The 132,036-nt window shown below is 39.3% G+C and overlaps 2 protein-coding genes across 2 annotated transcripts; one reads left to right on the top strand and one right to left on the bottom strand.

Moving 5' to 3' along the window:
* Positions 1–22,423: 22,423 nt before the first annotated feature.
* Positions 22,424–24,595, top strand: LOC150086345 (methionine synthase reductase-like). Its single transcript, XM_090371281.1, has one exon. The coding sequence runs from the start codon at positions 22,424–22,426 to the stop codon at positions 24,593–24,595; it is 2,172 nt and encodes a 723-aa protein (XP_090227407.1).
* A 34,256-nt stretch (positions 24,596–58,851) lies between these two features.
* On the bottom strand, positions 58,852–129,763 carry LOC150086344 (uncharacterized). The gene is made up of 4 exons (XM_090371317.1): positions 129,486–129,763; positions 88,347–88,427; positions 63,986–64,031; positions 58,852–59,710 (listed from the first exon to the last, which is right to left on the bottom strand). The coding sequence occupies exons 1-4, from the start codon at positions 129,503–129,505 to the stop codon at positions 59,438–59,440; spliced, it is 420 nt and encodes a 139-aa protein (XP_090227443.1). The 5' UTR covers positions 129,506–129,763; the 3' UTR covers positions 58,852–59,437.
* Between the last annotated feature and the right edge of the window lie 2,273 nt (positions 129,764–132,036).

Genomic DNA, 132,036 nt, shown 5'->3' with positions numbered 1-132,036 from the left:
TGTTAATTGCATTTACCACATCTTGCACGTTATCCGAGTGGTTTTTTGTGGTTAGCATCTTTAAATCATCTACATATGATATTATGTTGGACCAATTATTTAAAAGCGGGGCAATGATGGCAGTAAATAAGAGGTCTGATAAAACGCCTCTTTGCTGTACTCCTGTATTGATGTTTCTTTGAATGGTCCGGCCGCCAACGGTTAGCGTAATGGTCCTGTTCGTTAGTAACGATGTCAAAAACTTGAGGAGCTCACCCTCAATATTGTATAAGGATTGGAGATGGTTTAGGAGTGCCAAAATGCTGTCTGCGCGAGTAGCACAGTGGTACCGTCACCGTAACCCCACACCGGGTGGAAAAGGCCGAGGTTCGGATCCCGTCGATGACGCGAGGAACCTTAATGGCCTTTTTTAATTCCGTGACTGAGTTAGTCGGTTTCAGACAAAGATTTGTTCGTTTTTCTGGACGAAAAACAGACAAATCGACCATAGAACACACGCAGTTAACAGACATAGGACACAGCATAGCAGATGAATTAAATTGTACGGGTGGCCTAGAAATAATAGTTTTTTTTTTTAGTGTCGAAACGCTGAAACTATCGAAAGGGGCTTCCAAGTCCAGATAGGTTACCACTACTTCAGATCTTTCTTTAAATGCAGAGATGATATGGTAGGTTTTCATTTCGAGGTTACGGATCATTAATTTGTCCGACAGTGCATAATGTATCTGAAAATGTAAACGGTGAATTTTTTCGGTAAATGATACACCGTTCATTCACCAAACGCCAGTTTTCATCATGAAAAAGAAACAAACAGACCAAGGAGTGGTAGCGGCATAGGATTTTATTATTATTATTATTATTATTATTATTATTATTATTATTATTATTATTATTATTGTTGTTGTTGCTCTTATATTATTTGTCCCTGATATTGGAATTCCACTCCGTTATGGTACTGCTACCAAGTACACAGGGTGGTTGTAATGTCTGGTGTTACAGTCGGTCGAGGAAATCTCTGACTGTCCTACAGGTGTTCAAGATTGCGACTTTCTGGAGTTCCTTGTAGGTGTTCTCTTGGAGACCTATTGCTACTAGGCTATGTAGAGTCTTTGGTACCATACCGGTTGTTGACACGATCGTTGGGATGGTTGATACTTCTTGCATATGCCATATCGCCTTGATGCGTCAAGTTCGTGTACTTCCTAATTTTTTCCTCATTGGTTTTCTGGACGTTGCTAGTGGTTTTTCAATGTCAATCTATGCCAATCAGGTAGGTAGCCTTTTCCATCTTCCACAAGGGTTAAGTCCAGTCTGTTGTGCGGGATGGTCTTATCCGTTATTATGGCGCGGTCCCAGTACACCTTGTGGGTTCGGGTCTCTAGTACTGCCTGGGGTTTGTACTTGTAGTATGGTACACTTTCTTTGGTCAACCGGTATTTCCTCGCTAGCTTCTGATGTATTATCCTGGCTACCTGGTCGTGTTTATGAGTGTACTCAGTCTGGGTGATCACCTTACACCCCGCGATGATGTGTTGGATCGTTTCTGAGGCCAGGCGGCATCGTCGACATGTGTCACGTGACATTCAGGGCTCCTTTGAGATGTATTTTCTATAGTTTCTGGTGTTGATTACTTGGTGTTGGATGGCCAGATGAATTCTTCTGTCTCGGGGAAGAGCATCCCGCTTGTGAGCCATGCATTGGAAGCAATGTTATCGATGTGATCTTGATGGAGGTCATTTTAGTGTCAACCATGGAGTGTCTTCTTTGCCCGTCTTTCTATCTTCGTTTCTTTTACCGTTTGGGCGGGAGGAGTTTCCTCGCTTCGGTTGAGTGGGGTATACCACTTATCTATCTTTCTTATGGCTTGGTGGAGTGGTGCTGTTGTTCTCGAAGTAATCCTTCAGGTTAAGTATCGCTGTTTTCTGTTGTTCTGTCAGGACTATCAGGCCCCTTCCTCCCTCCTTCCGAGGTATTGTTATTCTCTCCACTGCTGACTTCGGATTGTGTTGGCGACTTTTAGTCATCATTGTCCTTGTCTTTCGCGTGATATCTTCTAGCTCGGTGTTAGTCCAATCTAGACCCCGAAGGTGTATCTTAGTACTGGAGCTGCTGTCTGCGCGGGTAGCACAGTGGTATCGTCACCGTCCTCCCCTCACCGGGTGGAAAAGGCCTGGGTTCGAATCCCGTCGATGATACGAGGAACTTTAATGGGCTTTTTTCACTCCGTGGCTGAGTTAGTTGGTCTCAGGCGTAGATAGCAAGGTTTTTCTCCCCAGTAACTGGGTTTTTTCGTCCAGCAAAACAGGCAAATCAACCATAGAACATACACAATTTACAGACACAAATACGGGTTAATGCATTTAATTACGGGTAACCCTAAAATAATAATAATAGTACTGGAGCTGCACGGGTGTTTATGGCTTTAACTGTGTTCCCTCCGTTAGTTTTGCTTCCAGAAGGCTTCTGAGTATCTGAGGATATTTTTCGGAGAGGCACACCACTTCCTTGTGTTCCAACTGCTCACCCTGCATCATCCCTAGGTAGTTGAAGGTCTCTCCTTTTGTCATAGCTATTGATCTCTTTACCAGTCAGCAGCTTGTAGTTTCGGCCAACTAATTTTCCCTGGTGGATCTTAAATTTTTCTAGACCAAATTCCATCCTAATGTCCTTGCTGAATTCTTCAGTGATCCGGAGTAGTTGCTGGAGTTGCTTCTCGGTTGCCGCGTAGAGCTTGATGTCATCCATATACATCAGGTGGGTTAGGGTGTACAGGTTCTTTCTTCCTTCTTTGAGGTTATATCCATACTTGCTGCCGTTGAGCATGGTGGATAGCGGGTCGAATGCTAGTCAGAACCATAGTGGGCTCAGAGCATCTCTCCGAAAGATTCCTCTTCTAATGGGGATTGGCCTGGTTGTGATGTTCCCGACCTTAATGGGGATACTCTATTTCGCCAGTGTTGCTCCTAGGAAGTTTATCACTATCGGATTGACCTTGTAGATTTTCAGGGTCTCTCTTAGCCAGCTATGAGGTACGGAGTAGAAGGCCTTGCGGTAATCGATGTAGGCCGTGCATAGGTTGCGGTGCTTCTTGAAGGCTTGCTCCATAACTGCGGCATCTATGGTTAATTGCTCTTTGCATCCTTTGCTCCTCCGCTTGTATCCTTTCTGCTGTTCGGCCATTATGCTCTGACTCTCTAAGTGGTCTGATATCTGCTTAGTTATGCAGCTGGTCAGGATCTTGTATATCGTTGCGAGGCATGTGATTGGCCTGTATTTCGCCGGGTTTCTTGTATCTTCATCTTTAGGCTTCAGATATGTGACTCCTTCAGTGAGAAACTTTGGGAGTGTCTCCGGGTGCCTTATCATTCGAGTGAACTGCTTTGCTAGGTGCTTGTGTGTGTGTGTGCAGGTGAGCTTCTTGTACCAGTAGTTAGCATTAATATTAGCATTAGTAGAGGCATATGATGCAAGAAAGGAAGCTTATGCAGCATCAGCCAAAAAAAAAAAAAAAATCCCTTCCACTTCACCCCTCCGTTCGTTCGAAAAAACGAAAGGAGGGGTCAATCCTGTCCAGCTGAGGCTTATATTTATTTAGACTATCAACTTCCACAACAAGGGATGGAAATCTGTTCCACCAACCAACTACCCGCTGGCTAAAGGCAAATTTCCGCACATCTATCCTACATCTGTCTTTCCTCAATTTGAATTTATGCCCTCTCAGGTGATTATTCTGAGCAAGAGGCAGTATCCCATCAGCATTGAGCATGTTTGTGGATGTTATTGAGCACAGTTGTGGATGTTATCAATTACCGGGGTTCGCCAGTCGTGGATGTTCCTGATCGACTGTTTAATTCTTCTTCTCGAATCTTCCTCTCTCTCTCTCATCTCTTGTATGTGATTGATTTTCTTCCGTTCTACTTCTATCCAGGGTGTTCTGCTGTTATGTCTTACTTCATTCACACATGAGAAATTATTGAGGTTTGAAAATGGCAGAAGGTTATCAAATTGTAGCAGGATACTTAATGATTTTGTAATAACTGAGAGCAAAGTGGAGGATGGATATCATGGCGAGATTCTTCAGTACAGATTCTGTACACATATTCTGTACAGAAAAAGATGTTCAATTCATTTATTAACTTCTGTAGTTTTAGCAAAATCCACCAAATCATGGAGCACAAAGCAGTCAGGTAACTTGGAGAGTTCAAATTATTGTGGATCTAGAACAATTTAAAAAAAATACTTTTTTTTTGTCTCACTTCTCACAGCTGTTGCAAGTAGTCCAGCCACAATCTGCGATGAAATATACAGACGCAACCTACAACAGGACCTACCTAATCAAGACCCGGCGAGTGTTATTATCCCTAAATATCAGACAAGAAGCAGGTATGGCATCTCCATAAACTGGGTTGTAGAGCTTACTCCAGACGCATGGAAGATTCTCATACGGCAGACAAGAATATTCATAAACTGGGGATCGCACCGGTACAGAGAGCATGTAGGTACCCAAGTTCTTCCGCTGCTGTCATTTCGGACACACAACCCACACGTGTTCCCAAATCTTGACCTGCAGCCATTGTGCAGAGAAGGGGCACAACTTTGCAAACTGCCCCAACAAGGAACAAGAACCAACGTGCACAAACTGCAAAAGCCTGAAACTCCCACAAACCCATTCCATTCGTAACAGTAAATGCCCAGTATACCTTAAAGCCAAGAGTACCCACCAGCAGAGAATTGAATATGGGGACTCTGCCCAAAACAATATAAACACAAGTGCATCAGGTTCATGCAGATCAATGAGCAGGAGGCCAATGCTGTGTGCAGGCCAGATACGAAAAAAGGCAGATGAAGAAAACTGCGATATCATACTCGTACAAGAACCCTATGCAGTAGCTAACGAAGTGAGGGGCTACCCGACATCCTATAAAACCGTCAAAATGGACGGCGAAACACCCTAGACAGCCATTCTTGTTAGGAACCTGAACTTAACGGTCACAATAGATCTCACAATAGATCTTAACAGTTTGTTAACACGTAGGAGGCCCAGAGTGGGCCTCCTGCGTGTTAACAAACTTAAAATATCTCCATCCAAAGCCCGGCTCATTAGTTGATCTTTAAAGGTCAACTAAATATCCATCATCCTCCTATCTTGAAAATAGCTAACAAGCAAATACCATATGTCAAGCACTTAAAACATCTTGGTGTGATCCTTGATGATAGGCTCAATTTTACTCTCCACGTAAACCACATAATAGATAAAATCAAGAAATTTACTATGGCTATTGTTGGGATTACGAGAACCGACTGGGGGCATGGACGCAGAGTTCTTCTCTTATATTACAAGGCAGTATTCATACCTATTGCAACCTATGCTACTCCGGTTTGGTATGACAGAATTAAGAACGTCAAACTGAAATCAAAACTACTCTCCTTGCAAAGATCCGTGATTCTTACAATGCTCCTTCCCTACTGAACTGTCTCAACTGATGCCCTGCAAGTCATAGCCGGTGTATTACCTCTGGACTTGCACATCTTACATCGTGCCTTCTGCTACTTTCAAAAACATCAGACCGCCATGGAACTCTTTGGAATACAGAGTTCCAAAGAGTTTCATGGAACTCTTTGGAATACAGAATGACGTCCTTGTAGACACCAAAGCTGAAAAAACCCGGAGTTGGTCTGCTTTAACAAAAAATTGGCAAGATCGTTGGAATACAACCCCTAAAGGTAGACTATATATAAATTTATACCAGATGTCTCCTTTACTACCAACAAGAAAAATTCCCTATGGTTCTCTCCAAACCTCTACAAATCATTTATCATAACTGGACATGGCTCTTTCAACTCTTAACTCTTTCAGTACAGAATAAGCAATACCGATTCTTGCCTTTGTCTCCAACTGGAAGACTGGAACCACCTGCTTTATCACTGCCCTCTTTATGCTGACCTACGGAAATCCCTACAAGAATGTATAAACACCTTGTCACCTGGCAACGAAAAACATCTAATAGAATCTGCCTCACACCTTAGAATCCTACAACAATTTGCTTCTGATTTATTTGCTAGAGGAAAACTTCTGTTGGCCAATCCTGCTGCAGCTTCACCTCCTACGGTGCCTCCAGCACCTTCAATAATGTCAGCCTCAACAGTGAGCGGTGTCTTGCAAAGATAAAATATTGTCACCTTGAATAGCTCTTAGAAGAACACATAGATCCAGTTTTTTATTATTACTATTATTATTATTTATTTATTTTTTTTTTTTTACTTTCATCCCCTCAGGCCTGGGCAACCCGAGGAAGCTGGCACACCACTGGTATTGCACTGCCTCCAGCGCGTGCAGGATTTGTCCAATCTTAGACAATTCACTTTAATTATTTTTTGTATTTTTTTCTTTTAAATTTCTTTATATATATATTTTTTTTTCTCTTTTCTTTTTTTTTTTCTCTTCCTCTCTTATTTTTTATTTTATTTATTATTATTTTTTTTAACATACAGTATTTTATTTTTACTTTTGCGTAATTTTTTTTTTTCTTTTCTTCTGTTTTCTTTAGTGGTACCGGCTAGAGAAAATAGCAAAAAGTCTGAGCAACTGGTTTTTTATTTATTTATTATTTATTTTATTAGCAATTTCCTTTTTTTTTAATTTTTTACTTTGTATCTATATATATATATTTCTTTATTTTATTTTACTTTTTTCTTAATACTGTTTTATTTTATTTTCATTTTATTTATTTAATTATTTATTTCTTTTTCCTACTCTTCTCTATAAATTTTTATCTTAGTTTATTTTATTTTACTTTTTTGTTTTTTAACTAACTTTTTTTTTTTTTTAATTATGATTTTATTTATTAATTTTTTCCTCTATGCTGGTACCCTAAGTTTGGGTAGCTGTGGGTACGGGATTTGCTGGCACCCACTGGTATAGCACTATTTCCAGTGGGTGTGGGACTTCGCCCTCTTCAGGGCAGACAAAGATTGTAATGGTCTATATCCACTTGGCAATCTAAGGACATATCTAGTTGTGGCCTTCTCGTGGTGTAGACGGGGCATCGGGCATGCTTTCCAGAAGATCGCCTGTCCGGTGGCTAAGATGCCAGAAACAACTAAACAACACATAATATACACAACCATAACACTACACGTTTCTGGCCGCTCTACAGATTTATGCATCATCACAGAGTAACAGGGTGGAGATGAACTTATGTTCCTGGAGCCGCTACACAGAAGATACTATACATACATACATGCGCGCACATCATCTCTGCCCTTGGAGATTTCTATGTCATATCTCTCTACTGTCGACCGGGCGAGGACATTCTCTCGGAAACACAGTACCTGAATCAAGTTCTGGCAGAGCTCCCAGGCTCCAGAATTCTAATCTCCGCTGATGTAAACTGTGCTCTTCCCCCCCCCCCCTCTGACAGTGGCACCCCAGAACAGAGAGGATCCAGGAACGGACACAGAATGGAGGAATTCTTGGCAAAGAGTGGCATTGTCATACTAAACTGTCCAAACAACCTTCCAACTTTTGCCTCTAAACTCTGGGAGGCAAATCTGGATGTTACCCTATCAACAAGATCTCTCGCCCGCTATATAACGGACTGGAAGTTCCAGGAGAGTTGGACCGCATCCGACCACCGTGCCATCACTTTCAACATGCACAGCAATACATCAAGAGCCCATTACCAGCTATAAGCTTCAGAAATACGCTGTGGAAAAGGCAGAGTGGAATGTGTTTGAGAAAGCGATCACTACAAACGCACAGAGACTGTCGACTGGCACTACCAGACCCAAACCCCTTACCTCCACCAGCGTGCAGTCACCAACGCAATTGTAGACGCAGTAAACAAGAGAAAATCCCCACGACCAGGGGATGTTTTCTGGTGGTCTAGGGAACTGGATGCCCTGCGCAGAGAACTCAACCAAAAGAGACAAGCATTCCAAAGAGCTAGGCGTTCCTGCCCCCCCCCAGAGGTGGAGGCCCTCAGGCAACAATACCGGGAAACCAGAAATGCTTACACTGCAATGATCAGGCAGCGGAAAAAGCTGTCCTGGGAGCATCTGGTCTCCACGGTGGGAAACTCATACCCCTGGGGCATAGTCTATAAAATCACAATGAACAAACTGCCCAGAGGTGAGGTGACACCCTGTACCAGGACGCCCCAAGGAAGCATGATGAAAAATTGAAATGAATCAGTTAACAACATCCTAAACACCATATTCAAAACACTGGACAGCCAAAACTCCCCTGAGCAAGAGCAAATCTGCCGGGAGAATGACACATATCACACCATCCTCACAGAGGAACCCTTCACGCAGCTGGACCTAATATCCGCAGCCGGAAAATTAAGAAACAAGAAATCTCCAGGAATGAATATGATAGAACCTGAAATAGTCAAAAAGGTGGCAGAGCTTGCCGCAAATCTTCTCCTGGACCTATACAATCGCTGTTTCCAAATTGGCCACTTTCCCACAGACTGGAAAACTGCCAACATTAAACTGATTCTGAAAAGCCCAACCAAGCCACAACACATGCCTGATTCATACCGCCCAATCGCTCTTCTCTCTGTACTAAGCAAAGTCTTTGTGCAGCTCTACATCAAAGGATAGAAACCTACTACCACTCAGCGTAGCTGTCTGTCCTAGTGGTAGTGGTACTACCTACTACCACTACCACTAGGAGAGACAGATCCACCACTGACGCACTTGAAAGAATCATCACTGCAGATGAAAACTGCCAAAGGAAATACCTCCTCGGCATCTCAGTCGATTTTGTGGGGGCGTTCGACACCCTCTGGTGGCCAAGCGTCCTTGCGCGACTGAGGTGCTCAAACCTTCCCATGAATATGTACAACTGCCTGCAGAATTATCTCACCGAGAGAAAAGTGGTGATCCAGGCACCTTACTCTAGAGTTGAAAGACATATCTGCAGAGGATGCCCGCAGGGCTCTGTGCTTGGACCGCTCCTTTGGAACTATGTATTGGATGAATTCCTCTCCATGGACCTTGGGGATGTCCGGGAGCTGGCTTTTGTGGATGATCTAACTCTGATCTTGGAAGCTGACTCAAGGGCTCAGATGTAAACAACAGCAAATGGAGCCCTCTCCATACTTACGAATGGACCAGAAAGCACCACTTGCAAATATCTCCAACCAAGACTATGACGCCTCCGTAGCCAGGTGGGAAGGAGCAGCAGTGCGTAGCACATGCTTCTTGATTAGACCGGGGTTCGAGCCCGTCACCACCAAATACGGAGGATGCGGAAAGGTCAGGGAATGACCACCGCATATTGCGGAGCAATATGGCCTTAGTTGCTAATGCTCCTAAAAAAACCGAATAACAATAACCAACCAAGACTCAATCCATTCTCCTCAAAGGATACCTAACACCCACAAGGACAGCACAAATTAAAATGAACAACAAAACCATAAAACTGGTCATGGAACAAAAACACCTGGGAATCATTCTCGACAGTAAATTATCTTTCCTACCACATCTGAACTACACCCAAACAAAGATGAAGAAATACACAGCATTGGTGGTAAGGATCGTCTGCCGGGACTGGGGCCAAAAGAGGGGCACACTCGCCCTCCTCTTCAAAACCGTTTTCATTCCAGCAGCTACTTACGCCTCAGTTGTGTGGTTTAACAAGGCTACAAAAGCGGCAAATAGCAGGAAACTAAATATTATTCACCGATGAGTTCTTCTTACCATGACGCGTGCTTGTAACAGTCTCCACCCATGCCCTGCAGGTGATCACGCTTGGCCTGGAGGTGATACGCACAGGCATGCTGTACCAGCTTGCACGAGGAAAGAACACGACATACACGACCACATCACGGACCCGCTGGGAATCGATCCGCAGAATGGAAACGACTACAAAACTACTTCCAATCCGTATGGAGGCGCCTCCGTAGCCAAGTGGGCAGGAGCAGCAGTGTGTAGCACACGCTTCTTGATTAAACCGGGGTTCGAGCCCGTCACTACCAAATATGGAGGATGCGGAAAGGTCAGGGAATGATCACCGCATATTCCCGGAGCAATATGGCCTTAGTTGCTAATGCTCCTAAAAACTAAATAACAATAACAACAATCCGTATGGCAACAACGTTGTATGGAGTCCACAAAAAGGGGGGTGGGATTAATCGCAAGTTCATTCCAGACGTACAAATAACGTATCCAAAATCGCCTTCGTGGTTCTCCCCGGGACTGTATTGCACTTACTTATTAACAGGACACAGTGCTATACGCAGCAAGCTAACAATACTGGGAATAGCCAACAATCCATTTTGTGCATGTGGATCACAGGAGACCTGGGACCACCTGATGCCTGACTGCCGAATCTATGAGGACCTCCGGAATCTATTCATCACTGAGCTATAGTTTATCCCTAAAGACAGAGAGCACTACATCCTAGAGAGTGACATCACCTACACAGCATTGTCCAAATATGCCCAAAGTCTCTTCACAAGAAGGCCGACCCTGCCACAACCACCAAATCCACTTGACTAGACAGCAACCCGCTACCATGAAAACCACAGTGCAACCAACCCAAGCAGCAATGACTTGTTGCCTGGACAGAGCCACTTGATCACAATAGTAGAGGATGATGCCCTCACGAAAATCAGAGCAAACCAGATTAAGACACCCATCCCTGGATATGATTCAAATTCGGAGGAGACTGACTACAGAACGCAACAAAACCTGGAGAGATCTCCACTTCCCCGGCAAATCATCATGAAATGTGACTAACTGAAACACGACTACTGAATGACCAACAGATCTGGCCAGTAAACTCCACTTCCCGGACAAGAGGGATGAAAATGTAACAAACACTGGACTTGACTGCCACTTGCAAAGACTATAATCAAGACAGAATGGACGGGACCTGAATCTCATGAACGACAACTACCTGATTAGATGTCTGTGGAGGCTAGACGGACACTACCGGACTTGACAGTGCAGCTCTGCTGCAAAGCGCCTTATTGGCCATTTAAATTGAGCTCTCTATCTCGATTTACTTTATACCCTCCTCCTCCTCCCCGGTGAGGGGATAACGGTTCTCCGTCTTCGTCCCTCCCTGTGCCGGCGCTCTTGCTGGACCCATCTTTCTTTCCCAATCCCTCGGCGGTAGGGGAGGAGGCAGGAGACTGCCTCTCCTGCCTCCTCCCCTACTCGCCAACCCTGACTTTCTCCTGGTGGGGCATGGGCATGCCCCACTGACTTTTAATGGGGTAATCTTCTCTATTGACTCCATTTCTTCTGTCTTTCTCCCCCCCAGTCTCGAGTCTCCTCTCCCTCTCTATCTGCTCGCCAGCGTATACCCCACAGGTCAAAATTTAATAGTTCTAAATTAAGTTCGCTCACATTTCGGTCTTTCAATCTAGCGATCAACCCACGCAAACGTTTTTTTTTTCTTTTTTAAGGTTCTAGCCACTGAAATCTCAGGAAACTAGGTGGCAGGACCTGCTAGAGTAAACTACAACTACTGGGTACCTGGTCTGCCTCCACGAGGCCAAGTGTGGCAACGTTGGGCTTCAGCAGGGGTCTGGTAGCTAAATGGCCAGAAGAACAACGGTACACGACATCACACACCTCAAGATCCATATACTGTACTTTTAAATCTCTGGCCTTTACAGTGAACTGTATCACACCACAATGTAAACTACACGGAGATGGAGGAAACCCCTGGTGCCGTTTGACACTAAACACACTTTACACTTTACCACCCCTCCTTTCCTCTGGTGGGGCCGGGCCATGCCCCAGTGACCACTGGGGCCGTCTTCTCTATCCTACCCCATTCTTCTGTCTTTTCCCCCAACTCTTCAGTCCCCTTCCCCCACTCTACCTATACACCAGAGTACACCCTAAACATCAAACTTGAATCCTACAAAATTGAACTTCGCACGACTTATGGGGGCTACCAATTCTAGCATTTTCTCCCTTTTTATTTTTTTATTTTATTTTATATATTTTTATTTTTATTTTATTATATTATTATTATTATTTTTATTTTATTTTATTATTATTATTATTTTTATTTTATTTTATTATTATTTTTTATTTATTTATTATTATTATTTTTATTTATTTATTATTATTTTTTATTTTATATATTTATTATTATTAATTTTTTAAGGTCATAGCCACTGAAATCTCAAGAAACTAGGTGGCAGGACCTGCCAGAATAAATAATATCTAAACTACTGGGTACCTGGTCGGCCTCCATGGGGCAGGGTGTGGACAATGTTGGGTCCCATTAGGGGCCCAGCGGCTAAATGACCAGAGGAACAGCGCGACACGACACTACACATATGCATAATCAAGACACTTTTAAACCTCTGGCATTGACAGTGTTCCGTTTCACACCCAAAATGTATACTACGTGGAGATGGGGGAACCCCCGGTGCCGTTTGAGACTAAACACACTCTACACTCCACTCTACACTCTTTCCAGTTTGAGAGGGGAGATAGAGGAAACCCGAGGTGCCGTTTGACACTAAATACAGTTTCCAGTTTGAGAAACCTCGCTCTGCTCAATAAGCTTCAACTTCTGGAATATCTTAAATGCTGATCTCCAGGTAATTTCTCCAGTGGGGAAAACATAACTTATTTGATTCCAATCCTTCTAAAACTCAGTCCTGTCTTATATCTTGAAAAAAGGATTCTTCTGTTCCTATGTTTATCTTTGGTGACATTCCGATTTCTAGGCAAGATGATATATCTCTTTTGGAGATTACCGCGACTTCTAATCTCTCTGGGCACAAGCACATTAGAAATATGCAGCGACTGGAGAGCAGGCACCTGCGAGGTGATCTGATTGAGCTGTATAAGGCCTTGAATGGGTTGAGCAAGCTGAATGCTGATGGGATTCTTCGTCTTGCACAGATTAACAACCTGAGTGGGCACAGTTTTAAATTGAGAAAAGATAAAGTGTACAGTGTGTTTAGGGTCAAGCGGCACCAGGGGTTTCCCCCATCTCCGCGTAGTTTACATTGTGGGTGAACCAGTTGACTGGAAAAGCCAGAGATTTAAAAGTGTATGGACTTTGTATATATTTGATGCCTTGTACCGTTGTTCATCTGGTCATTCAGCCGCCAGACCCCTACTGAGGCCCGACGTTGTCCCACTTTAGCCCCGTGGAGGCAGACCAGGTACTCACTAGTATATAGTTCACTCTGGCAGGTCCTGCCACCTAATTTCCTAAGATTTCAGTGGCTAGGACCTTAAAAAAAAAAAAAAAATCGCGTACGCGTCGCGGGGAGCGCTAGAAGTCCAAAATGTTGGGCAAAATTAATTTAGATTGGTGATTTTAGATTGGTGATTTTAGATTGTGTGGGGCGTGTTCACGTTGCTATCAGATAGAGTGGGGTGAAGGCTGAAGACTGGGGGGCAAATAGACAGAAATATGGAGCCGAAAGGGAAGGCAACTCCAGTTTACAGTGGGGCATGCCCATGCCCCACCAGAGGGAAGAAATAGGGTTGCAGGGTGGGGAGGGGACAGATTACTGTCCCCTCCCCACCCTGCCAGGAAGAGGTGAGACAGTGAACCAGACAAGAGAGCTGGCTCAGGTTGCCAATGTGGCCTGTGTGCATGGGTGGGAGCAAACCAGACCGCAGGGTCAGGTCCGCACCATCCAGAAAAACTTGAGGCTCAGCAGAAGCGATCCAATGTTGGTTTGGCTGAACAGGTTGTGCCAAATGTCACAGTTGGGAGTCATTCATGGGACTGTTGTCCCGTCCGGTAGTCAATGTTCTGGGAAGTGGAGTTTTCTCACTTCTCATAAGAGTTCCAGTCTTGTCTTGCATGAAGGATCAAGCAGTCAAACCTGACATCTGGTTGCGGGTCACTGAGAAGCTTTGTTTGACACATCTATTCGAAGTTTGCAGGCAGAGGAATGGTCAAGCGTCTAGCATACAGGTTCTGGGCAAACTTGGTGAACGCTTCATCTTCCAGTAAGTAGTGTTCCCGGTTTTTGGGATTAAGGCGCACTTGGATGATTAATTCAACACGAAGATCTTCATAAAATTCGCAGTTATACATCTGGTATCCCCAGGTCTCCACAGAGCCACATGCACACATTGGGTTTTCGAGTCCGAGAAGGTGTAATTTGTGGCGGATCGCTCCATGTCCTGTTAGGAGATAGTACTGTACAATCCAGGGCAAAGCCATACCGGATACTGTGGGTATATATGTTGTAGATCGGGGAGGAACCTCCGCGTGACTTCCCCTTTTGTGGAGGTCGTCCAGCGCTGCTGCCAAATCGATCGCAAATAGATCTGGAGCCTTTTCTTCTCCACTGTCCGATTTGCAGTTGGGTCTGTGGTGTGATCCTGGAAGGTAGTTGGATTTCCGCGTCTAAGCTGCTGTAACATGCCTAGGCGAATCACTTCAAGATCAAGAGGGAGGGTCCCAGTGAGTACTTGCAGCGCATGAGTAGATACAGTGCGGCACGCTCTGGTGAGGGTTAATAAAATTGGTCAGTGAATGATGTTGAGTAGCCGACGATTTACCGCCGTAGAGGCCTTATGGTGCCAGACACCAGAAGCATATGCAATCGCAGGGATGAAGGCTGCTTTGTAAAGTATTGCAAGGGTTCTTCTTTTCAGCCCCCAGTCGCGGCGGGTAATCCTGGCAAGCATGGCAGCATAGTTTTTCATTTTCTTCTGGATGTATTTTAAGTGGGGTGTAAATGATAAATTTCGGTCCAGGATCACTCCTAGGTACTTGAGTTCTGTGGCCAACTTGATCGTTCTGTATTGAAGATTTTTATCTGCGGTGGTCTGGTAGGAGTTAGATATCCCTTTAGTAGGATAGATTGGGTTTTGGTGGCAGAGATGTTAAGGTGATGAGTTTCGGTCCACTCTCTTAGTATAGAAAGTGCTGAGTTGGCAAGCGTTTCCAGTTGTGCTCTTGAATCAGCAGAGAGGATTAGGGAGAGGTCATCTGCGTATGCGAGCGCTTGCACACCCCCCAGTTCCAGGGAGAGGAACTCATCCAGCACGTAGTTCCACAGGAGGGGACCCAGTACAGAGCCCTGAGGGCAGCCCCTGTGTACCTGACGTTCAACCTTGCAGTAGGGAGCCTGCACTAGGACCTTCCTATTGTTCAGGTAGCTCTGAATGCATCCATATAGGTTTGATGGCAGGTTGGCAGCTCTTAGTCTTGCGAGGATGCTCTGCCACCAGAGGACGTCGAACGCCCCTGCAAAGCCCACAGAGATGAGAAGAAGGTACTTTCGTTGGCAGTTTGACGCGGCATTCATGATATATTCTAGTGCATCCAGAGTGGATTTCCCCGTTTTGAATCCGAATTGTTTGTCTGTTGTTAAATTTGCTGCGGTGTAATGTACTTCAAGCCTCTGTCTAAGAAGTTGTTCCAGGACTTTGCTGAGTACAGACAGGAGGGATATAGGTCGGTAGGACTCCGGTATATGTTGCTGCTTTGATGGGTTTTTTATGATTAATTTTATGCTGGCTACCTTCCAGTCCGAGGGGAACCAGCCCCGACGAAGATAGTGGTTATATAAGTCTAACAGCAAGTTCGGGACATACTCGGCCACCTTTTTTACCAGTTCTGGTTCAAGCATGTCCAGTCCTGGGGTTCTTTTGTTTTTTATTTTTTGTATGGCAGTTTGTAAATCTTGCAGAGTGAATGGTTGTTCCACTCGGGCCGATTGGTAGGTTTTGTTGGCGTGGCACAGCTGATGCTGTTGAGGTGTGTTGTCCTCTTCGATGGGTTTGAAGGTGGCATTGAGAATGTTGTTGACGGTGTCGTGCCAGTTTTTTGTCATGGTGCCTTGTGGGGTGATGGTGGAGGGCGTGACCTCTCCCCTTGGTAACTTGTTTGTGGTTATTCTATATATGATGCTCCATGGGTCTGTATTGCCGACTGTGGAAACCAGATGCTCCCAAGACAGTTTCTTCCGCTGCCTGATCATCGCAGTGTAGTTATTCCTGGCTTCCCTGTATTGTTGTCTGAGGGGTTCAACCTCAGGAGGTGGCCAGGACCGTCTGGCTCTTTGGAAGGCACGTCTTTTCCTGTTCATATCTCTCCTAATTAGGTCAAGTTCCTGCGACCACCACGGCACAGCGCCTGGCCGGGGGGCCCTTCTCCGGATCGACTGGTCCGCTGCTTGTAGGATGGCATTAGTGACAGCACGCTGGTGTTGATCGGGGGTTTGGTTGTGGAGGTTATTGGAAGACAGGTTCTCTGTGTTTCTAATTATGGCTTCTTTAAAGTTGTTCCAGTTGGCCTTATCAACGGCATATCTGTTGAGTTTGTAGCTGTTTGTTGGAGCCCGGTGAAGCGATCTGTGCATCGTGAAGGTGATAGCCCTATGGTCTGAGGAGGTCCAGTCTTCCTGTACCTTCCAATCATTTAGGTGCCCAGCAAGCGATCTGGTAGCCATTGTTGCATCTATAGTGACCTCCCAGAGAGTGGAACTAAATGTGGGGAGATTGTTTGGTCGATTTAGGACAACGAAGCAGCTGTTAGCCAGGAATTCCTCCATATATTGGCCATTCCTAGTTCCTCGACGTTCAGGAGTCTCACTATGCCACAATGGCGATCGACAGTTTAGGTCCGCAGATACGAGGATCCTAGAATCCACAAGTTCTGTTTGTACTTGATTTAGGTATTGGATGGCTGGTTGGATGTCTGCTCCTGGGCGGCAGTACAGAGAGATTATATATAGCTCTCCAAGTGGAGTAACAATGTGAGCGCAGGCCGCCCACTCCAAGCACAGGTGTGTTATTCTTGTCACAGTTATGTCAGGATTCCTGACAGCCACCGCAGCCCAGGGGGTGGCTCCCTCTACATGAACAATTTTGTAGCTGAATGGGTAACCCCGGACAGCACCCGCGCAGGTGTAGGACTCCTGCAGCAGAAGGATGTCCAGGTTCTCTTCTTCAGCTTTTTGTCTAATTTGACCAGCTACGGCAATAGCCCGCTGCGCATTCAGTTGAAGAAATTTGATACAGTTGTTATTGTACCTTTTAGGGAGAGTTCCCATAATTTATTCTTATTTGTTGTGCACTTCTTGCTTTTACGTATACCGGGCATTTGTTATCTCGAACAGAGTGCGTGTGGGGAAGCTTCTGCCACTTGCAGTTTGCGCAGGCTGGTTCTTTTCCTATGTTCGGGCAGTTAGCATAGTTGTGCCCCTTCTCGGCACAGTGTCCGCAGGTTGGTTCCTGTTGGGCGCATGTGTGGGTGGTGTGACCGAATCGGCAACATCGGAAGCATTTTGGCACCGCGATGTGTTCCCTAAAGCGGTGGAAGCTCCAGCATATGTAGATCCTTTCTTGTTTTGTGATGACTCTCCACGCTTCAGGGGTCAATCCGACCACCCAGTTGGTCGAGCTGCCATCCCTTGTCCTGGTTTGATGTTTGGGCACTACTAAACTTTTGTAGTCTCCGTCGGGGAAGTCTTGTTGCAGATTTCGCATGAAGATTTCTTTACAGATTGTCTCCGGAGTCAGATTCGGGTCTACGCCAAATATAATGACTGAGGGACCTTTTTCTTTAGGAGTTTCCGCCATGAGACCGAGTGTAGGGATCTTGGTGTTGTTGATAATCAATTTAGCGTCTTCTTTATTTTCCGTTTCGATTATCACACCAGTGTTTCTAGTTTTCCGTATGGAGCCGATTCTGGCTGTTTTAAATTCCTGCGTTAGCGAGTCAATAACCTTTTTTTTTTGACATCTTCACTTGTTTTCAGCGTATCTGAGTTGGTCGGTTTGAGTAGCACGAGATGTGGGGTGGGAAGCAGCGTCTTCCTAGTTGCTGATTTTGTGGTTGTAGTGGTCATGGTATCGGCAGCAGTGGCGCCTTTATGCCTCAGCGCTTCAGAATATGTCGGGGCGCGCTGTGGCATTTTACTTGCCCCGCATTCTATGTAAGCATGAAGTCGAGTGGTGGCTCGCTCATTTTCAAGGTACTGGTCATGTAGTATTGTTTCCATCTTGTGGAAAATTGTTACAATTTGAGATCTAAGTCCGGAGGACACTCTGTTTGAATTCTATATTTTCTAATGCCGTTTTAAGGAAGAGGGTCTTCTCGTAAACAGTTCCCTGTGGTAGGGCAAAGTCGAGGGGTGAGTCCTGCTGCTTGTCCTCACTGGTGTTCTTTTGCAGCGAAGTAGCTTCTGAAGCCTGTTCCACCAATCAACTACCCGGTGGCTAAAGGCAAATTTCCGCACAAATCTATTCTACAACTATCTTGAAGAAAGATAGTTGTAGAATAGATTTGTGCGGAAATTTGCCTTTAGCCAGCGGGTAGTTGATTCGTGGAACAGGCTTCCATCTTTTGTTGTGGAAGCTAATAGCTTAAATAAATTTAAGGCTGAGCTGGACAGGTATTTGGAACGAATAAAGGGATGAAATGGGAGGGGTTTTTTTTTTTTTTTGATGCTGCATAAGCTTGCTTTTTTGCATCGTATGCATCTACTAATGCTAATGCTAATATTGCTTCCTCTGCTTCTAAAAAACTTGGTTTTCTCTTTCGCTCTCTGCGTTACTTTTCTTTAGAGCAGCTGTTTACTCTGTACAAATCGCAAATCCGCCCTACCATGGAATATTGTTCCCACATCTATGGCGGTACCCCCAAACCTCTCTCAGTCTTCTAGATTCCATTCAGAAGAGGGCAGTTAAGTTAATTAATGACTCATATGTAATAGAGTGTCTCCATTCGCTGTCTTACAGACGTACTGTTCTTGCTGAATGGCTTTTCTACAGATACTTACATGGGCACTGTTCTTCTGAATTGGCTTCTATAATTCCCGCTCTCTCTTTCAAAACAGACTGAACACGTTTCTCCAACAGCCAACTTCCATTTACTGTCCAACTTCAAACTCAGAGAACTAATTTTCATCTTCCTCGTTTATTCATTCAACTGCCGTTTTCTGGAACAACCTTACTTCACATTCCTGAACATTACACTCTACAGAAATTCAATCGAATGTCAACAAATATCTTCTTTCTTCTTCTGAAACTGTAACCTAAGCACAGTAGGTTGTAGCGTGTTTTTACTTTAGGTTCTAATACCTCTCGTGTTAGGAGTTTTCATAAAAATGGATAAAAAAAAATAGTTTAGTGTGGAAGCGATGCAGGCTTTCCAGTTTTAATGACACTACCACGAAGAGTGCACCATAATGGCTTGAACCTATCCAGTCAACGAATATTGTACTGGATAGGTTCAAGAGAGTCTTATTTAGAATTGTCTTAGGAGCCTTTAGAACCTCCCAAGTTCAAAGCTTATATAAGAAGCTCGAAAACCGCAATTGCATCTAAGAAGGAAAAATTTATTAGTAAACAATGCAACCAAAGTTTGGAGTCTGTCAACTAATTCTATTTTGCCATACCTCTTCCAGACTCAATGGACTGCTCAATATATTAATAAGCCGTATTTCAATAAACCTGCCGGTGTGTCAATCTGTAGTTTCCAATCTGCAGACTGGAATCTACAGATTGAGAAAATGTATCAAGATGTGCTCCACCCTAATCCTCCGTGGGCTACAATCATTGTTAAATATGACAGTTATTTTAGTTAGTGGGGTAAGTATTCTCTGGCAAGCTTAAATGTTAGATAACTTCATGCTGCTCGCACCCATAATTATCCTGAATATAATCAGATATACACCGATGGTTCAAAATCAGAGAAGAGAGTAGATCCCTTGGCAGTCGTACTTGCTTTCTCTGTTTCTGCTTCTCTAGCAACAGAGATTAGCAATTTCCCTGCAGAACCTTTTGCCATTCTTTAAGTTATCAACTCATTGCAGAATGAAACACACAATTAAAAATGGGCCCAATGCTTGGCCCATTGTTGTTTTGTGGATTTATCAATGATATTGATGAAGATATATCAGTCTTAATGTCCAAGTTTGCAGATTATACAAAGGTTGGCAGGGTTGTTAATGCCAGTAAATACAGTATGCTACTGCAACAGGATTTAGAAAAGTTAGGCAGATGGACTGAGAAGTGTCAACTGAAGTTTAACATTGGCAAATGCAAAGTACTGCATATGTGTAGCAGTAACCCACTCAGGGAGGTGGAGATTGAAAAAAGACCTCGGGGTAATTGTGCAGTCAGATACGAAGTTCTCCGATCAGTGCAGACGGGCTGCCAGAGCAGGTCATGGAGTTTTGTCAATGATATATAGGAATTTTTCTAGCAGAGACAAGGCAGTGATTATCCCTTTTTATTAGGTAATGGTCAGGCCCCACCTTGAGATGTCTCAAGGTGGGGCCTGACCTCATTTGCAGACAACTTGAGTACTGCCTACAGGTCTGGAGGCCTCATTTTAGAAAGGATGTAGAGTTACCAGAACGAGTATAGAGAAGAGCAAGAAGATTGGTGAGAGGAACAAAGGGGTGCTCTTATCCAGAGCCTTAAGGACTGCAAGTTGCAGCATCTGGAGAATAGGCACCTGCGAGATGATCAGATTGAGGTGTGTAAGGCCTTGAGCTCTCTGAATGGTTTGAGCAAGTTTAATGCTGATGGGACACTTCCGCTTGCTTCAGATTAAGAACTCGAGGGGGCATCGATTCAAATTGAGGAAAGACAGTTATAGAACAGATGTGCGGGAGTTTGCCTTTAGCCGGCGGGTAGTTGATTGCTGGATCAGACTTCTATCTGTATTTGTGGAAGTTGATAGCTTAAATAAATGTAAGGCTGAGCTATACAAACATTTGGAGTGACCGGATGCATGAAATGTTAAGGGTTTTTTTTTTTTTTTTGTCTGATGCTTTCTTGCATCATATGCCTCAACTAATGCTAATAATGATCTGCTGAAACACACAATTACGATCCCCTGCTAAATCAGATTTAAACTAATCCAGCTACAAGACAAACAACATGAGTGCTATACTGCTGGATCCCAGATAATTGAGGAATATTCGGAAATGAAATGGCAGATCAGGCAATAAATTCACATATAATTGATATGATTATTCCTGTGCAAGACTATAAAACTATTATACGACAGACCTCCTACTCCAAGTGGAAAAATATTCTAAAGAATATAGCAACAATAAACTTGTAGAAATTAAGATCCAGCCGTCCTCCATCACCAGGAAAGTAAGAAAGGATTTTTTTTTTTTTGCGAGTGCAAGCATACAACTCATATCACTCATTTATAAGGCACTCTCATATAACTAATTTTTACCTTCTCAGACACGAAGGCCCTGCACGGCGTACTCTCTGTCATAATGTTCTCTGAATAAAACATATTTTACTTGACTGCTTCTATCAGCAGGAAAGACTATAATCATTTATATCTAACAGAAGTTTACAGATACCTATACTCTATAGTAAAGGCTACCCGCCCACTGATGACGAAGCCAAAAAGCTTCGAAACGATCGTCTGGGTGGTGGTACGCTGAAAATAAATAACAGTAGCCTTCTCTACTAGAGAAGCGTTATTTATTTGAAGTAATTCAATAGTAGCTATCTTGTTGTGAAAGCAACCACATTATGAGATACAATTAAAACGATGCCTTCTACGCTACAATCGTAGCTCAAATCTATGGGTTAACTATGGTGTATTTACACTGATATTATATAGTTAATTATCAAAATCCATAAGGATTATGCCTAGTGCATTTAATTTTCCAAAAGAAAAATTACATAAAACATATATTAGGACATAAAACGTATAATTACATATTTTACATATAAAATTAACATGAACATGGGAAATGAAGACACATGAAAAGCGATGAAAAGACGATGGCAGTCACTCGGTTGAAGACGAAAGCTGGTCCCTGATGATGCGTCTTCTGTATGATTCCTCTATGAACTTTTTGTAGTCCACATCTATCTCCTGGACGTTGTGCACCATCTCCATGGGCAGGAGCACATCTTGGGAAATGAAGCAAACCTAGATGAATTTTTCTCCTTTCTAAAGAAGATAAGTGTGTTCTCTCACCTCTAAAAATTTAACTTGAAACCATTATATTAATTTGAAAGGCACAATAGGGTCGCTGTAGCCCTTGTGCCAAAACCTGCAATAACAACATCAATTGTAAAATACAAATATGAAATTAATCTTAAAAGTAGAGTAGCAGGTGGCGCTGCTTTCTTTTTGACACACGTGTTTTGGTGGAAGTTTTAATTTTTTAAGTAGTGATCAAAGGTTGGAGTTTCAACATGTATAAGCAAAATTTAGGCTTTAGAAACTTGTTTTCTTCATCTGATTGGTGGTTGATCTAGCATTTGATAAGTTGATGGTTTTAACGTACGTAATCATGATTTAGTGGCTCGACTCCGTTATTGAGTAATATCGATAAAGCGTTTTTGGAGCAGACCCGGGTGTAATAACAAGGGAGACTACGAAATAGAATAATCTGTGAGTATAGCTGTTGTAATAACTTCGTGTATAGAGCGTGAATACAGAGAATCGTAGCAATTTTAAGTATTAGTATATATGCCAAGTGAAAAGAACAAATTTTTGCTTCTGTATGGTTCTCAAAAAGGTCAAGCACAAGCTATTGCAGAAGAAATTTCTAAAAACGCAGAAAATTTTGGTTTGGAAGCTGAATTGCATTGTTTAAGTTCTATCGATAAACTGTTTTGTATTGAAAGGGAAAATTGTGTAGTTCTGGTCATCTCTACAACAGGTGATGGTGAACCCCCAGATACAGCACTGAAGTTTTGGAATAAGATTCACAAAAAAACACATCCAAGTATTTTTTTGAAAGGTGTTCATTATGCATTGCTGGCTCTTGGGGATTCAAATTACAACAGTTTTTGTGGCTGTGGGAAAGCTGTAGATAAAAGGTTACGGGAACTTGGTGCACTGCACTTTTATGATACCAGTTATGTAGATGATGCCACTGATTCTGAAGATGTTATTGAGAAGTGGATTGATGGTTTATGGCCTGCATTGGCATATCATCTAAAATCTGAGACATCAGTATCAAAAGATATTGGATCATCATTTAGCATTTATAGTGCTGAAAACAGCAATCTACCTTTGGAAAACAAAAAGAGTGAAATAACTACAGACACCAAATATGAATTATCTCCTGTGACAAGTGGTGAAAAAGTAACACTAAAAACTTTCCCATTGGAGAAATTGTCTCCAAGTAATTATCATGTTAGTATTCAGCATTCAAAAAGCCAAACAATTTCTGAGTTTTTGAAAATGGAATCGGAAGCATTTTTGTCATTACCACCAGTTGATGTAGATTCCCTTCATCTTCCAAGTATACCAGCATCTTATCTTACAGTTGCATTTACTCCTGAAGTGGAAACTGATTTGAAGTTACCTGAAATTGACTTATTGCCTTCAGCAGCATCATCAGTGATAGAAGCCTGGTTAGTAGCAGCAAGACGTTTGACTGAATTGCCCACTGTGAAAAGTACTCTGGAAGTAACAGTGGATATTTCTGGTAGCAGTATTGAATATCAACCAGGAGATGCCTTTGGTTTCCTTTGTCCTAACCCAGAAGATGAAGTAGAATTTCTTTTAGAGAGGTTGGGAATTTTGGAAAATTCTGATTCCTGTTGTAAGGTTATTATTGGTTCAAAATGCAGCCCAAGATCTTTCTCCCATCTCAGAAATCAAGCAACTTTGAGATCTCTATTTCAAACTTGTTGTGAAATACGTTCGGTTCCAAAGAAGATGTTTCTTCGTGTTTTGGCTGAGTATACAACTAATAAAACGGAGAAACAAAAGCTTCTTTTATTAAGTAGCAGAGAGGGTGCATCTCTGTATACTTCACTTATTGTAGAAAATCGAATAAATCTGTTGGACATCCTAAAGGCATTTCCTTCATGTTGTCCTCCAGTTGAAGTAGTGCTCCAGCATCTAACAAAGTTGCAACCCAGGTTTTATTCTGTAGTTAATTCACCCCTTGTGGATCCCAGTCAGTTCAGGATAGCATTCAATGTTATAGAAATTCCAGCAGGACAAGGAAGATACAAAGCACGGCAAGGTATCTGCACAGGGTGGCTCCAGAAATTAACAAATTCATCTCTCTTATCACCACCTAGGGATTCTCTGTCTGTGTTAACCCAAGATTTCAAAGGTCTCTCATTAAATTCTGAACAAAAAATTGCCATTTATAAAAGAAAGAATACCCATTTTAGACTTCCAGAAGATCTCTCCATTCCTCTTATCATGATTGGACCAGGAACAGGAGTGGCTCCTTTTGTGGGTTTCCTTTCTCACAGGGAACAGCAAATAAAAGAAAAAGGTGCAAATATGATTGGTGACACTTGGTTATTTTTTGGTTGTAGACACAAGGAGCAGGATTTTCTGTATGAAGAAGGACTTGAGTATTTTGTTTCAAGAAAAATACTCACGCAGCTAGTGTTATCTTTTTCTCGTGACCCTTTGCCACCTGAAGCAGAGTTTTTTCCTCGTTATGTCCAAGATAATATTAAACATTACAGCATTGAACTCATAGAACTCATAGAAAGAAAACATGCAAAGATTTATGTCTGTGGTGATGCCAAACACATGGCAAAGGATGTGTATAGTGCATTTATTGACAGTTATCAGAAAGTTAAAGATTGTACTTTAGAAGAGGCAGAGAATTTCATGAAGCAACTGCAATTTGATAACCAATACATACAAGACATTTGGGCATAAATATTCCTATTTTTTTGGTAATTTTTACAAAATGATTTTAAGATGAATCTTAGTTTATTTAAAGTAAATAGTGGATATGATTTTAATATTGTGTTAACAATGGTTGTTCCTTATTCTTCATCAGCTAAAACTCCATTTAATTGCATGTAGTATTAATGACATAACTTATTCAATTTTAAAGTTTATTTACTGATGTAAAATTGTACAATACAGGAATAATCCAATTTATAATATATACTTTGTATAGTATTAAATATGTACAAGATACAGGGTGATCCATAAGTGAGGACCAGGTTGTTAGAACTTGTTCTGAGGAAACTAAGGTCATGAAGCATCTGTATATTATGTTTGTAAGTTGTATATGTTCCATAATCAGTTTGCCTATTTTTCCAGGATGAAAATCTGAGTTATTGGAGGAAAGAAACCAGTTTCTGATGAACTTATCTTTATTCAACAGAAAAAATTAAAAAAAAGAGGCTTTTTCCACACAGTGTGAGAGAAAGTCGTGAAATTGTGAAAATGAGAATGTCGTTTAAAACTTGCACAAGGAAGGTAAGTCACAGAAGGTGGTGATGTTTGTCAAGTGAATGAGGAATGTTTTCAAAACTATATTCTTTGAAATAGCCAAATAGAAAAAAATCTGGAAAACCTGAACCATAAAAATTGTGGAAGCCTAAGGTTTTTGAAATACTATTATCTTCAAACACAGGTAATCTGAGCACTTTCAACACAAAAGGTATGGCATGTGCCATCTTGTTGAAAATAATATTCCCGATACTCAGTTTAGTTGACAAAAAACAGCTTTGATAATCTATAGCAGTGGTGACTAATGTATTCATATTATTCTGGAAATGTGTTGTGTGCCACCTAAGAAGAGATCAAGAGTAAGGCAAATGAAATATGGAAGTTAAAAAAATAATTAATAAAAAAATCATTGCAAAATATATATTTAAGATTACCAGAAGCCAATGGTTGAAAAGGAGGATATCAGAAGCAAAAATAGAGGACAAAGGAGGGCATATTTATTGAATTAAATTTCATATTAAAAATAATTAAAAATCATAAAATTTACTTCGTAAAATTTTATTATACTAAATGATGTTTACAATCATATTTAATAACAAAAATATTGAAAGATGCATTCATATTTTTTCAGTAAAACTTCATTCTCAACAAGATATGTCTTTCCTATTATACTGAGTTAGGATTATGCCCTTGGTGGACTTCCAGCCAATTCCTCTCCTTTGGCCATTGAGCATTTCAATGGCCAAAGGAGAGAAAATTCTTTTAAGTTTCAGCAATGTGTCACAATCAAAATTTGCAGATTTTCAGTAACACACCTCTTCATTCTTGCATCTCTTGAAAAAAAAAATTGTGCATGGTGCTCTTACCAAGAAAGGCTTCAGTTCTGCAAATTGTAGCATCTGGAGACTAGGCACCTGTGAGGTGATCTGATTGAGGAGGCATTGAATGGTTTGAGCTGATGGGATTCTTCAAACTTGCTCAGATTACGCACTTGAGGGGGCATAAATTCAAATTGAGGAAAGATGGTTGCTGAATAGATGTGCAGGAATTTGTCTTTAGCCAGTGTTTGGTTGATTGCTGGAACAAACTTCCATCTGTAGTTGTGGAAGTTGATAGATTAAATAAATTGAAGAACTAGAAAAACTTTTGGAGGGAATGAATAGGTGAAATGGGAAGTTTTTTTTTTTTATTTTTGACTGATGCTGTATAAGCTTTCTTTCATGCATCATATGCCACTACTGGTGTCATTGCTAAAATACAGCTCAAATAATGAGCTAGTCAGGTGTACATACATTAAAGTGACCAGATCCTTAGTATTCCAATGCAGGACATCAAAAAAAAAAAAAAAAAACCCCCAAAAAAATATATGCATATATTTTTAAAAATTTTTTATTTTTAAAAAAATATTCACATACACAATATAAATTAAATTTATATACTTCTTTGAACTAAACTCAAAAAATAAAATATCACACTTCTTAAAAAAACAAATACTTCTGTAAAATAATAATAATAATAATGCATACTTCTTTTAACAATAAAAACAATAGAAATTAAATATATTTTTCCATGGAGTGAATTTTTCTTAATAATTCATTATTTTCTATTTATTCCTAAAATTCTTTAAAAGAATTAGCAAAATTGCACTTAACTTGTAGTATTGTTTTCAGGTTTCTACATCAGTTGTGTTTTTTCTGACGTCCACAATTTATATACTACTGAAAAACTCTTTCTGTTGCACCATTAGTTCCCAGCAAACATAATGCAATCCAATTACTCTTTTCAAATGCATGCATGGTATGTCCCTTGTGTCAAAATGTCTAAATTTCAACCCATCTCATATCTACAACAGATATGAGATGGGCTGAAATATTTAAACATCAATTAACTTCATTTTATCGTATGTTAAAATGAATTCAAAACTTTTTTACACACATTGCCAATTAACACAATTTTTAAGATTGATCCATCTAAAACAATCAATATTTTGAAAATGTGTTAAGTGAGGTTCTAAATATTGGATACAGTTCTGGTAAAAACTGTTCACATTGGAAATGAAGTAATTTTTTTTTTGGAGCAACCATTTTCTTCTAAATGTACTTTTTCCATAATTGTCCTTTTTTTTTGTTTTCAATATTTTTCACTGAACTATGGAATGTTGCTGCCTGACTGTGCATGAAATACAATGATACTTCTGAGAGATCATCTTCAATAAAACTTACCAGAATACTTGGACAGTTGCTGATGGATGAGAAATATGGGTAATATTCCAGTTTAGGGTACTCCTTACAAAATGGTGGTGAGGAGAAGAGGGGGAAAGCAGCGATTGTTGGGTTGTGACTCCACCCACTCACTGCGTTTCCCCCCTCTTCTCGACTGCACATGTTCAATGCCACGTGACAAAATATGTTGGAGCTGAAAATGAAGAAAAAGGAACGGCAAAATGGCATTTTTTTTAAAATCAAGTAACAAAAATGCATGCTATTTGGGAATGACAATATGTCATGTGACATTACAATATGTCGGAGCTGAAATGGAAAGAAACAGCAAAACAGCAATTTTTTAAAAAACAAGTAGCGAAAATTCACACCACATGCAATCAGCGATTCTTCTTGCCTGTACATTACTAGACGATTGCACGTGTGTTAACAATAAAAGTGCTCTTTGTAAATGCACAAAATGTCTAAAGAGATGTTTTTTTTTTTTTTAAATCTTGGGGGCTGCCACCACCAAACCTCTGCTTTTGTGACCATACATCATCATCATGATGTATGGTCACAAAAGCAGAGGTTTGGTGGTGGCAGCCCCCGAGATTTAAAAAAAAAAAAAAACCCCCAAACCTCTGCTTTTGTGACCATACATCACTAGTCAATTCCATGTGCATTACCAATGAGAATTGCTCATGCATGTTTACAAAAATGCTTTTTTTCTCATTTTTTTGGGGGCTGCCACAATTAACATTAACAACTGACACAATAACAGGTTAGTGACGTGGGAAAAGAATACTGAAATACAAAAAAAAAAACTCACCTTATCAGTCCTGGCATGCGGGCTGATATATTTCCTGAACTCTGTTCAGGAAAGCTGCTGCCAGAGTGTCTATGCCACCACACATATTCTGCAAGGTAAGAGTCGAACTGACCATCTACTGTTCTTGATGGCAGTTGCCGTTTAATAGCACTCCACGTTTCCTCAATGCTGTTGGTGTTTCCACCAATTTCAGGATCAGTGAAATTAAGGGAGTGATTTACTGCTATGTGCACCAGGCAAAATGGAAGTCTTAATGATGTCTAGGAGGACTTTACTCCAATTTTCAAAGACCCTGAAAAAACACTGTGATGTGCCTCGTTTAATCCCACCAAACACCCAGTGCCCATTCACTTTTACCTCTATTATACTTCCTTTTTCCAAACTTACTTTCATCAATTTCAACAATAGCACCCATACCGCCTATCATACTCCTTTCTTTCAAGTACAGATCTACACATACTTCTCTACAAAAACTCCTCCAGTTTACTCACCATGGTTTGACTAACGCATCTCACGTATAACAAATTGCGAATTTGTTATACGTGAGGGGTATCTTCTCAACTCAAAACAAAAAAAAAAAAAAAAAAGGTGAGAAGTACCTCAATCATTCTTAATCTTCTTTCAGAAAACCACGATCCCTTTTGTACAGACCTTTTAACTTGGTGAGGATTGGACCTTTCTTTCTACACATCCACTCAAATCCATCCATAATGTCTCTTTTTTTATTTATTTATTTTATTTTATTATTTTTTTTTTGGCCACATGGTGCAGCATAAGCCATAGGCTTTCTTGCACCATTTGGACATTGCTAATACTAATACATCCGTCCTTTTTCCAAGCCATACAACATTTTTGCAGTCACTTGCTTTATTGGGATTGAACAAGGATTTAAAAATACAAAAAAAACATGAAAAAAAACCACTAAAATAAACTGAAAATTTTAAAAAAAGGAATAAGTATGTGAAAGCAACACACAACAGCAGCAAAACAAAACAGATACCAGCACGATGCAGCATGATAAACAAACATGTGCACGATAGCCAAGCACATGCACACAGAATGAAACTAAGCAAATGATAATTTTGCATTTACTGCATGTGACATCCACCTGTAATGAAGAGGGGGGGAACACGAGTGGGTAGAGTTACAACCTGTCAATCACTGCTTTCCCCCTCTTCTCGCCATTTTGGAGTATAAACTGTAAACTGGAGTATAGCCAAAATATGATTTTAGAGGTGAACACGATTTTAAAACTCAATTGCAGGCATCAAAGCCAGCTTTCTGGTTGTATCCTAGCAAGCACATGTACTCCACCGCTGCATTTTCGCAGATTTCTTTTAATAAAAACCCTTACTGAATATATATAAAAATGGCTATAAATTTTGACTATGATGCCCTCAATAGGAAGTTGATTTGCTGCTGACTGAATAGTATTGTTCACTATATGTGCAGCACAATCTATTCAAATACTTGGTTTCTGAAGATGGTTCTTTATCTTATTATAACCATTATTTGTTCCTTTTCGTAGAAGACCTCCAAGGTTTGTATTGTCAGCACAAACTTCTAAAAGTTTATTTTCTAAATTATTCTTTTTTATTACTTCTACAGTTGAGTCTAATTATTTCAGAAGTTTCTCCTGGGAGAGATACAAAATCCAAGAGTTTTATTTGCACCCCTACTTTGTAGTAAAAAAGAAAAAGAATTAAAGAGGGAAATATTTTAATGCCTTTGTGATTTGATGCATCCATAAATATTGTTATAAAATCAGCATTTTCTAAAGTTTGCAAAAGTTGAAAAATTGTATAAGGCACAAGTACCTTTTTTATAATTGCTTTGGTTTTTGTACTACCACAGGTAAATTTTTGGTTGAATAACTTACAAATAAGTTCAGATCCATTGATCTAAATGTTAGATTATGAAAAATAGTATGATACGCGAATACTGCCTCAGCAATTGTCAATTCTTTTTCTTTGGATCCGAATTCAACTTTTCAAAAATAACTACTATTTTGTTGAAGAAGCTGCAATTGATAATGCCTGTTTATGCTTGTCAAAAGAAATATGCCTTATGATGTCATTCTGTCCTTCTGACGTAGTCAAAAGCTCCCTATTGCAGTGTACATTGTGCTTAATTTTGGATTTTTTGATGAAACTAAATTCTTCTTTTAATTCATGGGTAAATCTGAAATTATTATTTTTTTTAATTTAGAATTTAGATTTAGTATTACTTTCATTTTGAAAATACAAATAAACATAATGCAATTAATACATATGTATTTGTTTTTGTTATCCAAAGTTACAATAATGCGAAAACTGCAGCCAATAAACGATTAATCTAACCTTCTGACCACAAACTTTAATCACAAATGATAGATATGAGATGACTGTTTGTGGTCAGCCAGCACCATCTATGAGACAAAAGATGTCACAAGGATGCAAAATAGTGATTCATGATATATGTATGGAGGCTACATGTCCAATTCAGGATATTTTCCAGGACAGTTTGCAATGTGGGGCAAACGACATTATTATTTTTTTTTTTATTATTTATCTTTATTTTCTCCTAAGCCTGCTTATGGCTTTTGACCGGGGGGTGCACATTCAGATATAAGTTTTACATATAATTATCCACTTATAATTTATATATATCATAATAATAATATACATATATTTGTCTACACATATAATATACACATATCATTGTCTTAATAAATTATACAAATTATTCATTGTCTAATTATATTATACATATCATTGCATTATTTTTACATGACAGGCAGATAGAGAGCATAAGCATAATTTGTAATTTTACAAGAAATAAAAAAAAAAAAAAACTTTACAGAATGTTCACATCTACATGACTTTTTACAGAGAGATACCAAAAAGATAAGACAAATATGAGCATAACAGTAGTGCCAGTGCAGAACAAAAACAGTCTGACTTCAGTTCTCTCTTCATTTTCTGCATTCTGTTTCAACTGTGGGGTTCACTTGCTCATAGCATTTATAAGTGGAGAAATACATTCTGAAACACTTGTCCTGTTCTTCTCTGTGCAAAGCCTTTCTCGGTCTAAGTGGAGATCATTGTGCACCTTAATGGTGTTAGAAGGAAAAAATTACTGAAGACTTCCTAGCTGAGTGGAGGTGATGGTGTTCTATTTCGCCCACCTTTGTGTCGTGCGGGTTCGGTCGAGTCCAAGTACTCAGCTTTTGGCGAGTCGAGTCTCCCTGTCAGTTTTGCGTGCGTGAGAACGTTCTCTGTGATAATTATGTGAGACCATCCAATTGGCATATAAAATAGCCCTTGAAATGGTAAACAGATGCTTAGTAATCCTGTTTAACCATCTCATCATCCAGTACTCTGAACCCAGAAAAGCCTTGATGGTAGCATCCGGGGCAGAAGACCAAACCTGAGATGTGTAGAGAGGGATGGGGATGATCCATCTTAACATATATTGCTTAACAAGGTCAGTACCTACCAGCTCCTGTCTGAAGGGCCACAGTACTGCATAAGTTTTTTTCTTCTTTAGATGTCCGAAATGCAGTGTGAAGTTCAGGTTTTTGTCCCATTTCAGACCAAGATCAATATGTGTCTGAACTATTTTGACCTCATTGCCATTCACGTGTATTGCTATGTGGTTCTTTATTATCTTGTTGGTGAAAACCATTTGTACCGTCTTGTGTTCATTTAATGAGTCCCATGCAATGGAGTCCTTTGCAACTGGGTAATTTTGGAGTTTGCTTCATTGTTGTGTTGCAAGGCTGTCTTTTGAATGTTCCAGGTGATGAAAAATTTCAAGTCATCTGCATAAACAACAAATTGTTTTTGATTGTGGTCCAGGAAAGGATACAGTGCTGCTGCAAAGAGCATAGCAGAGAGGACGCCACCTTGATGGGCTCCCCTGTTGACTTGAAAGGTCGCTTTGGAAATTCCGTTAGTGGCAGTGACGTGTCTCTCCATCAGAGTGCTCGTTATTATTGCTAAGACGTGTTATATGGAAATATTCCTTTAACATGACATTAATAGCTGAGATGGAAATACTGTTGAAAGTGGATGCAACATCTAAGAAGACAATATATAATTGCTGTCTGAATTTAAGGGCATGTTGGATTCGAAATAGTCTCCACGAGATTCATGGTAGTCAATCTTTGTGTGATCACTGAATGAAGGTACTCGAGTCTATGCCTGAAGCAGTGATGGTTGATATTATTTAAAATAGATATTTCCCAATCAAATATTTTTTGAAGTGAGCATCCAATCACAATAGGCCTGTATTCTTTGGCAGATTTAGGATAGCTATTTTTGTGAACAGGATTAACGAAGTACATATTCCATATCCTTGGAAAGAGGTTTTCACTTAAGATTTTGTGGAAAATGTGAAGGAGTAGGTCTATAATGTATGGTTGCTGATATTAATCATGAAGAGTGGGAATTTATTAGACCCAATTATGGCTTTATTCTGGAGATATTTAACTTCAGCTTTAAAGTTATCTCTAGTAATATTGATTTCAGACAGTTCTGCACAGTCTTCTGTCTTCAGGTAACAATGATGGATCTTTTTTAATTTGCTAATCACTTCATGGATTTTCTCTGTGTTGACCTTACTATCAACTTGATTTTCTGCCAGAGGAGTTCCAAAGGTGGCTCTGGTCAATTCTGGGATGTGCTCGGCCATACATCTTTTCTTATTAGATATCCTGCTTTCTTTTTTTAAAATGTGATTGTACCATGTCATAATGGACTTGACGTTTCAACTGAATGAACTGTGCTCTAGCTTGTTTATATTGAATATAATCAGGTGAATTTTTTTTTACCATTTCCTGAAGAGTTTTTGCTTGTTCTTGAAAGCATACTTTACTTCTGGAATAAACTACGGACTTAAATCTGGGATGTCTGGACACTGTGACATACGTGTATATTTATATACACAAACCCATGTACTACATTGGTTTTAAAAGGCAAATAATAAAAATGTTTGAAATTAACACAGCGATTATCAGTGGGGCATCACTACCTCCATTTACTGACCTAGGGATCTGTACAAAATGCATTGTCTTCCATTAGGTTATATAAAAGCATTACCTAAATAATTCCATATGCACAGTTCCAACATTTTCCATGCCCAAAGTAATAATTACCAGAAAAGTGATTGTTACTTTGAGGCATTACAGTTTGCAAAGTGCTAACTGTCATGCTTCCACAAGATCAATGCACTAAGTAGCAAACCTAGTTTTCTGGTTCCTAAATACAGAATGAGGCAACTTGTACAATAATATTTTATAGCTCTCATAATGTGAAGCTTTTGCTCCAAATTTACTTGAATTTGTTTTACATATTGCAGATATATCTTAACACTGGGTTTTGTTCTGCTTACTTACTGATGACAACTCCAGATCTAAAACCATGTTGTAGGTAACAGAATTTGCTTTAAATAGATAGCAATGTATTTCTCCATTGGAGCAATGCAATAATAGTGTGGCAAAGTACCCCAACAATATGATATTACACTAAAGTAGCAAACCTAGTTTGCTCATTGTTATGTGTAGAATAAGGCTATGGTCAACACGTTTTAAAATAATTATTTTAAATATATTGGAATCCCTGCACTTTTGTCATCTAGCAAGTTTACAACTATTGGGTTCTGCATTAGCAGTCTTGTTATGCATAATAACTCCTTCTCCCCCACTCACACCTTTCTAAACCTCTCGAGAAGGTGATATGATGCAAGAAAGCAAGCTTATGCAGCATCAGCCAAAAAAATGCACCCATTTCACCCCTCTGTTTGCCCCAAATACCTGTCCAGCTCAGCCTTAGATTTATTTAGGCTAACTTCCACAACAAAGGATGTCTGTTCCATCAACCAACCACCCACTGGCTAAAGGCAAACTTCCGCACATCTATCCTACATCTGTCTTTCCTCAATTTGAATTTATGCCCTCTCAGGTGATTATTCCGAGCAAGAGGAAGAATCCCATCAGCATTGAGCATGCTCAAACCATTCAAGGCTTTATACCCTTTGGGAATTATCATCATTCAAGTTAAAATTTCAATCCATTCTTTATAATTTGCCTCTTCAGCTGTCCTTGTTTGGGAAGGATGAAGTATACAGTCCACTTTTACAATCAATTTTATTGTTTAATTATGATATTTCACAAGAGGGAAAATTGCATGACCTGTTTTTTAGGGAAGGCAAGCATTTGTTGTTTCAGCAAAAAAAAAAAAAAAATTAAATAAAAAGATATATATATATATCAGGACTGTCCAGCTGGCAGCCCTGCAGTTAATTCTGTGTGGATGCAGAGCATTATTCCATTTACAAAAATATGCTAATACTTAAAAAAAAAAAAAAAAAAAAAAAAAAGCAGGAAATATTGGGACAATTGAGGTATAACAGTGAGATGAAATCAAGATGGGACTCTGATGATGAGATTGGTGATTGTTCCAGAAGAGCTACAAAATATATACAGTTTTTGTAGCTCTTCTATCATGAGGTTTTTGCACTAAATTTACTTGTATAAATAATTATGTAAAATTGATTTTGTTTATGTATATTTATCTACAATGATATACAGATATTGATTGAATTTGAGTTTTTCACTTAGATGGATTAAATAAATTATCAAATAGTTCTAAGATTAACATAGTTACATATGATGTATTTTGACAGAAAAACCTTAAATTCGTAGATGAACTATCAAAATACTTATAAATTTGTACACATTGTAAATATATATTTTTTTTCAACTAGTTTTATACCGGAAATATTATTTTTTGATTTCCATGGAGGCATTAGAAAATAATACTTGGTAAAAGGATGTGTAGGACTCAAAGGTTGAAACCACTGTTTTAACATGCGAAAGCTCAGATAAAGGCTAACATGACAAAGCTGGCCCACAGACTAAAATAATGCTGTAAATATCAGAAATCAGTTCAAAACGACAGGAAGTATTCTATAAGCACCAATATTATAAAGAATTTTTTAAAATAATTTTATTAAATTTTAAAAAAAAGTAATAACTACCTCTTAAGAAAGTGTTTTACATTTAAAGCAGCTATGGTATAACTGACGGAAGACATAACTAAATAACAATGAATATTCATAAACTGCTATGAAACATCTCATCAGCACAGTACACCAGAAAGAGACAGAGAGACTACAACTCATTCTGTAAAATTTTTTCTCCCTAAGACTTTTAATGGTGAAAAAACTGTAGGACAAATTAATGAAATAACTATGTTCCATGTTAAAAAAATACAAATTAACCAGTTTATTCAAATCAGTTAAGATTATTATTATTATTAGCCTGAGGCTTATGCTGCACCGACCAAAAAAAAAAAAAATTCCCTATTACCCTGAGGGGAGAGAGAGAGAGATAAGTAGAAATGAATCACCAAGAAAGGGAAGAATGATGATATCCAGCTCAGGACCCTGGGTATGCCAAGCCCATACTCACCGGATGTGAGCCCCTGGGAGTAAAGAATACTTCATCCCACATAAGTATGGAGCAAAATTATTACTTTATTGTTCTAAATAAACAGATTAAACTGTTTAAATTATTTAAAATGTATCCCATAACTCAGTAATCTTTTGCAGTGTTTCAAACACACTTTAGACACTGCAATCTTATGACTACCACACTAGATCACACAACTATAATATACAGTCTGGTCTGACTTGTCTCATAGCTCACTGTATCGTACAAGACACCAAACTAGAAAATGGATTCTAAAGTGGAGTTTGAAAATTAAATGTTGCGTTAAGTTGAGTTATTTGAGATATCTTTGTATATAATTTAAATCATTTGATCTGTACTCAGAAACATAATCATTTTGCTCAATACTTGTGAAATATTAATTACCACATATGCTTTTCAATCAATAAATTTGTTACTTAAGAGTGCATACTCCACACCCAGTACATCCAAAATACCAAACTAACCTATTATCTAATGACAAATGATTCCGATTCAATTTTGGTATTTGTTATTGAGTCTGAAAAGTGATGAAAGTACTAGAAGGCAGCTGTCTATCACTGAAATACATGGTGACTCCCCCAACCTTTCCAGATTAAATTGCACTTATATACTATATGTAGTTCAAGAATCACGGTTGAGAAAGCAGAATATCTTTAAAAATGCCTTGCAGAAGATGTAAATAATGAAAAGATTCATTCTTGAATCGACAGCCATTCCATTCCTAAAAATAATTGTCCCCGACTGATCATTTTAAGAACTGTCAACAGAAAAAGGCAACACTAAATTATACTTACTGTCATCTATAAAGCGTTTAGGGCGTAAGCCTCAAGCTATGGAAAAGTCTAGACTATGTATAGTGCGAAGGCATCAATAATACAGCCAAATCTGAATGAACAGAATATTAGCAAAGCGGCATCGTTTTAAGTTATATCTCATATTGTGAATACCTTCCCAACGAGTTGCCATGATATTGCACTACTTCGAACAAGTAGTGCAATATCATGCATTATTGATGCCTTTGCACTATACTTATCCATAGTCTAGACTTTCCATAGCTTGATGCTTACACCCTAAACGCTTTATAGTCTAAATACATCAGGCCTCTCTCATATTGTGGCATTATACTTCATAACTTTTACCATCATTGCATCACTCGGGTACCTACCCACCCACCGAAGAAGGGCCAAATAGCCCTGAAACAGCCTTCTCCACTAGGGGAAGCGTTGCCTATTCGAGGAGTTTATGAGGTTTTCAGTGGTGTGAGTTGAAGGAGTTACTGTCCCTTTTATTCTTCAACACCGTTTCTTTTCCTCTACCACTCCTACTATTACTTTCCCTCTACTTTTTTGCTTTTCTAAGTCTAATAGGGACAAGTGGATAGTCGAGTTACTATCAAACACATATACAAAATAGCTCTGAAAAGGTGCCGTCTGTGAGGTTGTATCCATCTGAGAATAAGTAACATTAGTCTTCACCTCAGGTGAAGCATTACTTATTAGAAATAGTGCAATATCATGGCAACTCGTGAAGGTAAAATTTAAAACGATGCCGCTTTGCTAATATTCTGTTCATTCAGATTTGGCTATGTATTATTGATGCCTTCACACTATACTTATACTTACTGTCATCTTAAACAGAAGTTTAGGGATAGTACGAGGTTAGGGCTAAAGGAGCTATAGCATCACCCCTCCAGATAAAATTCATGTGGATTTTTTAATGCTATGATTAAAGCATCGTGCAGCATTAAAAATTTAACTTTTTTTAATAGAAATAAATATCAAGTTAATGATGGCTTAATATAATCTAATCTCTGTTTAAAAATGCGTTATTTCAGAAACTATCATTTTGCTGTTTTAATATACTGAGTACTGTAGTGCCTTTGGGTTCACCTATCTAATAGCAAGTTATCCCAGCCTTCTAAATAGCCAGAATTTGCTGCGGCATGGACTCCATTGCTTCTCACAAATTTCAAAATTTGGAAGGTTGTGATCTCTTTAAGTTTTGTAAATTACAGTGTCTGGAGACTAGGCACCAGCGAGGTGATCTGATAGAGGTGTATAAAGCCTTGAATGGTTTGAGCATGCTCAATGCTGATGGGATTCTTCCTCTAGCTCAGAATAATCACCTGAGAGGGCATACATTCAAATTGAGGAAAGACAGATGTAGGATAGACGTGCAGAAATTTGCCTTTAGCCAGCGGGTGGTTGGTTGGTGGAACAGACTTCCATCCCTTGTCGTGGAAGTTGATAGCCTAAATAAATTTAAGGCTCAGCTGGACAGGTATTTCGAACGAACATAGGGGTGAAGTGGATGTGGGTTTTTTTTTTTTTTTGGCTGATGCTGCATAAGCTTGCTTTCTTGCAAATGCCTGTGCTAGTGCTAAATGTCAATGTCTATTCTGAACAGCTTGTTCCACCTCATTCTATATGTGTTGAAGTTTATTGCAATATGGTAACTGGCCAAATTCACTCTCGTTGTAGACCAAATTCACTCTCTTGGAACTAGTTCTCTACACAATTATCCTGCTGGAAGAACCAATTTCCAGATAACCTCTGGCATTCAAATTAGGTACAGTTGCTTCGCTGGTGTCAAGGGGGCTAATGTGCACTACTAAAACTGCCCACACCATTACACCATCATCAGAAGTATGCAAAGATACCTGGCATAACAGGTCCACAACTTATGCTGCATTTTTGCAACAGTTTTATCTAGGGTTGAATTTGAAAGTGTCTGCAATTCTGCCAAGACACGATAGGAGGGAGTATATGGTGAGAGCCTTGTCGATCAATTCGGCCGTGGAAAGATTGTGCAAGGCTCAAGGGATGGAATTTTCTTCAGCCTGGTCTGTACTTGTTAACAGGAGAGATTGCTTCTACAGGGATGGGATACACTTAAATAGAAAGGGTGCAAGAATATTTGCTGATGCTATCGAGGCAGTGTTAGGTGAGTCGGAAAACTGCTAGCTTGGGGGGAGACAAAGACCAATAGATTGACAGTAGCCACTGGCAGAGGTGAAAGAGATTCTTGCACTGCTTCTATTAGAATGAGCAGAAGCCTGAAAAACAAGATCCATGGTATTTCAGAAACTGCTAGGAGCCATTACGGTACAAGTAAACACATGGGTTGTGTTAGGTAAGCTAAGAATAGAAACAGGTGCAGGTATACTTGCGTGTACACCAATGCTAGGAGTTTAGTAAATAAATTTGATGAATTTGAGGTATTGCTGAAAATATCAAAGGCAGATATTGTTGGGATATCAGAGACATGGTGTCACACAGATATAAGGGATGCAGAACTGCAATTTGGGGAGTACAACGTCTACAGAAAGGATAGGAAGGGGGGAGGGGTTATGCTATTAGTTAAGAAACACATAAAAACCAAGGAAGTGAAGCCAGTCGACATCGTTGGACAGTGCAGTGTTGAGTCAGTTTGGTGTGACATAAGCATTGGGAGATCAAAATTGAGAGTAGGAGTGTGCTATAGGCCTAATGACTCTGATGAGTATAATAAGGAACTGTACAGGGAAATAGAGTGGGCCAGTAAATCAGAGAGTCTTATAATGGGAGATTTTAATTTCCCAGATATCGACTGAAATTTGGGGGCTGGTCACTCACACACTAGCAGGGCTTTTGTGGATTTATTGGATGATTGTTTTCTACATCAGCATGTTCGGGAGGCAACTAGAGGGAGTAATACTCTTCATTTGATTATCAGCAGTGAGTCTTCATGCATTAAGAATCTGCAGATAAATGAACCATTAGGTGGCAGTGATCACAGTGTGCTGAAGTGGGATTTACTCAAAGAGGTAACTACCATTAGGGGTAAAGGGAAGGGTTATTGTTTCCGTAAAGGCGACTACGATGGACTGAGACAGTATTTAAATTCTATACAGTGGGACCAACTGATGATGTTACCAACAGCAAATTCAAAATGGGAAGCATTCAAAGAACTTATCTTGGAAGCTACTAGGCTTTACATACCAACTAAGAAATATTGTTCAAGGTTTAGGCCAAAACGGATGTCAGATGAACTAATGAGGCATACGGCAGAGAAGAAAAATGCATGGGATACTTACAAATTAACACATGACACAGAAGCCTATGATAGGTACAAGTTGATATGCAACCAAGTTACAAAGGAGGTTAGGCAGGCGAAGGCAGATTACGAGAAATCCTTGGCAAGGGATGCAAAGAAAAACAGCAAAGAGTTCTTTACTTATGTAAACTCTAGAAGGAAGGGGATGAATCAGATTGGTCCACTTGATATTGATGGGTTAACTGTTGATGATCCTGCTCAGGTAGCTAACAAACTAAATGAATATTTTGCATCGACATTCACACATGAGGAGTTATTCAGCGAGGGGAATGCCAGAGGTGTATTCAACTCTAGCAGTAAGCTACAGAATCTTGAAATAACTGGGAGTAAAGTGGAGGAGAAACTGTTGAAGATAAACACAAGAAAGGCACCCGGGGTGGATGGGATCTATCCAGTTATATTAAAGGAGGCAGCAAAGGAAGTAAGCAAACCCTTAGCCATAATTATGAGAGCTTCCATGGACTCAGGGGAGATACCTTTGTGAATTGGGGTCACAAATGTGACCCCAATTCACAAAGGAGGATCAAAGGGCAACACAAATAATTATAGACCTGTGAGCTTAACTTCTGTTCCAGGAAAATTAATGGAGGCACTGATTAAAGAAGCACTGCAGGATCATTTAGACAAGACTTCAGTTATAGCTCGAACACAGCATGGTTTTGTTAAGAGGAAGTCTTGCCTGACCAACTTGATTGGATACTATGATGCAGTCACAAAAGAACTGGATGCAGGGAATAGCTTTGATATTATATACTTGGATCTTAGAAAGGCTTTTGATATTGTTGCACATGGAAGACTGCTACACAAATTGGAGCAGTGTGACATTGGAGGCAAATTGCTGCTATGGATAAAGGGGTGGTTGAGGGGGAGAAGACAGAGAGTGGTAATCAATGTACACTGCTCATCGTGGACTAATGTTATTAGTGGAGTCTCTCAGGGCTCAGTGTTGGGTCCATTATTGTTTTCTGTATTTATAAATGATATTGATGATGGTATATCAAGCTTAATGTCCAAGTTTGCAGACGATACAAAGGTTGGCAGGGTTGTCAAGGACACTACTGACACTATGCTGCTGCAAAAGGATCTGGAAAGGTTGAGCAGATGGGCTGAGAGGTGGCAAATGAAGTTTAACATTGACAAATGTAAAGTACTACACATGGGAAACAGCAACCCCAGAGCAACGTATCAACTTTGTGGTACTACACTGACAGTGGTAGAGAATGAGAGGGACTTGGGGGTGGTTGTGCAGGCAGATATGAAGTTCTCTGAGCAGTGCAGACGGGCTGCAAGAGTAGCACATGGAGTATTGTCAATGATATACAGGAAGTTTTCCAGCAGGGATAAGGAGGTGATTATTCCCTTGTATAAGGCAATGGTCAGGCCACACCTGGAGTACTGTATTCAGGTCTGGAGGCCTCATTTCAAGAAGGATGTAGAGCTGCTGGAACGAGTACAGAGAAGGGCAACAAGATTAGTGAATGGAACAAAGGGGTGCTCTTACGAAGGAAGGCTTAAGTTTTGCAAATTACAGTGTCTGGAGACTAGGCACCAGCGAGGTGATCTGATAGAGGTGTATAAAGCCTTGAATGGTTTAAGCATGCTCAATGCTGATGGGATTCTTCCTCTAGCTCAAAAAAATCACCTGAGAGGGCATAAATTCAAATTGAGGAAAGACAGATGTAGGATAGACGTGCGGAAATTTTCCTTTAGCCAGCGGGTGGTTGGTTGGTTGGTGGAACAGACTTCCATCCCTTGTCGTGGAGGTTGATAGCCTAAATAAGTTTAAGGCTCAGCTGGACAGGTATTTTGAACGAACAGAGGGGTGAAATGGAAGTGGGTTTTTTTTTTTTTTTTTTTTTTTGGCTGTGCTGCATAAGCTTGCTTTCTTGCATCAAATGCCTCTACTAATGCTAATGCTAATGTTTTGCGAATATTCCACTTTCTAGCATTGGTGTTCCTGAGTCTCTCTTAACTGTACCTTCTTGTTTTTTGCCAACAGAAGTGGAACCCAGTTCATTTGTCTGCTTACTATTGCCTTTTGTTGTCATACACAAGTATTGTCAGTCTCTGTTGGTCTTTTCTATCAGTGAGCTGTTTCCAACTTCAAGATGACTGCTGGCTGGATGTTATCTGGTTACACTGTTCAACAAAAAAAAATGTTTGAATTTGTTTACTTTCTTAAAATAGGCAAACTCTACTAATTTTTGTTCGAGAAAAACTTTTATAACAGCAGAAATTTTTTATTAGCTCTACTTTTTGAGGTACAGTACTTTCGCTATTATCTAAGAAACTAGTAATTTCAGAAGTAGTAGGAGTGAAGAGTAACATTAAAACAGTCTCATATTTATATTTTCTTGATACAACATAAATTACAGTTGTTTTTTTGAATTAAAACGTAAAAAAACAAGAAAACAAACAAAAAAAAAACTGCACAGAAACTGAAGGTATTTTCTCAAAATGTGGCATATTTATTATTATTTTTTTAAATGAAAACCCCAAACACGAGGGGTATTTGCACCTATAGTATTTAGTACTTAGGTTGGAGGTTGAGAAGACGAAAGGAGACATTTGTTTACATTGGACTTGAACTTATGTAGACTAATTTTCAGGAAATACGTATGAAGGAAGGTTGTTCCAGAAAAAGGCAGTTGAATGAATAAACAAGGAAGATGGAAAGTTGGTTCATCAAAAGTTGATGAAAAGTTTGAAGTTGGACAGTAAATGGATGTTGGCTGGTGGCAGCGAGTTAGGACTGTTTTGAAAGAGAGAGCGGGAATTATAGAATCTAATTCAGAAGATCGGAAGTATCTGTAGAAAAGATATGCAGCAAAAACAGTACGTCTATGAGACAGAGAGTGGAGAGACTCTTTTAGAGACGAGTCAGTAATTTACCTAACTGCCCTCTTCTGAATGGAATCTAGGAGCCTGAGAGAAGTTTTGGGGGCACCACCCCAGATGTGGGAACAATATTCCATGGTAGGACAGATTTGCGATTTGTACAAAGTGAACAGCTATTTGGAAGAAACGTAACGCCGAGAGCAAAAGAGAAAACCAAGTTTCTTAGATGCAGAGGAAGCAATATTTGTAATGTGCTTATGCCGAGACATTAGAAGTCAGGGTTATCCCCAAAAAGGGATATATCATCTTGCCTAGAAATCGGAGTGTCACCGAAGATAAGCATAGGAGAAGAAGAATCCTTTTTGCGAGATATAAGACAAGACTGAGTTTTAGAAGGATTGAAATCAACTAAGTTGTCATTGCCGCATTGGAGATCGGTATTTAAGGAATTAGTAGCGGATATTCGAGAAGTTGAAGCTGATTGAGCAGGGCAAGGTTTCTCAAAATGGAAAGTGGAATGCAATGTGATATCATCGGCAAAACTCTGGATAGGATTTCTAATCAATGGAAGGAGGTCATTAATATACAAGAGGAAAAGAGTGGGGGAAAGAACTGAACCTTGGGAACACCAGCATTGGTGGAGAAGTTAGAAGACAGAGAGCCATCTACCATCACCCTCAGCTATCAGAGAGAAAACTGGATAACCAATTACTAAAAACAGTTGGCAAACCATAAGATGGAAGCTTGTTTAGAAGACCTTTATGCCAAACACGATAAAAAGCCTTTGAGATGTCAAGAGCAACTACTTGTGTTTCACTGAACCTTTCCATTGAATTAGTCCATAAATGGGTAACATAAGCCAGAATATCACCAGTGGATCGACACTGATGGAATCCATACTGGCGATCGTTGATCAGACGGAAGGCTTCTAGGTAGTTTGAAGTGGCGGTTAATTGATTTCTCCATTACTTTAGAAAGAGTAGAAGTAATTGCAATGGGACGATAATTGGATGCGAGGGATTTGTTACCCTTTTTAAGAACTGGCTGGATATGAGCAAATTTCCAAGCAAAAGAAAAAAAAACACATTTGGAATAAGAAAGTGAAAAAAAGGTGGCAAAGAATAGGAGTAAGTTCAGGAGCACAGGTTTTGAGAACAACTGGAGAAATACCATCAAGACCTGGAGCTTTCTTGGCATCAAGATTCGTCAAAATCCTTCTGACATCTTTTTGACGGAAGACCACAGGAGGCATTGAATGGAGCGTGTGGGGAAGGTGGGTGGTGTTTTACGAAGATCATTAATACATCAGTTGGAAGAAAAATGGGATGCTAGCAGGTCAGCTTTATCATTGGCTGAAGTGACAACAGAACCATTTGGTTTTGACAGAGATGAGTAAAAGTTGCGAACAACAGCTTTGTCAAGAGAGCAGAATTCTCGGCTACCATTAGGGCAACAGCAAGTTTTCTACTCTGAGCCCGTTCAAAATCTAGTTTGGACTGATTGATAACTGCTTTACAATTGATGCGATTTTTAGTTTAGGCAGAAAGTGAAACTAAAGAATTGGAAATAAGCCACTTACGATAGGTAACATTCCTCTCTTGAACAACCTTTGGAAAACCAAGGTTTAGATAAAAGACGAGATTTTAAAGTGGAGTGTGTAATAAAGGATTCCCTTACTACGAGAATAGTTTCACTGACACGATCTGGGCAAAAGTTGACATCAAAAGTTTTGAAACAGCAGAAATACAGGAATGGGATGACCTGCAAGAAAAGAAATCTTGCAGGTCACCGATTTTGCATTCTTGTAATACCAAACAACACGAGGTTAGGCATAGTCATGAGATAAAGACTCCATTAGAGAAGAGACAATCACCAAGATGTGATCTGAGGTGTTTATAGGAGCACTCATTTCGTCCATGTACTTAGAAGGGTTGTTTGTGAGAAAAAGATCAAGCGAGTTGGCTGTATGGTTTGGACTGTCCACTATTCTTGGAGGTAAATGAACAATCTGTGCAAAATGAACAAAAGTCTCAGTATCTGGACTAACTGGGTCGGTGTGACTAGAAAGCGGAAGCCAACTGGAGTTGTGAACATTAAAATCACCAAGGAAAATTACCACACTGTTAGGAAAGTTGGACTGGGAACAGTCAAGTTGCAAAGAGAGGAAGTCAAATAGCCCCAAGTGATTAGTGGAGTTGTGAGAACTGTAGAGACAACAGATGAATTTGACACAATGAGGTAGAGAGATTTTAAACCAGAGAACATCGAAGGGAGGACATTGCAAATTACCAAGTCTCTGACAGGGAATATCGGAACGGAAAGATGAACAAGTACCACCTTTGAGGCGAAAGGAATCATACAGCGAATAATTTGGGCAACTGAGATGATCACCGATAACTGAGATTCTGTCAGAAAAATACATGTGGTTTGACCGATTGCAAGTGGAAATGGACACCGTTGAGATTAGAATTTAGACCGCGTATATTTGTGAAATGAACTAGGAAGTGTTTGGGAGGTTTAGATCTTCACAAATAAGCTTACTCAATAGTTAGAAAAAGTGGGAGGACATGCTGAATGAAGTAATGTAATTTTTGGATATGGCATACACATGGTAAGAATATACCCAGATCCTTGACATAATGTGGCCTCTACAATTCACGACAGCAATTTCTTGTCGCTTGTATTCCACTTCTGGACATCTCTTGTTACTGTTCAACACTAGTCAGCAAGCATAGAAGCGTTCCAACTACCCTGATATCTCATTTCCATTTCTGAAATTGGTTGGTTCTTGGGTTTTATTGGCGCATTAGCAACCAAGGCTATAATGCGCCGAATATTGATGGAATCGCTTACCGTGCTCGTCACTCACTGCACCCCAGTTGTCAGGGAAGTAGTCCAGATAAGAGTCGAGAAAGTGGATTTTCAGTGACATGTTGCAGCCTAATTGATGATACTTTTCTAGAAGGTTCTTCACAGTCTCAACATAGTTTCCAGCTCTTCGGTTTCCCATGAAGTCGTGCACAACAGTTTTAAAGGCTTCCCAAGCTGCGTTCTCACTACCCTGGAGCACTCGCTCAAAGCTTTCATCCTTTAAAATTCACGAATTTGAGGACCAAGAAAGATTCCTTCCTTAACTTTAGTATCGCTCAACAGTGGAAATAGTCCTCTCAGGTACTTGAAGCTTCTCAAACCTGGTTCATTCCCTTGACAAAGTTCTTCATGAGTCCCAGTTTGATGTGTAAAGGGGGGGCAGAAGAATTTTGCTTAACAGAGGATTGTGCTGGACATTTTTTCCCTTAGAGGACAGACTTTTCTCTTGTAGTGTGAGGATCTAGCCCCACTGTCCCATTCACACTTGACTTGGCGCATTATGGCCTTAGCTGCCAATGCGCCATAAAAAACCAAATCAAATCAAAATCAAAATCCCATTCACACAGGAAAGAGCAGTATTTCATGTATCCCAACTGCATCCCCAGCAGTATTGCAATCACCTTCAGGTCTCCAAAAATCTGCCATTGGTGGTCTTTGTACTTCATTGCTTCCAGAATTAATTTCATATTCTCATATATCTCCTTCATGTGGACAAAAAAAAAAAAAAAAAAAAATTCAATTTATTACCCGTAATTTCTAGCCGTAAAAAAAAATTATTACCCGTAATTTCTTACATCTATCCACATATTTATTTGTCTGTAAATTGCGTGTATTCTCTGGTCGATTTGGCTGTTTGCTGAACGAAAAAATCCCAATTTCTGGGGGGAAACCTTGCTATCTACGCCTGAGAACGACCAAATCAGCCACAGAGTGAAAAAAGCCCATTAAAGTTCTCCGAGTCATCGACGGGATTCGAACCCGGACCTTTTCCACCCGGTGTGGGGGAGGACGGTGACAATACCACTGTGCTACACGCGCAGACTCTTCATGTGGACAGCATGGCCTAGAGGAATTGAAGGAAGAGCGTTGCCATTGTGGAGCAAAACAGCTTTTAAATTTAGCTTTGATGAGTCTATGAATAGCCTCCAGTCCTGTGGGTTGTTCTCCACATTCAAAGCTATCATTAAACCATCGACATCACAGCAGGCAACAAGGTTGTTTTCACTTTTAAAATATGTAGTCAAAGCATTATGCCTGCTCCTGTACACGGACACTTTGACTTTTGGTTGCAGAAGATTCCACTGTTGGAGCCTTGATCCCCCGAAGTTCTGCTTTATCTTTCGATAGATCTAGGTCTCGAATTAGATCACTTAGATACTAAGAGTATAATATTTAAAAATATAAATAAATTTAATAAATAATATAATATTTAAAAATATAATAAAAATACAGTATTATATTTAAAACTAAGAGTTTTAAATATTATACTGTATTCGTTTTTCTCATGCTGAAATTGATTATTTTCAAGCCAGAATATCCCCACGTGCCGCTGGTCGGATAGCTAATGGGATGTTGGGGTATTCCACAGTCCACTTCCTTTTTTTTGATATGGCATGCTGATGAGGAGGCACCATGCAGAAATAAGTCATTTACATGATTTGAAGACTCACTCCAAATCACTGGGATGGCAAAAGGCATTAAACATCCTTTGTTATTCAACCCTACCCAGAGATTTACAGTATGTGTTGCAGCAAATATGAGGTGCCCAGGGTTTGTTTTCATCCCCTACTTTACAGCCAAAATAACGGTAGTAGGCTGTCTTCACAAATGTAGTCAATTGGGGGAAAACTCATTTCTGAGTGGAAATTATCACATCACGATACACACAACAAAAATTGTCAACACTGTTAACACATTTACGTGGCATCCTGGCTTTTTATTTAATTTTTGACCATAAACCTGAAAAAAAAAAAAAAAAAAATGAACATCACTTGCAAGGTAAATGATACACAGAAATAAAAAAAAAAAAAAAAAAAAACATGGGGTATCGGTTCCTGTTTCAGTGTTACCAACCTCTAGACTCTAGACTCCAAAATTCACTAGTATTCACCAATATACCCCTAAATCATAAGGCGGGGGGCTATATCGTGGAACTGAGAGCTAACTAAGAGTTTTAAATATTATACTGTATTCGTTTTTCTCATGCTGAAATTGATTATTTTCAAGCCAGAAACATTTTTGGTGTTGACCAGTGAATTATCAGACCAGATAAGATCCGAGACAGTATGAAAACTCCAGCAGTTTCCAAGATATTCATACCAGCACATGTCGTGCCAACTACCATGCAACATTGAAAGTCCAGACAGCTCTGAAGGGAGATTATATTCAAGAAGGCTGAAGATGCAAATGAGATTTAGTAGCAACTTTTTGTTTTTCTCTTAATTTGTTTAAATACTGTGTTGTTTTCTTTCCATAATTTTATAAATTTAATTATCTTTTCTAAAACTAATTCCATTTAGTTATATTGTTTTCAGTGTCTTAAACTTAGATTGGCTCTTGTTTAAAAAAAAAAATAGTTTTTAATATATTTATACAAGGTATTTTTTATTTATATGTCAGTAAGATGTAGCTACGAACATACCTGTATTCAAACACAGGACCCATTTGCTTGTATTCGACTTCGGGAGCATCCCTTTTTACCAACAATAATCGGCTAACATCGTAGCAGTCCATTTTCGTTGGCATCTTTGTTCCATCGCTGCGATGTCTTGATGAAAACGTTCACCATTTTCATCGCTGACGGCTCCAGGTGTGAGTGCAAGAAATGCATCTTTAATGACAGGTTACACCCGTTTTTTGTAAGAAGTAAATTGTGTTTAGGGTCTCACGGGACCAGGGGGTTTCCCACATCTCTGTGTTGCTTTCATTGTAGGTGTGAGAGAGTACTCTGTCAAGGCCAGAGGTTTAAAAGTGTGTGAACAGTGTATATGTGTAGTGTTGTTCTTCTGACCTTTTAGCCTTTGGGCCCTGATGAGACCCATCGTTATTACACTATGTAGTGGGAAGGCAGGTCAGGTACCAGTATCTGACATGCCTTCCCATACCCTGGCAGGCGCTGCCACCTAGTTTCCTGAGATTTCACTTCATCATCATCATCAGCCATTTTCAATCCACTGCAGGATGAAGGCCTCTCCAGCGATTTACCAGTTCCTTGTTTTGTGCAATGGCCATCCATTTACTACTCATTAAATCGCGAATTTCATCTATCCACCTCCGTTGTTGCTCCAGAGTTTTAGCTCCTCTTGGGTACCATTCTGTTATTTTCTTAGTCCATCTATATCGTATCTTCGAGCTATGTATCCAGCCCAAGACCATTTCAGTTCTTTAGTTTCTTTGGTTTTGATAAGAATGTCCATTAGCATTAGTAGAGGCATTTGATGCAAGAAAGCAAGCTTATGCAGCATCAGCCAAAAAAAAAAAAAAAATAAATAAATAAAATAAAATTAAATTAAAAAAATAACCACTTCCACTTCACCCCCCCTGTCTGTTCGAAATACCTGTCCAGCTGAGCCTTAAACTTATTTAGGCTATCAACTTCCACGACAAGGGATGGAAGTCTGTTCCACCAACCAACCATCCACTGGCTAAAGACAAATTTCCTCACGTCTATCCTATATCTGTCCTTCCTCAATTTGAATTTATGACCTCCCAGGTGATTATTCTGAGAAAGAGGAAGAATCCCATCAGCATTGAGCATGCTCAAACCATTCAAGGCTTTATACACCTCTATCAGATCACCTCGCTGGTCGCTAGTCTCCAGACACTGTAATTTGCAAAACTTAAGCCTTTCTTCGTAAGAGCACCCCTTTGTTCCATTCACTAATCTTGTTGCCCTTCTCTGTACTCTTTCCAGCATCTCTACATCCTTCTTGAAATGAGGCCTCCAGATCTGTATACAGTACTCTAGGTGTGGCCTGACCATTGCTTTATACGAGGGAATAATCCCCTCCTTATCTCTGCTAGAAAAATTCCTATATATCATCGACAATACACCATGAGCTACACTTGCAGCCCATCTGCATTGCTTAGAAAACTTCATATCTGCCTGCACAACCACCCCCAGGTCCCTTTCATTCTCTACCACTGTCAGTGTAGTACTACAGAGTTGATACGTTGCTCTGGGGTTGCTGTTTCCCATATGTAGTACTTTACATTTGTCAATGTTAAACTTCATTTGCCACCTCGAAGCCCATCTGCTCAACCTTTCCAGATCCTGTTGCAGTAGCATAGTGTCAGTAGTGTCCTTGACAACCATGCCAACCTTCGTATCGTCGGCAAACTTGGACATTAAGCTTGATATAGCATCATCAATATCATAAATACAGAAAACAATAATGGACCCAATACTGAACCCTGAGGTACTCCACTAATAACATTAGTCCACGATGACCAGTGTCCATTGATTACCACTCTCTGTCTTCTTCCCTTCACCCACCCCTTTATCCAAAGCAGCAATTTGCCTCCAATGCCACACTGCTCCAATTTGTGCAGCAGTCTTCCATATGCAACAGTATCAAAAGCCTTCCTAAGATCCAAGTATATAATATCAAAGTTATTCCCTGCATCCAGTTCTTTTGTTACTGCATCATAATATCCAATCAAATTGGTCAGGGTAGACTTCCCCTTAACAAAACCATGCTGTGTGAGCTATGACTGAAGTCTTGTCTAGATGATCCTGCAGTGCTTCTTTAACCAGTGCCTCCATTAATTTTCCAGGAACAGAAGTTAAACTAACAGGTCTATAATTATTTGTGTTGCCCTTTGATCCTCCTTTGTGAATTGGGGTTACATTTGCACATCTCCAGTCCATGGGTACTTCCCCTGAGTCCAAGGAAGCTCTCATAATTATGGCTAAGGGTTTGCTTACTTCCCTTTAATATAACTGGTTAGATCCCATCCACCCCAGGCACCTTTCTTGTATTTATCTTCAACAATTTCTCCTCCACTTTACTCTCAGCTATTACAAGATTCTCTAGCTTACTGCCAGAGTTGAATACACCTCTGGCATTCCCCTCGCTGAATAACTCCTCATGTGTGAATGTCGATGCAAAATATTCATTTAGTTTGTTAGCTACCTGAGCAGGATCATCAACAGTTGACCCATCGATATCAAGTGGACCAATCTGATTCATCCCCTTCCTTCTAGAGTTTACATAAGTAAAGAACTCTTTGCTGTTTTTCTTTGCATCCCTTGCCAAAGATTTCTCGTAATCTGCCTTCGCCTGCCTAACCTCCTTTGTAACTTGGTTACAGATCATCTTCTATCTATCATAGGCTTCTGAGTCATGTGTTAGTTTGCATGTATCCCATGCATTTTTCTTCTCTGCCATATGCCTCATTAGTTCATCTTACATCCATTTTGGCCTAAACCTTGAACAATATTTCTTAGTTGGTATGTAAAGCCTAGTAGCTTCCAAGATAAGTTCTTTGAATGCTTCCCATTTTGAATTTGCTGTTGGTAACATCATCAGTTGGTCCCACTGTATAGAATTTAAATACTGTCTGTCCATCGTAGTCGCCTTTACGAAAGCAATAACCCTTCCCCTTATCCCCAATGGTAGTTACCTCTTTGAGTAAATCCCACGTCAGCACACTGTGATCACTGCCACCTAGTGGTTCATTTACCTGCAGATTCTTAATGCATGAAGAATCGCTACAGATAATCAAATCAAGAGTATTACTCCCTCTAGTTGCCTCCCGAACATGCTGATGTAGAAAACAATCATCCAATAAATCCACAAAAGCCTTGCTAGTGTGTGAGTGACCAGCCCCCAAATTCCAGTCAATATATGGGAAATTAAAATCCCCCATTATAAGACTGTGATTTACTGGCCCATTCTATTTCCCCGTAGTTTCTTATTATACTCATCAGAGTCATTAGGCCTATAGCACACTCCTACTCTCAATTTTGATCTCCCAATGCTTATGTCACTCAACACTGCACTGTCCAGCAAAGTCGACTGGCTTCACTTCCTTGGATGTTATGTATTTCTTAACTAATAGCATGACCCCCTCATCCCTTCCTACCCTGTCTATCCTTTCTGTAGACACTGTACTCCCCAAATTCCAGTTCTGCATTCCTTATATCTGTGTGACACCACGTCTCTGAAATCCCCACAATATCTGCTTTTGATGTTTTGAGCAATACCTCAAATTCATCAAATTTATTTACTAGACTCTAGCATTGGTGTACACGCAAGTATACATGCACCTGTTCTTTTTTTTAGTCACCCTAAAACAACCTATGTGTTTATTTGTACCCCAATGATTCCCAGCAGTCTCTGAACTATTCTGCATCTTATTTTCCAGGCTGCAGCTCATTCCAATAGAAGCAGTGCAAGAATCACTTTCACCTCTGACAGTGGCTACTGTTAATCTGTTAGTCCTTGTATCCCCCCCCCAAGCTAGCAGTTTTCCGACCCACCTAATACTGCCTCAATAGCATCAGCAAACATTCTTGCACCCTTTCTATTTAAGTGTATCCCATCTCTGTTGAAGCAGTCTCTCCTGGTAACAAGTACAGAACAGGCTGAAAAAAATTCTACCTCTTGAGCCTTGCACAATCCTTCCAGGGCCGAATTGATCGACAGGGCTCTCATCATATACTCCCTCCTATCATGTCTGGGCAGAATTGCAGACACTTTCAAATTCAACCCTAATTCACGGCTGTTTTTCAACAGTGACCTGTACTTGTTAAGTAATTCCGCCGGTCTCCTACTCTTAATATCATTAGTGCCAACGTGTACATCTATAAATAGCCGCTTCTTCAGGAACATGCCTCGTGTTCATTGCTGCCATTAGACCAACCTTTCAGAGTTCACCTTCTGTTTGATAGAATTTATCAGTCTATTTCAAATAAGAAATGTCTCTTTCATAGAATTATCTAGAAGATTCCACTGTTATGGTCTTGCATATGCAAGACCATAACAGTGGAATGGTGCCCAGTTCGTCATGGTTGCCTACTTTACAACCAAAGTACAAGATATAAGCCTTTTTTATGGCTCGAGTTAAGGGATGCTTTCTTGAAGCTAACGAGACTTCTCGACTTCCCCACATATGTAATAGAAGTCATCTGAACTATTCGCATAATTATGGGGCATATTAATCTTACATGACAAATACTCTTCAAAAAGTGGAAATTTCACAGAGAATAGCCATTAATTGAGAACAAATCACCTAGTAGTATTCGAGGATTACTGCAACACAGTTGAAGACGTATTTGAGGCGACAGTTGCCAATAATGTGATAAGAGTGTAGTGGTACTGTAACTGTGGCCATAGTTGATAATGTAGAGTAACTTGCTAATACAAGACCCCAAATGTAATTCGAAAACAAGAGCCAATCGAAAAAATGTAATGTGATTTTGTGTTCAGCAGCAACGAAATTAGTCAAGATTGGGTATTTTCGTTTTCGTAACAGTTTACGTGTTGACCAGTGTAACTGCTTAATCACTGTAATATTCTAATTCCATTTAAAATTTAGACAATTCAAATCTTGTAAAGTTAATTTTTTATATTTTGACTATTACCTTAATAATGGTTGTGACAAGATCCACATACTTCGTACAAGAATACCATGACTCAAACAGAAATGGCCATAGACAATTCCTGTATGAGTCACACTTGCAAAGCTGATGTATTCAAAGGCTGATAATCATCACGCAACTGGAGATTATTTTCTTTACTCCCAATGTAAGAACTGTATTAATCAAATTAAAACTTGGCACATTGCCAAGAAAATTTGAGTCACTGAAGAAATGGGCACTTGTCCTAGAAACAAATGTAAATGGGAGCTCATTAGGGATTCAAGATTCTAGTAACCTCTTAGGTAATGCACCCCCAATTTGGACCCCAGAACAGAATAATCAAGTGTATACTGATCTGGTTCGAGACTATTTAGTTTTATAAGGAGATTCCGTTCTCAGGGAAACAGGTAAAATTTTTTGTAAGGATAGGTGAACCAGGGTGTCCGCCGTTAGCAACAAATAATGTCACCAACATTTTGTTAGATTTTAAGAGACAATTTTATTATTCTTGTAGACACCAATGATTATTAAGCACATATAAACTGACGATTTCTTGGATAACTATAGGTCAATGCTGAAAAAATGCCACAAGTTAGGTCAGAATGTGTATGCACCTGCAATTCTGCATAGGTGCAGATAGGAAGGATTATATGCTGAAAGTTAAAGAAGCACTGTAGGATCATTTAGACAAGACTTCAGTTATAGCTCAGACACAGCATGGTTTTGTTAAGGGGAAGTCTTGCCTGACCAACTTGATTGGATACTATGATGCAGTCACAAAAGAACTGGATGCAGGGAATAACTTTGATATTATATACTTGGATCTTAGAAAGGCTTTTGATACTGTTGCACATGGAAGACTGCTACACAAATTGGAGCAGTGTGACATTGGAGGCAAATTGCTGCTATGGATAAAGGGTTGGTTGAGGGGGAGAAGACAGAGAGTGGTAATCAATGGACACTGCCCATCGTGGACTGATGTTATTAGTGGAGTCCCTCAGGGCTCAGTGTTAGGTCCATTATTGTTTTCTGTATTTATAAATGATATTGATGATGGTATATCGGGCTTAATGTCCAAGTTTGCAGACGATACAAAGGTTGGCAGGGTTGTCAAGGACACTACTGACACTATGCTGCTGCAACAGGATCTGGAAAGGTTGAGCAGATGGGCTGAGAGGTGGCAAATGAAGTTTAACATTGACAAATGTAAAGTACTACACATGGGAAACAGCAACCCCAGAGCAACGTATCAACTCTGTGGTACTACACTGACAGTGGTAGAGAATGAAAGGGACTTGGGGGTGGTTGTGCAGGCAGATATGAAGTTCTCTGAGCAGTGCAGACGGGCTGCAAGAGTAGCTCATGGAGTATTGTCAATGATATACAGGAATTTTTCCAGCAGGGATAAGGAGGTGATTATTCCATTGTATAAGGCGATGGTCAGGTCACACCTAGAGTACTGTATACAGGTCTGGAGGCCTCATTTCAAGAAGGATGTAGAGCTGCTGGAACGAGTACAGAGAAGGGCAACAAGATTAGTGAATGGAACAAAGGGGTGCTCTTACGAAGAAAGGCTTAAGTTTTGCAAATTACAGTGTCTGGAGACTAGGCACCAGCGAGGTGATCTGATAGAGGTGTATAAAGCCTTGAATGGTTTAAGCATGCTCAATGCTGATGGGATCCTTCCTCTAGCTCAGAAAAATCACCTGAGAGGGCATAAATTCAAATTGAGGAAAGACAGATGTAGGATAGACGTGCGGAAATTTGCCTTTAGCCAGCGGGTGGTTGGTTGGTGGAACAGACTTCTATCCCTTGTGGTGGAAGTTGACAGCCTAAATAAGTTTAAGGCTCAGCTGGACAGGTATTTTGAACGAACAGAGAGGTGAAGTGGAAGTGGGTTTTTTTTTTTTTTTTGGCTGATGCTGCATAAGCTTGCTTTCTTGTATCAAATGCCTCTGCTAATGCTAAGTCTTATGGATTAACTGAAGATTTTGGGGACTTTGCAAGGCTTTTTTGGAGGGGGGGGGACTTTTTATCAGCATGGCTTGCACTTGTGGGTACAAAAAATTTATTCTGTAGAGATACATTTGAACAAAGCTGGTGCAACAGTTTTTGCCAGTATCAATGAGGATACCTTATATGAATCAAAGTAACATTTTCACTCATCTAGAGTTTTGTTGCTGCAACAGCCAATAATGGCAAGATTTTTTTAGGCTAATGACATTTCAAAGGAGCAGGAAGTAAATGCTAGAGAAAAAAAACCGTAACTTCAAAGGGCATGTCAGGGTAGAAAACTCTATAAGAACACCTTGTCTTAACAGAAGATTTTGAAAATTATGATGAGACACTATACACATTAGTGGAATGGGCAAGTGTAAATGTTTTATGGGTGATTTCAATTTGTCTCTTAACTGATTGGAGCAAGAAGAAGGGGAAACTCAACATTGGGCACAAAATTTAAATAAACTGGGCGACTGCTATATGTATCAGAATGCTGAAGAAAAGAATAATCTGGACCTGACTATCACCAATGATCCAGCTGCTGACAGTAAACCATTAAATAGGAGTGGTCATGGAGTTCTAAGTTAGATGATGATGAGAGGGACAGCAGTTGTTAAAGGCAAAGAAGTGGGTTTTAATTTGATGGAGATCACTGCTTAGGCTACTTCTTGCAGTTTAAGCTTAAACCTCTATCAAAATGGGGAGTAGCCAGAGGCAGACTGGACCAGAGGCTGGCATGATTTTGGCCACAAACACTAGTATGAGGCTGCTACAACTTTTCCCTGGTAAGAATTTTGTACCCAGTCCACCTCTGGGAGTAGCTCACAGAGCAGAGCACAAATATGTAAGTATGGTATGGTATGGTGTGTGTGTTTACACACACAATTAAGAAAATGCAGCACGAGGAGGATTCTAAGATGTATGAAAACGAGTTAACCAGTTTAATAGAGTAGGAAAAAGATTATGTGGGAAAATTAAGAGTGATTAAAGGTAGTGAAGCCTATAATAGCTACAAATTGATCTGTAATAATACCACAAAGGTTAGGCTGGTAAAGGCATATTATGAGAAATTGCTGGTTAAGAGAGGGAAAAGGAGTTTTTCACATATGTGATACAAAGAGAAGAACAAATCAGATTGGATCTTGTCTATGGGCATGGTAAAGTCTTAGACACAGCTGGTGAATTGTGAATTGAACAGGTATGTTGCAGACCCTTCATAAGTGAGGAGTCACATGGAAGTGAAGTTTGGAAGCATGAAATTAAGTGATATTGAAATTTCACATTTATTAGAAAAACTTTTGGGCCTAAAGGTTGGAGTTGATTGCACATACCCAGTAATTTTCAGGGTGGTGAAAAGAGTGCATTGAATTATTAAGGTTAATTATGAGGACGTCATTGGACTTGTGAGAAATTATTCCCATGCATGGGAGAAGTGCCAATATATTGGTAATACACTGATACTTTTCCATAAAGGTGATCCTAAGAATAAAGTGGGTAAGTAGTGACTGGTCAGCCTGACTTAAAGAAAATCATGGAATCAGTGATCGAAAGTGCAGTTCAAGATTATTTATATAGATATGAAATTCTGAAGGAAACAGCAGTTCTGTAAAGGGAAAATCATATTTAACCAACCTGGTTAGCTATTTTGACAGAGTCATTCATGACCTGGGTGCAGGAAATAATTTCAACATTGTTTACTTTGATTTCAGCAAAGCATTTGACTGTCTCATATGAGAGGTTACTGTACAAGTTAGAACATGTTGGAATCATAAAAATCCTTAGGCAGATCATAGGGTAGGAGACAAGGTTGTGATTAATGATTAACTCTTCAGAATGGACCAATGTAAGAACATAAGGCCAATGGAAGTGAGACCAGTTGTTTCTTAAATAACTTCAAATGAAGGGTTACAGTGCATGATGTTGAGGTCAGTAGTGCAGTTAATGATCAGAACCATATCAACATTAAAATAACTTATACACTTGATGTAGCTTTTTAACGACAGTAGAGGAAAAATACCGTGTCAAGTATGGAGACTGCACCCAAAAAGACACTAAGCTTCTTGAAATGGCCCAAAGGGAACCTGCAAAAGGGAATTCACATGAGGAAAGATTTTGAATGTGTAGGCTACAGAGCTTCGTAACTAGGTAGCTTAGAGGAGACCTAATTGAGGTATATACAAGACTCTGAGAGGAGAAAGTAAAACTAATGAGGGTGAAATTTTCGCTATGATTCCAGAAGTAGGAGACCCTAAATTCAAATTAAGGGGAAAGACATTTAGACTGGATTGCAGATTTTCTTTTAGCCAGTGAGTTGCTGATAATCAGAATAAGTTACCTCCACAGGTGTTCAAGGCTGACAGTTTGGAGAGATTCAAAGGTCAGCTGGATAGATCACCTGCATAAGGGAGTCAAATAGGTAATTTATTTTTTTGTAACAAGTAATGCTGTTACTTTCCATTGCATAAAAAAAGGTCAGGTGTACTTAATAGCATGGCCATTGTGTGAGTGAATACTTATTTAATTATAAATTAAAAAAGCAGCTTTTACAATAAATTTTATTTTGTAACTTTTATTTATAAATGAAAAATGTAAGAATACAGTTCTGAAGTTGGCACTGAGGACAGAGTGCTAGTATGCTAACGATAAATGACATGGAATTAATTTATCCATAATATTCTACATGACCAACATATGTAGAAGTGTATAACAATTGCACACACTAATCTTCTTTATTTTATTTTGTAAATACTGTGGGAAGGGATAAACAAGTTAATATGAATTCATTCATCACATATCCTATAGGACTGTACTTAGAAAAACAATGTTTATAATCATGATTTCATGTTCTCCTTATTAGAGATATATGAAGATTGATAAATAGAACAATCAAGTTTTTTGTTTGTTCTATTTATGTTCATACAATTTTTGTTCTATACAATGGAATTAATTTTTCATAATATTAGACTATCACAATGAGTTGCTTCAGTATACTAAATAACACTTCCAAGAGATAAATGAGTAGCATGTTGCTACTTGTTAGTCATCAGTGTAGAGTGCAAAAAACTGACCAAAATGGCTGTACGTGAGGTAGCACATACAATACTAATAAGCAGCAATATACTTCTTTAGTAGAAGTGTCACCTAATAGCAAAATACCGAGGCAACTTATTATAATGCCACTGCATTAAGACTGCACCAATCAAACAAATTATTTTTTCTATTTACCAACCAACCTCCTTATAAGGAGTGCACAAAATTGGAGCTCTTTGTTAACAGATTAAAAGGAACTTTTTTTTTCAGTCTAAAAAAATCTGTACATAAAAAAATTCTCTTCTGCAATTAAGGCAACAGTAAAAATGCATTGAGCAAAGATAACTACACATGTGATGATTGCATTCATATTGATATTACCTCAATGTTTATTAATCAATTCACTTTTCATCAGTCAAAAAAGTTAAGCTGGAGCATCCGTTATCAGGAAACAATCATAAGAATATTAAATAATTATTATCAAAATGGGGGGAAATAGTGACTGTCCTGCAACTGATTTTTCATATATGTCATTTAGATTGATCTGCTCCTCTGCCTATTCACTATGATAATATTTTACTAATGGTGAGATCCCAAGTTTGGAATATAAATAATAAATGGAAAGTTTCAATCTTAGAAAAATAAAGTAATTGTTCATTAAAACTGGATTGGGGAAAAGGTTCCCAATTTTGGATAAGTTCCTCATCAAGGTTTTGTTTCAAGTTTTACTTATGTTTACAATATACAATATTACTTCATAATTTTTTTTTCTATTATGTATTAAAGCGATAATAAAGAGTAGCAAGATCTGACTGACAAAGTTTATTTATTTAACAAATATCATGAAGGGTCTAAAACTATTATATACATATTCTGTGAGGAGTCTAAAACACCCCCAGTGTTAGTGAGGTGAAAGAAAGAGGGAATAAATACATAAAATACTTAAATTAAAATACAGTCACCAAAAAAATACAAAATATTTTGTGAAAATACGTGAAATTTTTGAAGTTATATCGTACACAACTGTAAAAATAAGGAACACAAAGATAGAGAGATAGAGTAATGTAAGTTTTAAATATCCAATTTCTAACAAAAATAAAGGATTCTGTTTAACATAAAGCATTATAGGTGTTGTGTCAATTATTAGAATATGCAATACTGAAACATTCAAGTACATGACCAAAATGAAATAATTTTAATAATACTTGAAAGTTATTACTTGGTACACATGACTTTCATTTTGTTGTGATGCTCTTATATCTCTGCTCAGAAAACCATAAAACTAACGTATTCTAACCCACTTCACTATTTTAGTATTTCAGATTACATTTTTGAATTAAAACATCTCTGTATAATATGAGGGAAGTTTTTACTACAGGGAAAAACTAACCATTCACGTATGTACAAAGCAATGTCCTTGAGATTTGGTCAACCTTTGCAGCCGTTGCAGGTGAGCTTCAAACAATACACCATTTATGTGGTAGTAATAAGGATTTTGTGATGCATCTAGCTCCGGAGAATAGCTAACTTCTGCATTATCTGCCAACCCAGCATTTGCAAGACATTGAGTATGTGAACCTGGTGAACAATTTAAAGAGCTACTTTCAGCAGATGATTGATTACCTAATGGTGAAAAGCCAAGGAGAACTGGACTTACACAAGATACCTGCAAAAGAAAATAAAAAAAAAAAAAAAAAAGAGAAAAACAAAATTTCAAGGCACAGCAATGTTCATGTTAACCAAATATCCACAAAATTCAGAATTTTTATTTCTTTCTGAGACAAGCTAATTTGGCTGTCATACAATGGCTTTATTAAAGATTTCTCATATTGTTTAGAAGTATGCTACTGTACTAGCCTAGAAAAAAAGGGGAAAAAAATGTTAATGCAAAAAAAAAAAAAAAAAAACCACAGTTCATTTTTTAAATGGGGAGGGGGGGGGCAAAGATGCAGCATGTTTTTTTTTTTTTTTTTTTTATGAAAACCCCACACACGAGAGGTATCAGAATACTTAGTGCCTTGCACGGGCTGGTGGTTGAGAAGACGAAAGAAGATATTTGTTGACATTAGATGAACTTCTGTAGACTGTAATTTTTTGTAAATTACATATAAAGGAAGGTTGTTCCAGAAAACGGCAGTTGAATGAATAAACGAGGAGGAAGATGAAAAGTTGGTTTTGTGAGTTTGAAGATGGACAGTAAACGGATGCTGGCTGGTGGTGGCATATGTTTAGACTGTTTTGAAAGAGAGAGAGCAGGAATTATAGAAGCCACAGAGAGCAGGAATTATAGAAGCCACAGAAGAACAGTGTCCATGGAAGTATCTGCAGAAAAGGCATGCAGCAGAAACAGTACATCTATGAGACAGAGAGTAGAGAGACTCTGTTAGAGATGAGTCAATAATTAACCTAACTGTCCTCTTCTTCTGAATGGAATCTAAAAACCTGAGAGGTTTTTGGGAGCACTGCCCCAGATGTGGGAACAATATTCCATGGTAGGGCGGATTTTCGATTTGTACGACTGAACAGCTGTTTGGAAGAAAAGTAATGCAGAGAGCGAAAGAGAGAACCAAGTTTTTTAGATGCAGAGGAAACAATATTTGTAATTTGCTTGTGCCTAGAGAGATTAGGAGTCACAGTAATCCCCAAAAGAGATATATCACCTTGAGAAGAAGAATCCTTATTGCGCAATATCAAATGGAGAATTACCTGGAGATCGGCATTTAAGGAATTGGCATCAGACATTTGAGAAGTTTAAGTGGATTGAGCATGACAAGGTTTCTCAAACTGGAAAGTGGAATGCAATGTACTATCATCAAAAAAACTATGGATAGGATTTCCAATCAATGGAAGAAGGTCATTAATATATAAGAGGAAAAGAGTGGGGGGGGGAAAGAACTGAACCTTGAGGGACACTAGCATTAGTGGAGAAGTTTGAAGACAGAGAGCCATTTACCACAACTTTCAGTGAGCAGTCAGAGAGAAAACTGGATAACCAATTGCAAAAAACAGACCCTGTGTCTAAAACTATAACTGCAGTCTTCTCTAAGTGATTCTGTAGTGCTTCTTTAATCAGTGACTCCATTATTTTCCCCGGAATAGAAGTTAAATTAACAGGTCTGTAATTACTCTTTCACTTTTTGATCCCCCTTTGTGAACTGGGGATACATTTGCACAAATCCAGTCGGTGGATGTCCTCATAATCGTGGCTAAGAGCTTGCTTACTTCCTTTGCTGCCTCCTTTAATATAACTGGATAGATCCCATCCAGCCCAGATGCCTTTCTTATGTTTAACTTCAGCAATTTCTCCTACACTTTGCTCTCAGTTATTACAAAATCATTTAACTCCCTCTTAGAGTTTGATAAGCTTCTAGCCTTCACTTCCCCACAGGATTCCTCATGTGTGAATCTAGATGCAAAATTAGCATTAGCATTAGTAGAGGCATTTGATGCTAGAAAGCAAGCTTATGCAGCATCAGCCAAAAAAAAAAAAAACCCACTTCCACTTCACCCCTCTGTTCGTTCAAAATACCTGTCCAGCTGAGCCTTAAACTTATTTAGGCTATCAACCTCCACGACAAGGGATGGAAGTCTGTTCCACCAACCAACCACCCGCTGGCTAAAGGCAAATTTCCGCACATCTATCCTACATCTGTCTTTCCTCAATTTGAATTTATGCCCTCTCAGGTGATTTTTCTGAGCTAGAGGAAGAATCCCATCAGCATTGAGCATGCTTAAACCATTCAAGGCTTTATACACCTCTATCAGATCACCTCGCTGGTGCCTAGTCTCCAGACATTGTAATTTGCAAAACTTAAGCCTTTCTTCGTAAGAGCACCCCTTTGTTCCATTCACTAATCTTGTTGCCCTTCTCTGTACTCGTTCCAGCAGCTCTACATCCTTCTTGAAATGAGGCCTCCAGACCTGTATGCAGTACTCTAGGTGTGGCCTGACCTGTGTCCCATCCACCCAGGGTGCCTTTCTTGCGTTTATCTTCAACAGTTTCTCCTCCACTTTACTCCCAGTTATTTCAAGATTCTGTAGTTTACTGCTAGAGTTGAATACACCTCTGGCATTCCCCTCGCTGAATAACTCCTCATGTGTGAATGTCGATGCAAAATATTCATTTAGTTTGTTAGCTACCTGAGCAGGATCATCAACACTTGACCCATCAATATCAAGTGGACCAATCTGATTCATCCCCTTCCTTCTAGAGTTTACATAAGTAAAGAACTCTTTGCTGTTTTTCTTTACATCCCTTGCCAAGGATTTCTCATAATCTGCCTTCGCCTGCCTAACCTCCTTTGTAACTTGGTTGCATATCAACTTGTATCTATCATATGCTTCTGTGTCATGTGTTAATTTGTATGTATCCCATGCATTTTTCTTCTCTGCCATATGCCTCATTAGTTCATCTGACATCCATTTTGGCCTAAACCTTGAACAATATTTCTTAGAAATTGTTCATATTAATTGAAATGAAAATATTAATTCAGTTTGTCAGCTACCTGAGCAGAATCCTATCCTGAACAATCGAACCATTGATATCAAGTGGACCAACCTGATTCATCCCCTTCCTTCTATGGCTTACTATACACTGTTTTTCTTTGCATCCTTTGCTTGCCTAACACCTTTTGTGACTTGATTACAGACTATCTTATATCTACCATACGCATCTGTGTTTCCTGATAATTTATATGCATCCCATGCATTTTCCTTCTCTGCTATGAGCCTCATTGGTTCATCTGACATCTGTTTAGGGCTAAACCTTGAACAAATATTTCCAATATGTTATTTTATTTTACCTCATTTCATATTCATTTCTTTCTCAGTTTTTTATATTTGTTTTGTGTCAGCTAATTTCTTTTAATTTTTGATTTTTATCTTATTAACTTCTTGTGTATACCATAGATTTGATAATAACAGCCCTCTTCTATACACTTTCAATATATTACTATTTATACATTATGGTCTTAGGTTCGTTTGTCTAAGCAGTGTCCCTGGTCAACTAGGTTTCTTTTTCTTTTACACTCCACTGTTTTCCCTTCATTAGTTATTTAATTGCAGTTTATATATATATATATAAAATCAGTTATCCAATTTGGTCAATTGTTAATTAACAGAGATAGTTAATTAACAATTAACTTCCACTTTTTAGTATATACATATAACAAAGCAAGCAACAATTTTTCCAATATTCAGATAACTATCAAGCTCCATGAAATATACTCCCATCATTCTAATCATACAGTGCAAGTAACCCATATGCTTTTGCTGTACTGGCAAAAATTAAAATAAATAATTTAAAAAAAAAATTAAATATTGGAAAAAAAAAAAAAAAGCAATAAACAACCTATGTTTCCTTCCTCATGAAGGTAACTATCCAGTTGACCTTTTGAATATCTCCAAGCAGTGAACTCAACCGCCCAAAGAAGCAACTTTTATTCCAGTAATTAAAAACTTGTTGGCTAAAAGAAATCTTCCAATCAAATCTAAATCTCTTTCTCACAATTTTAATTTATGAGTCCCTATTTCTGGAATCATTTATAACAGTGAAAATTTTACCCTCATTCATTTGTTACTCCCTCTCAGAGCCTGGTTGCCAAGTTCTGTGGCACACATATTCAAAGTCTTTCCTCATACATATACCCTTTTGCACATTTTGCCAAGTGGGGTTTGCAGCATCCTTTCAAGAAGCTCTATATCTTCTTAATTTTCCCCCTCTCCGCAGTGCAGTCTCCATACTTGGATGAAGTATTCCAAATAGTCTTACAATTTTTTTGTACAGTGGGATTATACCTTATTGATTATTTATATTGAACATTCTCTACAAGAAAAAAAAATGTTCAATAAATCATTGTTAAGGCACCATGGGTCTTTTGCTGCCTCTACACCACTCACATAACTAATATTGATACTACCAAGCTCTGTGAAATATACTTACATCATTCTGGATTCCTGGAAGAGCTGTTTCTGGCACATGGTTTGATCTAGAATTACACAAAAAAAAAAAAAAACTGGTAACTCCAATTCTAATAAAAAAACTTTATTGGCATATACAGAATCCAAACTATTTTTTTATTATTTATAACTATTTCAATTTTACAATTAAAACAGGCCATATAGATTAAATATTACCTATAATAATAAAAGAATACCCACACCAACCTTTTGAAATGTACTGTTTGTTTGTTATTTGGTTTTTAGGAGCATTAGCAACTAAGGCCATATTGCTCCGGGAATATGCGGTGGTCATTCCCTGACCTTTCTGCAACCTCCGTATTTGGTGGTCACGGGCTTGAACCCCGGTCTAATTAAGAAGCATGTGCTACACACTGCTGCTCCTCCCCACCTGGCTACAGAGGCACCTATGCACCAAGCACCATAGCAGCAACCTTCCTTCAGGGCAGAATGTGCTGGTCCCACAGGAGCTAGTTATTGTTGGTGACTCAATTGTCAGTGAAACAAGAAATATATTGTGCAAAAAGGATAGGTGGAATAGGACCAGGGTATGTCTGCCAGGGACAAAAGTTGATGATGTAGAGCAGATACCATCTTTTAAGGGCACAACAGGTGATATCGTTGAACAAGTTGGCACTAATGACATTAAGTGTAGGAGATCTGCAGATTTACTAAGCAAGTACAGGTCAATGCTGAAAAAAAAGTTGTGAGTTAGGGTTAAATTTGAAGTGTCTGCAATCCTGCCCAGACACGATAGGAGGGAGTATATGATGAGAGCCTTGTCAATCAATTCGGCCCTGGAGGGTTTGTGCAGGGCTCATGGGGTAGAATTTTTCTCAGCGTGGTCTGTGCTTGTTAACAGGAGAGATCGCTTTTCTACAGGGATGGGATACACTTTTTAAGTGTGCAAGAAAGGGTGCAAGAATATTTGCTGATGCTATCGAGGTAATGTTGGGTGGGTAGGAAAACTGCTAGCTTGGGGGGGGGATTCAAAGACTAATAGATTAATAGTAGCCACAGGAAGAGGTGGAAATTCTATTGTATTGAGCAGCAGCCCGGAAAGCCAGTTGCTTGGGATTTCAGGAAATGATGGGGGGGGGGAAGGGGTCATGAAACAAGTAAATACATGGGCTGTGTTAGAGTACCTAAGAGTAAGAACAGGTGCATATATACTTGCATGTACACCAATGCTAGGAGTATAGTAAATAAATTTGATGAATTTAAAGTGTTGGTTAAGATATCCAAGGCAGATACTGTTTTTTTTTTTTTTTTTTTTTTTATGAAAATCCCAAACACGAAAGGTAACAAAACCTATAGTACTTAGTACTGTGCATGGGTTGAAGGAGAAGTATGGGGAGAGGGGGGTGCCGGAAACTTTGCTCTAGAGACTAAACATGGGTTTCACCACTTCAGGCCTTGGGATATCAGAGATATGGTGCCACTCAGGTCAATGCTGAAAAAAAAGTTGTGAGTTAGGGTTAAATTTGAAGTGTCTGCAATCCTGTCCAGACACGATAGGAGGGAGTATATGATGAGAGCCTTGTCTGTACAATGTGTACAGAAAGGATAGACAAGATAGGAAGGGAGGAGGGGTCATGCTGTTAGTTAAGAAACACAATCTAAAGAGGTGCATTCAGTTGACATAGATGGACAGTGCAACTTTGTCAGTTTGGTGTGACATAAACACTGGGAAAGCAAAAATGAGGGTAGCAGTTTGTTATAGGCCTAATGACTCTGATGAGTACAATAAACAATTAATCAGAGAAATAGAGTGGGCAAGTAAATCACAGTGTCTTATAATGGGGGATTTAACTTCCCAGATATAGACTGGAACTTGTGGGTGGGTCACTTGCACAATAGCAAGGCTTTTGTGGATTCATTGGATGATTCTTTTCTACAGCACCGTGTTAGAATTCTAGGCAACAAGAGGGAGTAACACTCGATCTGATTATCAGCAGTGATTATTCATGCATTAAGAATTTACAGATAAAGGAGCCACTAGGTGGCAGTGATCACAGTGTACTGATGTGGGATTTCTTTAAAGATGTAACTACCATCAGGGGTAAAGGGAAGGGTTTTTGCTTTTGTAAAGGCGACTACAGTGGTCTCAGAGATTTTTTAGGTTCTGTACACTGGGACCAACTGATGATGTCACCAACAGCAAATTCTAAATGGGAAGCAGTGAAGGAAATAATTTTGGAACTTACTAGGCTTTTTGTTCCAACTAAGAAATACTGCTCTAGGTTCAGGCCCATCAGATGTCAGATGAACTAATGAGACTCGTGGTAGAGAAGAAAAATGCATGGGATGCACAAATTGTCAGGCGACACAGAAGTCTATGGTAGATACAAGCTAGTCTGTAATCAAGTCACAAAGGAGGTTAGACAAGCAAAAGCAGATTATGAAAAATCCTTGGCAAAGGATGCAAAGGAAAACAGCAAAGACTTCTTTACTTATATAAACTGTAAAAGGAAAGGGATGAATCAGATTGATTCACTTGATATCAATGGTTTGACTGTAGATGATCATTCTCAGATAGCTGCCGAACTAAATGAGTATTTTACATCTACATTCACACATGAGGAGTTATGCAAGGAGGAGAGGGCCAGATGTTTATCAAACTCTAACAGGGAGCTAAATGATTTTATAATAACAGAGCAAAGTGGAGGAGAAGAAATTGAAGTTAGACATAAGAAAAGCACCTAGGGCAGATGGAATCTACCCTGTTATGTTAAAAGAGACAGCAAAGGAAGCAAGCAAACCCTTAGCCATAATTATGAGAGAATCCTTGGACTCGGGGGGAAGTCCCCATGGACTGGAGATGTGCAAATGTATCTCCAATTCACAAAGGGGGATAAATGGGTGACACAAGTAGTTACAGACCTGTTAGTTTGACTTCTGTTCCAAGGGAAATCATGGAGTCACTGGTTAAAGAAGCATTGCAGGTTCATCTAGACAAGACAGCAGTAATAATTCAGACACAGCATGGGTTTGCCAATTGAAAGTCTTGTCTGACCAATTTGATTGGATACTATGATGTGGTCACAAAGGAATTGGATGCAAAAAATAATTTTGATATCATATACTTGGATTTCAGGAAAGCTTTTGATACTGTTGCACAGGGAAGAGTACTGTATAAATTGGAGCAGTATGTCATTAAGGGCAAGTTGCTACAATGGATAAAAGGATGGTTGAGTGGGAGAAGACAGAGTGGTGATCAATGGGTACAAAATCCCGACATACCGATTGTATTAAAAAAAAAAAAGGTAAAGTCTATCTCAGAAACGATTTTTTGGAGTTTTTCATGTAATCAAAACAGCCACTAAAAACATTAAAATTTTATTTGAACACAGAAAATTTACATTGCAGTTATGCGAACAGTATATGATAACATCAATATTTTATGTAATATTAATGAATAAACAAGCACATATATACACACACACACCCACACACATATGCACTAACAGTATACAATCAGTTCACAAAAACCACGTTACTGACAATAATCACAGTTTAATTCAATCAAAATCGCACATTAAAATTTGCAAAAAATCTTAAACATTTCATATTATAATAATCTTAATATACTTCAATAATCTTAATAATAATTCTTAAATAATATTAAGTATTATAATAATAAAAAGAAAATGGGATATTTTTTTCAGGATATTAACTGGGGAAATAATCTTAAGTATAATAATAATAATAATAATAATAATAAGAAGAAAATGGAATTTTTTTTTTCTTGGATATTTTTTACTGTTACCCCTTTCAAAATATCATGCCGGCGCTCATGGTCAGGACTAATATAATTGTCACAAAATTCGTGAAAGTACAGCTAATAACAAATACCTGTATAATTAGAGTTTTAGTTATGCTAATAATATTTATGAAACAGCTGCCAAAATACATTACTCTAAATTTTCATATTCTGAAAGTATTCTTATCAAGTTTTTTTTATCTTTAGCATTTCAATGCTATACCTATAATTATTGCTCAAACACCAGATGTTTATCTGGCATTTGAGCAATAATTACAGTATAGGTATTAATTAGACTTGAAAATTACCAATTAAATGCAATATTATAAAGTAAAATTAATTAAGTCGTTTTTATTTGCTGATCGTACTTTAAAGCTGTTGTTTTCTGTTACAGAAACAATGATCTTCAAATTGAGAGAGGTATTTGTCGTTAATTTTTATTGTATTTTATATTCTTTCTACAAAATTAATCTAATAAGGTAAATTTTTACTTAATAAAAAACTAATATATTTTTATATTACAGTAGATACTGTCGGGATTCAGGCTGTTGAGATTTTGGGCCAGACCCCTGCCCTACGTGGCCTAATGTTATTAGTGGTGTGCCTCAGGGTTCGGTGTTGAGCCCATTGTTCTTTTGAATATTCATCAATGATATTGATGAAGGTATATCAAGCTTAATATCAAAGTTTGCAGAATGTAAAAAGACAGTTATAGAATAGATGCGCGTAAGTTTGCCTTTAGCCAGGGTGTAGTTGAATGTTGGAACGAACTTCCGTCAATCGTTGTGGAAATTGATAGCTTAAATAAATTCAAGGCAGAACTAGACAAACATTTGGAATGAATGGATCAGTGAAATGGGAACGTTTTTTTTTTTGCTGATGCTGTGTAAGCTTGCTTTCTTGCATCATATGCCTCTACTAATGCTAAACTCTGCACTGTTATGAGCCTTTATGAGAGCTTGAAGAACATGGTGGAAGCCCTCAAAGGAATTAAATTGGGGCCTCCATCAATGCCAGAGATTGCACTTGATCATCAGACAACACAGTGGCAATCCCCAAGACAGAATGCACTGGTCCACAAGAACTAGTTGTCAGGGAAATGGAAAATATATTGTGCAAAAATAAGTGGAACAGGACGAGGGTATGTCTGCTAGGGGCAAAAGGTGATGACGTTGCAGAGCAGATATCTTTTAAGGGTACAAAATGTGATACTGTTGTCAATGTTTTCAATAATGACATTAAGAGTAGAGGAGATCTGCAGAATAACTTTGCAAGTACAGGTTAATGTTGAAAAAAAGTCATGGGTTAGGGTAAAATTTGAAAGTATCTGCAATTCTGGTTAGTCACAATGGGAGGGAGTATATGATGACAGCCTTGCCAATAAATTCGGCCCTGGTGAGACTGTTCAAGTCTCATAGGGTAGAATTTTTCTCAGAGTGGTCTGTGCTTGTTAGCAGTAGAGATTGCTTCTACAGGAATGGGATACACTTAAATAGAAAGGGTACAAGAATATCTGCTGATGCTATCGATGCAGTGTTATATGGTTTGGAAAACTGCTAGCTTGGGGTGATACACAGACTAATAAATTAACAATGGCCAGAGGCAGAGTTGAAAGTGATTCTCGCACTGCTTCCATTGGAATGAGCAGCAGGTCTGGAAAGCAATTGCTGAGGATTTCAAGAACTGCTGGGAAAGGGTCTCCACGAAACAATTAAATACATGGGCCATGTTAGGATAACTAAGAGTAAGAACAGGTGCATGTACATCAATGCTAGGAGTATAGTAAATAAGTTTAATGAATTCGAAGTGCTGGTCAAGACATCAAAAGTGGATATGTTGGATATCAGAGACGTGGTATAACACATATATAACGAATGCAGAATTGGGATTTGGGCAGTACAGTGTGTACAGAAAGGATAGGAATGAAGAAAGGGTTACGCTGTTATTTAAGAAACACAAAATCTAAGGCAGTGCATCCCGTTGACGGCGCCTCCGTAGCCAGGTGGGAAGGAGCAGCAGTGCATAGCACACGCTTCTGGATTAGATCGGGGTTCGAGCCCGTCGCCACCAAATACGGAGGATGCGGAAAGGTCAGGGAATGGCCACCGCATATCTCGGAGCAATATGGCCTTAGTTGCTAATGCTCCTAAAAACTAAAAAAAATAATAAATAATAGCATCCTGTTGACATGAGGACAGTGCAATGTTGAGTCAGTTGAGTTTTTTTTTTTTTTTTTCATGTAAACCCCAAACACGAGAGGTATTAGAACCTATAGTACTTAGTATCGTGCTTGGGCTGGAGGTTAAGAAGATGAAAGAAGATATTTGGTGACATTGGATTTAACTTCTGTAGACTGTAATTTTCAGGAAATATGGATGAAGGAAGGTTGTTCCAGAAAATGGCAGTTTAATGAATAAACGAAGAAGATGAAAAGTTGGCTCTATGAATTTGAAGTTGGACAGTAAATGGATGTTGGCTGGTGGTGGCACGTGTTCAGACTGTTTTGAAAGAGAGAGAGAGAGCAGGAATTATAGAAGCCATTTCAGAAGAACAGTGCCCATGGAAGTATCTGTAGAAGAGGCATGCAGCAGAAACAGTACATCAATGAGACAGCAAGTGGAGAGAGACTGTTAGAGGTGAATCATTAATTAACTTAACTGCCTTCTTCTGAATGGAATCAAGAAGCCTGAGTGAGGTTTTGGGGGTGCCACCCCAGATGTGGGAACAATATTCCATAGTAGGGCGGATTTGCGATTTGAACAGTGTGAACAGCTGTTTGGAAGAAAAGTAACGCCGAGAGCAAAAGACAAAACCAAGTTTTTTTAGATCCAGAGGAACCAATATTTGTAATGTGCTTCTGCCAAGAGAGATTAGAAGTCAGGGTAATCCCCAAAAGAGATATATCCTTTTGCCAAGAAATTGGAGTGTCACTAAAGATAAACATAGGAGCAGAAGAATCCTTTTTGCGAGATATAAGACAAGACTTGAGTTTTAGAAGGATTGAAATCAACTAAGTCGTCTTTGCGTCACTGAAGAATTACCTGTGATCAGCATTTAAGGAATTGGTAGCAGATTTTCGAGAAGTTGAAGCTGATTGAGCAGGACAAAGTTTCACAAAATGGAAAGTGGAATGCAATGTGCTATCATCGGCAAAACTATGGATAGGATTTCCAGTCAATGGAAGATGGTCATTAATATACAAGAGGAAAAAAGTGGTGAAAAGAACTTAACCTTGGGGGCCACCGACATTAGTGGAGAAGTTAGAAGACAGAGCCATCTACCATCACCTTCAGTGAACGATCAGAGAGAAAACTAGATAAACAATTACAAAAAACAGATGGCAAACTATAAGATGAAAGTTGGTTTAGAAGACATTTATGCCAAACACTATCGAAAGCCTCTGAGATATCAAGAGCAACTGTTTGTGTTTCACTGAACCTTTCCATTGAATTAGTCCATAAATGGGTAACATAAGCCAGAATAACATGAGCAGATCGACACTGACGGAATCCACAATGGCGATCGTTGATCAGACGGAAGGTTTCTAGGTAGTTTAAGAGTTGGCGGTTAATGGATTTCTCCATTACTTTAGAAAGAGTAGAAGTAATTGCAATTGGACGTTAATTGGATGGGAGGGATTTGTCACCCTTTTTAGGAACTGCTGAATATGACCAAATTTCTAAGCAGAAGGAAAAACAACTTTGGAATAAGAAAGTGAAAAAAAGGCAGCAAAGAATAGGAGTAAGTTCAGGAGCACAGATTTTGAGAACAAGTGGAGAAATACCATCGGGACCTGGAGCTTTCTTAGCATCAAGATTCATCAAAATCCTTCTGACATCCTTTTGACGGAAGACCACAGGAGGCATTGAATGGAGCGTGTTGGGAATGGAGGGAGGTGTTTTACCGACATCATTAATACATGAGTTGTATTAATGATTATAGCAGGTCAGCTTTATCCTTGGCTGAAGTGACAACAGAACCATCTGGTTTTGACAGAGGTGAGAGCAAAGATGGGCAAAAGTTGCCACCAATAGCTTTGGCAATAGACCAGAATGCTTGGCTACCATTAGGGCAAGAATCAAGTTTTCTACTCTTAGCCTGTTCAAACTCTAGTCTGGACTGATTGATAACTTCTTTACAATTGTTGCGAGCTTTGGTGTAGTGAGAAAATGAAGCTGAAGAATTAGGAACAAGCCAATTATGAAATGCAACATTCTCCTCTTGAACAGCCTTAGCACATTTATTGGAAAACCAAGGTTTAGATAAAGGGCGAGATTTTAAAGAGGAGTGCGGGATAAAGGATTCCATTCCTGCAAGAATAATTTCACTGACACGATCTGAGCAAATGTTGACATCAGAAGTTTTGAAACAGTAATCCAACCAAGGAAAAGAAATCTCTCAGGTCATCCCATTTTGCATTCTTGTAATGCCAAACAACACGAGGTTGGGAATAGACATGAGATAAAGGCTCCATTGGAGAAGAGACAATCATCAAGTTGGGATCTGAAGTGCCTAAAGGACCTCTCACTTCGACCGTGTTTAGCATTAGCATTAGCATTAGTAGAGGCATTTGATGCAAGAAAGCAAGCTTATGCAGCATCAGCCAAAAAAAAAAAAAAAAAAAAAAAAAGTAACATAAATAAATAAAAATAACCACTTCCACTTCACCCCTCTGTTCGTTCGAAATACCTGTCCAGCTGAGCCTTAAACTTATTTAGGCTATCAACTTCCACAACAAGGGATGGAAGTCTGTTCCACCCACCAACCACCCGCTGGCTAAAGGCAAATTTCCGCACATCTGGGTTGTTTGTGAGAAAAAGATCAAGTGTGTTGGCTGTATGATTAGGATTGTCTGGTATTATTGTAGGTAAATGAACAATATGTGCAAGGCCATTAGTAATTGCAAAAGCCTTAGCATCTCGACCAGATGGGTCGGTGTAACTAAAAAACAGAAGCCAGCTGGAGTTGTGAACATTAAAATCACCAAGGAAAATTACCTCACTGTTAGAAAAGTTAGACTGGAGAGAGTCAAGTTGCAAAGAGAGGAAGTCAAAGAGCTCCAAGTGATTAGTGGAGTTGGGAGAACGGTAGAGAGAACAGTTGAATTTGACACAATGAGGTAGAGAGATTTTAAGCCAGAGAAGATCAAAGAGTGGAGATTCCAAATTGCTAAGTCTCTGACAGGGAATATCAGAACGGACATGTGCACAAGTACCACCTTTGAGGCGAAAGGAATTATACAGGGAATAATTTGGACATCTGATATGAGCAGTAGTTGAATCAACCGATAACTGAGATTCTGTCAGAAAAAGTACATGGGGTTTGGGAGACTGAAAGTGGAAATGGACATCTTTGAGATTAGAATTTAGACCACGTGTATTTGTGAAATGAATTAGGAAGTGTTTGGGAGGTTTAGATCTTTTTGCAGATAAGCTTGCTCTATTAGTTTGACAATTCATGGTGTATTCAGTAGTAAGAAAGAGTGGGTAGGACATGCTGTATGAAGTAATGAAATTTTTGGATATGGCATACACATGGTAAGAATATACCCAGATCCTTGACATAACGTGGCCTCGACAATGCTCCCCGCACACACACACTACTCAGACTCTCTCCAGTCACTATCTGGCAGAGTAGAGATAGTAAGATTATACACTAGCTGATCCGGAAGCCTCCTAGAGAGGTACCAATCGGTTCGGTCCAGTGTACTAACTAGCGGCCGGACTGCAAACACCATTTTAGAGCTGTACCCTCGAAATATAAGGAATAATGGATCTCGCCACGATGTTCATCATAACCTCAAAAGTCATCAATCATACTGCTTGATGGAAGAGATGGGGAAGGGTTGACCGGAACTTGGCTCTAGAGACTAAACATGGGTTCAACCACTTCAAGCCTCCAATAATCAAAGTGGTGGTATTGCACCGGTTGATAAGAGCCATCTACCAAATAGTACTGCCTGATAACACAGAGGGGTGGCATTCCTCCATGTGGTGTGGGCCCCACACCTTGATTATGTTGCATGGAGGTTATACCCAGGATTACTAACAGTCCCACCATCGTGAAGGTGCAAGCAGAGGATTTGGCTGTCACAGACCATCCGGACTTCGCCGAAATTGGGTCCACTTGACTTGAGTGTCACCCGAATATCAGTTCCATTTGCGTTTTAGACTCCCAGGTAGCAAGTACAACTTGTCTGGCATATCTGAGAGAATGTCTGTGACAACCTCTGCACTGCTGTTGCAACAATGCAATGTTGAGTTATTGTGAAATGAGCAATGGGAAAGCAAAAATGAGAGTAAGAGTAAGTTATAGGTCTAGACTCTGATGAGTACAAAGAAAAACTGTACAGAGAAAGAGTGGGAGAGTAAATCAGAATGTCTTATAATGGGTGATTTTAACTTTCCAGATATGGATTTGATATTTATGGTTGATCACTCACACACATCCAACACTTTTTTGGATTTACTGGATGACTGTTCTACAGCAGCATGTGCGAGACAACCAGAGGGAATAATACTCTTGATCTGATTATCAAAAATGATTATTCATGCATTAAGAATCTGCAGATAGAGGAACCACCAGGTGGCAGTGATCACAGTATACTGATTTACTTAAAGATGTAACAACAATCAGGTGTAAAGGTAAGAGGTTTTGCTTTTGTAAAGGTGACTATGGTGGTCTCATAGTTTTAAATTCTATACTGTGAGACCGACTGATGATTTTACCAACAGTAAATTCTAAATGGGAAACATTGAAGGAAGTAATCTTAAGCAAAAGGCTCAAATTAATGGGAGTGCTGTGGCTCAGGGAAAAAACTGAGAGGGGGTTGTCCTCTGAATCACAGCCTTTTGAAATGCACTGCTTGTTTGATGTTTTTGAGGCAATCGGGAACTGTACACGATATTGCCAAGGACGCACAAACAAAGACATGATATTGTCTTTGTGTGTGCGCGAGATGTAAGCAGTGTGAGGAAATCATGCGACAACTCAGCGTTGTTATGGGCCTGTATGAGAGTTTGAGGGATAGGGTGGATGCCATCGAAGGATTTAAATTGAGGGGCCCATCAAGCTCTCAGCTGCCCACATCAATGCCAGAGCATGCACTAGAACATCAGGCAACACAGCAGAAACCCCCAAAGTAGAATGCACTGGCTCCAAAGGAACTAGTTGTGCAAAACAAATGGGTGGGACAGGACAATGGTATGTCTGCCAGTGGCAAAGGTTGATGACATTGTAAAGCAGATATCATCTTTTAAGGGCATAAAGGGTGATATTGTTCACGTTGGCACTAATGATATTAAGAGTAGGAGACAGGCGGAATTACTTAAACGTTAGGGTTGAATTTGAAACTGTCTGCAATTCTGCCCAGACACGATAGGAGGGAGTATATGATTAAGAGCCTTGTCAATCAATTCGGCCCTGGTCTGTGCTTGTTAACAGGAGAGACTGCTTCTACAGGAATGGGATACACTTAAAGAAAGGGTGCAAGAATATTTGCTAATGTTATTGATGCCGAGTTAGGTGGGTTGGAAAACTGCTAGCTTTGTGGGATACATGGACTAATAGATTAACAGTAGCTGCTGGCAGAGGTGAAAGTGAATCTTGCACTGCTGCTCAATTGCATATTCAAATGCAATTGAGCAGCAGCCACGAAAGCAAGGTAATGGGGATTTCCAGGACTGCTGAGAATCATAGTGGAACAAGTAAATACATGGACTGTGTTAGGGTAACTAAGAGTAGAAATGGGTGCATGCATATTTGCATGTACACCAATGCTAGGAGCACAGTTAATAACTTTGATGAACTTGAAGTGCTAGTCAAGACATCAAAGGCAGATATTGTTGGAATATCAGAAACGTGATGTCATACAGACATTAGCAGTGCAGAATTGGAATTTGGAGAGTACAATGCATACAGAAAGGATAGACAGGACAGAAAGGAAGGAGGGGTTATGCTGTTAGTTAAGAAACAAAATCTAAGGAAGTGCATCCAACTGACGTTGGTGGAGAAGGCAATGTTGAGTCTGTTTGGTGTGACATGAGCATTGGGAAAAGGAAAATGAGGGTAGGTGTGTGTGTTATGCAGGGTGTCTCAAAAATATTGGTACACACGTTTAGGGGAGGTAGGTAACATCTAAAGGAATGTGAATCGCATAGGAACACATAACCGTCACCGTAAGTCAGTACACGGCGATGTTCATCAGTTCACGAGAGGGAAAATTTCTGGTTTACTCATTCAAGCAGTAGTCGCCGCACGAAGAGCATGCAGCGATATACGAACTGTGAGCTGGCAGACAAGCACCTAGTGTATGGATTAGCAGAGGGCAATGGACGAGCCACTCAACAAATTTAAGGAGAACGCTTCCCAGACAGACATATACCGGACCACCATTTGTTTGCACGTGTGCATTAAAATTTGTGCGATTATGGGTCATTTAGAGGTAACCGGAGTAGTGCAGGCAGACCACATTCGACGTGAACTCCAGCCATGGAAGAAGTGTGTTGAATGCCGTCCAGAATAATTCTACTACCAGCACACGTGCCAGCCATTGCCTCTGCCTTAGGAGTGTCTCGTTGCAGTGTACAGCGTGTCTGGCACGACGACGATTCCTTACACCCCCTTTATCTCCTAAGGGTTCAGTTACTGCTCCCCCCAAGATCATCCTACACGTGTGGCTTTTGCACAGTGGTTTCTCCAAGAAAGTGTTCAAGACTTGAATTTTCCAGCCTATGTTTTGGTCACGGAATGCGCTTATTTCACTCGGGAAGGCTTATTTAATCAGCACAATGCTCATGTGTGGGCTCACGACAACCCACACAGTGCACCCCCACGCGGCACAACATCGCTTTGCAATAAATGTGTGGGCAGATATGGTCGGTGACTGCTTAGTCAGCCCATACCCATTACTATCCCGCATGAACTTCGCTAAATATCGGATCTTTCTTGAACAAGTTTTACCAGGGTTACTTGATGATGTTCCAGCAAATGTGAGACGCAACATTTGGTTTCAACATGATGGGGTGCCTGCCCATTATGGAAGGTGTGTTCGTGACCACTTGAACAGGCGTTTTGGGCGTCGATGGATTGGCCGTGGTGAACCCATTGCCTGGCCCCCACACTCACCTGATTTATCAAGCCTTGATTTCTTTCTGTGGGGGCCCTCAAATCTATCGTGTATGAATCGCCTGTGGAGACGGAAATGGATCTCGTGGCGAGACTCGTCTGCGCTGCTGCTATTGTCAAAGAAACTCTAGGTGTGTTCGACCGTGTCTGCCATTCAATGCTACGTCGGTGTCATGCATGCATCGTGTCTCATGGTGGAACCTTCGAGCATCTGTTGTAACATCATGAAATGCATCCATCTCATACTCCATTGTTAATATTATGTCAAATAAACTTTTGCCACAAATTACTGTCTTGTGTCATTTCTGCTTCTTGTGCCTCTGCTACTACTTTCCCGTGACGTTTCCTGTTATGGGTTCCTATGCGATTCACATTCCCTTAGACGTTACCTACCTCCCCTAAACGTTTGTACCAATATTTTTGAGACAGCCTGTAGATCTAATGAATCTGATGAGTACAATGAGCAATTGTGCAGAGAAATAGAGTGGGCCTGTAAATATTATAATGGAGGATTTTAATTTCCCAGAGATTGACTGGAATTTGTGGGTCAGTCACTCACACACTAGCAAGGCTTTTATGGATTTACTGGATGATTGTTTTCTACAGCAGCATGTTCGGGAGGAAACTGAAGGGTGTAATACTCTTGATCTGATTATCAGTACTGATTCTTCATGCATTAAGAGTCTGCAGATAAAAGAACCACTTTGTGGCAGTGATCACAGTGTGCTGAGTTGGTAACATCATGGTAACTACCATGCTGTTGGTAACATCATGGTAACTACCATGATGTTACCAACAGCAAATTCAAAAAGGGAAGCATTCAAAGAATTAATCTTGGAAGCTACTAGGCTATTCATACTAACTAAGAAATATTGCTCAAGATTTTGCCTAAATGTATGTTAGACGATCTAATCAGACATGTGACAGAGAAGCAAAATATGATATGATAGCCTATGATAGATATAAGCTGGTCTGTAACCAAGTAACTAAGAAGGTTAGGTGGCAAAGGCAGATTACACGAAATCTTTGGCAAAGGATGCAAATAAAAACAGCAAAGAGTTCTTTACATATCACTAGAAGTAAACTCTAGAAGGAAGGGGATGAATCATTGATCCATTTGATATCGATGGTTCAACTGTTGTTGATCCTGCTCAGGTAGCTAACAAATTAAATCAATATTTTGCATCTACATTCATACATGAGGAGAGAAATTCCAGAGGTGTATTAAACTCTGGCAGTAAGCTAGATAATACTGTAAAAACTCAGAGAAAAACGGAGGAGAAATTGTTGAAGGTAAACATAAAGGCACCCGGAGTGGATGGACTCTGTCCAGTTATATTAAAGGAGGCAGCAAAGGAAGTAAGCAAATGCTTAGAGCAATAATGAGAGCTTCCTTGGACTCAGAGGAGGTACCCCATGGAGTGGAGATGTGCAAATGTGTGACCCCATATCCATAAAAGAGGATCAAAGGGAGACAAGGGTAATTACAGACCTGTTATTTTAACTTCTTTTCCAAGGGAAATCAATGGAGGCAATGGTTAAAGAAGTATTGCAGGATCTTTTTTTTTTTTTTTTTTTTTTTTAGTAGTTGTTGGGGCATAGGCATCTGTGGCCATAATGCACACCTCCCAAGGTTTTTGCAGTACTTTGATCCAAGCCCGAGGCGGGAATTGAACCCGTGACCTTTGGGTTGCCAAGCAAGCACTTTACCCACCCGGCTAGCCTGGTCGGCCTGCAAGATCATCTAGAAAAGACTTCAGTTATAGCTCGGACACAGCATGGGTTTGTTAAGGGGAAGTCTTGTCTGACCAATTTGATTGGATACTATGATTTCGTCACAAAGGAACAGGATGCAAAGAATAATTTTAATATCATTTATTTGGATCTTAGAAAGGTTTTTGATACTGTTGCACATGGAAGGCTGCTGCACAAATTGGAGGCAAATTGCTGCTATGGATAAAGGGATGGTTGAGTGGAAGACAGAGTGGTAATCAATGGACACTGCTCTTCGTGGACTAATGTTATTAGTGGAGTTACCCAGGGTTCAGCGCTGTGTCCATTGTTGTTTTCTGTATTCATTAATGATAATGATATATCAGGATTAATGTCCAATTTGCAGATGATACAAAGGTCGGCAGTGTTGTTAATGACACTAATGACAGTACGCTGCTGCAATAGGATTATAAAAGTTGAGCAGATGGGCTGAGAGGTGGCAACTGAAGTTTAACATTGACAAATGTAAAGTATATGGGAAGCAGTAACCCCAGAGTAACGTATAAATTGTGTGGTACTACACTGACAGTGGTAGAGAGTGAAAAGGACCCAGGGGTAATTGTGCAGGCAGGCAGATATGAAGTTTTCTGAGCAGTTCATAGTGTCAAGACACCACTAGCTCATGGTGTCTTGTCAATGATATACAAGAATTTTTCTAGCAGGGATAAGGAGGTGATTATCCCCTTGTATAAGGCAATAGTCAGGCCACACCTTGAATACTGTATACAGGTTTAGAGGCCTCATTTTAAGAAGAATGTAGAGCTGTTGGAAAGAGTGTAGAGAAGGGCAACAAGATTAGTGAATGGAACAAAAGGTTGTTCTTACGAAGAATTAAGTTTTGCAAATTAAGTGTCTGGAGACTTGGTACCTGAGAGGTGATCTGACTGATGTGTTTGTTGTTATTTGGTTTTTTAAGAGCATTAGCAACTAAAGCCATATTGCTCCGAGGATATGTGGTGGTCATTCCCTGACCTTTCCACATTCTCCGTATTTGGAGGGTACGGGGTTGAACCCCGGTCTAATCAAGAAGCGTGTGCTATGCACTGCTGCTCCTCCCCACCTGGCTACAGAGGCATCTTGAATGAGGTATATAAAGCCTTGAATGGTTTAAGCATTCTCAATGCTGATGAAATCTTCCTCTTGCTCAGAATAATCGCCTGGGAGGGCATAAATTCCAATTGTAGGATAGATGTGTGGAAGTACTAACCATCTGTCGTAGAAGTTGATAACTTAAACAGATTCAAGGCAGAACTAGACAAACATTTTGAGCGAGTGGATGGGTGAAATGAGAAGGGTGTGAGTGCATGTGTTTTTTTTTTTTTTTTTTTTTTTTTGTCTGATGCTATGTAAGCTTGCTTTCTTGCATCATGTGCCCTTGCTAATGCTAACAACATTGGGCCCAGCACCAAACCTTTGGGAATTAATTAATGAGTTAAATTTATAAGTGTAATAATTATAGAACTGTACATGTAAGAGATTAGCATTAGCAGAGGCATATGATGCAAGAAAGTAAGCTTAAGCAGCATCAGCCAAAAAAAAAAAAAAAAAAAAAACCTCTCCCATTTCATCCCTCTATTCATTTCAAATACTTGTCCAGCTCAGCCTTAAATTTATTTACGCTACCAACTTTCAAAACAAAAGATGGAAGTCCATTCCACCAATCAACCACCAGGTGGCTAAACATAAATTTCCACACATCTATTCTACAACTGTCTTTCCTCAATTTGAATTTATGCCCCCTCAGGTTCTTAATCTGGGCAAAAGGAAGAATCCCATCAGCATTGGGCTTGCTCAACCCATTCAAGACCTTATACACCTCAATTAAATCACCTCGCAGGTGCCTACTCTCCAGGCGCTGCAATTTGCAGAACTTAAGCCTTTCTTGGTAAGAGCACCCCTTTGTTTCCCTCACCAATCTCGTTGCACTTCATTGTACTCATTCTAGCAATTCAACATCCTATTTAAAATGAGGCCTCCAGACCTGTACACAGTACTCTAGATATGGTCTGACCATTGGCTTGTATAACAGGATAATCATCTCCCTGTCTCTGCTAGCAAAATTCCTATATACCATTGACAAGGCTCCATGACCTGCTTTGGCAGCCTGTCTGTACTGTCAGCAAACTTGATATTGGAGGGTATAACCTCCACGCACAAGTACATGGTGGGTGACCACCCAGGTGTGAACCAACGTAAGCAGGGGTTGAGGTGTGGCACCCGCACCACATGGAGGAATGCCACCCCTCTATGTTACCAGGCAGTACTAGGTGGTAGATGACTGTCATCAACTGGTGCAATACCACCACTTTGCATATTGGAGGCTTGAAGTGGTTGAACCTATGTTTAGTTTCTAGAGCTAAGTTCCGGTCAACTCTTCCCTATCTCTTCCATCATGCACTTTGATTGATGACTTTTGAGGTTATAATGAACAACGTGGCGAGATCCAATATTCTTTACATTTTGAGGGTACAGCTCTAAAACGGTGTTCACAGGCAGGCAGGCCACTAGTTAGTACACCGGAGCGAACCTATTGTAACTCTCTAGGGGGCTTCCGGATCAGCTAGTGTATAATCTTGCTACCACTACTCTGTCAGATAGTGACTGCAGGGAGTCCGAGTAGTGTGTATGCGGGGAGCATTGTCGAGGCCACGGTATGTCAAGGATCTGGGTATATTCTTACCATGTGTATGCCATATACAAAAATTTCATTACTTCATACAGCATGTCCCACCCACTTTTTCTTATTATTGAATACAATATGAATTGTCAAACTAATAGAGCAAGCTTATCTGCAAAAAGATCTAAACCTCCCAAACACTTCCTAATTCATTTCACAAATATACGTGGTCTCAATTCTAATCTTAATGATGTCCATTTTCACTTGCAGTCTGCCAAACCCCATGTACTTTTTCTGACAGAATCTCAGTTATCGGTTGATTCAACTACTGCTCAATTTCAGATGTCCAAATTATTCGCTGTAAGATTCCTTCTGCCTCAAAGGTTGTACTTGTGCACATTTCCGTTCTGATATTACCTGTCAGAGACTTGGCAATTTGGAATCTCCTCTCTTTGGTCTTCTCTGGCTTAAAATCTCTCTACCTCATTGTGTCAAATTCAACTGTTGTCTCTACCGTTCTCCCAACTCCACTAATCACTTGGAGCTCTTTGACTTCCTCTCTTTGCAACTTGACTTTCTCCAGTCCAACTTTCCTAACAGTGAGGTAATTTTCCTTGGTGATTTTAATGTTCACAACTCCAGCTGGCTTCCGTTTTCTAGTCGCACCGACCCAGCTAGTCGAGATGCCGAGGCTTTTGCAATTACTAATGACCATGCACATATTGTTCATTTACCTACAAGAATACTGGACAATGCTAATCATACAGCCAACATGCTTGATCTTTTTCTCACAAACAACCCTTCTAAGTACACGGTCAAAGTGAGAGGTCCTTTAGGCACTTCAGATCACAACTCGGTGACTGTCTCTTCTCCAATGGAGCCTTTATCTCATGGCTATTCCCAACCTCGTGTTGCTTGGCATTACAAGAATGCCAAATGGGATGACCTGCGAGATTTCCTTTCTTCTTTTCCTTGGTCGCATTGCTGTTTCAAAACTTCTGATGTCAACGTTTGCTCAGATCCTGTCAGTGAAATTATTCTTGCAGGAATGGAATCCTTTATCCCTCACTCCTCTTTTAAATCTCGTCCTTTATCTAAACCTTGATTTTCCAATAAATGTGCTAAGGCTCTTCAAGAGAAGAATGTTGCATATTGTAATCGGCTTGTTTATAATTCTTCAGTTTCTGCCTACACCAAAACTCACAACAATTGCAAAGCAGTTATTAATCAGTCCAAACTAGAGTTTGAACAGACTAAGAGTAGAAAACTTGCTTCTTGCCATAATTGTCACCAAGCACTCTGGTCCCTTGCCAAAGCTATTGGCTGCAACTTTTGCCCATTTCTGCTCCCACCTCTGTCCAAACCAGATGGTCCTGATGTCATTTCAGCCAAGGATAAAGCTGACCTGCTAGCATCCCATTTTTCTTCCAACTCATGTATTAATGATCTTGGTAAAACATTTCCCACCATTCCCAACACGCTCAATTCAATGCCTCCTGTGGTCTTCTGTCAAAAGGATGTCAGAAGGATTTTGACGAATCTTGATGCTAAGAAAGCTCCTGGTTCCGATGGTATTTCTCCACTTGTTCTCAAAATCTGTGCTCCTGAACTTACTCCTATTCTTTGCTGCCTTTTTTTTATTTTCTTATTTCAAAGGTGTTTTTCCTTCTGCTTGGAAATTTGCTCATATACAGCCAGTTCCTAAAAAGGGTGAGAAATCCCTCCCATCCAATTATCGTCCCATTGCAATTACTTCTACTCTCTAAAGTAATGGAGAAATCCATTAACCGCCAACTCTCAAACTACGTAGAAACCTTCCGTGTGATCAACGATCGCCAGTATGGATTCAGTCAGTGTCAATCCACTGGTGATATTCTGGCTTATGTTACCCATTTATGGACTAATTCAATGGAAAGTTTCAGTGAAACTCAAGTAGTTGCTCTTGACATCTCAAAGGCTTTCGATTGTGTTTGGCATAAAGGTCTTCTAAAGAAGCTTCCATCTTATGGTTTGCCAACTATTTTTTGTAATTGGTTATACAGTTTTCTCTCTGATCGCTCACTGAGGGTGATGGTAAATGGCTCTCTGTCTTCTGACTTCTCCACTAATGTCAGTGTCCCCCAAGGTTCAGTTCTCTCCCCCACTCTTTTCCTCTTGTATATTAACGACCTTCTTCCATTGACTGGAAATCCTATCCATAGTTTTGCTGATGATAGCACATTGCATTCTACTTTCCATTTTGAGAAACCTTGCCCTGCTCAATCAGCTTCAACTTCTTGAAAATCTTCTACCAATTCCTTAAATGCTGATCTTCAGGTAATTCTTCAGTGGGGCAAAGACAACTTAGTTGATTTCAACTCTTCTAAAACTCAGTCTTGTCTTAGATCTCGCAAAAAGGATTATTCTGCTCCTATGCTTATCTTTAGCGACACTTCGATTTCTAGGCAAAATAATATCTCCCTTTTGGAAATTACCCCGACTTCTAATCTCTCTTGGCACAATCACATTACAAATATTGCTTCCTCTGCATCTAAAAAACTTGTTTTTTCTATTTCGCTCTCGGCGTTACTTTTCTTCCAAACAGCTGCTCACTCTGTGTAAATCGCAAATCCGCCCTGCCATGGAATATTGTTCCAACATCTGGGGTGATGCCCCCAAAACCTCTCTCAGGCTTCTTGATTCCATTCAGAAGAAGGCAGTTAAGTTAATTAATGATTCACCTCTAACAGTCTCTCTCCACTTGCTGTCTCATTGATGTACTGTTTCTGCTGCATGCCTCTTCTACAGATACTTCCATGGGCACTGTTCTTCTGAAATGGCTTCTATAATTCCTGCTCTCTCTCTCTTTCAAAACAGTCTGAACACGTGCCACCACCAGCCAACATCCATTTACTGTCCAACTTCAAATTCATAGAGCCAACTTTTCATCTTCTTCGTTTATTCATTCAACTGCCATTTTCTGGAACAACCTTCCTTCATACATATTTGCTGAAAATTACAGTCTACAGAAGTTCAAGTCCAATGTCACCAAATATCTTCTTTCGTCTTCTTAACCTCCAACCCAAGCATGGTACTAAGTACTATAGGTTCTAATACCTCTCGTGTTTGATGTTTACATAAAAAAAAAAAAAAAATCCCCCCTAAGCTAGCCGTTTTCTGACCCACCTAACACCGCATCGATAGCATCAGCAAATATTCTTGCACCCTTTCTATTTAAGTGTCCCCTACCTCCGTAGAAGCAGTCTCTCCTGTAAACAAGCACAGACCAGGCTGAAAAAAATTCTACCCCTTGAGCTTTGCACAATCTCTCTAGGGCCGAATTGATTGACAAGGTTCTCATCATATTTCCTGCTATTGTGTTCCCTCCTATCGCAGACAGTTTCACATTCAACCCTAACTCGCAACTTTTTTTCAACGTTGACCTATATTTGTTGAGTAAATCTGCAGATCTTGTACTCTTAATGTCATTAGTTCCAACATGTACAACAATATCACTTTTTGTGCCCTTAAAAGATGATATCTGTTCTACAACATCATCAACATTTGCCCCTGGCAGACATACCCTGGTCCTGTTCCACCTATCCTTCTTGCATAGTATATTCCCCAGTCTCCCTGACAACAGTTGCTAACAATAACTAGTTCCTTTGAGACCAGAGCATTCTGCCTTGGAGTTTGCCTGATGATAGGAGTCAGCTCTGCCATTGAGGTAGGCAGCTGATAGCTTGATGGGCCCTCAAATTAATTTCAAGGACATTTACCCTACAACTCAAGCTCTCATAGATGCCCATCAGAATGCTGAGTTGGCACCTAATTTTTATTATCTTTGATCTTTATTATCTCTTATCTTTGCTTCGCAGCTCTAGTCTGGGTCACGATTTCCATTTAAATACAGTTTAATTAACAATGGAACTTAATAAGATTAATAAATATTTTTGATTAATTGATAATACTATACTAAGCTAACAGATTACTAATACAGTGCTTCGTACTACGTTATCTAGTTTTACGTTATACCTTACACTATGAGTTGGAGATATACACGTTGCACTATTTCTTATCGATTACAATATGGCAGCTAGTTCAACAATATCGGCACCAACACCGGGAGTCGTAACTTCCAAAAATCACTAGTTAAATTCAAAATAAGAAGCTAACGAATGCTACTAAACCTATTTAATATCTTTGTAAAACACAATGTAGTATCTTAATTAACAAAGAATACAGTAAAAGTATCAACATACTTATCCTTTTACAGCAGCCAAAAATCCACTAAATGTTCTCTTCCATGACCAGAGCACACTGGTCGCGGCAGTATAATTAGAATACACTGTATTGTAAATAATCAAATATAACTATCAAATTGAAAACTTGTAGTACCACCACTCCTCAATCAATGCTCTATCCTCACATAGGCCTGAAGATGGGGAAACAGCACGTTCCCAAAAATGTATCCATAAATATTTTGTGCTTGGCACTGAGGCTGTTCAGTTCCTTTAAATTGTATCATTTCAATAATAAATTACTTAATCTACCATGTGATATGATAGTGTGGTGTCTATCAATTCATTAACATAACAATGAAAAATCATGTACACTCCCCCCCTTTCAAATTTAAATTATTTCCAACAAAGAAGCTAACCAAGATAATTAAATATGATTTTCCCATTACTAAATTGTGTTTAGTACTATTTATTTATTCTATTTATGCATCCTGTACTGCAGTTCTTGATTGCATTTTGAATTACCTCTATGATTTCCCTACTATTGAAGTCAGACTGATCAGTCTGTAGTTACTTAGACACATTCTTAGGACCATCTATAAGGAGATTAGCAATACATTCGAACTTATTTTATCCAAAGGAATCTTTCCAAATCATAACCGTTCAATATTCTCTCTCTCTCATTCCTCAACCACTCTCAAAATTACTGGATGTATACCATCAACTCTAAGCGCTTTATTTGTCTTTATCCTGTATTTGTTTTTGTCCTGCCATGAAGGGTTCTTTCATTTTTAAAGATCAGTGAAGTACCTGTTCAATACAGCAGTAATGTAAGTTGGGCTATTCAAGACTTTGCTACATCATTATGTAAGGGTCCAATCCAATTTGCTCTTTTCTTCTTTGTATTCACACATCTCCATTCTTCACTTCTTAACCAGTGATTTCTCAATCAGCTCTATTAAACTGTCCAACTCATACATCCATCCAAGTTTCTTTCTTTCTTTCTATAGAAGTACCAGGTGGTTATAAAATAAGTTTCCCTATTCAGGAGCCGCTAGTGTCAAAATGGTTAGAGTTAGTGCTGTGAAAATAAGTGGGTATGTCATTTAGGGCAGGGGGAAGCAATTTGTAGAAGAAAAAAAATTAATTCAAATTTCTGCCGCCAGGGGAAAACGGCACTGCACATAGGTAAAAGTTGTCCTTTACTTCAAGACAATGCTTACGCAAATGACATCCTGTTAGATAAAAGCAAAAAGGCAATTGCCACAGTCAATAACCATTATGGCTCTTACAAAAAAAGGAACATGCTCTTTTACAACTGTTCTATCAGAATAATAGTAACGCTAATGCAGCACTACATGAATATTGAAAATTTAAAGGTTTGCATAAAGGACCTTTGATGTCACAGTTGGGGTTCAAAAACTAATAAAGAAATAGGAAGCTACCGGGTAGTTAGGTGTAATTCCAGGCCGGGGACGACCATGTATCGGAATGGAGGTAGTAGATGAAGTGGCTGTTGCAATGGTCAGAATGCGAAACACTACCAGTCAGTAGTGCCAGAGGCATGTCAAGAGACTTGAACCTTCCTTGGTCTACTGTATGTAAAGTGCTTCAAATAATTTTATGCTGGTTCCCATATAAGATTCATGTAGGCAAGAACTAAAGCCTTGTGATCAGCAACAATGAATAAGCTTTTCTCTACGATTTCTGGCTCATATGGACCTTGATGATACATGGGCTCGAATGATCTTGTGGTCTGACAAGGCACATATGCCTCTTCCTGGGGCTGTAAATGCACAAAACTGCCGAATATTCTCGTCCATCTGCTGTGCATAAAAGACCACTACAAAGTCCATACGTTATAGTAGTGTGGATTCCAACAGCAGAGTTTATAATCGGACCATTTTTCTTTGAAGAGTCTACACCTCATGGCTCTGTAAGGTGTATGGTAACTAGTGCAGAGTACTGCACTCTTCTAAGCGATCACATTATCCCCACTCTGCAAGAAATGCAATGCTTGGAGACTGCAGTGTTCATGAAAGATGGTGACCCTCCCCATGTTGATCGACAAGTGAAGGATTGTTTGTTTGTTGTTTGGTTTTTAGGAGCATTAGCAACTAAGGCCATATTGCTCCAGGAAATGTGGTGGTCATTCTCTGACCTTTCCGCATCCTCCGTATTTGGTGGTGACGGACTCGAACCCCGGTCTAATCAAGAAGTGTGTGCTATGCTCCTTCCCACCTGGCTACGGAGGCGCCGACAACTGACAAGTGAAGGAACTGTTACGTTCAACATTCGGAAATGATTGCATCATTTCTAGAGACTTTCCGCAGTTCTGGCTAGCCCAATCACCACATCTCAATCCTTGTGATTTCTGGCTATGGGGATACCTGAAAGACAGAGTTTACCATGGTGGCATATAGACACTTGTCAACCTGAAAGCAAGCATTAAATAGCATGTAGCCAATGTCCCCCAATGAGATGCTACGCGAAACTATGTTGCACGCAGTCCTCCGTTTTCATCTCATGTGAAAGAAAGCACATAGAACACTTTTTTTAGATTTCTAAGTTGTGATATTAAAATCTAATCCTAAGTTAAGTATTCCATCTCATGTTAACAATGCCAATTTTTCCCCTGAAGGCAGAAATTTGAACTCAATTTTTTTTCTTCTACAAATTGCTTCCCCATAGCCTAAATGACATACCCACTGATTTTCACATCGCCATCTCTAACCGTTTTGACACTTGGGTTTCCTAAACAGGCAAACTTATTTTATAACCACCAGGTACATAATAAATATAATAACTATCATTATTATTATTTTGAATCAGTCAAATTATTTACCTGATATGGAGATCATTAATGCGTTTTGAAATTGGCATAAATTCACAGCCTTCTTCTTCACAGGTTCTAGGTCTCTTTCGGCTAAATTAAGAATAAAGACGTGAGCATGGCAAATATTGAATTATTTATTCTAAAAATAATAAATTGCACTAATAAAATATCACATGTCACAATACCACCTTGCAAATCTTCAATGGAAAGTAAAGTCAATTTAAGTTAACTACTATCAGGAACTATACCAAACCATACTAAATTACAACTGGAAGTCTGGAATAAAACAAGTGGGCCTTTGTGAAGAATACAAAACACTGTGTACAGAAGACTGCTGGACTGTGCTCCATACACACAGATTGGTTCTCTATTCAGATTTGCAATATCATTCTCGAATATGTAATGATTTTTCAAGGTATTTTCTTAATATGTTTCTTGTTTCCTTTAATTAGTATTGTGGGATCAAATATGGTTGTGGGGAGTGTTTGGGATACCTGTTAATAGGTGGCTATCAACACCTATTTACACATTACACTGAACTCACCATAGTTAAGTTGTTGTTTGTTTGTCATTTGGTTTTTAGGAGTATTAGCAACTAAGACCATATTGCTCCAGGAATATGCAGTGATCATTCCCTGACCTTTCAGCATCCTCCGTATTTGGTGGGCACGGGCTCGAACCCCGGTCTAATCAAGAAGCGTGTGCTACGCACTGCAGCTCCTGCCCACCTGGCTACGGAGGTACCCCATAGTTAAGTACCGTTTACTAAAGGTGATATAGTTGTACACGTTGGCACTAATGATATTAAGAATAGGAGACCGGCAGAATTACTTAACAAGTACAGGTCACTGTTGAAAAAAAGCCATGAATTAGGGTTGAATTTGAAAGTGTCTGCAATTCTGTCCAGACACGATAAGAGGGAGTATATGATGAGAGCCTTGTTGATCAATTCGGCCCTGGAAAGATTGTGCAAGGCTCAAGAGGTAGAATTTTTTTCAGCCTGGTCTGTACTTCTTAACAGGAGAGACTTCTTCTACAGTGATGGGATACACTTAAATAGAAAGGGTGCAAGAATATTTGCTGATGCTATCGAGGCAGTTAGATGGGTCGGAAAACTGCTAGCTTAGGGGGATACAAGGTACTAATAGATTAACAGTAGCCACTGGCAGAGGGGAAAGTGATTCTTGTACTGCTTCTATTGGAATGAGCAGAAGCCTGAAAAACAAGATGCAGGATATATTCAGAGACTGCTGGGAGTCATTGCGGTACAAGTAAACACATGGGTTGAGTTAGGGTAGCTAAGAATAGAAACACGTGCATGTATACTCGCAGGTACACCACTGCTAGGAGTTTGGTAAATAAATTTGATGAATTTGAGATATTGCTCAAACCATCAAAGGTGGAAACTGTTGGAATATCAGAGACATGGTGTTACACAGATATAAGGAATGCAGAACTGGAATTTTGTGGAGTACAACCTCAACAGAAAGGATAGACAGGATAGGAAGGGAGGAAGGGTTATGCTATTAGTTAATATATAGCATAACCTATTTCTTAAAATAGTATTTTAAGAAACACAAAATTCAAGAAAGTGAAGCAAGTCGACATCGCTGGACAGTGCAGTGTCGAGTCAGTTTGGTGAGACATAAACATTGGGTGTTCAAAATTGAGAGTAGGAGTGTGCTATAGGCCTAATGACTCTGATGAGTATAATAAGAAACTGTACAGGGAAATAGAGTGAGCCAGTAAATCAGAGAGTCTTAAATGGGGGATTTTAATTTCCAAGTTACTGACTGGAATTTGTGGGTTGGTCGCTCACACACACACACACACACACACACACACACACACACACACACACACACACACACACAAGCAAGGCTTTTGTGGTTTTATTGGATGATTATTTTCTACATCAGCATGTTCGGGAGGCAACTAGAGTGAGTAATACTCTTGATTTGATTATCAGTAGTGATTCTTCATGCATTAAGACTCTACAGATAAAGGAACCAGTAGGTGGCAGTGATCATAGGGTGCTGAAAGGGGATTTACTCAAAGAGGTAACTACCATTAGGGGTAAAGGGAAGGGTTATTGCTTTCGTAAAGGCAACTATGATGGATTGAGACAGTATTTAAATTCTATACAGTGGGACCAACTGATGATGTTACCAACAGCAAATTCAAAATGGGAAGCATTCAAAGAACTTATCTTGGAAGCTACTAGGCTTTACGTACCAACTAAGAAATATTGTTTAGGCAAGGTTTAGGCCTAAATGGATGTCAGAGGAACTAATGAGACATATAGCAGAGAAGAAAAATGCACGGGATACATATAAATTAATATGTGACACAGAAGCCTATGATAGATATGTTGATCTGTAACCAAGTTACAAAGGAGGTTTGGCAGGCAAAGGCAGATTACGAGAAATCTTTGGCAAGGGATGCAAAGAAAAACAGCAAAGATTTCTTTACTTATGTAAACTCTAGAAGGAAGGGGATGAATCAGATTAGTCCACTTGATATCGATGGTTCAACTGTTGATGATCCTGCTCAGGTAGTTAACAAACTAAATGAATAATTTGCATCGATATTCATGCATGAGGAGTTATTCAGCGAGGGGAATGCCAGAGGTGTATTCAACTGTGGCAGTAAGCAAGATAATCTTGTAATAACTGAGAGTAAAGTGGAGGAGAAATTGCTGAAGAGAAACGCAAGAAAGGCAACTGGGGTGGATGGGATCTATCCGGTTTATATTAAAGGAGGCAGCAAAGGAAGTAAGCAAACATTAGCCATAATTATGAGAGCTTCCTTGGACTCAAGGGAAGTACCCATGGACTGGAGTTGTGCAAATGTGACATGTGACTACAATTCACAAAGGAGGATCAAAGGGAGACAAGTAATTATAGACCTGTTAGTTTAACTTCTGTTCCTGGAAAATTAATGGAGGCACTGGTTAAAGAAGCACTGCAGGATCATCTAGACAAGACTTCAGTTATAGCTCAGACACAGCATGGTTTTGTTAAGGGGAAGTCTTGCCTGACCAATTTAATTGGATACTATGATGCAGTCACAAAAGAACTGGATGCAGGGAATAACTTTGATATTATATACTTGGATCTTAGAAAGGCTTTTGATACTGTTGCACATGGAAGACTGCTGCACAAATTGGAGCAGTGTGGCATTGGAGGCAAATTGCTGCTATGGATAAAGGGATGGTTGAATGGGAGAAGCCAGAGAGTGGTAATCAATGGACACAGCTCATCATGGACTAATGTTATTAGTGGAGTCCCTCAGGGTTCAGTGTTAGGTCCATTATTGTTTTCTGTATATATAAATAATATTGATGATGGTATATCATGCTTAATGTCCAAGTTTGCACACGATACAAAGGTTGGCAGGATTGTTAAGGACACTACTGATGCTATGCTGCTGCAACAGGATCTGGAAATGTTGAGCAGATGGGCTGAGAGGTGGCAAATGAAGTTTAACATTGACAAATGCAAAGTACGACATAGGGGAACAGCCTATGTAGTACTTTGTCAATGATATACAGGAATTTTTCTAGCAGGGATAAGGAGGTGATTATTCCCTTATATAAGGCAATGGTCAGGCCACACCTTGAGTACTGCATACAGGTCTGGAGGTGCAATTTCAAGAAGGATGTAGAGCTGCTGGAATGAGTACAGAGAAGGGCAACAAGATGATGCTAGAACTAGGGAACATAAATTCAAGTTACGGGGGGGGGGGGGGGATGTTTAGATTGGACTGGAAGACATTTTATTTTAGCCAGCGAGTTATAAATTAATGGAATAAGTTGCCTACATGGGTGGTAGAGGCTGACAGTTTGGGGAAATTCAAAGGTCATCTGGATAGTACCTTCAGGTCAAGGAAGCGCATAGGATTATAGGTTTAATTTCATTTTTTTTAATTAATTATTATTATATATTTATTATTTTTTTTTATGACTGTTTTATTAGTTTTTTTTTTTTTTTGGCTGGTGCAGCATAAGCTATAGGCTTTCTTGCACCATGCGGCCATTACTAATACTAAGATTAGAATGGAACAAAGGGTTGCTCTTAGGAAAAAAAGGCTTAAGTTTTGCATATTACAGTGTCTGGAGACTAGGCACTGGCGAGGTGATTTGATAGAGGTGTATAAAGCCTTGAATGGTTTGAGCATGCTCAATGCTGATGAGATTTTTCCTCTTGCTCAGAGTAATCACCTGAGAGGGCATAAATTCAAACTGAGGAAAGACAAATATAGGATAGAAATTTGCCTTTAGCCAGCAGGTAGATGGTTGGTGGAACAGATTTCTATCCCTTGTTGTGGAAGTTGATAGCCTAAATAAATTTAAGGCTCAGCTGGACAGGTATTTCGAACAAACGGAGAGGTGAAGTGGAAGTTTTTTTGTTTTTTTTTGGCTGGTGCTGCATAAGCTTCCTATCTTGCATCACATGCCTCTACTAATGCTAATATCTGCTATCAATTCCTTAAATTAGCATTAGCATTAGCATTAGTAGAGGCATTTGATGCAAGAAAGCAAGCTTATGCAGCATCAGCCAAAAAAAAAAAAAAAAAAAAAGTAACATAAATAAATAAAAATAACCACTTCCACTTCACCCCTCTGTTCGTTCGAAATACCTGTCCAGCTGAGCCTTAAACTTATTTAGGCTATCAACTTCCACGACAAGGGATGGAAGTCTGTTCCACCCACCAACCACCCGCTGGCTAAAGGCAAATTTCCGCACATCTATCCTACATCTGTCTTTCCTCAATTTGAATTTATGCCCTCTCAGGTGATTTTTCTGAGCTAGAGGAAGAATCCCATCAGCATTGAGCATGCTCAAACCATTCAAGGCTTTGTACACCTCTATCAGATCACCCCGCTGGTGCCTAGTTTCCAGACACTGTAATTTGCAAAACTTAAGCCTTTCTTCGTAAGAGAACCCCTTTGTCCCATTCACCAATCTAGTTGCCCTTCTCTGTACTCTTTCCAGCAGCTCTACATCCTTCCTGAAATGAGGCCTCCAGGCCTGTATACAGTACTCTAGGTGTGGCCTGACCATTGCCTTATACAAGGGAATAATCACCTCCTTATCCCTGCTAGAAAAATTCCTATATATCATTGACAATACACCATGAGCTACTCTTGCAGCTCGTCTGCACTGCTCAGAGAACTTCATATCTGCCTGCACCACCACCCCCAGGTCCCTTTCATTCTCTACCACTGTCAGTGTAGTACCACAGAGTTGATACGCTGCTCTGGGGTTGCTGTTTCCCATATGTAGTACTTTACATTTGTCAATGTTAAACTTCATTTGCCACCTCGAAGCCCATCTGCTCAACCTTTCCAAATCCTGTTGCAGCAGCATAGTGTCAGTAGTGTCCTTGACAACCCTGCCAACCTTCGTATCGTCTGCAAACTTGGATATTAAGCCTGATATACCATCATCAATATCATTTATAAATACAGAAAACAATAAAGGCCCCAATACTGAACCCTGAGGGACTCCACTAATAACATTAGTCCACGATGAGCAGTGTCCATTGATTACCACTCTCTGTCTTCTCCCCCTCAACCACCCCTTTATCCATAGCAGCAACTTGCCTCCAATGCCACACTGCTCCAATTTGTGCAGCAGTCTTCCATGTGCAACAGTATCAAAAGCCTTTCTAAGATCCAAGTATATAATATCAAAGTTATTCCCTGCATCCAGTTCTTTTGTGACTGCATCATAGTATCCAATCAAATTGGTCAGGCAAGACTTCCCCTTAACAAAACCATGCTGTGTCCTAGCTATAACTGAAGTCTTGTCTAGATGATCCTGCAGTGCTTCTTTCACCAGTGCCTCCATTAATTTTCCGGGAACAGAAGTTAAACTCAGAGGTCTATAATTACTTGTGTCAGCCTTTGATCCCCCTTTGTGAATTGGGGTCACATTTGCACATCTCCAGTCAATGGGTACCTCCCCTGAGTCCAAGGAAGCTCTCATAATTATGGCTAAGGGTTTGCTTACCTCCTTTGCTGCCTCCTTTAATATAACTGGATAGATCCCATCCACCCCAGGTGCCTTTCTTGTGTTTATCTTCAACAATTTCTCCTCCACTTTGCTCTCAGTTATTACAAGATTCTCTAGCTTACTGCTAGAATTGAATACACCTCTGGCATTCCCCTCGCTGAATAACTCCTCATGTGTGAATGTCGATGCAAAATATTCATTTAGTTTGTTAGCTACCCGAGCAGGGTCATCAACAGTTGACCCATCGATCTCAAGTGGACCAATCTGATTCATCCCCTTCCTTCTAGAGTTTACATAAGTAAAGAACTCTTTGCTGTTTTTCTTCGCATCCCTTGCCAAGGATCTCTCGTAATCTGCCTTCGCCTGCCTAACCTCCTTTGTAACTTGGTTACAGATCAACTTGTATCTATCATAGGCGTCCGTGTCACGTGTTAATTTGTATGTATCCCATGCATTTTTCTTCTCTGCCATATGCCTCATTAGTTCATCTGACAACCATTTAGGCCTAAACCTTGAACAATATTTCTTAGTTGGTATGTAAAGCCTAGTAGCTTCCACGATAAGTTCTTTGAATGCTTCCCATTTTGAATTTGCTGTTGGCAATATCATCAGTTGATCCCACTGTATAGAATTTAAATACTGTCTCAGTCCATTGTAGTCGCCTTTACGAAAGCAATACCCCTTCCCTTTACCCCTAATGGTAGTTACCTCTTTGAGTAACTCCCACTTCAGCACACTGTGATCACTGCCACCAAGTGGTTCATTTATCTGCAGATTCTTAATGCATGAAGAATCACTACTGATAATCAAATCAAGAGTATTACTCCCTCTAGTTGCCTCCCGAACATGCTGATGTAGAAAACAATCATCCAATAAATCCACAAAAGCCTTGCTACTGTGTGAGTGACCAGCCCCCGAATTCCAGTCAATATCTGGGAAATTAAAATCCCCCATTATAAGACTCTCTGATTTACTGGCCCACTCTATTTCTCCGAACAGTTTCTTATTATACTCATCAGAGTCATTAGGCCTATAGCACACTCCTACTCTCAATTTTGATCTCCCAATGCTTATGTCACACCAAACTGACTCGACACTGCACTGTCCAGCGATGTCGACTGGCTTCACTTCCTTGGATTTTATGTGTTTTTTAACTAATAGCATAACCCCTCCTCCCTTCCTATCCTGTCTATCCTTTCTGTAGACATTGTACTCCCCAAATTCCAGTTCTGCATTTCTTATATCTGTGTGACACCACGTCTCTGAAATCCCCACAATATCTGCCTTTGATGTTTTGAGCAATACCTCAAATTCATCAAATTTATTTACTAAACTCCTAGCATTGGTGTACACACAAGTATACATGCACCTGTTCTTTTTCTTAGCTACCCTAACACAACCCATGTGTTTACTTGTACCCCAATGATTCCCAGCAGTCTCTGAAATATCCTGCATCTTATTTTCCAGGCTGCGGCTCATTCCAATAGAAGCAGTGCAAGAATCACTTTCACCTCTGCCAGTGGCTACTGTTAATCTATTAGTCCTTGTATCCCCCCAATCTAGCAGTTTTCCGACCCACCTAACATTGCCTCGATAGCATCAGCAAACATTCTTGCACCCTTTCTATTTAAGTGTATCCCATCCCTGTAGAAGCAGTCTCTCCTGTTAACAAGTACAGACCAGGCTGAAAAAAATTCTACCCCTTGAGCCCTGCACAATCTTTCCAGGGCCGAATTGATTGACAGGGCTCTCATCATATACTCCCTCCTATCGTGTCTGGGCAGAATTGCAGACACTTTCAATTTCAACCCTAATTCACGGCTTTTTTTCATCAGTGACCTGTACTTGTCAAGTAATTCCGCCAGTCTCCTACTCTTAATGTCATTAGTGCCAACGTGTACAACTATAAAAAAATGCTGATCTACATGTAATTCTCCAGTGGGGTTAAGACAACTTAGTTGATTTCAATCCTTCTAAAACTCAGTCTTGTCTTATATCTCTCATAAAGGATTCTTCTGCTCCTATGCTTACCTTTAGTGACACTCAGATTTCTAGGCAAGATGATATATCTCTTTTGGGGATTACCCCAACTTCTAATCTCTTTTGGCACAAGCACATTACAAATATTGCTTCCTCTTCATCTAAAAAAACTTGGTTTTCTCTTTTGCTCTCAGCATTACTTTTCTTCCAAACATCTCACTCTGTACAAATCGCAAATCCACCCTACCATGGAATATTGTTCCCACATCTGGAACGGTGCCACCAAAACCTCTCTCAGGCTTCTCGAGAGGTGAAGAGATTGAAGGGAAGTTTTGCATTAATAATATTGAGATCGGAATGGTGTCGGTACCATTCGATGGTGAGGGCTTCATATTGAAGAATTCTGTAGCTCGATCTAAGTTTAATAATAGTGATGGCAGAGTCAACAAGGGGGGTGTGGTTGTGGTTTTGAGCATGGGTTGTTAACTCAGTGCAGGATTGACTTGTCCTGAAACTGTTGAAGTGGTAGTATGCGCGGGTGTTGGAAGTTGTGGAGGAACCAAATTTGGTGGTAGTGCTGCCGATGTAACAGGTGTCGCAGTTTGGTTGGCATTTTATGAGATATATTATATTATTGAGATCATTGATGGGTTACTTGTATGTTTCTTTATAAGAATTAAATAGGGAACCTAGTTATTATAAGTAGAGAAAGTGAGGGAGATGTCGGTATCCCTCACTTTCTCTACTTATAAGTAGAGAAAGTGAGGGAGATGTCGGTATCTTTGAATGTACGTCGGAATTGTGCTGCGAGTTCACTATGGTAAGGGAGAACTATGCGAGTATTTGTCTTGTTATTGTGTCTGATGGGGTTATTAATGTTGTTTTTAACGGTGGATATTGTGTGTTGGATGAGTTGAGGGGGATAGCTCCTGGCTATGAATTTATCAGTAAGGTATTGAAGTTCATTGTGTAGATCGTTTTGTGAAGAGCTGAATTTGATAGCATTGTAGATTTGGTTGTATAGGACGCCTTTTTTGGTACTAAGGGGATGATGTGAAGTGGAATGTAGATATTTACCAGTATGCATGTTTTTTCTGAAAATCTTGGTATTTAAATTTGTGTCTGTTGTATAAATAGTGAGATTAAGAAAATTAATTTGGTTGTCCGTTCCGATTTCGAGGGTAAGCTTTAGCCCTTGAATTTTAAAAAAAGATTGTCTATGGTTGCTCTGTTGCCTATTATTAAGACATCATCGGCGTAGCGGATGTACAAAGGGTACTAGGAAAGTTTTGCAATACAGCTTTGTTTATTTAATTTTTTCAAAGTAATTTCCTCTACATTCAATACACCTCTCCATCCTCCGGAACCAATCTTTAAACCATTCAGCCAAGTTTCACTAGGGAGTAAAGCACACTCGTTGTCCCAAGCCCGTAGAAGGTCCTCATCACTGGAAAACCGCCTCCCTTTTAGCTTCATTTTCACATGCGGGAACAGTGCAAAGTCGCAGGGAGCAAGGTCTGGACTGTAGGGAGGGTGCTCAAGAAGTTTCAGTCCTGTCGTGGTCAAATATTCGGTGCAGGCTTTGGCGCGGTAAGCTGGAGCATTATCGTGATGGAGGTACCAGGTGTCCATTCTTTACTTTGGCCGCAGGTTCTTCATAGATCCAATGACTTTAGGCAGGCATTGTTCAGTATACCACTTAGCTGTGACTGTCTTCTGCGTGTCCAAAACGACGTATTCCACTCGATTTGAAAAATACAGCTATCATTTTCTTCTTTACAGATCGGGATTTTCTGACAATTACGGGTGTGTCGTTATCATCAAAGACCCAAACTTTGTTTTGAGCCTTGGTCGGCAGATCGTAATAGTACAGCCAAGTCTCCTCACCTGCCACGATGTTGTTCACATACCGAGATTGTCCCTTATCAAACTTTTTTAACATCTCCCGGCACCAAGTCACACGTCGTGTCATCTGATGCGGCACCCAGAGAGAACAAAGTTTCTTCACGTGCAAATGATCTTGCAGAATCAAACGAATTGCTGATGCATTTAGGCCCAAAGTATCTTCTATCTGTTGGTAGGTCACTCGCCTGTTTTCGTCAAGCATTTTCCTCACAGCAGTAACGTTTTCCTCCATAACTGACGTTCGTGGCCTTCCCGGCCTCTCAGAATCCTCCAGAGTGAAATTTCCCCTTTGGAATTCTCTATACCACCTGAATATCGTTGTACGATGTGGACAATCATCATCTAGTGCAAGAGTCATTTCTTCTAAGCCCTGGTCTTTGGTTAAACCACGCACGAAATTATACCGCAAAACTGTCCTTATCTCATTTCGTGACCACGATGCCATCGCAAGCACTTTACACTCTCACTACTAATGAATAACTGAGCCCATCGACTTGGCGCGGCGGCTACTATGCACGTATGAACATGTCTCAACATGCAGCAACAAGCAGCTTCCTGTGATTCATTGTTGCGTCATATTGTGAAACTTTCCTAGTACCCTTTGTATAATTTAATTTCAGAAGGGAAAGGTTGTAAAATTTGGTTTTCAATAGTGGCGAGATAAATTTCAGAAAGGGGAGCAGAAATGCCTAAACCCATTGGTAAACCGAATGTTTGTCAGTAAATTTTATTATTAAATCTAAAATATCTAGCGTCTAGTAAACGTTCAAGGATGTGGTCAACTGAAAGAGAGGTACGTTTCGTTAAAGTGTCATCAGCTGTTAGAAGTACGCGTAATGCTTGTAGGGTGAAAGGAATATGCACATTAGTGTATAGGGATATGACGTCAAAAGAAGCTAATATGTCTTCGTCGGATATGGTGGTGTTGCTGATTTTTTGGAACGCTTGGTTTGTATTATTAATTTTGAATGCAGAGAATCGAGTGAGTGGGGATATAATTTTAACAAGGAAGGTGGATAAATTAGCAAAAGCTGATCTACTAAAAGAAACAATAGGTCTTAGTTGGTGGCCAGGTTTGTGTAGCTTGGTTATTCCAAACATGTGGGGCAGAATGTTGTTGCGAATTCCTATCTGTTGTAAAGTAAAGAGGTTGATTTCTTTGTTCTGTCTGAGTTTTCTGAGAATTGTGTCAAGTTTATTTTTAAGTTTTGTAATGTTGTGGTTGCTGTCATTTGTATATGTATCTTGGTCGGCTAAAATTAATTCCATTTTTTTCTGTGTAGGTGTCCTTGTCCAGGATAACAATTGTGTCTCCTTTGTCAGCTTTTTGGATGATGATATCTGGGGTTTTGCTTAGTCTTTGTAAATCCGAGAGTTGTTGTTTTTTTATGTTAGGGAGAGATGTGAGTTTAGAATTTATTATCCTGTTAGACTGGTGTATAAGTCACCACTTATCGGGATTTTGGTCGAGTTTAGACTGGAGTTTGATTATACAATCCTTAATTGGATAGTGTTGTTCTTTAATGGCAAAATTAAAGCCAAATTCTAGGCTGGAGAGTTTGGAAGGGATGAAGGATTTTGAAGAGAGGTTAACGGTGGAAATTTTTGGTGGGGGGGGTTTGGATGTGAGTGTGTTCCATTTTTTGATGTGTTTTTGTGTTATGTGTTGGATGGTGGCGTTGATATGTACATTGTTGTGGTTAGTATATTCGATCCAGGCGTCTGATGGCATATTTCTTTTCAGAAGGAATCTTAATTGGTGAATGCAGTTTAAAAGTTGGTGTTTTTTATTAAATCTTTTCTTAAATTCTTAGCGTATGATCGCGATGGATGTGCGGGGTATGATATGTGGGTATTTTTTACAGTTATTTTTGGGAAAGATGCGGGCGAATTTGGGGATGACGTTGTGATATAAGCATTTTTGTAGGAAAGCTATGTGTAATTTGTTGGAGAAATATTTGATAAGCGCTTTGGAGAGTTGTATTTTTCTATCAGGCATGTCTAAGAGCATCAGAGATGAGACTGGAAACATGTGAAAGATTTAATAAAAAAACACCAACTTTTAAACTGCATTCACCAATTATGATTCCTTCTCAAAAGAAATATGCCATCAGACGCCTGGATCGAATATACTAACCACAACAATGTACATATCAACGCCACCATCCAACACATAACACAAAAACACATCAAAAAATGGAACACTCACATCCAACCCCCCCCCCACAAATTTCCACCGTTAACCTCTCTTCAAAATCCTTCACCCCTTCCGAACTCTCCGGCCTAGAATTTGGCTTTAATTTTGCCATTAAAGAACAACACTATCCAATAAAAGATTGTATAATCGAACTCCAGTCTAAACTCGACCAACATCCCGATAAGTGGCGACTTATAAACCAGTCTAACAGGATAATAAATTCTAAACTCACATCTATCCCTAACATAAAAAAACACCAACTCTCAGATTTACAAAGACTTAATTTTAGCCGACCAAGATACATATACAAATGACAGCAACCACAACATTACAAAACTTAAAAATAAACTTGACAATTCTCAGAAAACTAAGACAGAACAAAGAAATCAACCTCTTTACTTTCCAACAGATAGGTATTCGCAACAACATTCTGCCCCACATGTTTGGAATAACCAAGCTACACAAACCTGGCCACCCACTAAGACCTATTGTTTCTTTTAGTAGATCAGCTTTTGCTAATTTATCCACCTTCCTTGTTAAAATTATATCCCCACTCACTCGATTCTCTACATTCAAAATTAATAATACAAACCAAGCGTTCCAAAAAATCAGCAACACTACCATATCCGACGAAGACATATTAGCTTCTTTTGACGTCATATCCCTATACACTAACGTGCATATTCTTTTCACCCTACAAGCATTACGCGTACTTCTAACAGCTGATGACACTTTAACGAAACGTACCTCTCTTTCAGTTGACCACATCCTTGAACTCGTTACTCTTTTACTAGGCGCTAGATATTTTAGATTTAATAATAAAATTTACCGACAAACATTTGGTTTACCAATGGGTTTAGGCATTTCTGCTCCCCTTTCTGAAATTTATCTCGCCACTATTGAAAACCAAATTTTACAACCTTTCCCTTCTGAAATTAAATTATACATCTGCTACGCCGATGATGTCTTAATAATAGGCAACAGAACAACCATAGACAATCTTTTTTTAAAATTCAAGGGCTAAAGCTTACCCTCGAAATCGGAACGGACAACCAAATTAATTTTCTTAATCTCACTATTTATACAACAGACAAAAATTTAAATACCAAGATTTTCAGAAAAAACATGCATACTGGTAAATATCTACATTCCACTTCACATCATCCCCTTAGTACCAAAAAAGGCGTCCTATACAACCAAATCTACAATGCTATCAAATTCAGCTCTTCACAAAACGATCTACACAATGAACTTCAATACCTTACTGATAAATTCATAGCCAGGAGCTATCCCCCTCAACTCATCCAACACACAATATCCACCGTTAAAAACAACATTAATAATCCCATCAAACACAGTAACAAGACAAATACTCGCATAGTTCTCCCTTACCATAGTGAACTTGCAGCACAATTCCGACGTACATTCAAAGATACCGACATCTCCCTCACTTTCTCTACTTATAATAAACTAGGTTCCCTATTTAATTCTTATAAAGAAACATACAAGTATCCCATCAATGATCTCAATAATATAATATATCTCATAAAATGCCAACCAAACTGCAACACCTGTTACATCGGCAGCACTACCACCAAATTTGGTTCCTCCACAACTTCCAACACCCGTGCATACTACTACTTCAACAGTTTCAGGACAAGTCAATCCTGCACTGAGTTAACAACCCATGCTCAAAACCACAACCACACCCCCCTTGTTGACTCTGCCATCACTATTATTAAACTTAGATCGAGCTACAGAATTCTTCAATATGAAGCCCTCACCATCGAATGGTACCGACACCATTCGAATCTCAATATTATTAACGCAAAACTTCCCTTCAACCTCTCACCGGCTTGGGACCTCTTGCAGCTAAAGTTCCCACGTGTCAAAAAGAGCATCACGAGAGTATAGACCAACTTTAAATACAACACACGCTCACTTCTCTTCCATTCGCCAACTGATGACTTCATTTAACGAAAGTCTCTAGCAACGACTATTGGTACCACCGGTCTTCTCTTTTATTTCATTCTTTCATTTGCGTCCTTCAACCTTTTTATGACAACCAAGGATTGGAGATCTGCACTTCTACTTCCTTGCGCTCATTTTAAAATTTGTTTAAAAATATTTTTAACCCATTCTCTGCCTTAGTTCTTTTCAATGCTTCTTCCAAACTAAATTCAGCCACCATTTACCAATAAATTTATTGCAGATTTATACAAGGTGAGTACCGTTTTTTAGGCATTTGCCATTCAATTTTTTTTACTTCATTCATATGTATTTCCTGAAAATTACAGTCTACAGAAGTTCAAGTCTAATGTCAACGAATATCTTCTTTCGTCTTCTCAACCTCCAACCCAAGCACTGTACTAAGTACTATAGGTTCTGATACCTCTCGTGTTTTGGGTTTTTAAAAAAAAAAAAAAAGTTGGCCTTCATTTACTAAGAAATCTTGAGAACAGTTTCCAACCAATGGGGAAGGTGGTGGGTGGGTGTTTGGGTGAGAGACAGATTGGAGACGGTCTGAAAACTGGCCTATCCAATGGGTATGTGTTTGGGGGGGGGGATGTTAAGTTCTATAACATCGACAGATTAAACTTGATCAGAAACATTTCTTTAAAATTTGTTTTTAACGTACTGTTTACTACAACATTACTATCATACCCCACAGAAAACAAAAAACTTCATAAGCTATACTGCTGATATCAAACTATTGTCAACCATTGAGATGCATAATGATCTCTATACTACAACCCAGCATTAGTCATAAAATCAGCTAGCTATCAGAAAAGTGTACCTACATAATGCAGATAACCCAAATAATTCATTACAGTACATTAAGAAAATGTTGAACTGAGAACTATCCATATTTATATGGACAGTTCTATTGCTAAAAATAATCAGAGATAAGTCAGTATATAGGAGGAGACACCCCAGCCTCCCTGAACCTTGCCAGGACACCCTGCCACCACATGGTGTCAAAGCCCTCTTTGAAGTCCAAGGACGTACTTGGAGTCTGTAGACAAAACAGAGTCCATGACACACCTGAATACATTGACCGCAGACTTGCCCTTAGAAAAGTGGAATTTAGTTGAAACTTGTAAATACTTATCATGATAGGATGTCAGGAACCTTCCAGTAATCAATTTTTCAAGCACCTTCCCCAAAACTGGAAGAAGTGCAATGGGCCGATAAGACAAGGGTTCATTAGAGGGTTTCACAGGAATTAAGCAGGATTTTTAGATTAGCTCTTTTTCAAGGACTTGGAAAAGAGCTGTCATAGAGACAGTTATTCAAAAGATTTGAAATCAACTGAAATGAGAGTTCTTCATTTGTAAATAGTTCCTCATGAATTAAACCAGAGTAAGTCAAATGACCAAATCTCAGGTCTGATTGTTGAGTGCTTTCCTGGACAGAAACATCTTGGTGGATAAGCCCATCCAAGATGTCATTTGTAGAGTTCGACCAAGTAAGTCTCCTGTCTATCAGGTGTTAAAATGGAGGAAAAGATCTCACTGGGATGAATCTTATCAGCAATAATCTTGTATGCCATCCCCCAAGGTTCATCATTTAATGTAAGTTTAACCAGACTTCCCCAGGCAAATTTTTTCTCTTTATATTATTATTAAAGTAGAGATGTCTGGCTGACCTATAAAACTCAGCCAGATGGCCCACTTCATCTCTAGGTCTATTTCCTCATTTCGCTCTCTGAAAATCACCTAGCAGACTTCAGTTGATTTCTCAAATTTGTCAGATTTTAAGTCCAGAAGGCACATAATTATTCCTTCTTTTCTTTTTCTAAAAATAATAATTGCAAACAGACATGATTAGTTTTTGCACTTCTTCAACCTGTGTCAACACAAGAATTTGAGCAATATTATCTATAACTTCAGCCATAGCTACCACTCTCATTTCTGCATCAAAATTTTCCCAGTTTGTTCCTTATGTTTTACATCTAGGGAAATTATGCAAGTTCCTAGGGTAAGTCAAATTTGGGCCTGAAAGAATTTCAAGTTATCAAGCAATGGTTGCTTTTCGACCAAGAAGGATGGACCTCCAAATAATTAATATTAAGAACAAAGGCACTGTTTGCTACAGTCAGATCGATATGTGATTGACCATTTACAGTTATAAATGTAGGACGTGTTCCAAAGGGCCAAATTCTTATCAAATATAAATTGTTCCAATAGATCTACCTTTTGGTCAGTACCAGGACTATTTCCACAAAGTGAAGGAGGCATTTGTGTCCATACAAATTACTAATTTTTTATATGCCAATCTGAGTAATGCCTGTTCTAAATAATTTAAAAATGATTCAATCTGTTGATTCCGCTGAATGCACTGAAAATATATTGAAATTGCAAAAATTTTCCTGAAAGAACCTTCGAATCACGCACAAGCCGAATGTGTAGAACATAACCCCACAATTTTCATTTTTTTTTTTTTTTATGAAAACCCCAAACACAAGAAGTATTAGAACCTATAATACTTGGTACCGTGCTTGGGTTGGAGGTTGAGAAGACAAAAGAAGATATTTGTTGACATTAGAGTTGAACCTCTGTAGACTAATTTTCAAGAAATACATATGAAGGAAGGTTGTTCCAGAAAACGGCAGTTGAATGAATAAACAAGGAAGATGAAAAGTTGGTTCTGTGAGTTTGAAGTTGGACAGTAAATGGATGTTGGCTGGTGGCGGGGGTGGCACCTCCGTAGCCAGGTGGGAAGGAGCAGCAGTGCATAGCACACGCTTCTTGATTAGACTGGGGTTCGAGCCCGTCACCACCAAATACGGAGGATGCGGAAAGGTCAGGGAATGACCACCGCATATCCCGGATCAATATGGCCTTAGTTGCTAATGCTCCTAAAAACCAAATAACTAACAGCTGGTGGCGGCACGTGTTTGGACCGTTCTGAAAGAGAGGACGGGAATTATAAAAGCCAATTCAGAATAACAGTGCCCATGGAAGTATCTGTAGAAAAGGCATGCAGTAGAAATAGTACGTCATCTCAGGTCTGATTGTTGAGTGAAGAGACTCTGTTAAAGAGGAGTCATTAATTAACCTAACTGCCATCTTCTGAATGGAATCTAGAAGTCTGAGAGAGGTTTTGGGGGCACCGCACCAGATGTGGGAACAATATTACATGGTAGGGCAGATTTGTGATTTGTACAGAGTGAACAGCTATTTAGAAGAAAAGTAACGCAGAGAGCGAAAGCCAGGTTTTTCAGATACAGAGGAGGGAATATTTGTAATGTCTTGTGCCAAGAGAGATTAGAATTTGGGATATTCCCCAAAAGAGATATGTCATTTTGCTAGAAATTGGAGCCACCAAAGATAAGCATAGGAGCAGAAGAATCCATTTTGTGAGATATAAGACAAGACTGAGTTTTAGAAGGATTGAAATCAACTAAGTTGTCTTTGCCCCACTGGAGAATTACTTGGAGATTGGCATTTAAGGAGTTGGAGAAGTTGAAGCTGATTGAGCAGGACAAGGTTTCTCAAAATGGAAAGTGGAATGCAATGTACTATCATCGGCAAAACTATGGATAGGATTTCCATTCAATGGAAGGTCATTAATAAACAAGAGGAAAAGAGTTGGGGGAAAGAACTGAACCTTGGAGACACCAGCATTAGTGGAGAAGTTAGAAGACAGAGTGCCATCTGCCATCACCCTCAGTGAGTGATCAGACAGAAAACTGGATAACCAATTATAAAAAACAGTTGGCAACCATAAGATGGAAGCTTGTTTAGAAGATCTTTATACCAAACATGATTGAAAGCCTTTGAGATGTCAAGAGCAACTGCTTGTGTTTCACCGAACTTTTCCTTAGAATTTGTCTACAAATAGGTAACATAAGCAAGAATATCACCAGTGAATTGACACTGACAGAATCCATACTGGCGATCGTTGATCAGACTGAAGGTTTCTAGTTAGTTTAACAGTTGGTGGTTAACTGATTTCTCCATTACTTTAGAAAGAGTAGAAGTAATTGCAATGGGATGATAATTGGATGGGATGGATTTGTCACCCTTTTTATGAACTGGCTGGGTATGAGCAAATTTCCAAGTAGAAGGAAAAACACCTTTGGAATAAGAAAGTGAAAAAAGGTGGCAAAGAACAGGAGTAAGTTCAGGAGCACAGGTTTTGAGAAAAACTGGAGAAATATCATCAGGACCTGGAGCTTTCTTAGCACCAAGATTCGTCAAAATCTTTCTGACATCCTTTTGACGAAAGACCACAGGAGGCATTGAATGGAGCATGTTGGGAATGGTGGGAGGTATTTTACCAAGATCATTAATACACGAGTTGGAAGAAAAATGGGATGCTAGCAGGTCAGCTTTATCCATGGCTGAAGTGACAACAGAACCATCTGGTTTTCACAAAGGTGTGAGCAGAGATGGGCAAAAGTTGCAACTAACAGCTTTGGCAAGAGGCCAGAATGCTTGGCTACCATTAGGACAAAAGCAATTTTTCTACTCTTAGTCTGTTCAAAATCTAGTTTGGACTGATAACTGTTTTACAATTGTTACGAGCTTTGGTGTAGGCAGAAAGTGAAACTGAAGAATTGGAAAAAAGCCAAATACGATATGCAACGTTCTTCTCTTGAACAGCACATATATTGGAAAACCAAGGTTGAGATAAAGGATGAGATTTTAAAGTAGGGTGGGGAATAAAAGATTCCATTTGTACAAGAATAATTTCACTGACACGATCTGAGCAAACGTTGTTTTCGGAAGTTTTGAAACAGTAATCTGACCAAGGAAAAGAAATCTTGCAGGTCATCCCATTTTGGGATGACCTGCAAGATTCTTGTAATGCCAAACAATGCAAGGTTGGGAATAGCCATGAGGTAAAGGCTCCACCGGTGAAGAGACAATCACCAAGTTGTGATCTGAGGCGCCTAAAGGACCACTTTCTTCGATTGTGTACTTAGAAGGGTTGTTTGTGAGAAAAAGATCATTTGTTGGCTGTATCGGTAGGATTGACCGTTTTTCTTGTAGAAACCATTTGTTTGATTTCTTCACTGGACTTAATCTCACAGCCTTCCATAGCCCTGACTATAACAATCTTTTGTCTGAATACCCTTTGGTAACACTTTAACATTAACCTGTTCGCCTACATTGGTAGTGGCAGCAGCTACGTAACTCGTCGCTGGAAAACCTGTACAATCCGAATTTGAAATATTAATATTACTATAATGAGGTTCAACTTGAGCCTGAGACAATAGTGGAAACTCATCCCCGGGTATTTTAACGAACTTATTAAAGGGTTGCTGCAGAACTTGCAGTTCTGCTTCCAACAACTCTGGAGCAATTGCTAAGTTGTCGGGCATAGGGGGCATAGATGATGAAATCGAGAAAAAACTCAAATTGAGAAAAGACAGATGTAGGACAGACGAGAGGAAATTTGCCTTTAGCCAGCGGGTGGTTGGTTTGTGGAATAGACTTCCATCCCTTGTCATGGAAGTTGATAGCCTAAATAAGTTTAAGGCTCAGGTGGACAGGTATTTCGAATGAACAGAGGGGTGAAGTGGAAGTGGTTATTTTTTATTATTTTTTTATTTATTTATTTATTTTTTTTTTGGCTGATGCTGCATAAGCTTGCTTTCTTGCATCAAATGCCTCTACTAATGCTAAAATTTCAACCAACATTATAGAATAATAGAAATTAAAAACACAATTAGCAAAATAAAACTTGATAACTACCAAGTTTAAAATATCAACAATAAAAATTATTAGCACTAGTACTAATTCAGCACTAAATTATGTTAAAAATCAATATACTGTATATGCAAAAATAAACCAATCTATAAGACCCAGAGACAGTTTTTCACGAGTCCCATAGTATTAGTAACGGCCGTATGGTGCAAGAAAGCCTATGGCTTATGCTGCAGCAGCCAAAAAAAAAAAAAAAAAAAATCCGAACAAAACAATGATAAAAACAAAATATAAATAAAATAAATAACTAAATAATAATAATTAATAAATAAATAAAAAATAATAAAATAAAATATAAATAAAAAGGAAATTAAACCTATCATCCTATGCGCTTCCCTTACCCGAAAGTACTGTCCAGGTGACCTCTGAATTTCCCCAAACTGTCGGCCTCTACCACCCATGAAGGCAACTTATTCCAGTAATTTATAACTCGCTGGCTAAAATAAAACTTCCTGCAGTCCAATCTAAACATTTCTCCCCCTAACTTGAATTTATGTCCCCTAGTTCTAGCATCATTTATAATCTTGAAAATTTTTTCCTCATTCATTTTACTGATGCCTCTCAGAGCCTTAAACACCTCAATCAAATCTCCTCTAAGGTGTCTAGTTTTCAAACTCTGCAACCCACATATTCGAAGTCTTTCTTCATAAGGAAGAAATCGCCCTTTTGCCGATCTCACCAGGCGAGTTACCCTTCTTTGCACCCTTTCAAGAAGCTCGATGTCTTTCTTTAGGTGCGGTCTCCATACTTGAACACAGTATTCCAAGTGTGGTCTAACATAAGCCTTATATAATGGGATTATCACGTCCCTATCTCTACTTGCAAAAGTTCAATAGATCATCGGTAGGACACCATGGGCCTTCCTTGCAACCTGTTTACAATGCTCAGAGAATTTCATGTCTGACCGTATCGTAACACCCAAGTCCCTTTCCTCCAGTACTGGGTTTAGTTGAACTCCACCAAGTGAATAAGTTTTTTTGGGATTACTGTTTCCCAGGTGTAATATCTTACACTTTGTTGGATTAAAGCACAGCTGCCATTTTTCTGACCATTCTTGAAGTCTATCTAGGTCTCTCTGAAGAAGCTCAGCTTGACAGTGATCATTAACTACTCTACCAATTTTAACGTCATCTGCAAATTTAGACATCATGCCCTCTATCCCTTCATCAATGTCGTTTATGAAAATTAAAAACAACAGTGGTCCTAATACTGATCCTTGGGGAACCCCACTTCTTACATAAACCAATCTGAGGAATAGCCATTTATCACAACCCTCTGCCTCCTGCCCTGAAGCCATCCTTCTATCCATCTAAGGATTTTCCCAGTGATTCCAACCTGTTCCAGCTTATAAAGCAACCGCTCATGTGGGACTGAGTCAAAAGCTTTGCTGAAATCTAAATAAACAATGTCGAAATTATTCCCTAAATCCAGCTCGTGAGTGACCCTTTCAAAATAGCGAACCAGATTTGTTAAACATGATTTTCCCTTTACAAAACCATGCTGAGTATCCTTGAGAATTTCAATTCGATCCAAATGATCCTGAATTTCACCCTTGTTCATTGCTTCCATGATTTTCCCTACTACTGAAGTCAGACTGACAGGTCGATAATCTCCAACTTCACTTTTAGAGCCACCCTTATGTATGGAGACACATTTGCACTTTTCCAATCCAAGGGAATCTCTCCAGAGTCTAGTGATGCTCGCATAATTAGCCTCAATGGTTCAATGCACTCGCTTGCCGCCTCTCTTAAGATTATAGGGTATATTCCATCAACTCCAGGAGCCGGGCTGCAAGAGTAGCTCATGGAGTATTGTCAATGATATACAGGAATTTTTCCAGCAGGGATAAGGAGGTGATTATTCCATTGTATAAGGCAATGGTCAGGCCACACCTAGAGTACTGTATACAGGTCTGGAGGCCTCATTTCAAGAAGGATGTAGAGCTGCTGGAACGAGTACAGAGAAGGGCAACAAGATTAGTGAATGGAACAAAGGGGTGCTCTTACGAAGAAAGGCTTAAGTTTTGCAAATTACAGTGTCTGGAGACTAGGCACCAGCGAGGTGATCTGATTGAGGTGTATAAAGCCTTGAATGGTTTAAGCATGCTCAATGCTGATGGGATTCTTCCTCTAGCTCAGAAAAATCACCTGAGAGGGCATAAATTCAAATTGAGGAAAGACAGATGTAGGATAGACGTGCAGAAATTTGCCTTTAGCCAGCGGGTGGGTGGTTGGTTGGTGGAACAGACTCCCATCCCTTGTGGTGGAGGTTGATAGCCTAAATAAGTTTAAGGCTCAGCTGGACAGGTATTTTGAACGAACAGAGGGGTGAAGTGGAAGTGGGTGTTTTTTTTTTTTTTTTTTGGCTGATGCTGCATAAGCTTGCTTTCTTGCATCAAATGCCTCTACTAATGCTAATGCCTTACTGGTCTGTAGGCTCGAAAGTTTTTTCATTAAATAATCTTGCGAAATTTCAATATCATTAATTACATATTTTTTAACTTCGCTCCCACAATTTCCCATTGCCACAAAAGGCTTTTCATTTGTAAATATCGATGCAAAATAACTGTTGAGTTCATCTGCAACGGTAGCTGGTGTATTTATTACTATCCCCTTTCCCTTACGTAAAGGTCCAATCTGGTTTGTCCTGCTCTTCTTGGCATTTATATATGTGAAGAATTCTTTATCCCCCCTCTTTGCTCTGTTTGCTAGTGATTTCTCATAAACTGCCTTCGCCTGTCGAACCTTTTCTGTGGCTCTATTACAGATTACCTTGTAGCTGTTATAGGTTAGTACTTTTTATTGCTCTGTAACCTTTCCATGCCACCTTTTTCTGCTCAAGTAATGTGGCAACTTCACTATTCATCCAACTATAGAAATAGTTGAAAATTTCCAGTGGCCGTGTTAACCAGTGTGGTGTCATTACTACAGTTTGAAATTTTATAATTTTATTTCTATTTATCAGAGGCACCACAAAATTACCAAAATTAAGTAATTTGACCAATTATCCAAAGTAAAAGTTTCACCTCTCTGGTACTTACTGGGGGCTCAGAGGCCAGCTCTAAAGTTATGCCCAGAAAAGTAGCCCAATATGCTACTAGATTGCCAAAAATCATTTTAAAGCTAAAAATCTCCTCCAGTAATCTGTCTATTTCTTCCTGAAATTTATTTAAACTGCACACTTCAACAACACCAAATGGAAGTTTGTTCCTATTATCAACCATCTGGTGAGTGAAAGTAAACCTCTGTACATTTATCCCGTAACCATCTTTCCTCAATTTGAATTTATGCCCCTCGTGTTAGTCAGAGAAAGAGGAAGAATCTCATCAGCATTGAGCTTGCTCAATCCATTCAAAGCCTTAAACATTTCAATCAGATCATCTTGCGGGTGCCTGATCTCCAGATGCTGTAATTTGCAGAACTGAAGACTGTATTAGTCAGACTATCCTTTCATTCCCATCACCAATCTCATTGCCCTTTCTACACCTGTTCCAGCAGAACAGGTGTGTTCCTTCCTAAAATCAGGTCTCCAGACCCAAATGCAGTACTCAAGATGCAGCCTAACCATTGCCATTTATACAATCAGATAATTACTTCCGAAACCAAGCTATCAAAGTTCCTGCATATCATAGACAAAACCATATGAGCTGCACTGGCAACCTATCTGCACTGCTCAGTGAATTCCATATCTGACTATCCAATTACCCCCAAGTCTTTTTTTGTTTTCCACTACACTGAGTGTAGTACCATCCAGTTGGTACATTAATCTGGAACTACTGCTACCCATATGGAGTAGCTTGCATTTGTAGATGTTAAACTTCAACTTCTCAGCCATTTGCATAATTTTTTCAGATCTTGTTGCTGAGGCATACCCAAATTACTGTCATTAACCACACTGCCAACCTTTATCAACTGCAAACTTAGATATTAGACATCAATATCATTAATAAATACAGAAAAACAGCAAGGGCCGGGCACTGAACCCTGGGTAACTCCACTTATAACCTTACACAAAGAGCAGTGTCCATTAATAAGTACTTTGTCTTCTCCCACTCAAAGATCCCTTTATCCAGAGCAGTAACTTGCCCTCAATGCCACACTGCTCCAATTTGTATAGCAGTCTTATGTGCAACAGTATCAAAAGCTATTCTGAAATCCAAGTATATGATATCAAAATTATTTTTGGATCCAGTTCCTTTGTTACTGCATCATAATATCCAATCAGATTGGTTAGATTGCTCCTTAAAAAATCTATACTATGAATGCAGTATAGGTGCATTCTGTCTAAATGATTCTACATTACTTCTTTAACCAGAGACTATTATTTTCTCTGGAACAGAAGTTAAGCAAACCGGTTTGTAATTAACTCATATCACATTTTGATCTCCCTTTGTGAACTGGGGTTACTTTTGCATAACTCCAGTCCTCTTCAATCTAAAGGTACTCTCATAATTATGAATTAGGGTTTGTTTATTCCCTTTGTAGCCTCCCTTAATATAATTGGATAGATTCCACTACCTCAAGTGCCTTTTTTTTTTTTTTTTAAGGTAAGCTTCAACAATTTCTCTTCCAATTTCCTCTCTGTTCTCATAAAATCTCTAGCTCCCTGTTGGATATTGATGAACTTCTGGAATTCTCCTCCCAAAAGAAAATGTAGATGCAAAATTGAGTGAATGTAGATGCAAAATACCTATTCAGCTGAACAGCAACCTGAGCAGGATCATCAATACTTAAACCATCAAAACTGAGTGGACCAATGTGATTCAATCACTTCCTTCTGTTACTACTTCCTACTGTTATATTAACAGTAGACTGTTAATATAAGTAAAGTCTCTGCTGCTTTTCTTGACTTTCTTTGACAGAAACTTCTTGTAATCTACATTAGCTTGCCTAACCTCCTTTGTGACTTAATTACAGAATAGTTTATATCTACCACAGGCATCTATATCACCTGATAATTGATATGCATCCCATGCATTTTCTTCTCTGCCATGGGTTTTATCAGCTCATCAGACATACATTTAGGTCTAAGCCTTGAACAGTATTTCTCAGTTGGTATGAAACGCCTAGTAGCTTCTACGATTACTTCCCTGAATGTTGGTAACATCATCAGACAGTATAGAATTTAAAAATCTTAGACCTTTTGAAATATTAATACGTTCCGGAGAAATACCGCGAATACCGTAAATGCGAATACTGAGTTATGGCTCCCATAGTAATAAAGGGGTTCCGTTCCAAAGTATGAAATATATAAGAAAAACTAGTCTAAAATTTTGTCTATGTATGTATTATATGTACCTTCATAATATGACTATGTACATTGACAGTACATAGTGAAATGCAAGCATATAAGGCATCGAAATGAAAATAAGAAACAATTTAATATTAAATGTAATATTTATTAGAAATTTCAAACAAATCTTTCAAACCAGCGTCTTTGCTAGCTAAAAAACTTATCCCGCCAGTGCCATCACCAGTTTCACTAAAGTGTTGATAAAGGAGTTTTGCCTTTTCACGAATGATGAGTGAACTTAACAGAATTTTATTTTGAGTTCGGTCTTCTACCCACAGATTTAAAGCCTTTTCCATTTTTCTAATTTAACATCACGAGTTACAGAGCAAATTTTTGAAGCAATCAGCGCGTTTTCACGGACAGTACGGCGGGTTTTTTCTTCCGATTTCTTGATTGATCGTACTGTTGACTCATTGATTTTATAATATTTTGCCACTGAGGAGACACTTTCACCATTAGAAATTTTATCTAATAACTCAATTTTATTCGCTAATGTCACCTTCTTTGATCTTTTCCCATTTCCCTTGTTATTCGTAGCCATATTTTTGTACGGGTTAGAAAGAACTTGTCCACAATAAAGTCACTTTCTTCCGTTAACACATTCGAAAAAGTCTGTTTTTCACTGCAAAACGGTAGATTTATCACTTTTGTAAGCATATCAATTTATAAATTTATTCAATTTTTAAGCATATAAATTAAAAGCAAACAACGAAACCTTCCATGACAAGCGCATAACACATACTGAACAAGGATTAGCGAGAAACATCCACGCTCGCGATTTTTTCACCCCTCTCCCCCCACCCACTGAGCACTGTTTTGGCCGGGGAAGATAATTTTAGCCACACCCATGTTTTTTTTATGGCAGAAAATGATCACGGCACTTTAAAATTCACATTGTTTTAGGTTTCATTTTATATTAAATCAGCGACAGCGAATACGCGAAACCGCGAATACAGATATCGCGAATAGCAGGGGTTTACTGTATTACTATAATCAGGTTCAACAGTTTGTCCAGTCCTTTCTTGAATTTATTTAAGCTATCAACTTCCACAATGACAGAGAAAAAGTTTGTTCCAGCAATCAACCACCTACTGGCTAAAGGCAAATTTCCACACATCTATTCTACAACTGTCTTTCTTCAATTTGGATTTATATCCAGTCAAGTGCATAATCTGAGCAAGAGTTAAAATCCCATCATCATTAAGCTTGCTCAAACCATTCATGGCCTTATACACCTCAATCAGATCACCTCCCAGGTGCTTGGTGTTCAGATGCTGCAATTTGCAGAACTTGAGCCTTTCTCGGTAAGAGCATCCTTTGTTCTGCTTACCAATTTTGTTGCCCTTCTCTGTAATCATTTCGCAGCTCTACATCCTTTCTAAATATGTAACAAATATATATAAACAGCTGTTCTATAAACAGTTGTGGTCAGGCCACACCTTGACTACTGTATACTGGTCTGGAGGCCTCATTTTAAGAAGGATGTAGAGCTGTTGGAACGAGTACAGGGAAGGGCAACAAGATTAGTGAATGGAACAAAGGATTGCTCTTATGAAGAAAGGCTTAAGTTTTGCAAATTACAGTGTCTGAAGACTAGGCACCTGCGAGAGGTGATCTGATTGAGGTGTATAAAGCCTCGAATGGTTTGAGCATGCTCCATGCTGATGGGATTCTTCCTCTAGATCAGAATAATCACCTGAGAGGGCATAAATTCAAATTGAGGAAAGACATATGTAGGACAGATTGTGTGGAAGTTTGCCTTTAGCCAGCGGGTATTGGTTGGTGGAACAGACTTCCATCCTTTGTTGTGGAAGTTGATAGCCTAAATAAATTTAAGTCTGAGCTGGACAGGTATTTGGAATGAATGGAGGGGTGAAATGGGAGCGTTTTTTTTGGCTGATGCTGCATAAGTTGCTTTCTTGCATCATATGGCTCTACTAATGCTAATGCTGCACAGCTTGGAAACTAGGCACCTTAGAGGAACCTTCATTGAGGTGTTTAAGGCTCTGAGAGGCATAAGCGAAATGAATAATAATGAAATTTTCACGGGATTCTACAACAAGGAGCCATAATTTTAAGTTACGGTGAGAGATGTTTAGACTGGATTACAGGAAGTTTTATTTTAGCCAGCGAGTTATAAATTACTGGAATAAGTTACCTAATGGAGGAAGGAAACACATAGGTTGTCTATTTCCATTTCTCTTATTATTATTTTTTATTATTATTATTTTATTTTTATTCTTATTATTTAATTTTATTTTATTATTATTATTTTTGGCTGGGGCAGCATAAGCCATAGACTTATTGCACCATGTGGCCATTGTTAATTCTAATACTATTTGCAACCATCCTTCCTCAATATGAATTATGCCCCCTTATGTCCATAGTCTGAGGAAGAGAAAGAAACCCATCAGAATTTATTTATTTACTTAATTTACTGCTTACGCTTCACCCCTGAATAGCCTTCAGCTAGGAGGTTATAATGTACAGTTGTATATTATAACTTACAGTAAACATATGTGATACATAAATTATGCATACATAATCATTAGTTTCTATAAAATAATACAAATAACATCCAATACGAGTAAATAAAGCACGCGGATATATACAATGACAAAAGTGAAAGGTAGAGACATAAATAATATATACAACTATAGCATACAACTACAACACCGCATGCACATACAACAAAAGAAGCACTGCAGGATTATCTAGACAAGACTTCAGTTATAGTTCAGACACAGCAAGGGTTTGTTAAGGGGAAGTCTTGTCTGACCGATTTGATTGGATACTATGATGCGGTCACAAAGGAACTGAAAGCAAAGGATAATTTTGATATCATATACTTGGATCTTAGGAAGGTTTTTGATTCTGTTGCACATGGAAGACTGATGCACAAATTGGAGCAGTGTGGCATTGGAGGCAAATTGATGCTATGGATAAAGGGATGGTTGACTAGGAGAAACAGAGTGGTAATCAATGGGCACTGCTCTTCAAGGACTAATGTTATAAGTGGAGTCCCCCAGGGTTCACAGTGTTGGGTCCACTGTTGTTTTCTGTATTTATTAATGATGGAATATCAGGCTTAATGTCTAAGTTTGCAGATGACATGAAGGTTGGCAGGGTCGTTAATGACACTAATGAGAGTACACTACTGCAACAGGACCTAGAAAAGTTGAGCAAATGTTGTGCAGTCAGATTTGAAGCTCTCTGAAAATTGTAAACAGACTGTGAGAATAGCACATGGGGTTTTGTCAATGACTAGCATTAGCAGAGACATATGGTGTAAGAAAGCAAGCTTACACTGCATCAGCTTAAAAAAAAAAAAAAAAAAAAAAGCCTATCCATTTCATCCATCCATTCGCTCCAAATGTCTGTCTAGTTCTGCCTTGAATTTATTTAAGCTGTCAAACTTCTACAACAACAGATGGAAGTTTGTTCTAGAAATCAACCACTGGCTAGCTAAAGGCAAATTTCCACACATCTATTCTACAACTGTCTTTCCTCAAATTGAATATGTCCTCTCGGGCAGAATTTATGACCTTTCATTTATGTTCATGAAAGGACAAATTCATAAATTTCAATTTATGTCCTCTCAGGTGGAATTTATGAATTTATTTCCTTTCATTTATGTTCATGAAAGGACAAATTCATAAATTTCAATTTATGTCCTTTCATGATTTTTCTTCTTACCCATCTGGGCAAGAGGAAAAATCATGATATTCAGGAATTTTGCCAATGTAGTTAAGGAGGTGATCATCACATTGTATAATGGTTAGGCTAAATCTTGAGTACTGCACACAGGTCTGTAGGCCTCATTTGCAGAAGCATGTGGATCTGTTGGAGTGGGTGCAGGTTGGAGGAGCATATAAATGAGGAAGGATGGTTGTAGACAGAAGTGTAGAAGTCTGCTTTCAGCCAGTGGGTAGCTGACTGTTGGAACAAACTGGTGTTGTAGAAGTAGGTAGTTTGAATAAAATCAAGGAAGAACTAGACAAACTGTTAGAGAGTATGGCAGGTGATATGGAAAATGTTTTTTTTTTTTTTTTCCTGCTGATGCTATATAAGCACATCATTTGCCATTACTAATATACTGCATCTGGGAAGGGCCAAACTTGAAGGTAGTTTATGGAAAAAGTCCTACAGTTAAATTTATACTCTCACAGGACCTAGAAAATAACATCTCACATAAAATTCCTTGAGAAGTGTAAACAGGCTGCTTGAACAGCACATGCACTTCTGTCAATGATATATAGGAACTTTTCCACCAGGAACAAACAGGTGATTATCATATTGTGTAAGGGTTAGGTTAGGTCACACATTAAAAACTGTATACAGGTTTGGAAACTTAATTTTATGAAGGACATAACTCTGTTGGAAGGGGTTCAGAGAAGTACCTAGAGAAGTACAACAGCCAAAAAAGGATATTTTTACCAAAAATGACTGGGATTCTGTAAATTAAGCATCTGCATGGTGTAAGAACCTTTCTTAGATGACAGACACACACGATCAAATTTAAGTTGTAAACAGACAGTTGCAAAGTAAACAAAAATAAATTAATTATGTTTATAGTAATAGCCACAGGATTCTTACTGCACTGGCTGACATAAGAAAATACAAATTACTTGCTTCCCACCTCAGTTGATCACAACTATCCAGTTGATCTTTGAATTTATTCAAACTGTCATCCTAAACTACCTGTTCAAGCAATCAACAACTTATTGGCTAAAAGAAAACTTCCTATAATCTAGTCTAAAGCTCTTCCCCTGTAATTTGAATTTAGGCCACAAAGTTCTGTAATTCTCTATAACACTGAAAATTCTGCCTTCATTAATTTTATTAACCCCTCACAGAGTCTTATAAAACTCAGTCAGGTAACCTCAGAAGTGCCAAGTTGCCAAGCTCTGTAGCCCACATATTCAGTCTTTCCTCACATGGTCGCCTTTTTGCCAATCTCACCATGCAAGTCGCCAGTCCTTGGACCTTTTCAAAAACTCAGTCTTTTTTCAGATGAGGTCTCTATACTTGAACACTATTCCAAATGATCTTACAATTACCTTATACAGTGGGACTATGACCTCATATCTCTGCTGGATAATGTTTGATAAATCATCAATAAAACACCATGTACTTTCCTGGCTGCCTGTTTACACTGCTCAGAAAACTTCACATATGCCTGTATTATAACTCCCAGTCCCATTCTTCATCTACTATTTTTAATTAAGCCACATAAAGTGTATAATTTATTCTGGGGTTGCCATTCCCCAAGTGTAAGACCTTGCATTAAAACATAGCTGCCACTTTTCTACATTGTCTGCAAATTTTGACATCAAGCCTTCTCTCCATCATCAATGCCCTCTATGAAAATCAGAAACAACTGAATATTTGCTGATGCTATTGAGGCAGTGTTAGGTGGGTCAGAAAACTGCTAGCTTTGGGGGTTACAAGGACTAATAGATTAACAGTAGCCACTGGCAGAGGTGAAAGTGATTCTAGCACTGCTTCTATTGGAATAAGAAGAAGCCTGGAAAACAAGATGCAGGATGTTTCAGAGACTGCTGGGAGTCATTGCAGTACAAGTAAACACATGGGTTGTGTTAGGGTAGCTAAGAATAGGAACAGGTGCATGTATACTTGCGAGTACACCAATGCTAGGAGTTTGGTAAATAAATTTGATGAATATTTGAGGTATTGCTCAAAGCATCAAAGGCAGATATTGTTGGGATATCAGAGACGTGGTGTCACACAGATATAAGGAATGCAGAACTGGAATTTCGGGAGTACAATGTCTACAGAAAGGATAGACAGGATAGGAAGGGAGGAGGGGTTATGCTATTAGTTAAGAAACACAAAATCCAAGGAAGTGAGGCCAATCAACATCGCTGGACAGTGCAATGTCAAGTCAGTTTGGCTTGACATAAGCATTGGGAGATCAAAATTGAGAGTTGTTGTTGTTGTTTGTTAAATTTATTGGTGCATCAGCAACTTAGGCTATAATGCACTAATTACTGTCTGCACTAATTACTGATATTTCCTTCGCTTTTCTTACAGGAGATAGTGGTTCAGATAAGGTGATATTTATTAATAAATTTTAGAAAAAGAAAAATGTTATCCATGTTCTCTCGATCTCCTAGGACACACTGTAGTGTTAAATTATTGTAATTATGAAAATTAGAGGAAAAAGCTGTTTTCCGTTCTTTTTGATATTGCGGGCATTCTATGATGATATGCTTTACTGTTAGTGGGCATAAACAATTACTGCATTGTGGAGGATCACTGTTTGTTAATAGATAGCTATGGGTGAGGAAAGTATGACCAATGCGTAATCTGGCTAGAATAGTTTCTTCCTTTCTGTTTCATCTCATGCTGGATTGCCACTGTTTAGGTTCTCTCTTGATTTCAAAAAGTTTATTATTTTTCTGATCTTTCCACATGCGTGTCCATACTTCTTTATATGTCTGTTTGAGAAAGGACTTATGATCACTATAAGGAGTCCTGAAATTAGATGGCATCACATTTGTAGCAATTTTAGCAGCTAAATCTGCCTGCTCGTTTCCTTGGATTCCAACGTGTCCAGGGATCCAGCAAAATATTACGGGCTGTCCACGTCCATGAAGTGCTGATAACTGAGCTAAAATTTTCTGTATCAGAGGATGACTAGGGAAGGATTTACCCTGTAGAGCATTAACAGCACTCAACGAATCTGTATATATGATGGATTTAGCGTATGAGGCTTCTTTTATATTCTCTAGGGCTAGTAGAATACCATATAGCTCTGAGGTATAAATACTGCATTCTGGTGGAAGCTGTCTGGAGATGGTGCAATTTGGTAGTACTACAGCTGTACCAACTTTATTACCATTTTCGGATCCATCTGTGTATAGCTGAATGAAGCTGCTAAACTCGGTGGAGTGAGCCATATGTATTTGTCTAATGTTGATATCGGGAATGTTATTCTTTCCCCATTGCTGAAAAAGTCTATCAATATGTACTGGAGCCATGGACAGCCATGGCTGGGTTTCAGTGCTAGTATCCTGGAGCGTGTTAGAGAACTTCAGGCCCCAGCTTGTGATCAAAGCTTGAAGCCTAATGCCAGATGGTTTGTTGTAACACCATTTAGTTTGATAGATTTCTCTCCATTTTGGCGTGAAGAGGCATTGCCACATGGGATGATGTGGGAGACTGCTGATTTTAGCTGCATAATTTAGTAGTAGAGTTTCTCGCCTAAGGTGTAACGGTGGTTCATAGGCTTCGGTATAGAGGCTTAAGATTGGCGATGTGCGAAAAGCCCCCAGTGCAACTCTTAATGCACTGTGATGTACAGGATCGAGCCATTTCAATACACTTGGCCTGGCTGAATCATATGCAGGAGACCCATAGTCTAACCGGGATCTGATCAGTGAGCGATATAGATGTAACAACACGTAACGATCTGCACCCCATGACATAGAAGAAATTACTCTGAGAATATTTAGTTTTCTAAGACAACTTGTACGAATATGTTTTATATGTTCCAGGAAGTTTAATTTTTTATCAAATATTACACCAAGAAATCTAATACTAGGTTGGAAAGTAATACAATGAGAATCCAAATGAAGGTCTGGATCCGGATGTAAAGAACGTTTGCGACGGAAGTGCACAGCAGTCGTTTTTGGTTTTGAAAGCCGATATCCGTTGTTCTTAGCCCAAGAGACTATTTTGTTAATGGTGCCTTGTAGTTGTCTTTCAATAAGTCTCATGTTTTTAGAATGACATGACATGGCAAGATTGTCAGCGTACAAGTATGCGTCAACTGTGTTAGGTATGCACTTGGTAATAGAATCAATCCTAATGGCAAAGAGTGTGGCGCTCAACACTGATCCTTGGGGAACTCCCTCTTCTTGTACATATGCTCGAGATAATGAAGAGTGGAATCGGACTTGAAAGGATCTATTGCCTAGAAAGTTCTTAATAAATTTTGGGAGATGACCCCGAAGTCCACATTTATGCAAGTCCTGAAGAATTCCGTATCGCCAAGTTGTATCAAAGGCTTTTTCAATGTCAACAGATATCATGACTAGGTATTCATTTCTCAGGAACGCGTTCCGGATATTTGTTTCGGCCTTGATAATGAGATCAAGCGTACATCTTTTTCTCCGGAAACCATACTGACTTGGGCTTAGAATGTTTTGAGTCTCTAAAAACCATGTCAGTCTGGCGTTAATTATTTTTTCCAATGTTTTTCCCAGACAACTGGTTAGAGAAATAGGATGGTAATTTTTGGGATCCGTGTGGTCTTTCCCTGGTTTCGGGAAGGCTAGCACATAAGAATGGCACCAGCTAGCGGGGGTAATACTCTTCTAAGTAAATTCTGTTATAAAGTTGTAGGAGTACAGTTAATGATTCCTCATTTAAATGACAGATCATGGTGTAATAAATCCCGTCGGGACCTGGAGCACTGTTTTTCACTCGTGCAAGTGCATTACGCAATTCATTCATGGTCAGAGGCAGATTATAAGAATGAAGGATGACAGTATTAAAATTTAGTTTGTATTTTTCTGTCTGGGATTTTAGTGATTGAAATGCAGGTTCATATGTGGCAACAGCTGAAAGCGTTTCAAACGTAGTACCTAAGGCATTGGCAATTTCTGTAGGTTCAGAGATTTCTTTCCCTTTCACAAGTAGAATAGGAGAAGTTGTCTGCGAGTATTTACCATTAATTCTTTTGATTTTTTTCCATATTGTGGAAGTATCCGTGGATCTGTTTATGGTGGAGGCATAATGCGCCCATGCTTCTTTTTTACTCTCCCGTCTTATATGACGAGCTTTAGCTCTGACTCTCTTAAACTGTAGGAGGTTAGCTGTGGTTGGATGTTTTCGAAAAATATTCCAATATTTGTTCCTTTCTTTTTTAGCGCTGTTGCATGCTTCGTTCCACCACATTTTTGGATGAAGCCGGATTTTGGATGATGATTTTGGTATAGCAGTCTCGGATGCTTTCATTATTGTATCTGTAATGTAGCTTACTGCAGAGTCAATTGTGTGGGTTGCTATGAAGATAGCATCTAAGTAAGCTATTTCTTGGTATTTAATCCAGTTCGCCTTAGTAAACTTCCAAGTTGTCCTAATGTTACTCTGAGGAGTAGAACTTATACAGAAAGTACAGATGATAGGAAAGTGATCGCTACCGCGAGGGTTATTAGTAACGGTCCAGTCTATGAGAGGAAATATCACTGGAGAGCATATAGAAAGATCAATAGCAAAGGTTGAGCCAGATGGTAAATGCACATATGTGTGAGCACCAGTGTTTAAAATTGTCAGGTTATGTTTGTCTAAAATTTTTTCAATTATCTGTCCTCTGGAGTCAAGATGTTGAGAACCCCATAGCGGGTGATGGCCATTCCAGTCACCCATAATACAAAAGAGAGCAGGTATTTGCATTACTAAATTATCTAAATCAGCAAAAGTGTATGTATGATTTGGTGATAGATACAATGAAACTAATGTTATTGTGATTCCGAAGGTGACACGGACAGCAATTGCCTCTAAAGAAGTTTGCAGGGATATAGGTCTAGAGGGTACCGAAGAATTCACTATGAGTGCTACTCCTCCATGAGCTAAAATAGATGAGTTTCTATCTTTTCTATACATATTGTAATGCTTAATTTTCATAGATATTGCATTTGTGAGATTTGTTTCTTGAATGCATACTGCAACAGGCTTGTATTCAGATAGGAGATCGTAAAAGTCGTCAAGGTTAGCACGGAGCCCACAACAATTCCATTGTATAACTGTATCCATTGTTTGGTTTTAGCTAGTGTCTGCTGACTTCCGTGAGGTAGTTTGCTTACGCCTGTCTATTTTTCCTTTATCCTTCTTTGAGAAGACTGGTCTGCTTGTGTCAATGTCACCTTCTGGATGAATTTCAAGAAATGTGTCATCTTCATCTGCTTTTTTCATCAGTGTCCATGGTATCAGATCTGAATGTGTGTGTATCAGTTCTTTCAGCGCTCTTAGTTTGTACTTTTGGTTGCTGATTCGTATTCTTATCTGGAGGTATTGTTACCGGCGTATTTACTTCTTGGGTTGCATATTTTGAGGGAGATGGTTCTTTTAATGAAGTAAGTAATGATTTTGCCCAACCAGATATAGAGATATTTGGAGGGACAGAGCAGTCAGTCTGAGTTGATATTGTGCATAGCTGTTTAGTAACTGAGGCGTATGTAGATGATTTAGTAGGGATTGCAAGTGTTTCTTTGCCTCTTGATATGACACTTTGTTCTCTATTTTATACTTCTGAATGTTCTTCTCTCTTTTCCATTGGATACAGTCCTTAGAGAAGGCAGAATGATTTCCATGGCAGTTAGGACAGTTTTGGGTTTCATTATTGCAGTCTGTATGTGTTTGTTCTTTTGAACCACAAGAAGCACAAGTGACTATACCTCTGCACACGGTTTGCGAATGACCGAATTTTTGGCACTTAAAGCACCGGACTGGGTTGGGAATGTACGGTCGAACATGGCATCTGAGATATCCAGCTTTTATAGTTGTGGGGAGATTTGGTGACTTAAATGTCAATGACTGTTCGTGTAGGGACAGGCTCTCCATCTTTTTTGATGACAATTCTTTTTGCCTGGACTACATTTTGATTGCTTAATTCAGAGACAAGTTCATCCTCTGATACATTTAGAAGATCCCATTCAGATATTACCCCTTTAGAGGAGTTCAAGGTAGCACACTATATTCGCTCTACAACGTCATCAACCTTTGCGACTGGCAGACATACCCTGGTCCTGTTCCACCTATCCTTTTTACAAAGCATGTTCCCCGTTTCCCTGACAATAGAGTCACCAACAACTACTAGTTCCTTCGGGACCAGCGCATTCTGCCTTGGGGGTTGCCTCTGTGTCACGTGATGCCCAAGTGCAAGCTCTGGCGTTGATGTGGGCAGCTGAGAGCTTGATGGGCCCCTCAATTTAGTTTCTTCGAGGGCATCCACCCTGTCCTTCAAGCTCTCATATAGGCCCACAAGAACGCTGAGTTGTTGCCTGATATCGATACACTCCTTGCATCGCGCACACACAAAGACATCCCCCATGGCAGTATCTTGACATTAAGCTTGATATACCATCATCAATATTATTTATAAATACAGAAAACAATAATGGACCCAACACTGAACCCTGAGGGACTACACTAATAACATTAGTCCACGATAAGCAGTGTCCATTGATTACCACTTTGTTTTCTCCCCCTGAACCACCTCTTTATCCATAGCAGCAATTTGCCTCCAATGCCACACTACTCCAATTTGTGCAGCAGTCTTCCATGTGCAACAGTATCAAAAGCCTTTCTAAGATCCAAGTATATAATATCAAAGTTATTCCCTGCATCCAGTTCTTTTGTGACTGCATCATAGTATCCAATCAAATTGGTCAGGCAAGACTTCCCCTTAACAAAACCATGCTGTGTCCAAGCTATAACTGAAGTCTTGTCTAGATGATCCTGCAGTTCTTCTTTAACCAGTGCCTACATTAATTTTCCTGGAACAGAAGTAAAACTCACAGGTCTATAATTACTTGTGTCAGCCTTTGATCCTCCTTTGTGAATTGGGGTCACATTTGCACATCTCCAGTCTATGGGTACCTTCCGTGAGTCCAAGGAAGCTGTCATAATTATGGCTAAGGGTTTGCTTGCTTCCTCTGCTGCCTCCTTTAATATAATTGGATAGATCATATCCACTCCGGGTGCCATACTTGTGTTTATCTTCAACAATTTCTCCTCCACTTTACTCTCAGTTATTACAAGATTATCTAGTTTACTGCCAGAGTTGAATACACCTCTGGCATTCTCCACGCCGAATAACTCCTCATGTGTGAATGTCGATGAAAAATATTCATTTAGTTTGTTAGCTACCTGAGCAGGATCATCAACAGTTGACCCATCGATATCAAGTGAACCAATCTGATTCATCCCCTTCCTTCTAGAGTTTACATAAGAAAAGAACTCTTTACTGTTTTTCTTTGCCTCCTTTGCCAAAGATTTCTCGTAATCTGCCTTTGCCTGCCTAACCTCCTTTGTAACTTGGTTACAGATCAACTTATATCTATCATAGGCTTCTGTGTCACGTGTTAATTTATATGTATCCCATGCATTTTTCTTCTCTGCCATATGTCTCATTAGTTCATCTGACATCCATTTAGGCCTAAACCATGAACAATATTTCTTACTTGGTATGTACAGCCTAGTAGCTTCCAAGATAAGTTCTTTGAACGCTTCCCATTTTGAATTTGCTGTTGGTAACATCATCAGTTGGTCCCACTGTATAGAATTTAAATACTGTCTCCTACCATCGTAGTCGCCTTTACAAAAGCAATAACCCTTCCCTTTACCCCTGATGGTAGTTACCTCTTTGAGTAAATCCCACTTCAGCACACTGTGATCACTGCCACCTAGTGGTTCATTTATCTGCAGATTCTTAATGCATGAAGAATCAATACTGATAATCAGATCAAGAGTATTACTTCCTCTAGTTGCCTCCCAAAGATGCTGATGTAGAAAACAATCATCGAATAAATCCACAAAAGCCTTGCTAGTGTGTGAGTGACCAACCCACAAATTCCAGTCAATATCTGGGAAATTAAAATCCCCCATTATAAGACTCTCTGATTTACTGCCCCACTCTATTTCCTTGTACAGTTTCTTATTATACTCATCAGAGTCATTAGGCCTATAGCACACTCCTACTCTCAATTTTGGCCCCGAGTGCCAAGCGAGTGACTAAAGCGATTCTATAGTGATTTGAAAGCGAATTTCTTAAAAGAGCGATTGATTGTAGTTGAACGTTAGTTTCTAATTTCCAAAGTTATATAATTTTGCTCTTCTAAAGTAAAGAAGTCAGCTTACTCAACAGAAAGGAAAGCCACCTTTCTTCTTGTATATAAAACTAATCTACTAACGCACTAACACTAACAACCTTATCGCTTGGTCACTGGTGGCACCGCTCCTGCCTCCACGTGGTGGGGCTGGAAGCCTGGGAGGAGAAATCCACTCTCCCGGGACTAAAAGGAGCAACTATGGACAACACAAAACAGTCCTACTATGGATCTCTTGATCCAGATTCAAGTAGACATGACGACCATGATAATTTGAATAAATCCCATGCTAAGAGACAAAAAAAAGAAGGGACAGATTTTTCTGCTCCTCTCTTCTTAATATTACATTCCTCCACAGACCAACCATTGAGTAAACTCTCCCCATTTTTGATTCAGAAATGTCTCGAAAATGTGGCTGGGCTTCCAAAAGCACACTCCTACTCTCAATTTTGATCTCCCAATGCTTATGTCACACCAAACTGACTCGACACTGCACTGTCCAGCGATGTCCACTGGCTTCACTTCCTTGGATTTTATGTATTTCTTAACTAATAGCATAACCCCTCCTCCCTTCCTATCCAGTCTATCTTTTCTGTAGACGTTGTACTCCCCAAATTCCAGTTCTGCATTCCTTATAACTGTGTGACACCAAGTCTCTGATATCCCAACAATATGTGCCTTTGATGTTTTGAGCAATACCTGAAATTCATCTAATTTATTTACTAAACTCCTAGCATTGGTGTACACGCAAGTATACATGCACCTATTTCTATTCTTAGCTACCCTAACACAACCCATGTGTTTACTTGTACCGCAATGACTCCCAGCAGTCTCTGAAATATCCTGAATCTTGTTTGTCAGGCTTCTGCTCATTCCAATAGAAGCAGTGCAAGAATCTCTTTCACCTCTGCCAGTGGCTACTGTTAATCTATTTGTCTTTGTACCCCCCAAGAATATGTGCATAATATGTGCATAATGTATTCTCTGTAGAGGTGTGTGAATTCACAAGTTGATCTATATATTGTGTAGGCTAAAAAACCAAAAACAACTTGATGGGAGGGAAAATCTTACACCCTCAACTTAACTTGATTGAAGAGGATTTTAAGAATTCCTCCAATCACTGATGATAACTGAGCAGATATCTGTAAAAACATATAGCACACTGTAACATCATGCCAACTAAGCTGCCAAAGAGGCAGCTTAGTTGGCATGATGGCTTATGTTTCTCAACCTCCAGGGTACCGTCTGGAGGTTGAGAAACATGAGCCCAGATTTGGATTGAATGGGTAAGTTAATATTTATTTATTTATCTATTATTATTTATTTATCTATTATTATTTATTATTTTTTTTTTTTGTTGTTGTTGTTGTTTTGGCTGATACCACAAAAGCTTAATTTATTTATGTTTTTTAGCATTAACTCGGCTCAATCTAAAAATAATTTGGTAAAACTGACTTCCCAAAAAGATTGATGAGTGAATGGGACCCCATAGATGTCCTAAAGTTTCAGTTAAAGATCAGATAACCTAAGGTTTGAACTGATTTTTTCTTTAGTATCTGTAGATAAATCAGAATGTCAGAATACTGCAACAAGATCTAGAAAAGTTAGGCAGATGGGCTGAAAAGTGGCAACTGAAGTTTAATATTGACAAATGCAATGTACTGCATATGGGTAGCAATAACCCAAGAGAAACATACCAACTGTGTGGTACTACACTCAGGGAGATTGAGAATGGAAAAGACCTGGGAGTAATTGTGCAGTCAGATATGAAGTTCTCTGAGCAGTGCAGACGGGCAGCCAGAGCAGGTCATGGAGTTTAGTCAATGACATATAGCAATTTTGCTAGCAGAAACAAGGAGGTGATTATACCTTTGTATAAGGCAATGGTCAGGCCAAACCTTGAGTACTGCGTACAGATCTGGAGGCCTCATTTTAGGAAGGATGTAGAGTTGCTAGAATGAGTACAGAGAAGGGCAATAAGATTGCTGAGAGAAACAAAGGGTTCTCTTACCATGAGAAGCTTAAGTTGCGGCATCTGGAGACTAGGCACCTGCGAGGTGATCTGATTGAGATGTATAAAGCCTTGATGGTTTAAGCAGGCTCAATACTGATGGGATACTTCCGCTTGCTCAGATTAAGAACATGATGTGGCATAGATTCAAATTGAGGAAAGACAGTTGTAGGATAAATGTGTGGAAGTTTGCCTTTAGCCAGTGGGTAGTTGATTGCTGGAACAAACTTCCATCTGTTGTTGTGGAAGTTCATAGCTTAAATAAATTTAAGGCTGAACTAGACAAACATTGTGACTAGATTGGTGAAATGGGAAGGGTTTTTTTTAATTTTTTTTTATTGGCTGATGCTATGTAAGCTTGCTTTCTTGCATCATATGCCTCAACTAATGCTAATAATAAAATTTCCCTATATTCACTATCTGTTACATTCAACTTCAAAATAGTCATACAATTTTGATATTGCAATAAATATATGAATGGCAGTGAGCAAAATGTCATACTGTGTACATAGAGTTACAAGGTCACAGAGTGCAGTCAGGGTTTGGGGGGATAGTATATGAGGCTAAGTCACTGATGGAGGAAGCATGCAAATGTGTGGGGGAATTTTCACAATGAAATGGGACAAAAAAACAGGAAGCATGAGGGGATATAAACAACTGGGAAAACATGAAGATTGGAATTTGGAAGTTTTAAAGTATATATACCACTCAAAGATTCTGTAAAAAAAAAAAAAAATACATGGTAAGAATGTAAAGTAATTAAGAATAAATTAAGGTCAGCCTTTTTCAAACAAATGCAACATACACAGCAGCTAAAAAAATTAAATCTCATGGTACGCGTAACCTTTTTCATTACGATAATGTGACATTCAAAAGTTAAAAAATATTGATTCCTAGTATATGCGATGTAGTAGGCAATAACGTTGCAATGGAAACTATAGTTCGTGAGCATTGGAAATGTAGAAGACAAGCGTGTATGATGCATTTGCAAATTTTGCTCATCTACTTCCGCATGTATGCGAAATGAACGACTAATATTTCTACACATATGAATTCTATAACTAAAATAAACTCCCCATTAACAAAATCCTGCATATTTGAAAAACTATAAAAAATAAAATAAAATAAAAGCGAAAATTTGTTTTTTTATGTCTATTTAAAACCTCACCTTAACTGTGTCAAAGTCATTTTACAGTTGATAATGAATATACCAATTTGAAATACGGTATACTCAAAAGATGCACATTTTTACTCCTGCAGTTCCTATATATGACGCCTTTCTCACGAAAGGCCTACTTATTTTTATTAAAAGACAGTTCGAAATACCAAAGTAAGCTCTCATACACAAAATAGAACTCACTCATCATTCTCATCATATTTAAGCCCCACCTACTGGTTACAAGGCAGGTATTTGAATCACCATTGCAGTTCGAAAGTTGGAAGAACTGGAGTCTCTTTAAAAGAAGAAATTTTAAAAATAATAATAAATAAAATCACTAAAGCTCTATGTATATTTTTATCATTTTCCGGAAACAAAATAATAATAATCACAAAAAAATTGTAGATTTTCGTCCTCAGTTTTAGATTTTTAGTTTACCCCTCAAAATTTAGGAAATTCCATGACAGTAAAAGACCTCACTCGTGAAAATTTTAGAACTTCATTATATTAGTATTAATACGGACAAAATATAAAATAAAATAAAACAGAAATTTGTTTTTTCATATCTGCTTCAAACATCGCATTAACTGTATCAACGTTTACAACAGCTAAAAAATAATAAAGAGGAAAATAAAGAAAAAACTTTAACCGTTTCAAATGCCCAAACCTTTCTAACAATAATTTGTATAATCATTTAATTCTATTCACACTACCAGCTTCTTTGACACTAGTCGAAGGTTTATTCGAACAACTAATTACTCTCTGTCCGACGAGTAATTGCCACACCTACAGGGTATTCCCTGACGTTTTAGAACTCATATACGGTATAGCACAGTTGGCAAAATCGCCATCCTCTCTACGCTGGGTGGGAAAGATTTGAATTCAAATCCCGTTAATGCGAGGAATTTTAATGGATATTTTTCACAACGTGGCTGAGTTACTCGGTCTCAAGTGGGGAAGCTTGGTTTTTTCTCTCCCGGAAACTGAATTTTTCATCACATAACCAGCAAATCGCCAAGAGAACACGTATAATTTTATAAAAACACTGCTCCGAAAAAATTAACAGAACACGTAAAATTGTGGTGTAACTCGTGCAGCTTGCGATGAAGAGACACAAAATTTGTTATGGTGGTATAGAATAAGAATGAAATGAGGAGACACCTAGAAACTTCGGTTAGGTATGAGGAACACTTATATGGGTTGTATCAGAATTACCAAACAGGTCACATTACAAAAGTCGAAGCAAGATGTTAAAAAATATGGATACCGGACATCGTTGCGGGATATGATCCTCTCCAACGGCTAAATGGGCCTGACCAAGCCCGATATAAAGGTGTCTATAAGATTATGGGACAACAAATCCCATTCTTCCACCAGCACAGAACTTAGAACACCAAGTGACCGAGAAGTTGGCTGTCAGCATGCAATGCAACAACGAAGAGCGTCCCACATATGATCGATCTGATTTAACTCTGGTAATCGTGCTAGCTACGGCAGTCGTTGGATATCATCAATTTCAAGTTCTTCCTCCATTACTTTATCTAAATCAAAATTAACTGCCTGGAGAACGTTGGTTAGAACAGTCGGCAATAAGAACCCATGGGGAATTGTATATAAGCTATGTACTAGCAAGACTAAAATATATAATGGAAATACAGCATACTCTATTGGAGGTGTTGACCAGGAAAGTACGAGTTGGAGAGAAAGTATGTCTGCGATTCTGGATCATCTGATTGGAAAACCCATCTCTGAGCAAGACGATGATAAACAGATGTTGATGAAAAGGCTAAATCCTGCTTACTACAGGGTACATGCCTGATTGAACTCTGTGGTGCAGTACAACGCATAAGGAACAATAAATGCCCAGGGATAGACTTCATCGAAGGAGAGGTCATTAAACGGGCTCATCGACTGATACCAGGGATCCTTCTTGAAGCTTTTAACAGCTGTCTGCGTGACGGGGCCTTTCCATCACCATGGAAGGATGCCCTATTAAAGCTGATACTGAAGGGACCATCTAGGCCAAAGAATGATCCCCAGTCTTATCGACCAATTGCCCTCCTCTCTGAATTAGGAAAGGTGTTTGAAATGATGCTGGCGAGACGGATTACTGACAATACTGAAAAAACTTAGGCTGGTCTGGCAGACAATATGGTTTTACTCAAGGTCGTGGAACAGAAGATGCGCTTCGGGCATTGCGAAACTATATATTAGGCTCGAACAGTAAGTATGTCCTTGGAATCTTTATTGACTTTGAGGGAGCTTTTAACTCCATTCAACGGAGCAGCGTTCTTATGATGTTAAGACATGCAGGCTGTTCAACTAAGATCTTTAGGGTGGTAAAGAACTACTTCACGCACCGTACAGTGACTGTTAATTCGTAGGTTGATTTTATTATACGAGAGGTGACCAGGGGATGCCCATAAGGATAAGTTTTTGGACCACTAATGTGGTCCAAAAGACTGGTTGCGTAGGGACTTCGAGCATACAGAGATGGTGGCCTATGCCGATGATCTTGTGTTGCTTATTTAAGGAAATACACGGATACAACTAGAAACCA

Source organism: Mastigoproctus giganteus, chromosome 4, assembly GCF_048544385.1.
Source record: "Mastigoproctus giganteus isolate SK-2022 chromosome 4, ASM4854438v1, whole genome shotgun sequence".
NCBI lineage: Eukaryota > Metazoa > Arthropoda > Arachnida > Uropygi > Thelyphonidae > Mastigoproctus > Mastigoproctus giganteus.
This window is presented reverse-complemented; position numbering and strand designations above follow the sequence as displayed.

Excerpts from the sequence above, each read along its gene's own strand:
- LOC150086345 (XM_090371281.1), top strand. The coding sequence starts at position 22,424 with ATGCCAAGTGAAAAGAACAAATTTTTGCTTCTGTATGGTTCTCAAAAA.
- LOC150086344 (XM_090371317.1), bottom strand. The coding sequence starts at position 129,505 with ATGACTTTGACACAGTTAAG. Across the intron at positions 88,428-129,485 it reads ATGACTTTGACACAGTTAAG|CCGAAAGAGACCTAGAACCT; the intron begins GTGAGGTTTTAA and ends TTCTTAATTTAG. Across the intron at positions 64,032-88,346 it reads ATTAATGATCTCCATATCAG|ATCAAACCATGTGCCAGAAA; the intron begins GTAAATAATTTG and ends GTGTAATTCTAG.